Source organism: Asterias rubens, chromosome 20 (assembly GCF_902459465.1).
Source record: "Asterias rubens chromosome 20, eAstRub1.3, whole genome shotgun sequence".
In the NCBI taxonomy this organism is placed as follows: Eukaryota; Metazoa; Echinodermata; class Asteroidea; order Forcipulatida; family Asteriidae; genus Asterias; species Asterias rubens.
The window spans coordinates 8301916-8424910 of record NC_047081.1 but is presented as its reverse complement, the minus strand read 5'-3'; the positions used below and the strand labels follow the sequence as shown (position 1 = coordinate 8424910).

General features: G+C 39.4%; 6 protein-coding genes and 1 non-coding gene across 10 annotated transcripts; 3 read left to right on the top strand and 4 right to left on the bottom strand.

The window, feature by feature from the left end:
* Positions 1-15934: 15934 nt before the first annotated feature.
* On the top strand, positions 15935-25476 carry LOC117303924 (chymotrypsinogen A-like). The gene is made up of 5 exons (XM_033788385.1): positions 15935-16327; positions 17578-17665; positions 23373-23586; positions 24052-24320; positions 25029-25476. Exons 1-5 carry the CDS (start codon positions 16196-16198, stop codon positions 25382-25384), a joined length of 1059 nt encoding a protein of 352 aa, XP_033644276.1. The 5' UTR covers positions 15935-16195; the 3' UTR covers positions 25385-25476.
* A 5108-nt stretch (positions 25477-30584) lies between these two features.
* Positions 30585-37557, top strand: LOC117303619 (neurotrypsin-like). Its single transcript, XM_033787836.1, has 5 exons — positions 30585-30777; positions 31243-31375; positions 35457-35658; positions 36249-36535; positions 36950-37557. Exons 1-5 carry the CDS (start codon positions 30652-30654, stop codon positions 37315-37317), a joined length of 1116 nt encoding a protein of 371 aa, XP_033643727.1. The 5' UTR covers positions 30585-30651; the 3' UTR covers positions 37318-37557.
* Positions 37558-39740: 2183 nt separating this feature from the next.
* LOC117304032 (40S ribosomal protein S14a) lies at positions 39741-47075 on the bottom strand. The gene is made up of 5 exons (XM_033788509.1): positions 47017-47075; positions 45464-45614; positions 43686-43847; positions 43145-43221; positions 39741-39898 (listed from the first exon to the last, which is right to left on the bottom strand). Exons 2-5 carry the CDS (start codon positions 45610-45612, stop codon positions 39831-39833), a joined length of 456 nt encoding a protein of 151 aa, XP_033644400.1. The 5' UTR covers positions 45613-45614; positions 47017-47075; the 3' UTR covers positions 39741-39830.
* Positions 47076-47446: 371 nt separating this feature from the next.
* On the top strand, positions 47447-77806 carry LOC117303805 (zinc finger SWIM domain-containing protein 8-like). The gene is made up of 19 exons (XM_033788167.1): positions 47447-47544; positions 48227-48450; positions 61543-61687; positions 62360-62454; positions 63348-63628; positions 63917-64119; positions 64226-64427; positions 65488-66600; positions 67052-67192; positions 68296-68469; positions 68817-68991; positions 69643-69872; positions 70057-70666; positions 71399-71609; positions 71796-71897; positions 72472-72767; positions 73146-73357; positions 74558-75503; positions 76551-77806. Exons 2-19 carry the CDS (start codon positions 48261-48263, stop codon positions 76967-76969), a joined length of 5745 nt encoding a protein of 1914 aa, XP_033644058.1. The 5' UTR covers positions 47447-47544; positions 48227-48260; the 3' UTR covers positions 76970-77806.
* On the bottom strand, positions 50971-51043 carry Trnan-guu. The gene has a single exon. It is a non-coding gene; the product is annotated as a tRNA-Asn (tRNA).
* A 3937-nt stretch (positions 77807-81743) lies between the features above and the next one.
* Positions 81744-110623, bottom strand: LOC117303722. 4 transcript variants are annotated; one of them, XM_033788020.1, is made up of 28 exons: positions 110444-110623; positions 106541-106622; positions 105450-105611; positions 104203-104233; positions 103271-103405; positions 102634-102848; positions 101970-102065; positions 100051-100329; positions 98833-99111; positions 96886-97158; positions 95359-95604; positions 94403-94543; positions 93382-93555; positions 92682-92813; positions 92197-92283; positions 91739-91987; positions 91445-91499; positions 90792-90868; positions 90177-90431; positions 89160-89297; positions 88868-89039; positions 88194-88372; positions 86342-86455; positions 85513-85657; positions 84754-84950; positions 84068-84254; positions 83525-83793; positions 81744-82710 (listed from the first exon to the last, which is right to left on the bottom strand). In XM_033788020.1, the coding sequence occupies exons 1-28, from the start codon at positions 110495-110497 to the stop codon at positions 82394-82396; spliced, it is 4740 nt and encodes a 1579-aa protein (XP_033643911.1). In that variant the 5' UTR covers positions 110498-110623; the 3' UTR covers positions 81744-82393. The 4 variants fall into 4 exon arrangements, with proteins under 4 accessions (XP_033643911.1, XP_033643912.1, XP_033643913.1 ...); XM_033788021.1 differs by lacking the exon at positions 101970-102065; XM_033788022.1 differs by lacking the exons at positions 106541-106622; positions 110444-110623 and adding an exon at positions 106198-106298.
* A 3062-nt stretch (positions 110624-113685) lies between these two features.
* Positions 113686-119228, bottom strand: LOC117303903 (cytochrome c oxidase assembly protein COX18, mitochondrial-like). The gene is made up of 5 exons (XM_033788353.1): positions 119167-119228; positions 117264-118014; positions 116573-116723; positions 115731-115963; positions 113686-114117 (listed from the first exon to the last, which is right to left on the bottom strand). The coding sequence occupies exons 2-5, from the start codon at positions 117900-117902 to the stop codon at positions 113857-113859; spliced, it is 1284 nt and encodes a 427-aa protein (XP_033644244.1). The 5' UTR covers positions 117903-118014; positions 119167-119228; the 3' UTR covers positions 113686-113856.
* Positions 119229-122995: the final 3767 nt, after the last annotated feature.

The following is a 122995-nucleotide window of genomic DNA, read 5'->3' as shown; positions in this document are numbered from 1 at the left end:
TGCTTAAGTGGGTGGCTTTTTATCAATGAGCTACCTTGGGCTTATACAGAAGTCATTGAAACTGTGACATATAAATTGGGACGATGGGGATATGCACTTTTAAAAACTCATGGTCAAATGACTCTCTCTGCATGCTGATTATCAACGCCAATCACAAAACATCGTTTTGTCATATGCCTTGAGGTGGTTAGTATTTAGTATGAACAAAGATTAAGCCACTGTACTTATCGTAATTACCTTGTTTGGAACGACCGCACGCTGTGCCTGAGTAAGCTTCCAATATTTAAGTTGACATTCTGTAACCGTGAAATATTAAGGCCAAGTAAAAAAAATACCAGTTGATCGTCCGTGTTTTTTCCAAAAAGAGGAGGATGAGTGCCTCTTTTCTTCTTCTTTTCTTTCAAAGGTGGCCTCCACTAAATTTTAAATCAAACTGTAGTTACAAATTCTTAAAAGATTCACAAGTTTAATGAGAAATACAAAGAAAATTTGTCTATTGAAAACAAAAAAGTAAAATGAAAAAAGAAAAAGGAAGCGTCCTCAAAAAAGGATAAGGGAGGGGACGATAAACTGGCCTTCTTTTTATTTGGCCTAAATGGAAAGTTTGCGTTAATTCTTGCTGCAAAGTGAGGGTAAATGAAAGAGTCAAACAAAGTTGAGCTTTGCTCATTTGCGTGTGACGTGTCTCACCGTCATTATGAATTATTCATGAGTTGATGTTACTTCAAACTCACTCTTGACGACCTGTTTTCACTCCGATTTTGTTTTACGTTTATTGATTATTTGCCTAATTTAACGTTACCATGACGTATTAAGTGAAACAATTTAACAAAACCACTCATTTTTGTAAGTTGTAAATTTTGAAAAAATGTTTTATTTTCGGGAGAATATGTCACTTCTTAACTGTTTCTGTTTTACTGTGCGGGATGATGTAGTTTCATTTCCGGTGAATCGAAAAGAAAACGTTCACACAAAAATAAATCCATCACTTGATCATAATCGATTATTAAATGTTACTGTCGATATTGAAGTTTTTCTGTTTTGATTTTACCAAGGCATGCCGGTTGCAAACCCCGCCCCCCAAAAACCCACTGTTTACAAAAAGCCTGAGTGTCATAACAACTCAAACATGGAGCACAAACGACAGGAGTATACTTACAATATCTTTCATTACATTCCCTTCATTCTTTCCTCGAGTATTTTTTCCCCTAACCAAATAGAAATGCTGTTGCACTTTAAACACGACCATAGGCACGCGACGCAATCATCATAAAAAAAAAACTAAATTCCTCAGTGTCTGCAAACATTGAATAAGGTTCGTCAAAAGTTCACAACGTCAACAAACCCCCGACGAAAACAACAACAACTTCGAGAACTTGGGAACATTTATAGCAAATCCGCTTCGCAGACGCCGTGGCTCGTTCAGGAGACACTCTAGCTTAAAATCACAATGCAAAAGTGTTATTGCTTTTTAATACAAAACATCTTATATTTGTGAACGATTGTATTCGATGTTTTGCTTTTTGGTGATAGGTCAAAGGCCCAAGAGTAACTTTACATACAAACGGACCTTTACTGTTTCGCACGTGACACTTAATGGCCTTTTGGTGAAGAAAGGTTTAAAGTGGTATTCAAGATGAAAAAAAAAATGTTTATGGTGATATACAAAATATTGGCAGAGAGTGTGTTCCATTATTCGTTGCTTGGATTTATGACAGGACATTATTATGTCAATCATAATCAGTCAATATCAACTTCTACCAAGTGTCGTTAGCCAGACCCAAGTCATGGCAAAAATATCACAGAAGTATATTATATTCGATTTGTTAAAATCCACTAGTTTTAAAGTATAAAGAGTTTCTGAAAAAATAGAATTATGGTCTGACGTTTTGGCCCTAGCAGAGTCGTCCTCGAAGGCTAAAGAAAACAAAAACAAGTTTTGCAAAGTTATTGATTAGATCAAATTGTTTTTAATTGCCGATTTGAAAAATCAAAGTTTTCTTTTAAGAAACCACACATAATGATTAAAATCATTATGTGTGGGTTATTTAATTATTCATATATGACATGATTAGGACTATCTCCGGGGGGGGGGGGGGCTCAGTTTAGCAACTTTGCAAGTTACCTTCGGAAAGCTTCTCCGAAAAAAGATGGTTTAACCGTAAGTGTAAACCTTTAAGAAAAAGGTCAAGAAATCATTATCTCCAAGTCCTTCCTCTCGGCACCTTCTGGCGTCACTTTACACCAAACCTCATTGACTGCCATCATCAAAAGATTGTTTTACCTCTTGAGGCAATTTCTACCCACCGATTAAACCTTAATATAACCCCAATGCCTTTGTGATCGGAAGAGTGGATCAGAAAGGTATCAAATGGAATTATTGTGGCCGTACCAAAAGAACAATCCTTGAATTGCCTCATAACATTTGTGTCCGTCAGAGAAATTGATTATCAAACAATGAGGACACCTGTTGCAAACCAAATAGTGATTTTTTTTTCATCCACCTTTAAAAGCAGTGGACACTATTAGTTAATGCTCAAAAAAATTGTTGGCATAAAAAACTTACTTGGAAACAAGCAATTGAGAGCTGTTGATAGTATTAAGCATTGTGAGAGTAACTAAGTTTTTGAGAAAGAAGTAATTTCTCAGTAAAATATTTGAGTTGGTTTCGAGACCTCACGCATGCTTCGTGTGACAAGGGTGTTTTTTCTTCCATTACTATCTCGCAACTTTGACGACCAATTGATTTCAAATTTTCACAGGTTTGTTATTTTGTGCATACGTTGAGATACACCACATGAGAAGACTGGTCTTTTAAAATTACCAAAGGTGTCCAGGGGTGGATTTCACAAAGAGTTAAGACTAGTCTTATCTCGAGTTAGGACGAGTTACTCGTCCTAACTTAGGACTAGCCATACGTTTTTAAAATCTCCTAGGACTAGTCCTAAGTTCGGACTCAACTAGTCCTAACTCTTTGTGAAATCGACCCCGGGTCTTTAAACGAACTCGGAGCTAATCCCCAAGGCATTATGTGTTGGTCTTCCGAGAAAAGCCCACAGACTTAATAATGCGAAGGCGTATCTAAACTTGGCCAAGGAATTTAAAAAATCTAGAATGTTTGGCAATTCTGAATAATGGTGTAATCCAACAACAAACTTTGTTGGGGTCGTGGAGTTGTTCCCGATTGTATAAAAAGGTACCACCAAGACGGGTTTTAAAATCTCGCATCACAAACATTTACCCAACTCACTTCGCCATGTAGTGTCGATCTGAGGGCTGTCTGAATCAACAATAGTGCCCAGTTTGTGGGTTTTTTCCCCCAACCAGCCATTCATTCTGAGCATTGTATAATGATTGACAATGGTTCTATTTGCAGCTACCGTGGGAAACATACCGACAAGCTGGTCGGTTTACAAAACGCGCACAGTGTAGTTTTTGTTGTGCTTTTTTGGTTATCAATTATTATTATAAAAGCTGGTTTAATTACGGTCGGGGCAATCTAGGTGTAATCCGCCATTAGCGGAGTGTTATGATTGCTAAATCCTACCACGTTGTGCATTGTGGTGAACGGTAACAATAGAATGTAAACAATAGCATTGTTGGGCGATTTTGGAAGGATTTTATTTGACGCCCATTGTTTCGTGTATCTTGTCAAAGCACACAGCGAAAACCATTGTAGGGAGGTGATGCTAGACTTGTGAATAAGTCGTTTTAACTGTTTGTCGCGGTGAGGGCGTATCACTCGGTCACAACTATACTCTCGCGAGACCGATGATACTCTCGCGAGACCGATGCTCCGCGTGCGAGACTACTGATCTCGTACGGGTCCGGGGAGCGTTTTCTTTTCTTCTATAGTACCGAATTGCCATCCTAAAAACTGTTCCTGATTCTTTGTTCAATGATTCCTTTTTTGAATCGATTTAGAATGAAAACAAAATCCCCATTGAAAAGCACCGCAAGGGAGCCAGCAATCTCGCAATAAAAGCATAATCGCGTGAGAGGGAGAATGCACACTGAAAAACATTTAACGACTTGTCCACAAGCCTAATTGAGCATTCAGTTAGTGTGTCAATCAAACAACTTAACAATTATTTCTCAACTCAGCTGCCAAAGTATCACCACGTGACGGTGGCATAACAATAAAACATTGACACCAAGGCTTAAAATGGCAATATTTGTTTACAAGTTTACGTTTTTTTTTCATCACCGGTTCGCTGTCAATCATCAATCAAGCGAGTCTCTTTCTGGGGGTCCTGGGCAAACAAAACTACACAAATCTCTACATAATAGCGTGAGGAAACAATTTCCCTTTTGCGTCACACTGGTTGAATCTATTATCATTTTGGATTACAGGTGGTCTTTCGGTTCTTTGCAGTATTTTATAATAACAGAAACTTTGGGAAGCTAATCATCTTTACTCGCAGCTAAAAGCTGAATTATTACAGAGGACGCGGCTACAAGAAGCAGGCATGCAAGGGTGCCTTTTTGGCAGCCAGCCATGCCCATCAACCCATGACCACGGAGCACGGCCAGAGATCGAACGTGTTTGATTTTTCCCCCGAGGTATGAAAACCGGATTGTCTGGAAAACCCTTGTGGCACAGCCAGAGAATCAACGCACAACTCAACTCACATTGGCCCTGGCCGGGTATCGAACCAGGGTCACCTTGGTGAGAGGCGAGCGCTTTCTCACAAGCCAAACCATGTCCCTAATATCTTAAAACTACATATTGTAAACAGGTCAGGACATTACCTTTCTGGTGAAACATCAAGTACTTTGATATCACCAGTTGTAGAAAAAAAAGAAGCTTGCATGTGGGAAAAACGAACAAGCAAACAAATTAACAAACACTCTACCCTCGAAACATGTTTCAACATCAGGAAATTTCATTTTAAAAGGTGGTGCACGTATTTTATACATAACGCCGAAAATCCCGAACGGTAACGTCCACGCATACAGGAGCACTAATCAGTTAGCATACAGGAGCACTAATCAGTTATTAACTAACAGTTATTCTCAGGAATGTGAGAAGCGTTACTGCAGTGCTTCTCAGATTCAAATTTTTGGGTATTTTACCTAACCACATTACTTTAAAGTGGAATTTTTCTCAAAATGCTTTATGCAGGCTTATAAACCAAATGTTTTGATTGCCGTTAATGATAAGATGATTAACCAAACATATACAGACCCTTTAATGCACTGGCCGCTATTGGTAACACTCAAAATAATTGTTAGCGTAAAAAAACTTAACAAGCAATGGAGAGCTGTTGATAGTATAAAACATTGTGACAAACGGCTCCCTCTGAAGTAACGCAGTTTTGAGAAAGAAGTAAATTTAGTTTCTCACTAAAATATTCGAGGCCTCAGCTGGGGTCCCGAAATCAAAGCATCTGAAAGCGCACAACTTGTGCGACAAGGGTGTTTTTTCTTCTATTGTTCTCTCGCAACTTCGATGACCGATTGAGTTCAAATATTCACAGGTTTGTTACGTTATGTATGGTTGAGATACACCGAATGAGAAGACTGGTCTTTGACAAGTACAATTCCAGTGTCTTTAAAATTCAAGACGTGATGTACGTCGGGGAAAACATTAATACCAATACCCAGGTTATTAAAGAAGCTTGCATATGAAAACGAAAGACACGAAAAAGCAAACCAATAGACAAACACCCCATCGAATCAAAAGCGCATGCTGTCCAATACCTGAAAGTATATTGGATGTCCATTAACGGATGAAACTCACAAACCGTGCGTAATAGTGTAAAGAGGTATTATTTGCAGCGCGGTATATTTAGATGTGACCCAACAATGTTCCCTCTGTCGTTGTCGTTCTGCGTCATCAAAGATGACAATGGCAGAGTTTGTTTAAATGATGAGAACAAGAATAAAGAATCGACGTCTACTGTAGATGACGAAGATGAAAGGAATTGGGCGTGGGATGTCTTGAAAAAGAAAAGAAAGAAAGACCTGTTTTGAAAACAATAACACACATTTAGCGATAGGAATGAGGGGAAGAAAATCATTTAATCAAGATTTTTTGTGATGCCGTAACGGGGAAGTTTGTGAATGTGTTTTCGTTTGTGGTACCGGCTCAAAGCAGTTCAGGATTTGGCACCGAAACAATTTATGTAATCTTTTCTAAAGCATCTTTGTTTAAGTTTTCAATCCTTCGTCTTCTTCTTTTTCCGAGGATTATTGAGAAAAGTGTCATTGTAAGAGTTTTTGTACAAATAAAAATGATAAAAGTCTGCAGGGATAAAAGCTGATGATTTTTTGAAATGTTAAGGCAAAAAGAAATCAGAAGACGGGGGAGTTGATAAAACCCTTCTCACAATGTTTTATACCATCAACAGCTCTCCATTGCTCAATATTGCAAGATTAGCTTTTATGCTAACAATTATTTTTGAGTAATTACCAATGTAGTGACCGGTGCCTTTATATTTCCGATCATGACGGAGCAGAGAGAGCGGTCGTTGGCACACTGGTAGTACGAGGATGATAAAGCAAAACGAAAAACCCATTACCAGATATGGTGAGTCATTTAAATTATTTATTTTGGATGGTTCCCAATTCTGGCATTTTACGGTATATCTGGTGGCAGTTTTCAACCCAGGAAACATACCTAAACCTTGTTATGATTCAATTTATTGACATGCAAAAAGTTCGTCTGGTGATGTTCCATCGACATCGGACAATCCAAACCTAACGCGTCTCGGAGTCTGGTTTAGTAGACGTGTCTGTCAACCAATGGGAACTATTGGGTTTGGGCCGGGGCTGGTCAGCAAAAAATCACTTTCTATTCAGATTGGTAAGGTTAAAATATGTTTTGTATATTTAAAACATCTGTTGGTAGCTTTAAGAAAATTGTTCTCGTCCCCGACCCCCCCCCCCCCCCTCCGCCCTCCATTGTCGGTTTGACCTATGACCTAGTGCTTCTTGATACATTGTATTCTGTCGCGAACGTATAACAGCAATTTTTGCACAGTTGACCGTACAGTTTCATCCACGATTAGGCAGAAGGACTAACGTGAAGTTTAGGGATTGGATATTGTAAAAGCTTCCGGCAAGAGAAGCCCTCAAGTGTTCGAGGTTAATTACAAGAAGAGGTTGCCGTGGGCCCAATGTAGCTTTCTGCTTGTTAGCAGAAAATATTGCTTAAAGGGAAGGTACACGTTTGGTCACTTAAAAACCGCCTTAGTAACGAGAATGTTGATAGTATAAAGCATTGTGAGAAACGGCTCCCTCTGAAGTAGCATAGATTTTGAGTAAGAGGTAATTTCTCACTAAAAAAGACTCTAGCTAGAAGTCTTTTATTCCTATCTGAAAGCACACACATTCACCCAATAAAGGTGTTGTTTCTCTCATCATTTTCTCGCAACTTTTTAGCTCAAATGTTCACAGGCTTGTTACTTTATGCTTATGTTGGGATATACACCAAGTGAGAAGACTGGTCTTTGACAATAATTACTAAACGTGTACCTTCCCTTTAACAATTGTTTTGCTCAGCAGTATTGTATCCAGTCACAAATTGCGCACGAGAAAAGTATTTTCGATGTGTGTGTTTTATTCTGGTTAGCTCAGTTTTGTTGTGATTATAGCTTTAGCAACTCTATGAATTTGGGCACTGGCATGGTTTGGACACTAGGGAAGAGTCCCGATGGCCACATGGCCTTCTTTTTGGGTGTTGGGTTGGACATTATTATTATGTACAACAGGAAATTCTTGACAAGTCGTCTACTGGTATCGAGCATGATTTAAATCGCACTAAAAAAAGTCACAAAGTTGCCTTTTAAAGGCAGTGGACACTATGGTAATTACTCAAAATAATTATTAGCGTTAAACCTTTCTTGGTGACAAGTAATGGGGAGAGGTTGATGGTAAAAAACATTGTGAGAAATAGCTCCCTCTGAAGTGCCATAGTTTTCGAGAAAGAAGTAGTTTTCCATGAATTTGATTTCGAGACCTCAAGTTTAGAACTTGAGGTCTCGAAATCAACTATCTAAACGCATATCAACTTCGTGTGACAAGGGTATTTTTCTTTAATTATTATCTCGCAAATTCGATGACCGATTGAGCTCAAATTTTCACAGGTTTGTTATATTATGCATATGTTGAGATACACCAACTGTGAAGGCTAGTCTTTGACAATTACCAATAGTGTCCACTGCCTTTAACAATTTTGTGACCTTTTATAGTGCGATTTAAATCATGTCGATACACGTAGACGACAAGTTTAAAGACCTGCTTGAACGAAAATGTCAAGTCGTGAACTTTGCTGAATTCCATTTAAAATGTTTTCAATGGATAAGGAAATCGAGTCATATGATTATAAATAGATTTTGATTGTGTAAAAAAACAATCATTTTGAATACCCTTATCCAGTGCTTTTCTGAGAGATTTGCGAAAAGCCCCGTTACGTAATCACCCTTAAAACGTCATAGTTGGGAGCTCCAATTTGTAAAGCCTTTGTTGCAGCGTGGAGGTATAACAAAGCAAACTCCCACAAATGACGTCAGCGGCATTGTCCTTTGGCGCGCACTCTCAACGGCAGAAGTGTTTTTAGTTTTTCAAAACCTTTAGGTTGGGGCCTGATTTTTTAATCGCTAATTACGAAAAACTCAGAAGTGTAAACATATCAAAATTACATTAAAATGGTCAACAAGTGCATTATAAACAAGTCTAAATACCATTTCCGTTAAAAACCTTCCGCTCAGGTAGCTGTTTAAAAACTTCAAATGGGCAACAGAAATAGAGAGCATGTCGGATTTTAAAGGTAATGCATACTTTTGGTAATTGCCAAGGACAGTTCTCACCTGGTGTATCCCATGCATCAAATTACAACTCTGTGGAATTTGGGGCCCAATTGGTAATTGGAGTTGCAAGAAAATATTGAAACAAAAAAGCCCAGTATTGTTGCATAGAAACGTTTGCTATTTAGAGGCCTGCGAAATGCTTCGTGCCTATATTAAACCTTTAATATTCATGTTTTGGGCAAACAGTTCCAAGGAAGTCGTTTCCATGTGTTATAAAACAGCTCCTCGGGTGCTCTTTACCAAGTAGAGTACGCTCTGCCTGAGTGTAGATATAGCTAGGATCTTTTAGTTTTTGTTGTTGATTATTTTAAAAAAATAAACAAAAATTGTGATAGTATTAGTAAGACATCGAAAGGGAGACTCATTCCGTGGAAGAAAAATTTCTAAGAAACACGAACCGAAAACATTGTTCGTTTGAAATTATTTTATCTTGTGCGGGGGGGGGGGGTTAAAATGCATCTTTCTGTTCCAGGATTCCGTTTGACGTCACATCCGGGAACCATTTCCATGGTCACCAACAAATCTCAGACCATAGGCATCCGTAGAGTTGGATGAACCACAAACACGAGACAAAACAAACCAAAAGTTCCAAACCAAAACAGCAAGTGAGAAAAATGGACAATAATTTGTTGTTATGACAGAAAAATTTGACCAACCACGTCGGACTGACGTGACTAAAGGGATGTTGGTCTATTTGACACCGGAAAAGTTTTAAAACCAATTAGTTTCTGCAAGTTAAAAGGGAAATTAATAAATACCTCAGACAGTTTCGCTATTCCTATTGGTGGAGAGCGCGTCAAGTGGGGGTGTTTAAACCTTCGATAATGACCAGTGTTTATAACCGGTTGTGAGCGGGACAGTTGCTTCATTCCTATTGGTCGAGAGCAACGGCTGGAACAGTTGTGCCACATCACGCGATACGCGCGACGCGCACAGCAATCTCCTTATAAGAAGTTGTTTACCCGAGGGCATTATCATTTCATAGCTGGAGGGGTGTTATGTTGAAAGAAATCATTGAACAATTATAATTGTTGCATTTATTTTACTTTTTGACCAAAAAGTGTTGATGTTTTTTGACCGAAAAGGTATTTATGAATGGAAATCAAAGTGTGTTGAAACGATTTTCAACTAGTGGTTTAAACCCGCCGAGGCCTGGTTCTTTATAATTTACCTCGACTTCGTCTCGGTAAAATTATCAATAACTAGGCCTCGTTGGGTTTAAACCACTAGTTGAAAACCTCTTCATCACACATTGATTCCCTCATTGATACAACTTCCAAAAAGATTTTAGCCACTTGTCTGCAATGTTGCGTGTACACCATCTGTATAAACTGGGATGTTTAAATTGAAAACAATGGGTCATATAGCGCTACAGAACAAGGGCAACCAAACGTCATACAAAACTATGTTAAAAGCACTGGACACTGTTTGTAGTTGTCAAAGACCAGTCTTCTCACTTGGTGTTTCCCAACATATGCATAAAACAACAAACCTGTGAAGATTTGGACTCAATTGGTCATCAAAGTTGCAAGAGAATAATGAACAAGAAAAAACACAAAATGTGTGTGCTTTCATCTGCCCAATAAAAGGCTTCAGTTGAAGTCTTTTATTATTGGAGTGAGAAATTACCTCTTTCTCAAAAACTACGTTACTTCAGAAGGAACAGCTCTCCATTGCTCGTTACCGAATTAAGTTAAATGCTAACATAATTTTGATGAGATTATACCAATAGTGTCCAGTGCCTTTAAATGAACATAAGTTTCATGTTAACACCCTAAGGTGTACATTGTTATTCTCTCTTGATGTGACAACGCCCATTGTGTCACTTTTAACACCACAGTTTCTGCAGTAGCTATTTACTCATACACACCCCCAAAAAGAGCGAATATTTCGCAGAAATCGTCAAACTTCAAAGTATATATTTTTTTTGGCACAAATCTATCATTGTCCATGTATATGAAACTTGGAGTTAATTTTTTAGGTATGTGGTACGTACATCCGTGCAGAAAAGAGTGCCATCCTGTACCTGGGTTTGAAGGTAATTTTGATGGCATTTTGTGGTGGAGTTTCGCTACGGAATGCAAGTTTAAATCCCGAGGAATGGGGACGTAAAGCCTGTATTTTTTAATATTTTAAATGGGAAAACGCAACCTGCCCCAAATAATTGGGCGTGTCTCATCATACATTTTGGTCACGTCAGATAATAACAGTAACCCGGTGAGTTTTCGGTGAATTTCACCCCGCATTTATGGTCTAAAAATTCTCGTTATCTGACGTAAATATCACATGAAAACCATAAAACCAAAATAAATATCGAAATAAATAAATGACTTTGTCACTTTGGAACACCTGTGTGTTTATATCCAGGATTTGTACTGTATCGGAGCATGACAGATCATGAGCCTCCGTCTTGACCCACGACCTTTCACCTTTGACCTTCAATCATAATTGGAAACAACCAGCCACAATACGATACAATTTCGTAAATATTTTGTGGCTTTTCCTTGCACATATCTTTAGGTTATTGACCCTTCCATTAAAGTTGGTGGCAGTTTACCAGGGGGAGGACTGAGCGAAGACTGAATGTTTCTGACTTGAAATTGATTTTGTGAATAAAAACCTTTTTACAGCGAGCTGCGAGAACCCACTTATAGTGTGTTGACGCATTTATGTGTTGTGTCTGCAAATAGCATTATTATGTGAAGTTTGATGTAATGTCCTCAAATCAGTCTTAAAACTTATACGCACCCATGCGAGGTTGAAACAGCAGGGAAGCGGCTGGAGTGGAAGGGGTAGGGTGTGTTGGGTTGGGTTGGAGTGGGGTGTGGGGTACCCTAGTGTGATGGGGTGTGTTGGAGTTGGTTGGGGTTAGGGAGTCGTACCCCCCAATCTACCACTTCGTATGGGAACGTACTGACTTTCATTTCGTCAGGACGTCCAATTAGAGGTTCGGGAGAAGGGAGTTGAGGTTGGAACTTTTCAGAGAGCTGCTGACAGACCAATTACACATGACGTCACACTTTTACTAAGACAGCGCACTCACTGGGGGGGGGGGGGTCCCGAATCTACCACCCCGTTAAGATGTCTAATAAGAGGTTCGGGAGAAGGAAGTTGAGGTTGGAACTTTTCAGAGAGCTGCTGACAGACCAATTACCCATGACGTCACATTCTAACTAAAAGACAGCGCACTCACTGAGGGGAGGTGGGGGGGGGGGGATTGTCGAGTCCCGAATCTACCACCCCGTTAAGATGTTTAATTAAAGGTTCGGGAGAAGGAAGTTGAGGTTGGAACTTGGAACCTTTCAGCGAGCTGCCGAAAGACCCTTTACACATGACGTCACATTCTAACGAAGTCAGCGCACTCACTGAGGGGAGGTGGGGGAGGGGGGAGGGGGGAAGGGGGGGGGGGTGTTGTCAAGTCTCGAATCTACCACCCCGTTAGGATGTTAAATTAAAGGTTAGGGAGAAGGAAGTTGAGATTGGAACTTGGAACCTTTCAGCGCTCTGCCGAAAGACCCTTTACACTTGACGTCTCACTTAGACAGCGCCCTCAATGAGGGGTGAGTTGTATCCCCAATCTACCACTTTTTTTTTTTTTGGGGGGGGGGGGTCGATTACGGCATAAACAAAACTTTACCTAAACACAGTGATTAGAAAATGTCAGGATGTTTTGCTAATTGTTCCCTTTTACAAACCAAATCAACATTCGGCATCTACGTATTTTTTTTAAAATCACCTTTTTTTCTTTTTTTCTTCAATATTTTCGTCTTCTGTAAATACTTCTAGAGGCTTGAGCCTACTCTTAACTTAAAGCAGGGCAAATGTTCTTGCGCCACACTTGGGAGAAACGACGCATTGGCCAACCGACTTTCGCAATCCCTTGAAACGGGATTCTTTCTAGAATTTGTTCAACTTTGTTGCGAGAAATAACAGCCAATTAAGGGACTCTATACGTGACCTACATTTTACTTGGTTTTCCTGGCCAAGTGATCGACCTCACGAAAAATCGTTGGCCTACGTGTGAGAATGAACAATGAGCGGGAAGCTTTCCCTGGAAATTTGTTTTACAAAAGGTCCCATTTTTAAAACCTGATCACTATGCAATATTAGTTGGATCGTGGTTTTAGTCATTATTAAAGGAAGGTACGTTTGGTAATCACTCTTGAAGGCACTGGACATTGTCATTTATTTCCCAAAGGGAAAATAAATGTCAGCATAAAAACTTCGTAACTAGCAATGGAGAGTTGAACTTATAAAATATTGTGAGGAACGGCTCCCTCTGAAGTAACGTAGTTTTTTAGACAGAGGTAATTTCTCACCCAAATCTTAAAAGACTTCATGCCTAAAGCCTTTTATTAGGCATCTGAAAGCACAAACAAAAAATGTAATGGCATGTACATGAGCGTTCGGTTGTTTATTGCAATATTTTGAGAATAATTTCACTTCGAAGTAATGCAGTTATGGACAAATGTATAAGTTATTCCCCAACAATGTGAATCTGAGAGGCGATATAGTGACATGTTCTGTATGAGTTTGTCATTCCAATATTACGGATTATTCTTCCTGTTTGGACATAATCGCTCCGGATTTCCGGCGATATCTCAAAACAAAAGCAACCAATGAACATTTTCACAGGTTTGATTATTGTATAATGGGGTTTCAACAATTTAGCAGTTAGACATTTGTTCCAATATTTAAGCATCATTATATACAACAACAACAACAACTGAAACATCATTGTTACATTACTACCAATATGCAGGGAAAACTGATCCAATCAAAATGTAAAAACATTGGCCCATCCTGCCGGTACAAAAAAAAAAAAAAAAATGTATTGACTCATTTCACCTGACGTCATCATCAGAAAAATCTTGAACGCGCCATACTGGTGGGCAATTCCACTGTGCGTTTTCATATATAACTCTACGCTGTGCGATATGCAGTGAAAGTGCGCATTTTAGGCGACGCGGCGTTATAAAAATACACGTCAACCTAACTTGCCCACCAACATGGTGAGCGTGGCATTAGACGTACTTTCCCTTTACCATTTTATCGCAGAATGCAACTTCATGATGGGTAAAGTTTGTGAGTCAGATTGGAATGCTATATAGATCCTGGTCATCACGCCCTATCATCCTCCTAGACTAAGAAGCCATATTTGGTTCATAACAACACAACAGGAAGACAATAACAAATATTCAGGATAACAATGACGACGGCTGAAATATTAGGGAACAAACATAACCACAACAATCATTCGAAACTAAAACTGTCATAACACAAGAGGAGCCATGGGTGCGGAAGGGAGCCACGCCTCTCATCTAATTACCAACTATAAATTGCAGGAATATCTCAAAGGCAGGGTATACTTTGGGTAGTAGTCACAAAGACCAGCCGTCAATTTCACCAAACCCTTTTTAACTTAGGATTAATCTTAGGACTTAAGACAAGTCCCAGCCCTGCAATGTAGCATGCAAACCTTAAAGGAACATTACATAATTGTTTTTGATAACAAAAACAGTTGCTGGCAGTGTAAGCACTTAATGTAATCCACCATATACATGAACTGACAAACCTGTAGAAGTTTGAGATCGATCGGCCATCTGGGTCACTAGAAAATAGTGAAAAACCGATTACAAATTTTGCATTGCATCGATGCCAAAATAAAAATGAATAAAACGCTCACTGAGCGATAAACTCCAAACGCGAAGTTAGATTATTTATTTCTCATCAAATAATATGACATTTCAGACAGAAATATTTCCAGGGATGTTTTCACCTATCATCATCATTTGACCGTGTAATTTGTATGTAAATCTGTGATCTTCATTTTTGTTTCTTACCAATTCTGTAACGTCCCTTTAAGATTAATCCTAAGTTAGTACGAGTTACTCGCCCCAACTCGAGATAGGATTAATCCTAGCGTTTCGTGAAATCTGCTGTAGAACGCATAGAACCCATCATAAGTTATAGCACGAGTTACTCGTCCTAACTCGGGTTAAAGGATTAATCCTAGCGTTTCGTGAAATCGGCTTTAGTATCACCACTTAGTGTATCCCGACATTAGCGTAACAAACCTGTGCAAATTTAGGCACAATTGGTCATCGAAGTTGCAAGCAAATACTGAAAGGAAAAACCCTTCTTGCATTACAATATTGTGTGCTTTCCCAGATGCCCGGAGAAAAGCTTCTTGACGGAGCCTTTCTCAGATTCTAATTTTGGGGTGCCTCTTTCTCGAAAATTACTTTACTTTAAAAAACATGTTTATAACATGACATTTTGGAATACTACAACTAAATGCCCTATCTTTAACCAGTGGCTGAAACTATAGTCGAAACCACTGCCACAACCAAAGGAGAGGCAGAAGGTTTGCCCCTCCCTCAAACAAAGAACACAACTGATGCAGGAGCATCTTTAGTTTACTCGCTGAAACAAATTTTTCAACATTCGATCGCCGTCTCAGTTGTCAAAGGGCAGTTCCATGTTCTTGCAGCTTTTTAAATGTCTTACAAATAGTGCAAAACTAACTGACTCTTCTGACGTCTTGGTGTTCACTCTTAACATTGTGTGCATATAGCCACTGTATACTCAGTACTTTCCCGAAAGAAACAAAGAAACAAGCAGTGACTCTTCATTTCACTTTTAAAGAAATTAGGATTTGGCGGAAAGGATCCGAGGCAAGTGCCATCTTTTTGAGACTACACTCGTAAAAATGACGTCACATATTTCATATAAAATTACTACGTTCTTAAATCATCACTTAAGACCCCCCCCCCCCCTTCCTGATGGGCTAATATGATTTGAAACCTAAAAAGCAGGATTTCCTTCCCAGCTCATCCGGAACGAAATTCATCTTTCGTTTAGGAGTGGAACACCGCAGATGTCCCTTCCACCAATCCATGGGGTTTTCTTAAAAGGTAGTGTGCACCGGAAACAGCCGTAGGCTAATGTTTCAGATCATTAGAATCAGAACGTACACTTGAGTTCGCGATCTCACTTGACACCGAGTATTTGATGCGGGGTTCACTTACCTATGACCTATTTATAGCTAATGACATAATCATATATCGCTTGCACGGTCGCAATGACAAAGATGATCCACATTAATATCAAACGGACGATGTAATTGGCGCCAAAAACTGAAACCCGGAAAGCTGCAGTTTGCAATACTATAAATACAACCTGTGAAGCGGCAGGATGGGCCATTGAACCAGTTGAGATATAAGCGAGCACAGGTATAAAGTTCCAACTTTGGAGGAAGGAAAGGCAAATCTGCACAGCACGAACTTTCAGAGTCAACAACATACCGCACGGAAGCCATTGAGATTTGGTGCACGTAATATTAGTCAGAGTTTCTCAACTCTTAAGAGTGAAAAAAAAAAATGAACACCACAACAGCTTTTCATATAACATGCCTTCTGCTTGGGCTGTGCTGGGGCTTGGAAGGAAAAGCAATAGACGTAGTTCACATGGTGGAAGAGACTACGGACGAAACCACGTCAGTTTTAGACCAGGTAAGATTTCTTTTTGATTGTGTTTTTTTCTTCTTCCTATATAGCCAGTTTTGTGGACACATCCACCATATTGGACACCGGACACCTTTGGTAATTGTCAAAGACTAGTCTTCTCACTTAATGTATCTCAACATCCATAAAATAACAAACCTGTTAAAATGTGAACCCAATTGGTCGTCGAATTTCCGAGAGAATAATGGAAGAAAAAACACCCTTGTCGCACAAGTTGTGTGCTTTCAGATGCTTGAATTCGAGACCTCAGCTGAGGTATCGAAATCAATTCAAATATTTTAGTGGGAAATTACTTCTTTCTCAAAAAGTACGTTACTTCAGAGGGAGCCGTTTCTAACAATCTTTTATACTATCAATAGCTCTCCACTGACCGGTACCAAGTAAATTTGTATGCTAACAACTATTTTGAGCAACCAAACCAAGTGTCCAGTGCCTTTAAAAACAGAAGCCATTTTTATATATTCACAAATCTCTCGCTCTATGAGATCTAGAAACCGTATACAACATCATCAACGTCAGCTGGTGGATTCCACTCATATTAATTATGAGTTCATGATTTGTTTGTCTTTCTGCAAAACATTATTCTGGCTGACTACTCCAATTTCAGCTCGCATGAGCTGAAGGCTTGTATTGGGTCATAGCATAGAGCAAGGACCAGATGGTCGTAATTATTATAAAGACTATATCTACATCCAATACAACTCATCTTTCTCAACAAATAAATAAATAATTCCCGTAACAACTTGAAAATAATATAACACTAACTCCATCTAATGGTGCAAAAAAAAAATTAAACAAATTAGTTAAATGTTTGTTAATGAATTATGGTTTATAATGTGTACTGTTCTGTCAAATCAAGTGTGACTCGACTTACAAAGTAGTTAATGACCAGGGCCCACTTTCATAGAGCTGTTTAGCAGAAAATACTGCTTGACAAAACTTCTTTGCTAAGCAAACATTGAGTGGGGCACCAGTCACAACAATGTAAACTTAATGTAATGTTGGCTGGTAACCTATTGATGTTAAGCAATACTTGTCTGTGCTTAATAGCAAGTTTTGGTGCTTTATGCTTTATGGGGCCCTGGGGTTTTGACACACGCAGAGTCTTTGAAAGAGAGACTTTGCAAGGGTCGAAACGTCGGGTATTTGACTTGACCAAAGGTCGTTATTTTTTTATTCAGTATAAGTAGTTTTGCAACAAGTAATTTTATTTTCTCTTTATTATTGTTTTATGCCAGGATGAAGTTATTAACCAACCGAGTGCTTTGAATCAAGATGCTGAAATCGACAATATAGTGACGCTTATAGCTGAATTAAAACAACCAAGTAAGTACTCACCGAAAGCCTGCCCCAAATCTCCTGAAGGCCAAGCTAGACTTGACCTGTTTTAATCCCGACAGATTAAATAATACAATGCGATCTTGAAGACAGGGTGTACTTTTTGGTATGAAGCCTTTCTCAGGCATCTGAAACCACAATATTTCATGCAACAAACTGTTTGTTTGTTTGTTTGTTTGTTTGTTTGCTTTCAATGCATTCTTGCAACTTCGATGACCAATTGGGCCCTATTACTATTGTTCGCAGGCCTGTTATTTATGCATACGTTGCAATAACCAAGTGAGGATACTGGAGTCCTAACTTAGGACTAGCCTTAGGTTTTCAATCTCTCCTATAGGACTAATCCTAAATAAGAAGTAGTCATTTACTCTTTGTAACTAGCAAACAGAAGTATGTAATGCCCTGACATTTCGACACTTAGCCTCGTTTTGTAAGGCCGTTAATTATGTGTTGCAATTATTCCAAGGGAAGGTCCTTTTTGATATGAGGCATGCAGTTAGCTAATTCTATTTTCAATTTTTTTTTGTAATTAGTTTGACCTAATTAAGTGCTACTACCAACTTGTATTATTATTCTAACGTAACCTTCTCTTCCCTCATCACGACATTGAGCTTGCTCTCACTCTCTGACCCACATTGAATGTCAGATATAGATCAATAAATTAAAAGATTAACAAAAATTACAACTTGTAATAATGTCTAAAGAGTACAAATGGAGAGCATGTATCAACCTATTTTTCTAAGGTTATAAATTGCAGAATGGAAATTTGAATTGTTTTTTTTTCCACCCAAGACAACTGTGAATAATTCTTTTGTCATAAGTCATTGGCAATTTATAAAAGTGTCACATACAGGCCTATAAAGTTTGAGTAATATGCCTGTAATTTTTTTCACAGATTTCGGGAAAGTACTGATTATACAGGGCTTGCACAAATCGGTTTAAGGGTAAAAACTAAATAATATTTTTTATTTATTTTTAATCCTTTGGTGGTAATTTTGATTCAAAGTATTAACTAACAACACTGTGGTGTCAATTTTAACACCCCAGTTTTTGCAGTGTGTGGTGCTGAATGAATGTATATAATTACGAGCCATGTGGGTTTGGAACGCGTTTATATTATTGGCGACCAAATATTAAGGGAATTAAATTACCTGTCGGCAACTTCAAACACAAACTGGGCAGTGAGTGAGTTACCGGGCAACGGGGTAGTGGAGCGTGTACGGACTGGTACCTCAATGGGGGTAGTCCGGCGACCTTCACGGGGGGATTCCGCGACGACCAACGCAATCATCGCACGGAATTTTACGAGCTGTGTGCCAATTGCGAAATTCCACTTCGCACTTCGGAAAGGGATAATTTAATTGCACTTTTGGAACAAATTGGCCCAGGTGAGAAAAAGAGGAGTAGTAACGGGAATGTTAATGACAGGTGTGGATTGTAAAAACTTCTTAAGAGTTAGAAAAAATATCCGGTTTACGCGTTAGTCATAACAATAATGAAACATCAGTAACTTTTCAAAGAAATTGTTAGTGGTCTGTGTGATGTTAAAGGCAGTGGACACTATTGGTAATAAGTCACAATAATTGTTTGTTAGCTTAAAACCTTACTTGGTAACGAGTAATGGGGAGCTGTTGATAGTATAAAATGATGTGAGAATTGGTTCCCTCTGAAATGATGTAGTTTTCGAGAAGGAAGTAATTTTCCACGAATTTGATTTCGAGACCTCAGATTTAGAATTTGAGGTCACGAAATCAAGCATCTGAAAGCACACAACTTCGTGTGACAAGGGTGTTTTTCCTTTCATTATTATCTCGCAACGTCGACGACCAATTGAGCTCAAATTTTCACAGGTTTTTTATTTGATGCATATGTTGATATACACCAAGTGAGGAGACTGGTCTTTGACAATTACCAATAGTGTCCACTGTCTTTAAGACCCTAGCAGAGTCTTTCTCCAGTAACTTTTTATATGAGTAACTTTGTGCATAAGGAACACTGTGTTACCAACCACGCATAGTGACTGTGTTTAACCAGAAAGTTATTTCGTCATTTCTACGAAATGATAAGAACGTATAACAAAACATTCCAAACAGGAATTCAAAATAATTAGGTTTGTATATAATTTGTAAAGAAACAAATTGTCACTAAAACATTGGGAGGTTCTAACTATGACCCTGTGTACGTCAGAAGGTCAAGGTTAGGATCTATTCAAAAGAATGAAGAAAATAATACCGGTCGCTTTTCATTTACACGAGTCTCTACACAAAGACAATGGTGTGTGAATTTCCGTGTCACCGTGTGAGAGCGCTGCCCGAGGCGGGGCAGACGGGGTGAAGAGTCGGGTAGATGTCATGGTCGGTGAAGGCCCCAAACATTTCAATGAAAATCACACGTAACAAGTTCAGGGGGTGTCGTCTTACAAGGAACAAGGACCCTGCACTTGAAGGAGTCTTACAAGAAATGGTGAAGAAAACACGGATCTTAGTTGGGGGTTCCTTGTTCCCTCGAAATTACTATGACCAGAGTAATTGAAACCATGTTCGTATGCAGGTTTAAGGGAAGGTTCGGTTATCACTCTTCAAATTAATAGCAATAAAAAATTACTCGGTTACTTGAATTCGAGACCTCAGCTGAGGTCTCGAATTCAACTCAAATATTTTAGTGAGAAATTACTTCCTTCTCAAAAACCACGTTACTTCAGAGGGAATCGTTTATTACAGTGTTGTATATAGCTACTATCAACAGCTCCCCATTACTTGTTACCAAGTATTTTTTTTATGCTAACAGTTACTTTGAGCAATACCAATAGTGTCCATGGTACCTATAAGCAAATCTGGTAACATGTGACCTTCGAGAATGGTTTGTAAACAATTGACTGAAACTAAATCGTTTTCAATTGAGAAGGATCGTTGGGAATAAACCCACAATTTCATGAATCTAAAAATATCTTGTCCTCTCATCGCTGCATCAAGAAAGAAAAATGCTACACCTACATCAATGATAACATTACAAAAGATGATTGGAATGGAAACTAGTTATTTAAACAACAATGTTAGGGAAATGGGTGGGATGGGGGATTGTCAACCAAGAAAATCAAAATGCGTGGAATGTTAAGAAAATTTCCCAAAGCTGTTTATAAGTCGTGGGAACGAAGTTTATGACATGACGAAATGTAATTATTTTAAGATGGTTTGTTCGTAAAGGAAATCACTTCCCCCTTCTGATAAGTGACTGTTTTGTTTTCTTTCGATTTTGATCAACTTTTGTCAGTGGAACTCAATTCTCATTTTGGAGTGTTGCAATAAGTCAATTGCAAAAAAAAAAAAAACTACAGGCCAAAGTTCATTAGGCCTTTTGCGTTGTGTATTGTGCAACTGGTTATTTTGTACAACAATTAAAATAGTATTTCCTCTTTTTGTATCGTACACAGCCTTTTGTCACTCGCGTTTCCTTAACTCGCCACGAGGAAATAAAAGTGCCAGGAACTTTGTCGAATCAACAATGACATCCTTTTAAGGGTTTACACAAACAAGCACCGTAAACTTATCAACTCCGAATCGTTTTGCAATTGCAACACTAACAATTAAAAGGTATACTTTGGTCTATAAATGTTTGCTGTTGATCAAATTATACGATTGAGTAAGCTTTAGTGCATGGTGACATTGAGCAGCGCAATGATAAGTCTTTTCAACTTGAAATAATGTGTACAGTTCGTCGATCAAATCCAAATAAATTCCACCATCCATATGCACCGGTATATATCGACCAGTAACCAATGTCCGCAGTAGGCAAGAGTACTTCGATGGCCATTGAGCCCAGCATTTGTTATTTACACATATCGGGATGCACCGAGTGAGACAGGGGTGGATTTCACAAAGAGTATTACTATAAGACTAGTCTTATCTCGAGTTTAGGACGAGTTACTCGGGATGCACCAAGTGAGACAGGGGTGGCTTTCACAAAGAGTATTACTCTAAGACTAGTCTTATCTCGAGTTTAGGGCGAGTTACTCTGGATGCACCGAGTGAGACAGGGTGGCTTTCACAAAGAGTATAAGAGTATAAGACTAGTCTTATCTCGAGTTACTCTCCAAATGCAAAAGAGTGAAATAATCACTCTTTGAAGAGCCATATGAGGGACAACTCTTTTTCGAGTGGTCTTCCGCTCTTTTAGATTGAAGTTTGCATCTTTTTAAGTGATTTTTCACTCAGTGTCCTGTAGTGAAACTCCTCTAAAAGAGTGAAATAACCACCACTCTTTTTAAAGAACCATATGAGGGACAACTCGAAATGTAAAGAGTGGTGTTTTACACTCTTTTACATTATTTTAGAGAGCAGGACGATTTACTCGTCCTAAGTTGGTATATCTCCTAAGTTAGGACTAGGCCTAGTCCTAAGTTAGGACTAAGCCTAGTCTTAAGTTCTTTATGAAATCGACACGTGGTCTTTGACAACAAAAGTATATACTCTGCCTACCCAAGTTCTCAAGTCAGTGGGGCGCGGTATAAACACCTCGCTTGACGCGTTCACAGAGGGACTGAATCGCTCTTTTATAAATTAATCATAAAATTCATTTATTCAACCACAGTAATTGCACTATTTCGAAATCACATTTGAATAGAACCGACTAAACAAAGAGAATGTTATCATTAAATTGTAAATCTACCGCATGATTTACCTTCCCAAGGAATCATACATCCGCAATCAGACCGCAGAACTAAAACCAAACATGGTGGTTTATAGGAAGGTCACGAGAACTCGAGTCTGATTCGCTTTTTATCTTCATTAGCGGAGAGGAAATGTTACTTGGGACTACCATCCGTTATGCAAACGGTACTGATATAACGCATTATTGCATAATATATTAAGCCACTTTTCACACGTGAAAAATTTAGCAAGGGTCCCTTGCTAAATTGTAGCATGGTTGTAACATTTTACAAAATGTACCTCGTGGGAAAGGTCAACAAATTGCTGTCCTGTTATAGCAAAATTTTGGACAAGTACACAGGAACACAAACCAAATCTGCCATTTTGACAACGTATAGATCAAAATGGAACGTCCATAAAACATAAAAATGTATAATTGTTGGTTATTGAAGGTGGGGGAACATCAACAGGAAGCAACCGTCGCTCGGCCCCAGCGGCCAGTCTATCCAGGACCGCTGGGATGGGCTAATCGCTTGCACAGATTCTTGTTCAGGAAGTACGTCATGTATGCAGTGCATAGACATATGGTGCAGTGTGAGTGTGATGCATGATGGGACTGCGCATTAAACCAATGACAGTGCATGATACGTTTGCCCATCCCAGCGCCTTTGGTTAAAGCAAGGCGCTGGGGACGAGCGAAGAAGCAACCAACAATTGTGTGTTCTCATCTCAAAGTTGAGGGCGTGGTTTCAAACACAAGAGAGACATCATGACATCATAGACCTCTTCGCAAAATTTAATACCCATTACGCAAACGCTAACTGTTGACTGAGGTGCATGCTGGTCTAGCTGGAGATCAAACTTTTTGATCACAAGCTAGACCAGCATGCACCTCATTCGACGCATACCGAGTATTTGCACTAAGGTCTTTTCGACAAATTCTATTACAGACGACAAGGGCACTAAGTTTTTAACAAAACAAACCGACAAAATAATGATTATTGTGTATAATAATAAAATAATATTTGAATTGCTTTCTCTTCTTGCAGGCGCGTTAACAACATGCGGCGTGAAACCCAACTACCTGTCGGCAGCCACCCAGGCTAAGAAGAATTTTGTCCGAGTAGTTGGTGGAACGGAGGCCTCGGGAAGGTGGCCGTGGCAAGTCGCTCTAGTGAGCAAGACGACCAAGGAGCCGTTCTGTGGAGGAACACTGATAGGAAGAGAACATGTGGTATCGGCTGCTCATTGCTTCGACGAAAGGTGAGAGAAGATGACTTTATAGATTTTCTCTTTTGTTCTTTTTTTGCTCTTTGCTCTCAAGTGCATCGTCCTGATAGTTCAAAACACTCTACAGTGAATCAGTCTTTTTATAAAGCTTATTTCTTCACACCCTTTGGTATTGGTGTTATACTCAAAAATAATTGTTAGCATAAAAACTTACTTGGTAATAACGAGCAATGGAGAGCTGTTGAAACAGCTCCCTCTAAAGTAGCGTAGTTTTTGAGAAAGAGGTATAACCACTCAGACAAGACAAATAAAGGCCTTTTGTTATGCATCTACAAGCACACAAAGTTGTGCAACAATGGTGTTCTTTCTTTCATTATTTTCTTGCAAATTCGAAAAAAATGGTTAAAACATCTCATCCCTTCCTATAGCTGCCCAAACTAAAGGCATTTTCTATGACTTCACTTTCTTTAAAATTGTATAATCCATTTTGATTCCCAGAGACCAAAACGACGTAGAGTTTGTCCTCGGGGAGCACGATCGATCATCGGTAGACGGTTACGAGCAACGGTTCCCAATCGACTGCGTTCACGTCCATCGTCGCTACGTCAAGGGCGTCCCCTACGTCAACGACATCGCCGTCATTAAACTCAAGACGTCACCGGGTCACGACGTCGTCATCAATGACTACGTCTTGCCGGCTTGCATGCCGGAGAAGAACGAGTTCAAAGCGGGGGATGAGTGTTATGTCACAGGATGGGGATATACAAGTTAGTAAACAATTTTTTTGTATCCCATTGCCCAATTTGTCTTGATGAAATTCCATGATAGGGTTTCTGATATTTATGGGTTTCTGTGTCAACTTGAGAATAGTGCGTAAACAAGAAGACCTTGCATGGTGAAAGCGTATTAGGGTCGTCGTATATACACACTATAGCTTTTGATGGGCGGGGATATACAAGTAAAGTATAACAAACTTACTTATTTAACCACATTATCCCATAAACATTTGTCTTGATGAAAATCCATAGGCTTTCTGATAGGGTTTCAGTCAACTTGAGAAAAGTCGGTAAACAAAAAGACCTTGCACAGTGAAGGTGTATAATAGGGTCGTCATAACACGTGTAGCTTTTTCTTAGGGGTGTGGGGATAATATACAAGGAAGTAAAACAAAACTGAAGTAATGTTATCCCATTATCTCACACAATTTTCCTTGATAAAAACCCATGTTTAAAATAAACGGGGTTTATGTTTGACTTCAGTCAACTTAAGAACATTCGGTATAATCAAGAATACCTTGCATAGTTGATTAGCGTTAGCGTATACAGTATGTAATAGAGTCGTCATTTTCACGTGTATATCCTCACATCATCTCCATCATTCCAACACCAAGGTCCAAGATCAAACCAAGACATCATCTTTCTTCATTGCCTCATCCAAGACAATCCTCTTATCCTCTTATCCTCTTTCATCACCAGATTTCTTTGACCTCCTCGCTCGCAAGAGACCACAGAAACTCAACGAGGCCATGGTCCCCCTCCTGAGCAACAACGAATGCCAGCAAGCCTACGGCAGTTACATCTCAAAGAAGATGGTCTGTGCGGGGTACCTGGAAGGGGAACAGCGAGCAGACACATGTAAAGGAGACAGCGGTGGGCCATTGATTTGCAAGAGGGATGGAAAGTGGAAGCTTTTTGGGGTGACATCGTGGGGGGACAACACTTTCTGCAACCCGTCCCCAACTGACTCAGTCCCCGGTGTTTACACAAGAGTGGATAGGTACCGAAGCTGGATACAGAGTAGAATTGAAAGGACTAAATGCTCATCACCCTAGAGTTTTGAGAATTTTCAGGAATATTTATCATTAAAGGCACTGGACATATTGGTAATTGTCAGATACCAGTTTTCTCACTTGGTGTCTCTCCCAACTAGCATAAAAGAAAACATGTGAAAATTTGGAGTGAATTGGTCATCGAAGGTGCAAGAGAAAAATGAAAGAAAAAATACCCTTCTTGCACGAATTTGTGTGCTTTCAGATGCCAATAAAAGGCTGCAGGCCTGAAGTATTTTAATATTTGAGTAGGAAGTAAAAAAAAAAAAAAACTACGTTACTTCAGAGGGAGCTGTTTCTCACAATGTGTTATCAACAGCTATACATTGCTCATTATACCAAGAACGTTTTTATGCTAACAATTATTTTGAGTAATTACCAATAGTGTCCAGTGCCTCAAACAGCCTTCTACTGAAATATATTTCCATTTTACAGAAGTGTCTTCATATTGAATTTAGAAGTTACTTTTGCACACAACATTCAGAGTGGTTTAACTTATTTTGTAGATATTTATTTAACTTATTAAACAATGGTATGAATTATTTATTTAATTATTTAAGAGATAAATATTGGCTGAACTTAGTATTTATTGAAGTGGAGTATTACGTTTTCACTCATGGGGTTGTTTATAGTATAATTATTATAAACATTAATTTATTTATTTGAAATGTGCAATGTCGTGTGACATATTATTTATATTATTGTATTCATCGTCATCTGATAAACAACTAGTTTAGAACGGAAACGAGCCGAAGCGGTAAAGGTTCTGTTTTCATGGCTGACTTTCAAATTAATTTTCAAAATATATTTTCGAAAACACAGAAGAATGCCAAGGGAGAATCTTTGAATTCCTAAGAATGGAAGAGCATTGTTTTTGAAACCAACTATCTAGCATGTGCAGAGACGAAGACTTATATCTATTTTCACTTGGTGAGGAGTTAACAATAACAACTGGGGTTTATATATAGAGTGTCTGATGACCTTTCCAAAAGATTCGAAACGCAGTGAGCAAAACAATAACAAAACAATCAATTTATGATCGGGTTGGCGTCTAAGAAGAATCTTTCATTGCCTTCCACCTCAGGGACCCCGGTTCGAATCAAGCCAGGGCACTACGTGGATTAGGTTTTCACTCCCTACCTGAATGCGTGCTTCTCTTGGAATAGATCTCTTTAGGGTTTTCCATGCCCAAAACTGAAACTACTGTATCTTCTCATATTGGGTTCTTTGCTAGTAAAGCGACTAAGTTTCCTTTTCTTGGCCCAATTTTATAGAGCTGCTTAAGCCAAAGATATTGTTTAACTGCTTAGCAGAACTTAAGCAGGATACCTGTCACATGGTGAGATTGCAGCTTTGCTGGTAACTTTAGTCTGGTAAACATGAGTTTGTAGTGTGCTTAGCAGTTTTTTTTAAACTGACCCCTTGTCGTTTGGGTTGGCCGAGGTCGAGAACACATCATCAATGTCAAAATGGAAACCTGTTTACTCAAATTTGAACATGTTGATAATAAAGTACTTTTTATTTTGATAATAAAGTACTTTTTATTTATTTTAACACATTGTGATAGAGGGGTGCTGTATATATAACTATTTATTAGAAGATTCATTTTATTGTTCGATGAAGTTGAATAAATTATTGAGAAATGCTGAAAAAATGTTTACCACACACTGTTACTTTAATTGATATAAACAACCATCACTCACGCTAACACGGTTCGTCATTTTGATTGTTGGGATTTGTATTGCTTACTTTATGTGACCTGGGGCTTAAAGACACTGGACACTATTGGTAAATGTCAAAGACCAGTCTTCTCACTTGGTGTATCTCAACATACAAATTTGAGCTCAATCGGTTGTCGAAGTTGCGAGATAATAATGAAAGAAAAAACACCCTTTTCGCACGAAGTTGTGTGCTTTCAGATGCTTGATTTCGAGACCTCATATTTCTAAATCTGAGGTCTCGTAATCAAATTCGTGGAAAATTACTTCTTTCTCGAAAACTACGTTACTTCAGAGGGAGCCGTTTCTCACAATGTTTTATACTATCAACAGCTTCCCATTACTCGTCACCAAGGAAGGTTTTATGTTCATAATTATTTGGAGTAATTACCAATAGTGTCCATTCACTGCCTCTCAGCTCCAAAACCTCAGCTCCGGTTCTTTGCTCCGGGTTCCGTTTGCATGATGGAAACACCTTATACCAGGCATGTGGGTAAACTATCCATACAAAAAAAGAGGAAAAGAGAAAACCGGGCAAGAAAAAAAGAGGAACAGATAATATTCCTATACTTTTGTACACAGAAAGAAAAGAAAAACAAAGAGCAAAATCAAAACCCCAAAAGAGGAATGCAGCTTACAAGAGGAAACCTCACATGCCTGGTATACACGGATCCGGAATCCGGAACCAGAGCTTAATCCGAGAATTGGGAGAAAGGCCCTAGATGGAAGAACCGGTAGCTGTTCTATATTCCGACAACCCTATGTTCCGACAAACCTATGTTCCGAAATAAAACCCTGATGATTTAGGTATGGGATTAGGAAAATACAATATAGGAGTGTCGGAGCATAGGGGTGTCGAAACATCGGCTGAAAGAACCGGTGTTTGCTCTATGTTCTGACAGCCCGATGTTCCGACAACCCTATGTTCCGAGAAAAAAAAACCATGATGATTTACACGCTAGGGATGGGGTGAGAAAAAACCCTATAACTGTAAAAAAAATCTGTTAAGAGTTCTAACACATAATGTTGTACCCACTTTTGAAACCTTGTTAAATGCTAAATTAATGTAATACAGTAGCTAAAACAGAGGGACTTCTTCTGTAATCCAGAGGGACTTCTCCAGACTGGGCACTGGGTGGAGACGTAGCACTGGGTGGTCTGTGGAGGAGGCAGAAGTGGCAGCTCAAGATCGGTCTATTGGGAAGCTTATAATCGGTCAGGCAGCTGGTGCAGAAATGCATGATCTAGATGTGTAAACCGGAAGAACCATTCCATCCTTGTAGGGTTTAAAGCCATTGGGCACTTTCGGTAAACAGTATTGTCCAAGGCCTAAACTTCGTGTATCACAACTTTTGTATAAAATAACAAACCTGTGAAAATTTATGCTAAATTGGTCATCGAAGTCGGGAGAAAATAACGGGAAAACCCACCCTTGTTTCCGTACGTTTCGCCGTGTCATGACATGTGTTTTTAATCCGTAATTCTCGATATCGAGAATTGATATTGTTTTAATGTTTTCTCAAAAAGTAAAGCATTTCATGGAATAATGTTTCAAGAGAAGTCTTTCACCATTACCTTCTGTAAACCCTGTAAGTTATTTGTAAATCTGTGAACTTAAAAAATAAATAAAAATCTGTTCCGAAAGTGTTCAATGGCTTTAAAAGAAGTTACCACCACCTTTGACCGACTAAATTAATGAACATGCTACAGGGCACTGGCGAGCAATGTGAGGAGACTTACACGCAAACAGTTCAAGGCGATCACCAATTAAAGGCACCGGACACTATTGGTAATTAGTCAAAAATAATTGTTAGCATAAAAACTTACTTGGCAACGAGCAATGGAGAACGATTGTCACATAGGACGGACGCCCAAAATACGTGTACACTCGACGACATGCCATTTTTCGGCACTTAGCATTTCAAACTTTGTGGCTCTATTTATGTTTGGTTTTTGGTATTAACACCATGGGTTTATCTACTTGCCAGGTATATTATGTTCTTTGGAGAACTTGTCTTGCTTTATAATCTACTAGAAATTCGGAATCCGTGAGGATTCTCAGTTCTGAAAAGAACTGTCCTGCTTTTAAACTACTACCTGGGCGGAAGGTGGACAACCGGCCGGGAATACTATATAGATAAGCTTATTATATAGTGGATCGTTATTAACTTCACTACCGCGGGGAGAGCTGTTATGGTCTCAACGTTTCGACAAGCTTGCTCTAGTCACGGTCAGGAGACTCATTGTGGCTCTAATTAAATGTACATCATAATTTCAAGCAAACTGAATAGATTAAAAACATATTTAGATATCAAGTCACAACAAAGTGTTTGTTTATTTGAAACGGAGAAGGTGGGTGGTGGTGGTTGTGGGGGGGGGGGGGGGGGGGGGGGGGGATTCGCTGCCAAACACCTGACCGGAGTGTCAACCGGGTGGGTCTTACCGTCCCGTCGTGACGGTGAAAACTTGTTGAGAGGCCGGTACCTTGGACTGGTCACGGACTCTCCATGGAAACACAAACAGCTTGACTTCATCTTCCATAAAAAGTTGCTTATCTGATACAATTTGCCTAAGTTGGTTTGACAGTTGCACTCATTAGAAAATAAGCACGCGTCAGTGTGAACTTTATAATTATATTACAATATTATATTATATTTTATAATTATATAGCAATGAAGCAATAATTTACATGAGAGTATTAATGCATCCTTGTTAGCAGGCAAAACAAAATTGCTTAGCATGTTTGGAGGGGGTGCCAGCGGTTCGTACGAGATATACATACAGGAGTTGGAAACCAGCTTCTGACACCGGTGCTTAGCCCCGTTCATAGCTCACTCGCAGACGGATTTACGCACATTATAAATACATTCAGCCCTGAGGGTTGCAACTACTGCGTAAACTAATCACACAACAGTTTATACATTGGTTTTTCCGTACATCACTTCTCTTTTCAAATATAAACATTTTGTGGTTGATATCACACAAAGCTACCTAGGGGCAAAAGGGCAAATCCTCGATCCCCTCCGATTTATAGAGCTTTAAGACGACCGGCTTCGCGGGTATATGGACACACATCACCGGAACTGAGTGATACACAGCCCGGCTTCAACGGAACAAAAGCAGCCGGAAATAACCCCACATAATACACCTCGGTGAAGTGACTCGAATAATGGCGAATTGTCTGCAACAATAATTGTGTTTGTCCTGAGCAAACCGTAGATGAAATAATCCGCACAATTTGAAACGGGTTTTGATAATGGCGCGCATTCATAAACCGTCTGCATGCGCGACTTGATATGACATCATGATGCATACTGGTGTGGAACTAACTATACAGATAGATTGAGGCTGGAGAGTCATTAACATACATTCAATGACGTTTCATTCAATCAAGGACAAACCCTTTTAATAAAGACGCAGCCAACCGTAAACAGAACAACACTTTGTCTCGCGGCTCTATAAAAAGGACAAACTTCTTCTGTTGGTGTTTAGTCAGAGTTGAAACACTGGGATATAATTATTTATTTTTAATTTTTAAACGAGAGGCCGAAAATGCTGGGGAAACGCCGCGGGTTGTATATGCTGTTCTTGTGGTGCCTCGTGGCTGGAGTTTGCTTGCCTCAATCCTCAACAAATGCTGCATCAACTAAACGTAGGAAAACCAACCGTAAAAGAAAGGTAAGTCTAGTTTTTTTTTAACACGTTTATTTTGCTCTTCCTCGCTCAATGGGGACATTTCTAAGGGGCGTTTTCATCCTATGTATATATAATGTTTAAACTTGTTCATACTTTTTGTATAGCAAATATTTGTACAAAGAGTACACATAATCGACACAAAGGAACATTGGCGCTGATGTTTGATTTTCATAATCAGATGTCGGTCACCCCACTTAAAAACATATTAGAGATTAGTCAACTTTAGACTCTAGAACGTTGGTGTCCGCTTCAAGAGAAGAGAACAAGGTGAATTCGACTACCAACTACAGATGAAGATAAAATGTGGTTCAAGCAACACAAAATACAGCCGGTGAAAACCACCAATAGTTCACGACAAAAGCAGGGGAACGAACTTTCTCACTAGACACCAAAAACGTAAACTTGGCTTTGAGACCTCTTATAGTAGTACATTTGTTTCTGTTTTAGACGAGACCATCCTCCCGTTTCGAAGACATAATTCCTTCAGTAGCGCCCTCGGAGCAAGAAAGGCAACTTCTGCCTCCTCAAGATGCTTACGAAGATATGGTGGATCGTCCTTACCCAAAGCGGTTACCAGTCGGTAAGGCCGTGCACCAACTAGCATCATTAAATAATAATAAAACAAACCCGCATTTTTTTCCATAAATAAAATATTTGCATGGATATACTTTTGGTATTTGTCCAAGACCAGTATTTTCGATTGGTCTATCCCAACGTAACAACAAACATGTGAAAATGTTGGCTCAATTAGTCACCCAAGTTTCAAGAAAATAATGAAAGGAAACAAAACCGTTGTTGCATAGAAATTATGTGCTTTCAGATGCCTTTTACAAATGCTTCATTCCTGAAGCCTTTCTCAGATTGGGGTGAAACAAAAACCTCTTTTTCTAAAACTAAATTACTGTCCTCAAGCTCCTAGTATGTTTTATTTCTATCAATAGTCTCCAGTTTAATAAGTAAGAAAAACCTGTTGCCTAAGAAAACGCTTCATTCCTGAAGCCTTTCTCAGATTCAAATGTTGGGTGTACAAATTACCTCTTTCTATAATCCTACATTACTTCAAAGAGGGTTGTTGCTAACGATGTTTTATACTACCAATAGCCTCCAGTTTAACAAGAAGGAAAAACCTGTTGCATAAAATTCTGTGCTTTCAGATGCCTTAGAAACGCTTCCTTCCTGAAAAACTTTCTCATATTCAAATTTTGGGTGAACAAATTACCTCTTTCTCTAAAACAACATTACTTCAAAGAGGGTCAGTTCTAACAATGTTTTATAATATCTAACAGCTCTCCATTGCTCTTTACCATGCTCAATAACGTAGAAAATAGTTACCAAAAGGACATCCTGCCTTTAACGATTTAGCAAACAGTTTGCCAAAACTCTGAAGAACTGTTGGGGTTGGGTATCATTAAACGATAATAACAACAACAACAGCCACAACTCAGTTGTATAGTATTTTTACAAATGAAACTATTCATTTGACTAATATTGATGTTCATTACTTATGACCGAATGATTATTCTTTTATCACATACTTTTCAGTATTTATTTTGGCTTTCGGAACCGACCTTTCAGTATTTAATGGCAAATTATACCTTTGGCTTTTGGAACCGTTCGATTTGGTTAATCCTATTCAAATATATACAAAAAACGTACATGTGAAAATGTTATTTCAAAACTGTAGTCGCGTTTTTTTTTGTAGATACCTCCGAAAATCCGGAGCGAGTGTTAGGAATAGTGTTAGTAATAGGGAATACACAATCTGATAAGCGTTACCGCAGTAACGCTTATCAGATTGCAATTTCGGAGGCATAAAAACTGATTTTTTACATAACCACATTTTTGAAGTGAAATGTTTCTCGAAAAATGATTTCGTCGAAAGCTGCTGTTGTAGGCTTCTATAACCAACAGTTTTTTTTTTTTTTTTTTTTTTTCATTAGTTTTAAAGACACTGGACACTATTGGTAATTGTCAAAGACCAGTCTTCTCACTTGGTGTATCTCAACGTGCATAAAATAACAAACCTGTGGACATTTTAGCTCAATTGGTGGTCGAAGTTGCGAGATACTAATGAAAGAAAAAACACCCTTCTCACACGAAGTTGTGTGCTTTCAGATGCTTGATTTCGAGACCTAAAAATCTAATGCTGAGGTCTCTTGAGTAATTACCAATAATGTCCACTGCCTTTAATCGTGAACTGATAACCAAACGTAGACATTCCCTTCAACACAGGCTAATTTGAACCAAATAGTCTGCCCCCTTCCTATGTATATATTGAGGAATCCGCATCCCCTCTATCAAACACAAGGCACGTGGCAAAAACATGGCGGAAACATTACTGCAGGCCAAGCCATACAGCTCCCCGCCATTGAGTTCCATAAAAGAACGAAATTTCGAAGCCGGGCATTGTATGTCTACTTCTTTACATCAAGAAAAAAAAAGCAATATCTATTTCGTGAAGTTTGTTTGCATTTTACTCGGGGCAGAAAATGGGTCACGAAAAATCATCAGCCAGCTCACACGCTTCGTAGAAACTGCCGAGCCGTCTCATACACGAGGACAATGACTGCGATAATAACTGAAATTATGCGGGAAATTTTTGGACATAAATCATTTGTGAATCTCGAGAGCAAACACAACCGCATAATAATGCCGAAACCCACACAGAGTATGATTGTGTGGGTACGGACTTCGTTTCATGAATTCATAAAAGAAGCAGTTAAACTTGACCTGGTTTTTCCTTTTGAGAAGATTCAGATTATGAATTTCATCAGAAACGAGCAGCTGCAGTAAAAATGAACAATATTGGTTATTTTCTTTTTAATAAACAGGAGATACTTGTCGGGAAATTATTACGGCATACACTTTCAACCTTTGAATATGCTCTCTCTTTGAACCAAGATAGTACACATTTTAAATTATTTTCATTGATTATTTTTTCTTGTCCAGTTCTCGAATATCTTTGGACTCAGTAGTTGTTCATATTTTTTGTTTTATTCTCCTTTGTTTCACAAATTATTCTCCATATTGACATGGAGATAAATATTGATTCAATTAACAAATTAAATGGTATACGCGAGAGCTGAAAAAGGGTTACGACAATTTTACGATTTCGATTACAGGGTGCCAGACTAACCCTTCCTATTGGGTTGTGCTTCATTTGGATAAAAAAATGGCGTCCAATAACCACGTGACCAAATAAAACCCCTCCCCCCATGTCGCAACTCGCTCAATATATAGCTGTTCTGTTACTCCTTTTTTCGAAATTTGTCATTATATGACATAAAAATTGTTTCGAAAAAGGAGTACAGCGCCCCACACCTGGGTGTCTACTCAAAGTCAAGGTATAGCAGTGATGATGTAAATAGTAGAACTATAGTGCGTTAATGCCCATGAATGAATACAAGGTACAGCAGTTTACGAACTGCGGCTGCCCATCTCTCCAAACTGGAACATATAAACTGACTTAATTACGATGTGAAACCTTCACCTGTAGAGTCTTGCTTGATATTGCTGACCTCCAAACGTGAAATGGTTTACGTTCCTAAATCTAACCATTCCACTTGTCACTTTTATGGTTGCCAGAAAAAAATGTCAATATTTAGACTACGAAGTGACCCTTTATACGTAATGTGCCCCCCCCCCAAAAAAAAAAAGAAAGAAGAAAATCCCATCCAAAACATGAATTTGGTTTACTGATATGATAAGTCTAAAATAACACAACAATAAGAGCTTTAACTCTAAAAGTTATTTCTTCTAACTATAATTGAAACCTCCTCCAAAAATCTTATTATGAAAATATTCTTTTAACCTTCGATTAGTCTCAAAGTTGTACGAGATTTTCCACGCTAGATTTGTCACGAATCTAACACCGAGTTGACAAGGACAATGGACTACGTACCTTACCGTGTCCTGAGCAGTTTCCACCCGTCCCCTTGGGTATGGATTGACCCTCCAGAGGGGTCATATATTGGGCTTATATTGCCCCCCTCGGACAAAAAAACGCGGAGACGATGACAGTTCCAATTAATTATTTGTAGCCACTACATGACAGGTGGGTGGGAAAAGGGATTTACAATAACTTGGAGGTTGTAAAAATTGCCCGCTTGAGAATTCCTGGAAACTTAAAAAATGACTATTTCCGACGCCATAGTTTACTAAAAACACCTAGAGCTAAAGCTTGGAAAATTAGGGGGAAAGGTTTCATTAAGGAAAAACACAATTTGTTGAGAGAGGGGGCCTCGGTTCGTGACCACATGAAATTACTACTGCACACGAGTTATTTTTGGTTTACTTTAAAAACAATAATTACTTTTTCAGTTCGTGACCACATGAAATTAGTACTACTACACACATCTTATTTTTTATTTACTTAAAGAAGAAAAAAAATCAGTTCGCGACCACACGAAAATTTGACTCCCATAAATGGCCGACTGTGTTAGTCGACGGGGTAAAAGGAAAACCGTGCAATTTCGAGGCATGTTTGTGTGGATCATTGTATTCTACTTTTACAGCATATTTCTACCCATATGCATTTATAACAAACGCTTCTCAAAGACCAACTCGACCGATCCAAGGTAACGTGTTCCTTTAATGGCCTGACGCTTCGACACTAATAGCTAATTTTAATTATCAAATTTTGTGTGTGTTTGAATCACCAGCTGGACTGACAAAGTGCGGACGTCGACCAACGAATCCCTACCGTCGGTTTCGACGAGTGGTCGGCGGGCTGAGTGCCGGGACACGCTGGCCGTGGCAAGCTCAGATCATTCGAGTGAACGCTCTGAAAGCAGAGACGCATCACTGCGGAGGCACGCTTATTGATAACATGCATGTACTGACGGCAGCACACTGCTTTGATGGGTAGGTGTGGCTACAAATAGGGGCGTGTCTTACGAGGCTAGGGGAGGGGGGGGACACCTGGCGGTACCACCACCCCACCCCCAAAACGTACATACTTTAACACACTTTTCTCCAAGGGGGGGGGGAACTACCTGGGTGTATTTGCTGTAAATTTGCTATTTCCTTTCACTTGATTATTCTCCTGTGTATTTTTCATATTTTGCATGCGTTTCTTTGCATTTTGGAGATGTTCTTTGCAATACGATCCTTTGAAAAATAACTTTGCAATATGGCCCTTTGAAAAACAACATTTGTTTAAGAGCTACCTTGTATATATAAACAAATTAAAGTTAATACATGGATAAACATGTCGGTCATACAAGGGCATGTAAACATTGAAAGCCATAGGGCCTAAAACGCATGAACTACCGGGAGGTAGGTGGGGGACTGGATGGAAAGGGGTGGGGCTTCATGGATAAAAGGGGGTATTAAACCCACCTCACTCCATCGGGAGAGTGGGATAACTTAGCAAAAAGTTATAAACTACACGTATTTTCATCAGGAGTATGTTATCTCAACTGTGTTTGTTTACTTTTTTTCGTCAAAACCAGGTACCATAAAGACGACTTCACCATTCGTCTAGGTCAACATGATCGCTCCACGGCCGAGGCCCCAGAGCAAGACTTCGCCATTGGTTGTCTGGACATCCACCCTCATTATCGCCCTCTACAAGCAGGGAATGGCTACGCAAACGACATCGCGCTCATTACACTCCGAGGGAAGGTGAAAGGTCACAAGGGGGCGCTGTTCAACGATCACGTGTTACCGGCTTGCCTGCCAGAACCCGACGAGTTCAAGATTGGATCCAATTGCTGGGTGACTGGCTGGGGTTATTCAAGTACGTACTCTACTTCAACTTTACAGTGCACTATTAACATGCGTGTGTCATGGCCTAGCGCTTAAAGGGACAACCTGCTTCGAATCGGGCGAGTTGGTCTATGAAAAGTGTTTGAACTGCATGACAAGCTTTGTACAAGTACACCGTTATTTCAGTTTGCGATAAAATCAATTTTCAAAGAAAACAAAGGAAATCAACAGACAGCTCAAAAGTTGTAAAAGCTACAGACAACATGTAACATTAACGTGTTACATTGTAACATATAAGGTTTTACATTTTATGTGTTACATGTAATACTTGTAACAAGTAATACATGTACATTAGTAACATAGCACACTCCAATCATCTCTTCACCAAGTGCATGAAAATGTACTTCGAGACGATAACAAATCTCTTTTTCTTTCTTGTTTACAGATTTCAGCGACCTTGTCCACAGCTCCTTCCCGATCATCTTAAACGAAGCCGCGGTTCCCCTCCAGCCCCAGAAGATCTGTCGCAATCTTTACGGCCAACAGATCTCCAGTAAGACTCTCTGCGCCGGGCAGTTTGGGACTCGAACCCGGGCCGACACCTGTAAAGGGGACAGCGGGGGCCCGTTGGTATGCGAACGATACGGTGTGTGGAAAGTCTGGGGCATCACCTCCTGGGGTATGGACGCTTTGTGTAACGAGAGTCCGCTAGCTGGAGCGATCCCGGGAGTTTATACCAAGGTGGATAAATTCTTGAACTGGATCGAGAGAAGGAAAGAGAGGCGGAGACGGAAGCCGGTCTGCATCAACTAAAGATTATTTACTGATTAAATAGCAGTGAGGGCAGTTGGGGGGGGGGGGGGGGGGGTAATTAATCAAGCAATGTACAGCACCTTCATTCTGGTTGCCTATTCCGAGGCACCTAGCAAACCGAGAGACAAAAGAGTTTACAGAATTTCATGTGGTGATGAAAAGTGCAATTGACTTAAAGGCAGTGGACACCATTGGTAATGAGTCAAAATAATTATTTTACAGCATAAAACCTTACTTGGTAACCAGTAATGGGGAGAGGTTCATAGTATACAACATTGTGAGAAACGGCTCCCTGAAATAACGAGAAAGAAGTAATTTAGAATTTGAGGTCTTGAAATCAAGCATCTGAAAACACAAAACTCCGAGTGACAAGGGTGTTTTTCTTTCTTTATAATCTCGCAACTTCGACAACCGATCGAGCTCAAATTTTCACAGGTTGGTTATTTTATGCCTGTGTTGAGATACACTAACTGTGAAGAACAGTCTTTGACAATTAACAATTGTGTCCAGTGTCTTTAATGTAAGCAGATTCAAGGAGTTGATGCTTTTGGCTTTTGAAATTCTGTAAGGAGTCAAGTGTACACACTTGATAGGGAGATAAATCCAAGCGAAAAATTCAACGAAGCCTCTAAACCTCAACCTTTGTCCACTGTTAACTTCCAAAACTTATTTTGCTTGTAAAATTAAATCACCACCTTAGAAAAACTGAAATGGACTCCCAATTCAAGTAAGGTTTACCAATGTAAATAAAATCACAAGGTTGTGAAATAAACAATAATCATTCCTTATGGGGCTGCAAGTGTAAGGATGCTTAAAACTTTAAAGTAAGGCCATACTCGAATTTGCAGCTACAGAGCTCAGGGCCCAGTTTCATAGAGCTGCTTAAGCAACAAATTTTGCTTACGCAAAAAATTCATTGCTTAGTAAAATCAGATTACCGGCCAAGACTCCACTCAATTTTTATGCTAAGTAAACAACAGCTAAGTACTAGTCATAAGCAATGTACATGTATATGGCATGAAATTTGGCCAGTAACATGTGTAAAATAAGCGAGCTATTTTCGTGCTTAAGCAAATTTTTTGCTTAAGCAGCTCTATGAAATTGGCCCCTGGCTATAAAACTGGGCATTGAAGTACATGTATAGGAAGTCCTTAGCAACAGTCCTAGCCGTTGCCACAAATACGGCTACGGCTTTGCTTTGAGGCTGCCTGAAATAGCCTGAAGTCATTATGACTTTTTGTGGAATATATAAGTAGCATTTCTAATAGAAATTGTAAATACAACGTACCGTCACATTTTTTATTTCATTTTGTAAGACTTATTTATTCAAAGGCCTACCTCACTCGTACTAGTCATTATGTATTTTTATGAACGGCAGGCTAATTAATGGTATGGAGATTGTTTTCAAGTGCTGCATCGGAGGATAAGCAATTCTGTCAAGTAGTTTCTGAAATTTAACCGACCGATACATTCAAAAACTTATTTAAATTATTGATTTGTACATGAAATGCTAGCAATGGAATAATTTTGTTTTTCTCGTTTGTATTTGATTTATGATTGATGTCGAAAACCGATTTCCGCTTGTTATCCAAATTTAGCTGCAATTTCATTTACCTTTCGAACACAATTTGTTGAGTAAAATAAAAGTATTTATTGAATATATATAGATGTGCTTTATCATGTTTTTTTTTTTTTTAAGTTTTACTAATTACTTTTGGAACATGATAGAGTGAAGAGACAGGCTTCAAAATCGAATCATGGCGCCCATAGCAGTTGCCGTGGTGCCCTGTGCTTTTGCTGTGGTGCCCTCTGCAAAGTTCCAAATCAAATTAACTTTTTCCTCATGAAAGTGCCCCATAACAGAAGGGAGGCCACAGAGGAAAAGTGATGTGCCCCTTAATCAAGAGCGGAGCTCAAGGCAGATGATGACATATTTCCATCACAAAACACAACAAATTTTAGAAAAATCTCTCGATTGACACATATTTTTTTACTTTATTCCACTGAACTCATTTGAACGCTGATCGGTCGTTAGCGACCAGTTCGATTCCTTTTCCAGTCAAATAGCTATAAATTGAAAAATAACGATTGCTTAGCCAGAGTTTTCAGAACGGGAAAAAGGACTCTTGAGGGCGCTTTTGTGAACTGTTTTTTAAGTTTAGAATTTAAGTGCCCATAATATAAATTTATCACTAAAATAAATGGTGCACAAAGGGGTTTAAACAAATTAACAATTTTACCCCCCCCCTCCCCCACTTAATTTGTTCTTATAATACCACCTGATTGTGACATCAGTCTCCTTATCAATCAAGAACGTCCTTCCAAGAAATCTTTGAATAATATTTTTGTGAAATAACTTGCCGGCAAGGGTGACCAAATTGTAAGCAATGGACTTTGGAAATAAAACAACGCAAACGTTTGTATACTGTCCTCTGTATGGTTTATTGACCAAGCTTACAGAACATAACACTTGCTTTGTACAGTACTTTTGCTGCCACTGACAACAGCGCCCTCTACAGACGGCGACCTCTGCGACCTCCCTTTCTCCGTGTGCTGTCAGACGGAATTGGTGTCACATCCTCTGTGGTAAAAGAAAAAACATAATTCAAAGAATAAGAAGACGTCTAAAACTGTACCACAAATTACAAAGTGCAACTTTTAAAATTTCCTTTATTAGAGATCACCATACATCACAAAGCCAGAAGACCACTTTATGATAACAGCAACACATAAAGGCAGTGGACACTATTGGTAACTACCCAAAATAATTATTAGCATAAAACATTACTTGGTAACAAGTAACGGGGAGAGGTTGACAGTATAAAACATTGTGAGAAACAGCTCCCTCTGAAGTGACGTAGTTTTCGAGAAAGAAGTAATTTACCACAAATTTGATTTTGAGTCCTCAGATTTACAATTGGAGGTCTCGAAATCAAGCATCTGAAAGCACACAACTTCATGTCACAATGGTGTTTTTTCTTTAATGGTTGTCTCGCAACTCCGACGACCAATCGATCCCAAATTTTCACAGGTTTTGTTATTCTATGCAATATACGTTGAGATACACAAAGTGAGAAGACTGGTCTTTGACAATTGACCCAAATCAACTGCAACCTGGGGCACGTTGCCACCTACTACTTGGGCGAAACAGGGTTATCCCCTTCACAGTCTGTAAGGATGTAGGCATGGGTATCATCCTCTAGGAGCCTGGCTGGTTCAGCAGAATGCAATACCTTCCCAACTTTTTATGAAGTAACTATAGTTAAGTGCCTTGCATTTGCTTTGCGGTAAAACTATGTTATTTTGAGAATTCTTCTTGCTCAATATTCTGCTGCCGCAGAGAAGACATTTAAAAAAAAATCTGGAGACTTTTCAGTTCCGAAAAGACAGTACAGTCTTCGTTTCAATTAGCTTGCTCTAGTCATCGTCATGAGACTGAAGAGGGTGAGAGTTTATAGGATTGGAGGCATTGCATGTTGAGGTATCAAATATATTTGGTTTGCAGTAACACCATGCAGGCCTGATACTTCACGGCGGCAACGGAGGCGATTGCCTCCGTTGCCCCTTGTCATTGCCTTGGTGCCCTTGAAATGCTCCAGTAGAAATTTACAATTTCCTCATAGGGTGCTCTTTGCCAAAGAGACAATGCCTTGGTTCCCTTGCCCTTTCAAAAACGAAGCATACAGCCCTGACCATGTGTGTATCTACTTGCCAGGTAGAGTTTGTTCTTTAGAGAACTGTCTTTTTTTATATTCTACTACCGCGGAGTAGATTTATCAGAGGTGAGAGTGAGAGTGAAAGTTATTGCCATATTTATAGGGGAACAGAAGTTTTAGGGTAGAGTCAGTCAACACTCGTGCTGGGCGAATAGTGAAATTTTGTTATTCGGATACCGCTGGCCAACTATCTGAAATTAACCGGATATTTGAATAGTTTTTTTGCCGCTAGAGGGCGCTAATAAAAAAAAAAAATTAGTTATAGACAGATATTAGTTATAGACAGTGTCACTCGGTTCATTCATAAAAATGACCGGATCTAATTTAAAGATGGCGATTTGCTTTTTCTTTTGATCGTGATTGACTCTACGTGAAGGAAAACTTTTGTAATCTTTGAACAAAATACGTCGGAAATGTCATTGTTTTAACTCTTCACGGAGGTGAGCATAGTTGAATACTTAATTAATGCTGTTTTATGCTGTCTTAATAGAAGTTTCATAAGGATTCAGACAAAACCTTCATATCAGTTGTCGCCCGACGTCCGCGGATATTCGGATATTAAAGAATATCCGGTTACTTGGTTGTAACTACAGAACTATCCGGTTTATAAATAGGTATTCGCGCCCTATGCGGATATCCGGTTAAGAAAAAAAAAGGCATTCGCGGTTACGGATAGGAAAACCTATTCGCCTAGTCAACACCCTGATTGGTTCTCCTGAAAGGAGACCTGTGGTTGGTGGGCTTAGGGCTATTGTGTGGTCTACCCACTGTGTGTGAGTGTCCTGTGTAGTGGGGCGTGTCAGTTACAAAGTTACACTGACAAGAGTGCAGGGCCAATGTCATGGCTCTGCTTACCACCGAGTTCCGCGCTGACGATCACCATACACTGCTTACCTACAAGCCGCAAATTTCTGCGCTAGCTGTGTAAGCGCAGAATGCCGTGGAGTACGCTAACCCGTGAAAACACGCTGTGCGTAAGCACAGAATTCCCTGCTTCCGTAAGTGCCGATTCTAGGCAGAGCCATAAAATTGGGCCGTGGTTGTCACTTGGTTCAAAAAAGTTTTTCCTATTTACAGGTGGGCCTCTATGAGGGAAGAGTTCAGTAGGATTTGAAACTTTGCATGGTGGGAAATAAGATATAGAAGAGTTTGCGGTAACACCATGTAATAACTATCTCTAAATGAGTTGGGGTGGTTCTGAAAAGAACCGTTGGTTAAGGAAGAGTTCAGTTTCTATTGGAACAATTCAAGGGGCACCAAGGCATAACCAGGGGCAAATGTCTCTGCTGCTTCTTAATCAGGCCTGAACAGTGTTGATGAATAAACATTTTTGATCCAGTTCTACTAGAGCTGCCAACAGTTTCATCTTGCAATTAGGGAGATTGTGTACAATGATTAGGGAACCCGAGGTCCAACTTGAGACAGCTCGACTGTTGACAAAAGACTGTTGACGAAATTTGACCGTCTCCCAGTGTTCCCCCTTAAAGGAACACGTTGCCTTGTCGGACGAGATGGTCTATACAAATGTGCCTCGAAATTGCACGGTTTTCCATTTACTTTGCGAACAAACATGGTCGGCCATTTATGGGAGTCCAAAATTTGACTCCCATAAATGGCTGCCGTGTTAGTCGACGAAGTAAAAGGAAAACAGTGCAATTTCGAGGCATGTTTGTGTGGATCATTGTATTCTACTTTTACAACATCAGTCTACCCATATGCATTTTATAACAAATGGTCACAAACGCCTTTTAAAGACCAAATCGACCGATCCAAGGCTTCCGTATGCGACGACTTTTTGCTTACGGTAAGCAGAGGCATAAAATTGGGACACAGGCCCATAAGCACAAAAATTTGCTTAGCATGAACGTTCTTCCTTTATAAAAACAGAACTACCAACCAAATTTCCACATGGTTTTCAGGATAAGCAAACAACAGCTGAATACCACTAACAAGCAATATGCAACAAATGGAAATTTGGTGTGTAATCCTGTTATTATCCGTGAAGAAATTTCATGCTAAGCAAATTGGGCTCAGATGACAAAGATTGTCAATCTGGAGGCAAGTCAACCTTCAAGAAGGGGGAAGATTCTTAAAAGTAAGAAATAACTCACCGATGCGGCCAATCTTCATGCCAGAGCGAGCCAGAGCCCTGAGTGCTGACTGGGCTCCTGGTCCTGGTGTCTTGGTCCTGAAGGAAGAGAATAAGACGTTACATCATTAATTATATCAAGCAATAGCCAATAGCCTTGCTCAAGGCAGTCGAATTATTCACTCTGAAAAAAAAAAACCGAATCGACCCAAAAAAGTATCGGAAATCAGACTCAAGTAAGAAGAATACCATGCCTAATAATGACAAATTATGGGAGTACACCAAGCAAGCGTTTTGAAGTATCTCTGCTGGTTGCACTGTACAGTGCCCTCTACTGCTCAACAGTGACCATTAGGCCTGATACTTCACGGAGGCAACAAATTCAATTGCCTCATGGCCCCCTGGTCGTTGCCTCGGTGCCCTTGAAACCCTCCAGTAGAAATGGTAAATTTTGCCATCGGGTGCCTTTTCCCAAGGAGAAAATGCCTTGGACCCTTGCCCTTTCAAAAAACGAGGCATACAGGCCTGGACAGGTGGGCCTGGACCATCTACCAACTACTCACTTGTTTCCACCTGTTGCCCTCAGTTTGATGTGCAGAGCAGTGATGCCCAGCTCCTTGCAGCGAGCTGCGACGTCCTGGGCAGCCAACATGGCGGCGTACGGAGAAGCCTCGTCACGATCGGCCTTGACCTTCATTCCACCGGTCACACGAGAGATGGTTTCCCTGTAGGGGTCAATCAAAGTCAAAATTAAAATCTAATAAAAAAAATACTTATATCATATATAGGCCTACCCTATGATTTAAGGGGGCCGTGTCGTCATGATCAAGGGCTCAATTTCATGGAGCTGCTTAGCAGAGAATATTGCTTAAAAATGTTATAAGCAGGATACACTAGTCACAATTTTTGTTGTGACCTGGTGTTGAGAAAGACTCTGATAGGGTCGAAACGTCACACCACTTATTATTTAGGCGCACAAGAATTCATGTTTCCATGTAGACTGTACTGCCACGGGCCTATTTTGATCATGATGACAGTGTACATACAAAAGGCAAGATTCTTGGCCCTTGAATAAAAAAATAGAAACATCATCTAGTTTAAGGGCTGACCTACTAGTACATAGGCCTATAGTATTGGTTTTTATAAATTGTCTATGTTAGGCCTGTCTAATATAAATGTGACTAATTTTTTTCTGAGAGCCCCAGAATGGGAAATCAGAGGTAAGTTAGAGAAATTTCATGCTCACACTTAGGCCTCATACTCAAAAAGTGTCCTTAAAATATCACAACATTGTTAAAAGACAACACCAAAGTATGAAAGAAGATCCTTGTAATAACAGTTTATGAATAAGAAGAAAGTACACAAATTCATAGCAGGGTTCCAGTAAACTTGTCTAATGTGTTCAAGGGTGGTCAATTAGAGCAAGTAGAAAAATGTGTAACATGATATACAAAGCAAAGCACATCATGAAACAAGATAAAAGAACAATTGAAAAATCCATACACAACACACATCAGGTTATTTTGTCTCAAATCATCAAAAAGCAATGAAGATAAAAACATGTAGTATTAAACATTTGATATGCATGCAACTTTGCATTGTATGTAAAACCAGTTCATACAATCAAGTATCACAACACATACAACAAGAAATGCAATCATTGAATAACATTTCAATTGTAAAATGCAAACACATAATAGTCGAAAGGAATATCACACAATATGGCAGATTATTATGTTGTCTCAAATAAAGACATGGAAATTAAAATTGAGTTAGACATTTGAACTACATCCAATTCATACAAGAAAGTGTCAGGATAAATATCACAAGAAATGCAGTCATTGAACAAGATTTCAATTGTAAAATGCACACACACAATAATCAGATGGAATATCACACAATATATCAGATAATTATTTTGTCTCAAATGAAGACATCAAAGTTAAAATTGGTTCAGACATTAGAACTATGTAAAACAAATTCATACAAGAAAGTGTCACTCTAAACATAACAAGAAATACAATCATTGAACAAGGTTTCAATTGTAAAATGCAATTCATCACCAGAAGAAAACAAAAATTTCATGAGAAGATTCCTTTGAAAAAAAAGTTAAAAGCAATTCACAACAAGTATAGAAATGCACTCAATCAACAAGATTTCAACCTTACAAAAGCACTCACATCATTAACTGGAAATGTATAAAAATTACATGAATCGAAATTACAGGGAATTGTAAAAAGTTATATAGGCCCCTTGCATTTCAAGGGCACCAAGGCAATGACCAGGTAATGGAGTCAATTGCCTTCATGAAGCATCATGCCTGTCCTTAAAAAATACTGACCTTCCAGAGAGATCTGTCACATGCACGAAGGTGTCGTTGAAAGAGGCGAAGATGTGTGCCACGCCGAACACGTTCTCTCCTTCGGGAACCTGAGGTCCAAGCTGAACTTGGACCTCTTCCTTTTGTACCTTGCCTTTACGAGGAGCCATGTCTAAAAGATTAAAAAGGATCAATATTAAACATTTGCCGACAACCCATAAAAATAAAACACAGGATGTGAGAGAATGGGAAAGTCGGGACGGTTGATAAAAGATTGTCCAATACCCATGGTACCCTTGCCAAAGATACAGTCATGCTTTTTTTGACATCCAACATTTCACTTATTGATTAATGTTTATGACAGATAATGGTTTTTAAACTGGGTTAAGAAGATACCACTTTTTATTTTAGCCAAATAAGTGAAAAAATGGTGGTCGCATTTCCACCATGTTTTACCCATTTTTTAGATGATGGACATGCAAGTTTTCAAATGCTATGCATTATTTTGTAATAAACATAAAAACACCTTCTTTGAAAAAGTTGACTACACCTATACACATATAACATTACAATTAACTATACAACCATAAAAAATGGAAAATTTTCTGTATCAGGCTACTCGTTTTTCATTCGAAATGAAATAATTAAGTATCTAATTTACCTCAATGAGATATTCCTTTTTGTAAAAATGAGTGAAAAGTGGTGGCAAGATACGGAAAGTTATCCCCACCACTTTTTTATTCGTCAAGAAATAAATTGATCAGTATCTAATTAGTCAACAAATGAGATATTATATTAATTTTATTGTTGACATGGAATCGGATGGACCGAGATATTGTATTTTGCTTGGCATGTTTGGTCCATAACATAAGTGGAAAAATGGTGGCAGGATACAGTCTAGGACTCTGGAATCTTTCCAATTACTTTTATCCACTGACTGTCATGTCATCACACAATGCAGTGATATTGCTTCATTTTTTTTAAGCTACACAATATATACAACTAACGATTATTTCAATTTTATTTTCATTCTGAACGATGGATGATGAATTAAAAATAAAATTGTTTTCACAAACAAGTGGCCGGCAGAAATTGTCATTGACATTTATTTATTTACAAATTTTAATAAATTGGCAATATTGATTGTTATTTATTTCCGGTCAATTTCATTGACACATCTCTTCAATTTACCGCCACTGTGATGGACTTGGTAGCACAATTCTCTAAGAGATGAAAGCGTACAATTGAATACCTACAACTTGGTTAAAATAATTATGTTGTAAACACAACATACACACAATTTTCGTGGCAGATATTTTACGGCAAGACAAGAAAGGTACCTAGACGTCAGTAACACAAATGTAGTATACGTTAACGATTCCCCACTTCCACCCTCAGAAAAAAAACGAATCGGCTTTTTCAAATGAAAATTTTACACATTAAAATTGTAAAAACCAAGTCAAATCTACGTGAACGAACACTTCATAATTCATATTACTTTCGAACAGAAAAATATATCTAATAAACTGTCGAAAAAAGACGGATGGGAGTGGATTTCTTTCACAATATTATACCTTCGTCAACAGAAGCACCTTTTAGTATTAAAGAGGTCAAATAAGGTCATCCATTTAGGCTCGTCCAAAATGTTAGTTTCGTAACAGTTTAAACTGACGTTTAATTCATTCAAAAACTGAAAGAACACACTCGAAAGAATTTCCAACTTACTGGTTAATTCCTTCTCCTGAAAGGTTTCTGATTTCTGACCAAGTTTATTACAGTTTTTTAAACATTGTTTCGGGTCGGGGGGGGGGGTGGTAACACTGGTTTCTGAAAATTGCACGTTGAAACGTTCCTACACACAAGAGTACCAGCTCAACCTAAAAAAATAAGGTCAAATTAAGTTCAATGACCTTGATTCGCCGGAAACAGTCGAGGTCTTCCGACCGCTCCCGAATGCGCAGAGCCATGTTGTTATTGTTTAGGATAGCCTGTGTACTGTGGCCGTCGACAGCTGGATCATTCATTCACGTTGCAGAACGAACAAAAAGACTCTCACAAATCGTGGCTGAAATGGACAGATGAAGACAGTTTCATGTTCAGTCGTGAGTATATCATGTTTACAGTAGTATCCGTATTGTTAACGAGTTATCAGAACTACAAATGTGTGAGAATGAAGGAGGTTTCTGAATATTGTAATTTCTGTGGTCTGTTCGGCAAAACTGTACTATATTATTAACGAATCGCTATTAACTACCTACTACCAGTGTAGCGTTCATGTGTTTATACATTTATAAAATAATTATTGTAGTACTCTAGTATAAGTAGTGAATAAAAAACTAAAAAGTGTTGGTCTGATCATGGCTGATACACACAAACAAATTTTGTTGTTGCTAGGAACTCCACCACATTGAAGGCTTTTAAATAATGTATTTCCTTGTAATGATTAAATGGTTTGTTTTTACCCATCAAATGATCAATGTTTTCCTAGATATTATATTTTGTATTTCCCTACCACATGTTCTGGATTTCGTTTAGGCTTGGTTTCAATTTTGGTAATAATATAATTGTACACGTTATTGTTTTATTTTTCTGGAATTTGTTGTATTTGTATGTTGTTTGTTGCTAATGGAATAATACAACAATAAGCAAAAAACATATATTGTACACGCTATTGTTTGTATTTTATTTAGTACCATTTGAGCGCTTTGATAGTTTTGTGTACTTTATAAATGTTACTTTTTATTTTTTGATCATTATTATCATCATTATTCCACTGTCTTGTAGATTTTACGATATTACTCACTCAGAATACTGAGATATGGAGTACATTTATGACTGGGAGGAACAAGATCGATTCTCGTTTGAAGACAGTGATCGTTTCGAAGAAGACTCACTTTGCTCGTGGGTGAGTGAAGCGGAGAGCGTTAGTAACAACAACTGGCGAGGATGGAGAAAAGGTGGCACGACGGGAGGCGGAGGGTCTACCCAATCCAGCCATTCTAATGAAGGTTAGTTTTATAAAAGTTTTCTTTCATCCTAAACTGTACTTAAAGATGCTATGTCAGATTTTTGGCCGATTCGACCCAAAAATTCTGTTTTAAAATTCAATAGATATTTTGATGGGGGTCGAGAAAGTTACAAGCTTTCATTTGAGCCATTGCACAAAAAAGTCCACCAATTATTAGCAGCAGTGAACTAAAGTACTCAAAATTAGTTTTTGTCGGGATCCCGACAATATATCACGTGACCAATTCTTATGTGTTTTATAAGAAACGTTTTAAATTTTTGTCATGGTTCCTGACCATTAAAAGTAAAAGTTAAACTTGTTTTCGTTAGAGCGGGTGATACTCTTTGAAATACCATTCACTCAAATCTATTTTTTAATGTTTGGGGCAAAAGGTCTGACATAGCATCTTTAAAGGATTTGGGTACTTTTTGTTAACACAAAACACAATGTCCACAGATTTACAAAACTTACACAGTTTTAAGATAGTGATAGAAAAAAGCTTACCTTCAAATATTATTTGCTGAGGTCCACTGTAGTTTTTTTGAGAAATGAGGAAAACAATGTCACGAAAAAAAAACGCTTTAAATGGTAAAATAATTTAAATGAAAATTATTTTTGTGACCTGTTTTACTCATTTCTTAAAAAGCTTTGTACCATCATTATCTTTAAACTGTGTGAGTTTTTTTATAAATCTGTGGGCATTTTGTATCCAGAGTATCATCTCAATTATTATCGTATTTGATCTTGAAATTGGGTGTTACAAATCATCTACCATCAAAAATGGGTTCGTATATTTATTTATTTTATGCACAATTAAGTCCTGAAACTTGTTAAAAATGTAACAAGTAATTCATAAAATCAACAATTTGAAGAAGAAAAATAAGCGACAACTTTTAGCAAAATGAGGCCTGAATAGGAAGAAGCCAGCCGAACCACTTGAAGAGAATCATGACTGACTGTCCGATGTTATAGCAATTGGCCAGCGGACCATGTTAATGCCCCTTCACCCTTTCTGAATTCCGACACCCCCCCCCCCCCTTCCAATGGAATCAACCTTGACCTTCAGGAGGGATCAGTTTCAAGGAAAAAGCATTTGACTTAGAGGGTTGACTATTGGTTTGGTTGCCATTGTTCATCATGAGTCCATGTGTCCCCAAATGTAGATTAAGCTCATTATGTATGCTTAGCTTGCAAGGGACTGGTTTTAATTTGATAAGTGGTCATCAACTGAAGGACTTCATGTTGGTCACTCTTGTAGGTCATTCAACTGATAGAGCGAACATCTACATGTAACATCCATCTATGTTCGTTCGTTCGTTCGTTCGTTCGTTCGTTCGTTCGTTCGTTCGTTCGTTTGTTTGTTTGTTTGTTTGTTTGTTGGGGTGTTTGATTGGTTGTTTGTTTGTTTGTTTGTTTGTTTGTTGGGATGTTTGTTGTGGTGTCTGTTGGCGGGGGGGGGGGGGTATGTTTGTCGGGCTGCTGTTGGGTTTGTTAGTTAAGTGTGCTTGTTAAATATTTATTGTTTTTGTTTTATCTAATTTTAGTTCTCATGACGGCTCTTTTGACTTTGCTCTTAATTTTTCAATTTTTCTTGTGTATAAATTTTCTCTCTGCTTTTTAAAATGTTTAAATATTCATGTAATAATGTAAATCTGTATTTTAATTCAGTCTCTGGACTGCGACAAGCAGATGTTTTTACAATAAACCAGTAATAATAATAATAATATTCAGGCCTGATACATCATGAAGGCACCGAAGGCGATTGCCTTCATGCCCCCTGGTTGTTGCCTTGGTGCCCGTGAAATGCTCTGCAGTAGAAATTTACAATTTACTCAGAGGGGTGCCCTTTACAAAGGAGAAAATGCTTTGGTGCCCTTGCCCTTTCAAAAAACGAAGCATCCACCACCGAGGATATGTTGACAATCCTGACATAACCTTTTGCCGGGTTGTTGTTGTTGATTGGGAGGGCTGTTTGGAAATGTTGTTTTGACTGTGCCCTAAAGCATGAAGTAGTACTAGTAGGCCTACCAGGGACTACAAGAAATTGTTTGATTTGACAGCAAAATTAGGAGGCTGTTGAATGTTTTTGTTTTAATTTACAGGGAACAAGAGTTTTTTTGTTTCATGAAGTTGTGGAGTCCATTGTCCAGTACTGATAATTGTTGGCAGTTGTAACGGGAGATAGTTGAAGATAAGGCATTTTAATGTCACTCTGGAACAAAGGAACGTGTTGCCACACAGTCCTGCCATTAAAAGAAAGGACAGTGCACACATATTCGACGCGCCAAATGTAAATTTGTAACCAATTTAGGCAACACTTTTTGGCACAAATTTTATGAAACTGAAGGAACTTTTTAATCATTTAGGCCTATTGCTTTCCCTAAAGACAGTTTATACCCATGGCTGATCAAGTGACTTCATTATAATTGATAACATTGTACAGGTTGCTATCTGTACACGTATACACTGTAAACAAAAAATGAAGAATTTTTATTTTTATTTTGGGGGTTGAACAAAGAACTGACTAGAGTGGGATTCGAACCAACGACCTCCGGATTAACATGCCGACGCTCTACCAACTGAGCTATCTAGCCCTGCATTGGCGTTCTCCCTATTTTGTCACTTTCTTTGTTCGGGGGTGCCAGTCAGAAGCCATAAAACTTCCATGTAGCCAGGGATCACACCCAAATTAGGATACAACCTGGGAAGCGGCAGCCAGGGGATCATCTTAAGGGGATGCGACTTTTTGTTTCAGATATCAATATAAACCACAAGGGAAACTGACCGGGTAAGATTTTAAATGATTTTTGGGGTTGAACAAAGAATTGACTAGAGTGGGTTTCGAACCAACGACCTTCGGATTAACGTGCCAGCGCTCAACCAACTGAGCTATCTTCATTGTAGCCCAATATTGGCGGTCTCCATTATTGGTTTAAATATTGAATTTTTTCTTTGTAAAATTTTGGTACTTTAGTCGAGCATTATAAATGTGAGTTAACGTACAATGTCCATTGTTATGTAACCATAGTAACATTTAAACCCATTCAATGACAGCTCAATGTTTAAGTTACAAGTTTACACACGTGTGAGGTTTTTTTCAATTGTGCACATGTGTTCCGTTGAAAACGATGGTCATTTTCCACACGTTGCTCTTTTCCTTTGTCCGCTTTCATAATTTTTTTGGGGGGGATTGTAAATTAATTTCGTAGTCAAGGTACATATTGGAACAATGGAGGGGTGAACACAAAGCCTGTTCCAGATCTAGAGTCCTTTGTTCCCCACACCTGTCCATGTGTGGGTGGGAAACCCATGGACAGCTTGATTGGTTCATAGACTTGTCTAGTCTGCTGACTGCTTTTGCTATTGTCTTTTTTTCCTGAAACAAACTCTTTGAAGTTTTTATGATTTTTATTTAAAAAGCAAATAAATGAAACTCTATTTGATAGGGGTGCACTGACCCTGTATTATAGAGTAACTTTGAATTGGATCTGGGGCCAGTTCAAAGAACGAACAGAGGACTTTGCTAGTCTATATGACTCACTCAATATGAAGAAAAACCACACTGACTAGTGATCCACACACACACACAAAAAGAGAAGAGAAATGCATGTGGCTTTGGTATTGAAGACATTGCATGGGGCATTAATTGTATTAAAACAGATGAGTCAGGGAAAATGTCTTTGTTTGGAATTCAAGATTGTAAGACCACACTGGAGGTCACCACCCCAACTGTTGTAATCTTCTGTGGGCAGAAGTCGTCTGCCACCAGTCCAATTGTACCTGGCGCTAGTTGTTGGTTACCAGGCAAAACCACAGGTTACTTGAAATGTTACTACATCCTGTAGGCCTGCTGATATTGTGTAATGTTGTATGGCTTCATGTTGAACAATGCTCTGTACTTAACATAATGTTCTCCAGTTTTAAACAAGAATGAGTGGCGTTGTTGCTTCATGATGTACAATGTACAAAATGAATGTGCTTGTATCCCACTAGTCTTCGTTATTTGGGTATGTACATAATATGTACATGGTGTACTGTATCAGTACAAAGCAGATGCATGATCCTATATGATTAGTGAAAGAGGTAGGCTGGATTTGGGAGGGTGGGAGGGGGTCTGTTTTTACACACTATAATGATCTGACCACTGTCCTTACTCTATGATCTGACCATGGAGGAAGGTCTCCATGATTTGACCATCAGGATCAGTACGGATGTCTTGGTTGTAAACATTATCATGAAGAATTTGTAATTTTATCCATTGTGTATTTTCAGTGTTGGTCACGTAACCGTGTGTTGTCTTTGAAATTATAATGACAACTTGGCCGCCCCATTTTTAACACCCTCCCCTTGGTTTTGAAACACTGCCCCCCCCCTCCTCCCTATGGGTTCATGAATATTTACTGGTTCCCTGTGATTCAAGGACATGCAAGTATTAAGCAAGGGTTAGGCCATTCTACCTCCATGGTTAGGCCTACCTGTTAACATGTCATAAGCACATCCAATGTCCTTGGGATTATGTGTGAATGGTAATCTGAAGTTACCAAGAAAAGAGAGGGGGGGCGGGGGTGGGGGGGTAGTGTGATTCTAATCCAAGTTGTTTACTCACTGACAGCATTATGATCTGTATGCAACTGAATTAAGACATTCTGAGATGTGGTCAGGTTTCTTGGAAAATGGCTTATTCAGGAAGAGAGTCTTTCATGACTAATAAAAGACATTTCTCCTGGTGAGAAGATGAGGAATCATTAAATGTAATCTCAAGACCATGAGTAAGTGGTAGGTAGTGGTGTTAGTCAGGTAAATGCAGAAAGGAAAGTAAATTGAATCACTAAATTTAATGACTAAACTGTAGTTAGAACTTAGAAGTATCTGAATGAGATATTTATTGAGTTTATTCATTATTTATGATTTTTTTTTGATCCATCAAATATGCAGTGCAGCTTCACTGGGTCGACTCAAAGTTTCTCCTGAAACTGAAGAGGAAGAATGTTTATAATAGGGTGTCGTGGCCGAGCGGATAAGAGCACTGAACTCCAAGCAGTGTGGGTTCGAATCCCGGTCTTGACACTTTTTTTATGTCCTGCTTCTCTCCACCTAGGGATAAAATAGGTACATGTGAGGGCAGAGTAGGTTGTTTTGATTGATTGAGCCGAGTAGCGCATTATTTGGTGAACTGAGATGGTTTAAGGAATGATTTAAGGCCCAGCAACCAGGGGTAATAATTTGAAGTGCGTTTGGACGCCCTTCGGGTGTGAAAAAGCGCTATATAAAAACTGAATATTACTGTTATTATTAGTAGAACCATGAAACAAGCAAGAAAGTGGTATACAAATTGGGGGGGGGGGGTGGGAAAGGGACTGGACATTTTCAGAGCTCCACTTTTGATAGACATGTCGCTGGTCATGGTGTGGTTCTGTCTGCAATGGGGGTGGAGTAAAGTGATGGCTTGAAACGCAACTCCAGAGAAAAGATTAAACAAAACATTCTTGAGAGTGAATGTACAGTGTGTATTGATCATAGTGTAACCTATGTTGAATGGTCTAACTAGTCTCAAACAAAGATTTTTTTTTTTTTTTTTTTTTTTCATTTTAAAGGCAGTGGACACTATTGGTAATTACTCAAAATAATTATTAGCATAAAACATTACTTAATGGCGAGTAACGGGGAGAGGTTGGTACATGTAGGATTAAAAATTGTGAGAAACGGCTCCCTCTGAAGTCACATAGTTTTAGAGAAGGAAGTAACTTTCCACAAATTTGATTTCGAAGACCTCAGTTTTAGAATTTGACGTCTTGAAATCAACCATCTAAAAGCACACCACTTCGTGTGACAAGGGTGTTTTTTTCTTTCACTATTATGTCGCAACTTCGATGACCAAATTTTCACAGGTTTGTTATTTTATGCATATGTTGAGATACACTAAGTGAGAATACTGGTCTTTGACAATGATTACCAATAGTGTTGATAACATGTTTTGGTTTAATATGGACCCACTGTACCCCCAGAGTGTTTGTGGTTTAACCTCTGGCCCAGGGTAGTAGTTCAGACTCTGATCCTGAGCTACCCTACATCGTGCAAAGTGCACAACAATTTATATTCAACAAGTCGCTCCTAAGAGTTTTACAGATAAATATATCTTTATCGTGTACATTGTTGTGTTGAAAGTAGAATAGATTTTTTCAGATTTCAACACTTGTGCCTTTATCACCTATGTGTACAATGTACACATGTAGTAGATAGAGTTGTGGACAAGTCTAGTTATAGAAAGAGGGTATTGTTTTGCAAGTGCACATTGAAATATGTGTGGTCCCCCCCCCCCACATGATAATGCTATTTCAGTAAACACCCTTTATGACCTAATGTAAAGATGATCCAATTTTGATGATTTGACTTTTAAAAATGCCATAAACAATAGCCCAAATTCATACATGTAGAGCAGAAAATACTGCTAGGACATGTCTACTGTATCTTCACTATGCAAAATTTGAGTTGGGCACCAGTTGCAGCAATGTAAACCTTGTGGAATTCTGGCTGGGTACCAGTTTTCTGTGTTTTTAGAAGGGTTTTATGCAATACGTGATATAGAAATTGGGCCGAGTTTTAACGTTATAAAAATGCTAACTGGGGTAAGGGCCTCCCTCGTCTTTGGGTTTATAAGACCTGATGTGCACACACAATGGACGCGTGGTGCTATTTAAGGAAGAGGGTCTATCGTGTAGGCCATAATGGCGTTACTTTATCTCTCAGATTCCTCGTTGGTGTATATCACCAGAATATCTAGCAGGGAACCAGTAACTGACAGTATCATTTTAGTAAGAATGTAGCTGGTAACCATAGTTTCTGCGGTTATGAGATACTCTTTGTTAATGGTTAATTTGTGTCCATGGTCATCTAATTGGGTGATTGACACTGCTCAGAATCGACTCTGTCAAGTCATAAGAATAATAGTGATCTATTTTTCATCCATTTTTTTCATAATTTTTTTTAAATACCATTACTGGCGGCCTAACAGTTTCAGGTTTGTGTAAGGAACACTTCCAAGATTTGATTTTGTGGACAGTGTGCTAGAGATCTCAGGCCTGTATGCTTCTTTTTTAAAAGGTTAAGGGCACCAAGGCATTTTTTCCTTGGTAAAGGGCACCCTAGATGAGGAAACTGTAAATTTCTACTGTCAGAGCATTTCAAGGGCATCAAGACAATGACTAGAGGGCATGGAAGCTATCGCCTTCGTTGCCCCCAATCGCCTTCGTGAAGTATCAGGCCTGCATGTGCTCTTTAATTGTTCATGCAGATTGATTTCGGCCGAATTATTGCTGAAAATAAGTTGATCCACTGATGAGTCGATACAAACAGCTGGCAAATAACTCCACCCTTAAAAAGTACGATGCTTAGATGTCAATTTGATTAACGGCACTGGACACTATTGATAATTATTCAAAATAACTATTAGCCTAAAAACCTTAATTGGAAACGAGCAATGTGGAGCTGTTGATAGTATAAAACATTGTGAGAAAAAGCTCCCTCTAAAGTAAAGTAGTTTTTGAAAAAAAGGTATATTCTCATCACTTACAAAAATAAAAGACTTCAGCAGACCTATAGCCTTTTTTAGGCATCTGAAAGTACACAAACCTTAGCAACAAGGGTATTTTTTCTTTCATTATTTTCTTGAAACTTCGATGACCCAATTGAGTAAAAAATTTCTTGTTTGGATACACCAAGTGAGAATACTCGTCTTTGACATAATTACGAAAGGTGTCCAGGGGTGGATTTCACAAAGAGTTAAAACTAGTTAGTCTTGTCTCGACTTTGGACGAGTTACTTGTCCTTTACTTAGGACTAGCCATACGTTTTTGAATATCTCCTAAGACTAGTGAGTCCTAAGTTAGGACTCTTTGTGAAGTCGACCCCAGTGCCTTTAAATTAAAGTTATGACCGTGACATGTTTCTTTTCCTTTCCAACTAACTTTGGATCTTTGCTTTGGTGTGATGCACCAAGCAGTCGCTCCTAAAAAAAGTTGTGAGCTAGCGAGAGGAAGGAAGTGATGTATCGGTTGACCAAGATACAGACAGAATCCCCCGCAAGTTGAGTCCGATTTTACTTCTTCAATATTTATGAGACATCATGTGTCTAGCCGAGAGATTAATGCCAAGACAACATACTCTCCCTCTTAAAGACACTGGACCCTATTGGTAATTGTCAAAGACCAGTCTTCTCACAAGGTGTATCTCAACATATGCACAAAATAACAAACCTGTGAAAATTTTAACTCTATTGGTCGTCGAAGTTGCGAGATAATAATGGAAGAAAAAACACCCTTGTAGTGCGAGGTTGTGTGCTTTCAGATGCTTGATTTCGGGACCTCAAAATCTAATTCCAAAGTCTCAAACACAAATTCTAATATTTTAAAAGAAAATTACTTCTTTCTCGAAAACTACGTTACATGTACTTCAGAGGGAGCCGTTTATCACAATGTTTTATACTATCAACAGCTCTCCATTGCTTGTTACCAAGTAAGTTTTTATGCTAACAATTATTTTGAGTTATTACCAATAGTGTCCAGTGCCTTTACTGCCAAGACAACGTACTCTCCCTCTTAGACTCTACCTCTAGTCTTAGTCTTATTTCAAGAATAAGTGATTCTCGAGTGACTGCCTTTGTTCTGGAGCTGAATGCTGCATGTCGGAGGGTGTATTTGTAGTCTTGTTTCAAGACGTTAGAAATAGTTTTTTACTAAAACATCAAAAGAGAGGCTTCAAGCTGTGTAACATAACAAGGGTGTTTTTTCTTTCATTATTTTCTTGCCGAAATGTTCACAGGTTTGTTACTTAATGCTTACGTTGGGATACACCAAGTGAGAATACTGGTCTTTGACAATTACCAAAAAGATCCCCCCCCCCCCAAGTAAATAGAGAAATAAAAAATGAAATAGAATAAATAAACTTCACTTTACAAATAAAAGAATACAAATGTTATAATGGTTAGGGTCAATATTGATTGTACAAACACAGCTGGCAACATAATAATTGTACAATCCCTGACAACTTGTTAAAATGGAGACACACTTCTTGATCTGCCCTTTGCACTTGGACAAAGAAATACAAAAAACAAACAAAACAATCATTTTATTTTCAGAAGGGTTCTTTATCGTCTTTTTAACAGCCTTTTTGTTTTGGTTCAAGGGGGTGATCAGTGTTGTTCTTTTGTCAGCTGTTTGTTCCATTGTCAGTCATTTAGCTTTCTGGGTCAGCTCACAGCTTGGTCCAACCTTTACCTGCAATATGCCCCTGAAATCTGTTGTGATGGCATCAACAAAGGGATTGACTGCCCCCCCCCCATGATCTCAACAATCCATATAATGTGACAGTTTAATCTGGGAGAGAGCTCCCAGCAATGTTTTGAAATGTCCGAGGTCACGCTGACACGCTCTGAACTTATGGACTCTTTAATCTCTAGTAGCAACCTTGTAAAATTTGTTCTTGGGGCAGGGGTGGGGGTCATTCAAACTGCTTACTTGGCTTCTTGGGTGCAGAAGAACAAATATCCTTGGAATTAGTCTTCAGAAAGTGTATTACCCTCACAGCACTGGCCTTCAAATGTCTGGATGCATGTATTTCTTGCTGACCTTTACAATCTTTCCTTCTTTTGTATCAGTTGCATTTCACAGGCTTGTAGCTGGTCTGTGATCAGCTTTCTTTTCTTTTCCACAATTGCGTCATTTTAAAAACAACCCTGAAAAGCATTCTTTGAAAGTTTGTGTTCTAAGCGGTTCCTAAATGCACCCCTCATGGCCAAAGTGGTGTTCTTTAAAATTAAACAAGTCATTCGCACGGATTGATAGGTCTGTTAATTTTGCATCGGGGTTGAAGGATAGGCCCCCTATCATAATGCTTTCTAACCCTTACACCGATTAGTAAGCACTGTTATACTTACTTTCCTGAGTTCTGTGAAGACGAAAGGTTCCACAGGCAAAGAGGTCTAGTGGTAAGACATTTTGCTCTGGCAAATGCAAAGGTTGTGGGTTCCAATCCCACCCGAGTGATTTTTACAAATCTCAGGATATTACGGAGTATACAGTGCTTAAAGATTATGGACACTTTCGGTGAACAGTATTGTCCAAGGGCCACACTTTGTGTACCGCAACTTCTATATCAAATAACAAACCTGTGAAAATTTAGGCTCAATCGGTCATCGGAGTCGGGAGAAAATAACGGGAAAACCCACCCTTGTTTCCCCACGTTTCGCCGTGTCATGACATGTGTTTAAAATAAATCCGTAATTCTCGATATCGAGAATTGATAATTGTTTTAATGTTTTCTCAAAAAGTATAGCATTTCATGGAATAACATTTTAAGAGATTTCACCATTACCTTCTGTAAACCCTGTAAGTTAATTTGTAAATCTGTGAACTTTTATTTTTTGTTCTGTTCCGAAAGTGTCCAATGGCTTTATAAGCACTGTTAATACTGGGTACTTTCCAGAGTTCTGTAAAGAAAAAAAATAAACAACCAAAAAGGTAAAGTGGTAAGGCGTCTGCTCTGGCAATGCAAAGGTTGTGGGTTCAAATCCCACCCGAGTGATTTGCCTGTGGATTTGTTTTCACTGATCTCGTGAAAGTACTGAGTAGGGATACAGTGTTTAGTGTTTAGTGTTTAGTGTTCAGTGTTTAGTGTTTAGCATTGGTGTAAGTAAGGGTTAACATTGGTGTAAGTTGTAGTTATCCTATTGTGTTTTGATGAATCATGGTCCCTTAATCCGTGTTTGATTGAGATAAGAATCTGTTTGCAAATTATCATGCCAAGGAGGAATTGGCGGAGCACCAGTCACAACAATGTGTTTAGAATCTGCTAAGCACGATTTGTTAACTGTGCTATTAAGCATGTGGCTTTGCAAGCTTGTTTGTACAATTGGAGAATTGGGAACTTCAGACAGACAATTGCCACGTCAATTTCGATTGTTTGAGCATGCCCACATTTTTTCGAAAACAATGGTTTTACCTCATAAGTCACCTACTGGTGACCCCAAAAGTCTCCCATTGGAAGCAGAATAACTATAAAATATCAAACCCTCAATAGTTGGGGCGTTTTCAAAAACGTCAAAATGAAGAATCACAAACGTGTACAGTGTTGAACCATCGTATCCTGTTTTATGGTGGTTTAAGAAGACTTTACTGTGAGTGCTGGATCTGGAAATGTGATATCAGCCCAGTTTCCTGATCTGTGGCGACACATTTTTATCCCAGGGAGGTGGCAAGAAAAGACAACATGAATAAGTAATGATTGTTAAAGGGAAGATAAACGCTCGGTAAACCTTTGGTTTTTGAAACTTCTGATTGAAATCCTGTGTAATTACAATCAAACTAACTTTGGAAAACTTCATTAAAACAAATGGTCGCGTTTTATAGCTGAAAATCCGGAGGGCTTTATTTCCACGCAGGAAGAATAATTCCAAATAGGAAAACACCAAATTATTTGATATAAAGTAATCCTTAAAGTGAACGTAAAGTGTTGTTTGTCAATTTTCAATTAGAAGCAAAGAAAATGTCATCAAAGTCACTGGTCATGCTTCGGTAAAAAGACAACAAAGATTAATGTTGGCAATTTTTTTTTTCCAGAGATTCTTACATGGCGTAAGGGGGGGGGGGGGGGGCGGGGGCAATCAACATGTATTGTCACACATCAATGGCTTTAAGAGGCAATGTTTAAACTGAATCAACTGGAAGTAATGTTCCGTCTTAGGGAAAAGCCTTTTCTCGGCTGAACATTTTCTGTTTTGTGGTTTTCAGTGGTGGAAATGGGAGAGATTGGGGTGGGGAATTTATTGCAGGAACGACCTTGTCGACGATGAGTTCAAGGCTAGAGTTTTAGTTGTTCCCATGCAGGCAGCCAGCCATGTCTGGGAGCCCAAGGCTGGTGGCACTGGGTCAATAACAAGCTAACTTGCTGTCTACTTTTGGGTTTTTTTGTCGCCCTTTGATTCTTTTGATTAGGGGGCAAGTGAGACCGCAATATGATTGATTTGTTTACTATTTTTCGATGGATTAAACTATTATTTTTTTTAAATAGTTTCATTTTAAATACATCCGCATGTTACCTACTACATGTATAAAAAAACATCCGACCTGTATATCTTTGGAAAGTTGATGCTTTGATAACAAAATTGCTACAAAACCTATAATTTTCAAAATTTCTTTATTTAAATCTTATGTGTTCATTTTGGGCTAAAGAAAATTATTTGGTTTTACCCATGCACTGATGGTGTTTTGTATACATACACTCAGTATTTTTCTGTGTCATGTGAAAAAATCAAGAGGCATGTTACTCGGGTAGCATTCAAACCACAGACCTTTGCCTCTCTATATGTAGAGCAGATGTCTTACGGAGACCACCGAGATTGCTTGGTAGCTAGAGGAAGAACATGTATACCTTGGGTAATAGATGTTAAAATGTGCATCAGTTTTACCAATGCACACCAATGTGTGTAAAGCACTGTTTTAAATTCAGAACATTCCCAGATGAGATTTGTGGGTTCGAATCCCACCTGGGTGGATTTTTCACTTGAGTCGTCATAGGACTGAGTAGGCCCTATACAGTGCTAACACACACACACCATTATACCAAAGAATAATCTACGTTAAAGGCAGTGGACACTATTGGTAATTGTCAAAGACTAGCCTTCACAGTTGGTGGATCTCAACATATGCATAAAATAACCCACCTGTGAAAATTTGCGCTCAATCGGTCATCGAACTTGCGAGATAGTACCGAAAGAAAAAACACCCATGTCACACGAAGTTGTGTGCGTTTAGATGGTTGATTTCGAGACCTCAAGTTCTAAATCTGAGGTCTCAAAATCAAATTCGTGGAAAATTACTTCTTTCTCGAAAACTATGGCACTTCAGAGGGAGCCGTTTCTCACAATGTTTTATACCATCAACCTCTCCCCATTACTCGTCACCAAGAAGGGTTTTATGCAAACAAATATTTTGAGTAATTACCAATAGTGTCCACTGCCTTTAAAAAGAAGAATCAGTAACAAATCTAAAGTTATTTAAACAAATGAGTGACTTAGTTTTATTTTTGTTTTCCAATGCAGTTATTCAATTGGTAGAGTTAGCTGCTAAGACCGTAGCCCTCCATTTTCCATTTGAGGTTGTGGAGCGAATGTACCCTCCTGTACCGGAGAATCTTCAGCTGAGAATCGCTTTCTGGAGTTTCCCTGAGAACGAAGAAGACGTCAGGTAAGTTTCAACTTCGTTCATATAGTCTGTGAACATGTTTGTGAAAATTATATAGTTGGTTTGTCTGTATCACCATGTGTGTATCTACTTGCCAGGTAGAGTTTGTTCTTTAGAGAACTGTCTTGCTATATTTTCTACTACCACAGAGAGAGACTTCTCAGTTCTCAAAAGAACTCTCCTGCCTATCTACCTGGGCGGAAGGTATAGAAAATCAGATGGGACTACTACTTCAGCTTATACATAGGATCGTTATCAACTGCACTACCGCGGACTGAGTTCTTTACAAAATTGTTCTCCTTTATGAAAATTGTTTTGTTTTTACGGTCATTAATTTGATGTGTAATTTCTAAAGGTGCAACCCTCCCTATAAAGTTGAGTTGTCAATTTGGCCATTGTGGTTTTGTAATGTGAGGCCAACTTGGCGGAGAGTAATTAAGATTGATGGATGCATCCTTGATCGGTCACAGCTCGTTCGGAAATTGAGCCCTAGTCAAGGCTTTGTTGGCAGCAGTAATAATAATGACAATATTTATGCTGATTACTTGAAAGTATCTTATATGTTAATTTATGCAGACTTGTGTTTGCTGGGTAATAAACTTAGTTTTGCACCATTGTATAATCTATCAGCCATTCAGTGATTATAATACAGCTCATGAATATTCCTTTATGCAGATTGTATTCGTGTCTGGCCAATGGCAGCCCCGATGAATACCAGAAGGGGGAGCACATGGTCAAGAGTAAAGCCGTCAAGGATGCTCTTCAAATAGGTAGGAAGAATTAGAGTGGTGTTTCATGAGGAATTATCTATTCAACAGGTTTGTTTTCTGGCCTGGGGCTGATTTCACAAAGCAATAAAATTCATCGCAAGACAAATTTTCAGTATCACCATAGTGATTTGTATTGTGACTTCATGTTTTACTTAGCCACTACGATTGATTTGAAGTAGCGATCAATCTTAGATCATTGTGAAATCGGCCCATTGTGTCCCATTTGCGGTCTACTGCCGGTATTCCTGGCAATGGGTAAAACTGGCCATATATAGCAAGGTTCCTTGCTCTCAAGGTTCCTTGCTCTATGAACTGACTGAGTAGTCACAGGGCTCCGAACTTTTTCGGACCAGAAATATTTTTCACAAGACCTCAAATGGCAGGTTATGGTCTGCCATGGTTGTCTTGGTGTGTCGTGGTAAATAAAAGCTTCGGGAAAAATCTAGCCTGCAGGACCTTTTATGGTTTGGTCCTCTTGCCACGTAATAAAACTAGAGAACTCTGGAGTAGTCCATTGGGGTGCACAGGGGTTTCCCTTAACTTTTTTTGTCACTCGCCCGCCAGACGAGTCAACAACAATTTTGGGTCGCCCACAAGTTTTTTAACTAGCCCACAATTCCCAAAGAAAGTGACCAATGTTATCTCTTGTCTGTCGTTGTCTGTCATTGACAGGATTCCATCTGAGCGGGACAGTCCTCTTGCCACGTAATAAAACTTGAGAACTCTGGAGTAGTCCATTGGGGTGCACAGGGGTTTCCCTTAACTTTTTTATGTCACTCGCCCGCCAGACGAGTCAACAATTTTGGGTCGCCCGCAAGTTTTTTAACTAGCCCTCAATTCCCAAAGAAAGTGACCAATATTATCTCTTGTCTGTCGTTGTCTGTCATTGACAGGATTCCATCTGAGCGGGACAGTCGTGCCCTCCCAGGGAATGACACAGCAGGGTACCTTCAACGTCGCAATCACCTTTGATCGTCGCCGTATCTCCTCTTGCTCTTGTACGTGCTCCTCGGCGAGTAAGTGGTGCAGTCATGTCGTTGCGCTGTGTCTGTATCGCATCATCCATTCCACCCAGGTCTGCTTGAGGGCGCCGGTCTCCGAGTCGCTGTCGCGTCTCCATCGAGATCAATTGCAGAAGTTCTCGCAGTATTTGATCAGTGAATTGCCTCGTCAGGTAAAAATTTATTTGAAAACAACTTGAATTTGTTCTAAAGTGTGTTTCATCTCCAGGAGTTATGCCCAGTAACAAGGTTTTTCAATTAAATTACTTACTGTTTATTTTTCATGGCTTAAAAACTTTGTTGTTGTAAATTATTTTTGTTGGATATTTGGTTTGAACATTAAAGACACTGGACACCGTAGTAAGTTTTTATGCTAACAATTATTTTGAGTAATTACCAATAGTGTCCAGTGCCTTTAAACATGAAGACAATGAGAATCTTGACCTTGTTTGACCTCCTAGATCCTACCGACAGCCCAACGCCTCTTGGATGAGTTGCTCTCCTCTCAAGCCAACACCATCAACATGGTATGTGGAGCCCCCGACCCTACAGCCGGACCCTCGGCCTCTGAGCAGACGAGATGGTTTCTGGATGATGCCGTCATGCATGAGAACATTAAGAAGACTCTGATACGCTTCACAGGACCAACCCCCATCGTTTTTAGGTATGATCAAATAATTGGAATTATGCAAAATTTAACCAAATTGTAGCGACATTAAGAAGAACCAAAGAGGAGTCTATTATTACTATTAATTTCCCCCTGATTGTAGTGACGTGACATCGTTGTACCTTTCGTCGAGTGCACCTCAGGCAGCAGCGGAGTGGACCAATCTTCTGAGGCCGCTGAGGGGGAGAGAACCCGAGGGCATCTGGAACCTTCTGTCCATCGTCCGAGAGATGTGCCGCAGGAGGGACAGTAACGCTGTCAATCTGCTCAAAATCATGACGGAGGAGTGTATCTTGTGCGACCAGGTACTGTGATGGAGTTTATTTGCAGTTCTTAAATAATAATAATAACCGTATTTATAACGCGCCTTTTGCCAAAGGATACAAAGCGCCACTGTAGTTTATTTGCAGTTCTTTAGCCACTGTAGAATGACAACTTGTTTCACTGCTTGTTTGTAGGCACTGTAGTGATTACTTGTTTCGTTGCTTGAAGTTCTGTAGGCACTGTAGAATGACAATTTATTTAAAGTTCTGTAGCCACTGTCAAATGACAAGTCGTTTCATGCTTGGAGTTTTGTAGACACTGCAGAATGACAATTTGTTTCATTGCTCAGAGTTCTGTAGACACTGCAGAATGACAATTTGTTTCATTGCTCAGAGTTCTGTAGACACTGCAGAATGACAATTTGTTTCATTGCTCAGAGTTCTGTAGGCACTGTAGAATGACAAGTCGTTTCACTGCTTTTAATGTGAACTGTAGGTGCTGTAGAATGAACAATTTTGTTTGTAGTTCTGTAGACACTCTAGAATGACAATTCGTTTCACTGCTTGTAGTTCTTTAGGTACTTTAGGAATACAATTTGTTTGTAGTTCTGTAGGCACTGTAGAGTAACAACTTATTTCATTGCATGTAGTTCTGTAGAATGACAACTTGTCTGGCTGTTTGTAGTTCTATTGATACTGTAGATTGATAGTTCTGCAGACGCTATAGAATGATAACTTGTTTCACAGCTTGGAGACTATTATAGAATGACAACTTGTTTCAATGCTTGTAGTAATTCTGCAGATACTGTAGAATGACAATTTATCTCAATATTTGTAGTTCTGTAGGTTCTGTAGAGCGACAACTTGTCTGACTGTTTTTAGTTCTATTGATGTTGTAGATTGTGAGCTTGTCTGATATATTGTAGTTCTCTTCTTGACAGATTTCTTTTGCTAACCCATGAATTTTGAGGATTTCTTTTCCTCCGAAAGAATTGCTTGTATTTTTAATCATTTAATTTCTTGGAAAAAGTGCTACAGCCCTCTCTATACAGGAATATTTACTGACCTTTTGAATCTTTTGATTTGTCCAATTGTCTTCCAGATCGTCATTTGGTGGTTCAGCACTGGAACGTCCGCCCTTCATTCTCACCACGGTAACCACGGTCACCGTGCCAACAGTAACAGCACCACTGCAGTTGCGCAGCACGCCTGTGCTAGCATGTGTGATGAGATTGTGTTTCTATGGCGTCTCGTAGCCCTCAATCCGGCGATCACCCCGCCCGAAAGAGGAGAACTTCAGGACGAGCTTCGCAAATGGCATCTTCAGGTCATCGACAAAGTGCGGAAGGGCAGAGGACCAAATTTCGCCAACACCGTCGGCAATGTGACAAATGTTCGTCGTGTCGACATTGAGGTTTTCACCGGTTTCAAACCAGCGATTGGAGCTTGCCTCATGGACTGGAAAGATTACCAAATCGAAGGGGTCACTTACACTGACCCAAAGGCCAACCGGGACGAGGCCATGAAATACAGAGCCAGTAAAAGGACTCCCCCGCACACCCAACAGAATAAGCCCTCCCAATCGGGTCCACCAATCACGACGGAGGAAGCGGCCTGTCCCACTGTGGCAGAGGTAGATTCCAAATCATCCAGGGAGCCGCAGAAGGGTTCCAGCAATGAACTACACAGGTTAAGTTCCTCTGAATCCATCGTCAGTAGCAGTAGTTCGGGAGTAGACGACCAACGTGTGCTGAGCTCCAGCCGATCAGAAGATACAGACTCTGATTTCCAGGCTATCGACTGCACCTGTCCTAAGGAGATCGGTGCTGAAGGAGGGGCAACAAGGACTAGCAAACTTTGTGCCGTGCACCACCCCAGTGCGCACCTAGAAACCCAAAGTAGAGACGCCAAACCAGGCGGGAAACGCAAAGTCAAAGTAAAACACTTACAGCACAATGAGTCTGTTGACTCGGCAGAGGTTAGTCTGGAGACCCCACCGAAGGGTCAGCTGCCAGACTCGGACTCCTCGCTCGAAGCTGGTTCCCATGGCAACCAGCAGGTTAAGGGTGACGTTGACGAGGCTCGGCATTCCGGGGATGAGTACCAGGTGTATTTCTACGACACCAAGGCGAAACTGTCAGAACAGACGCCCAAAAAGAAGAGTGATGCTCCCAACCCGTTTTCTAGGATTAAACGGATGGAAGACAAGATTGAGGTAAAGCTAAAACTATATTGACGTTTCATATGTTATTGTTCATTGTCTACAAGTTTTTACTTTTTTGTCCTTGAACTCCTACAAAATGTTGATATTTAAAGTTCAGGCTGCTACTGTTCATATTCTAAAATTGTGAACACATTTTCCCGGGGCTTTCCGCAAAATGTTCATCTTTGAGGTTTCATGCTGTTGATGATCGTAATCTAAATGTTTTTACTCATTTGCCCGGGCTTCCACAAAATTAAATCTTTTAGACATTTCACGCTATTATTTTTCATAATCTAAATGATTTTAGTCACTAGTAGAGTAGTAAATTTCACCCGTCGCCCAGGCTTGGTAAACATTTTGAGCTACAAGCTGTGTGGTCTTGTGTTTTTTTTTCTACCAAAAGGGGAGCTCTACCTCCTTAGAAGTGCTTCTTAATTCTAACTCAATGTCTTTTGCCGAACAGATCATGTTTTCCCGAGCGGAAGCTCTACATGCCCACGGTTACACGAGGAATGCTTGTAAGCTGGCAATAGAGCTCGCTGAAGAGATGCTGGACAACCCTCCTGAGCTGAATAACCCTCCTCCCAGTAACCTCTCCAACAGGGTAAGTCAAACCTCTCCTTCAACCCCGGGGCCCAATTTCATAGAGCTGCTTAAAGACACTGGACACTATTGGTAATTGTCAAAGACCAGTCTTCTCACTTGGTGTATCTCAACGTCTGCATAAAATAATAAACCTGTTTAAATTTGAGCTCAATCGGTTGTCGAAGTTCCGAGGTAATAATGAAAGAAAAAACACCCTTGTCGCACGAGCTGTGTGCTTTCAGATGCTTGAATGCGAGACCTCAGCTGAGGTCTCAAATTCAATTCAAATATTTTAGTGAGAAATTACATCTTTCTCAAAAATTATGTTAACTTCAGAGGGTGCCGTTTCTCACAATGTTTGGTATTATCAACAGCTCTCCATTAGTGTCCAGTGCCTTTAAAGGCAGTGGACACTATTGGTAATTACTCAAAATAATTATTAGCATAAAACATTACTTGGTAGCCAGTAATAGGGAAAGGTTGGTAGTATAAAACATTGTGAGAAACGGCTCCCTCTGAAGTGACGTAGTTTTCGAGACAGAAGTAATTTTCCACGAATTTGATTTCGAGACCTCAAGTTTAGAATTTGAGGTATCGAAATCAAGCATATTAAAGAACACAACTTCGTGTGACAAGGGTGTTTTCTATTTCATTCATATCTCGCAACTTCGATGATCAAATTTTCACAGGTTTGTTATTTTATGCATATGTTGAGATACACCAAGTGAGAAGACTGATCTTCTACCAATAGTGTCCATTGTCTTTAAACCCTGGGGCCCAATTTCCTAAAGCTACATCTGCATCTGTTTAGTACTGTACAAACGCCTGGTGTGGCTATTCCGTACAGAGAATATTGCTTAAAAATATTCTGCTAAGCAGAAATGAGCAGGATACCAGTCACAAATTGTACTTGTGACATGGTGGCTTGGCTGCAGGTAACCTTATTCTTGTAAGCGTACTTATGTTATGCCTAGCTACTTGCTTTTAGTGCGCAAGCGCCAAAAGAAGTAAAAATACATATACACGCACATTTTCCCTGTTGTCCAGCTACACACACGGGTAAAGTTGTGCAAATTATTTTGTTGATATTCTTTTTCTTTTTTTTGTGATGATGTTACACAGGCGCGTAAGAAGCATGTACATCTACAGAGCACGTTAGCTACGATGACGCTAGCGAAAGCTTCATTCCTCTGCAGCGTCCTATCGGAGCAGCCTGACTGTCACCATCTAGCATTCAAAATAGGAATGTTCGGACTGGAGTTGCCTAGGCAACCAGCATCAACAAAGGCTCTGGAGGTATGAGGAATCGTTAATATTTAAATTTCCAGTGAAATATAATTTAACTGCCAAAATACTTTTTTTATATATATTGATTACTTCCTGCCTGACATCAAGCGGGGGTTAAAACTAGCATTCAAAGAAAATGTGCTGAATATGTTCGGTAAACAGCTCAATTTATAAACCACTTTATCTCAGTTTTATTCTCTCACATCTCTGTTGGTGTTTCTACTTTTGAACCAAAAGTGGTATAAACATGGGTTTTTGCAGGATTAAAACAACGATTATGCTCCTTTTAAATGTATAAACAAACAAAATGAAAAATTACCCGAGTCGTCATTTTGCATGTTTTTTTGTACCTTCAGGTGAAACTAGCCAATCAGGAGTCTGAATTAGTGGGTCAATTGAAACGTCTGCCGTTGACGTTAACAGAGTTAACGACGATACGACAGTTAGCGCAACATTTGCACGAGGGCACACTTGTGCTGAGGAGCGCAGCATTATTGGCTAGCTTCATCTTTGACGCACTGTCATTGCCAGGTATGTGTGGGTCAGAAATAACAGTTGTTATACCCCCATCCACACATAGACGCCGCTTCGATAGAAAAAGTGGCCGAGAGCTTGACCAATCCGGGGGCAATCATGGGCCAGCTGGGGAGGATCTCCATGGGTGTGGTTTGGTCGAGGTGGGATCTCCCAAGTTGGGAAGCTGTCTTTACTCCGGGACGCTTATTTTGAACAGCAGTAATGTCGTGATGTAGTCTTTAATTTGCCAAATTGCTGGATTTGCTTGACGCCGATAGTGCCTATACTTGATAACCTTTTTTAATCGGGGTGATTGGCATGGTTTTCGTAAGGTCACAGGTCTCTTGTTCAAGATGAGCAGCTTTTCTCCTCGAAGGCAAAAGGTTGAAATCCATGATACTGAGGCTAGTCAAAACTGTGAGTCCAGGGGTGGATTTCACAAAGAGTTAGGACTAGTCTTATCTCGAACTAGGACCAGTTACTCATCCTAACTTAGGACTATCCATGCAATTTGTATATCTCCTAGGACTAGTCCTAAGCTAGGACTGGTCCTAACTCTTTGTGAAATCGACCACTGGGCCCAATGTCATAGAGCTGCTTAACGGTAAAGCCGTTCACCGAATATACAATAAAAATCTCTTTGAAAATCATATTTTGATACTCCAGGTCAGACCTCCTCCCTTAGTCGTTCCCACAATCGTTGTGTCTCGTCACGAGACCGTCTCCCTACCGATGAGACGTGCGGATTTGACGCAGCCGTGGCAGCCCTGGCGGTTAAGATCAACGTCTCTGAGTCGGAGCATCCTCTGCTGTGTGAAGGGATTCGGAGACAGAAAGGGGAGCTGAGCACGACGCTACTGGTGCATTATAAAGACGATCAGAGCAAACTCAGGAAGGTTGGTCTCAGTAGTAGTACTTGTCTCATCAATGCGTTAATACAAATCAAATAGTTAAATGTTTTGGGTACTTTTTGTACGACACAAAACATGCACTGATTTATATTTAACTGACCAATTGAAAGATAATGGAAGTAGAAAGCTTCCCTCAGTACGATTTAATGTGTCATCTCGTTTGATTTAGATTCTAGATGCGCTTCTTGACAAGCAAGGTCCTCGGACACAGCGATCCTCCCAGCCCGTCCCTACACCTTCCCCACGCCCCTCTCAACACGATGGTAGTCATAGGAACGCATCATCATCAATGGTCGAGGAAGACAACTCCAATCGGAGATCTCATCAGAGTAGAAGCCCTCAAGATGAAGGGTCGGGGGAAAGAGCACCTGAAGTGTCTCATCACGGTCCTGAAGCAGCAACTTGTAATGTCAACCCCGACCCGAACGCCCCTCCGCCTCCTCGTAACTCCGCCCCTTCCCAAGACACCCCAAGTATAGCGAGCTGTATTCAACACTTGAACTCTCGTAAGTCGCTCTCACCGGACCGATCGAACGCTCCGGCGGCGGCGTCGTCGCGTGTGATGTCCTCCCCGTCTCAACCCCCGAGGCCGCCCTCTGATGTCGTCGCTACTGGCTGGAACGAAGACCCGGCAGCATGCTCTGGAATGATCTCAGTGGGGCCGGATATCGACCAGTGGAGGCAGGCTCAGACCAGGGCCAGTGGGAGTGGTAGTGGGCGGAGTAGTAGCTATATGTACTGGGGGAGGATATTCGGCAAGAATCAGAAACGAAGCAAAGGTAAGAAACTGGCACAGCCAAAATAGTTAATAGGAGGTAGTGAGAGTGATCCAAAAGGGCGTCCACCGTCCCGTGGTGGTCCGTGAAACAAACTCCCTCCAAGCCGGTTGTCATTAGCTCATGTATAAATGCTATTTCTTTTAAGTGCACGAATGTTGTCAGTCCACCTAGCTTTCGGCCTTCCTCTTCCAGCACGACCAGCAACACGTCCTTCCATGCACTGCTTCTCATGATATCTTTATGATGCTAGTAATAATAGTGGCTTCTAATATTGCGCTAATATCCGTCACTCAGTGATGCTCAAGGCGCTTCAACATTCAGTACTTTCCTGCAACGTATTGTGGAGCCACATTTTGAAGTACATGTATGAGATCTATTCCATTACATGGCACCATGTCATGGTTTAAAAAGGTGCTGTGGCGCAGTACATGCAGTCAATCAAACCAGCAACACCAAGCGAAGACCTTCTCATTACGATAAGTGCACCTGGTTCTTTTGCGCACAAACACATTTAATTTGTATACACTATATGGTAGTTCAGAGTTAGGACAAGAGTATTTCTTTTGTAAAACTGAACAGGCACTAAGTTTATGAACAAAGATTTTTTGTTCTAGCCTTTAAGAAAGATTCTGCTAGGGTCGAAATGTCAGACCATTAATTATTTTTTGCAAAAAAAACCATTATCTACACAATTTTTTCTTGACTGAAAATCAAACCTTTGCTCCACTCCAGGTATGGCAGCGATTGATAGTAGCGCACCAGAGACCACATCTAGTGATAACTCCCCCACTATGGGGCGCCGTGTGCCCCTAGGGGGGTGGGGGAGATACCATGGTCCCGGTAGCGACAGTGGGAGTAGCGGTAACTCTAGTGATTCTATCAGCTCTAGTAGTTCAGCAGAGAGGGGGTCTGGGGCCAGACCAAAGATCAGAGATGCTGAAGGGTGAGTCAAGTTCAGTGATTTGTAATTTTAAGATATCGCCGAAACTTTCAATTGTTCAACTGAATTTAATTACTTTGTTGGGCGTACGTTTGTGGATAGTGGAAACCCTACAAATTGTCCAAAGGAAATTAATTATTTTTCGACAAATTGAGAACATTTGTGACTGACATCTGTTTTCCTATTTAGTCCGGTGCCAGCATCGCCTTGGTTACCCCCGGGTCCTTCTTCAACTTCTGATACTCAAGGAGCTGATTCCAGAAGTTCAACACCTAACTCTAAAGGAGTCAGGTAAGAACAGACCATTGCCCCCTCCCCCCTTCTCCTGTCCAATCTCCTACCCCCTTCTCAAGCCCACCATTCCCTTCCAAGAACACAGACTGTAGGAATTAAGTTGGGGGCTTCAAATTAACTTGCAGCACCCACAGCAATTGCCGTGGTCAAGAGAACGATTATAGTTAAGTGTCTTGCTCAATGGCACAGGTACTTCTTGACCGGGATTTGAACCCACACCCTGAAGACTTGAGGCCTGGTCACACAGGCCCCGATAACGAGAACGAGAGCGATAAAAATGCATGCCCTCGATTGGTTGAATTGCTCAACCCAGAATACGCCCACACTTATTCACCCAATCGAGGGCGTGCATTTTTATCGTTGTCGTTTTCGTTCTCGTTTTTGGGGTCCTGTTTGACTGTGCCTTTAGGAGATTGCCTGGAACTGGCTGCCTGTAAATTGCCTCGCGTGACATGGCCCTAAGTATCCAGAAGTTGAGTCTGATACACGATATGCATCGATACATTTACGCTTCTGAAGCTTATTTTGTGAGCCGTCTTCAAAACTCTTTTTTTTTTTTTTTTTATTACAGGAAGGGAGGTAAGAAAGGCGGTCGGAGCGACATCTCGCCCTCTATTCCCAACCAGCCCAGCGAGGCTTCGGCACATTTCTTCTTCGAGCTCGCACGCACCGTCCTCACCAAAGCCGGCGGATCTAGCAGCACGTCGTTATTTACCCAACCCGCCGCCAATACCAACCATACCGGTCCCCACCGTGGACTGCATCTATGCGCATTTGAGATCGGATTGTATGCGTTGTGGTTGCATAACGCTGTGACGCCCAACTGGCTATCGAGGACCTATTCATCGCATGTCTCGTGGATCACAGGTAAAAAAAAATTAATTTAAGTCTTAAAATATACCCATACATTTTTAATGGCCTGACGTACATGGCCTGTCGTTTCGACCTTAGCAGAGTCTTTCTCAAAGGCTAAATGACAACACAACAAACATGAACTAATAATTGTAACATAAGCAGTGAAGTGGAGATACTTTAATGGACAGAAAGAGTCAGGAAGCACACACAAAAAAAGCAAGGGGTGAATTGGGAGACGGGGATCCTTTAATCATTCCTTAAACTATCTCAGCTCCCTGGGGAGTATACAGAAATGCTTTTAGAACCTTGAAAGAAAAATGGTTTTGAATCAAATGTAATTTTTGTCATGGTGTATCTTGAAGTTGTTGAGTTTCTGATCATTTGTTTCAGGTCAAGCGATGGAGATCGGCAGTGCAGCCATCGGCATGTTGGTAGACACTTGGGAGGGGCACCTGACCCCCACCGAGGCCGCCTCATTGGCTGATAAAGCATCCCGGGGGTTAGATCCTAACATGGTTGGAGCGGCTGCCGAGTTAGCTCTGTCCTGTTTGAGACACGCTCATGCATTGAACCCCACGGAGGTCAACAGGGCACTGACTCAGGTAAAGTTGACTGTGTTCTTGTATTAATTAATTCGCCCAAAACTTTGCCGATTCTCATATATTGTTACCTCGATTAGAACTTCCCTTTTGCCTTTTTCCTATATTGACCCCTTTGTTTGTTACTTATATTGACCCTTTTGCCTACCATATTGACCCTTTTGCCTTTTACTTATGTTGACCCTTTTGCCTTTTACTTATATTGACCCTTTTGCCTTTTACTTATATTGACCTTTTTGCCTTTTACTTATATTGACCCTTTTGCCTTTTACTTATATTGACCCTTTTGCCTTTTACTTATTTTGACCCTTTTGCCTTTTACTTATATTGACCCTTTGCCTAATTATATTGACCCTTTGCATTTGACTTATATTGACCCCTTTGCATTTTACTTCTATTGACCCTTTTGCCTTTTACTTATATTGACCCTTTGCCTACTTTTATATTGACCCTTTGTCTAATTATATTGAACCTTTGCATTTTTCTTATATTGACCATTTTGCCTTTTACTTATATTGATCATTTGCATTTGCCTATTACTTATATTGACCCGTTTGCCTCCCCTGTGCATTTTACTTATATTGACCCCTTTGCATTTTACTTATTAGTTACCCTTTTGCCTTTTACTATTGTTGACCCCTTTGCATTTTACTTATATTGACCATTTGCATTTTACTTAATTATTTACCCCTTTGCTTATAACTTATATTGACCACTTTGCCTTTATATTTATCCCTTTGACATTACTAATATTGACCCTTTTGCTGTTTGTTTTTGTCCCTCTTCTCTTTTACTTATATAATGACCTGTTTGCCTTTTACTAAATATTGCCCCTTGTGTTTGTATATTTCTTGTAACCTGTTGTTGTTGTACTTCTTCTGTTTATTGCATTGACACCTGTTTTGTGTTTTAATGTTGTTCTGAAGTATTTATATTCATACTAAATTTCATTCTGAAAAGTGGATGACTATTTTGCTTCTTAGTCTTACTTTATTTTGTAATGTTTTACTCTGTCACATTTATAAAAAAAAATATTTTGTTAGCACTAGGATTGGTATTTATCGTAGAATTAGTTAAGTAGATATGATTCTTTGATTGATTCTTACAGGGAATTTCATAATTTTACTATAGGATTGTTTCGTGGTTATATTGACTGTGAAAGGGAATTGGTGATAATTGATTGTTTTTTAAAATTTCTTGCAGTGTAAGGAGCAAGACTACCACATGTTAGCCAACGCTTGTCTAGCCGTTGAAAGTGCGGCCAAAGGCGGTGATGTCTACCCAGATGTCCTTTTCAATGTTGCCCGGCAGTGGGAGTGGCTTCACGACAACATGTGGGGGGCAGCGAATAACACTCGTAGGACTCGGCCAAGCGAGGGCGCCGACGCGCATCCGCCAGCAGGACGGAATGGCTCGCCAACCACCGAGAGCAGTCAGATCGTTCCGTACTCCGTCGCCGTAACGGTCGCTCCAAACGCGGCGATGGTGAGCCCTATGTTGTTACCGTACGGAGTGGCAAGAGTTCCGCAGGCCGTGCCGTTAGTGTACCACCCCGGCTGTCCGGAATATGTTCAAGTCGATCCGTCGTATCTCCCTAGAGGTGTTCAAGCCTCATTCCCAGTATACCCTGCTCCCCCTCGTGGAAACAATGGACTCCAGGGCCGGCATCCCCAAGCAGGCCATCGGCAGTTACCGCCGAACTCCCATAACATCCATTGGAATGCTGTCCATCAGTGTCCCCCCTATTACTCAACATGTCCCTACTCGTCAGCGAATCCCCCACCCCAAGGGGTCCCCCTTCCTATCCCGAATCAATTCCCACCCCAGGCACCCCCGGGTGGTCAGCCAGGTGTACCCATCCGTGGACCCCACGGAGTATACCCACTCCCATCCATGCATCCCAGACAACCACCGTCATCTCAACCAAGCCCTCCGCAACAGAACCCCCCTCTACAGCAAGTGGTTGGCCCCATGGGCCCACATCCACACACAGGACTGTTCTACTTAGATGCAGCGTACAGGGTAGGAATGCTTGCTATTGATACATTAGCGAGGAGGGTGCACGATGAGAGGACGCAGTCTAGATTCTCACCGAATCCGCCGTATGGGGAAGACATCAAATGGTTGTTGGAGATTTCCAAAAGGCTCGGTAAGTCAACCAAAAATATTGATTTGTGTTTTACCCTTACACCAATGTGGGTATACTCAGTACTTTCCCGAGCTCTGTGAAAACAATCACAGAGGTGGGATTCGAACCCATGACTTTTGCCAATCTAGCGCATAAAATTATGTCCACTGACTAGACCACCAAGATTGTCAGGGGTGCGTTCCACTCGCGCAAACGTTGCCAACAGTTGCGCACGTTCGCCAACATTTCAAGTGGAACGAGTTGTTCGCCGCCACCATTGGTGAACATTGGCAACTTTAGGCGAACATACTTCGGAGGTGTTGGCGAGTGATTTTTAAAATGGCGGACAAGCATACGGTATTAGTTCTTTGTCACAAACATAATTACATTGTATTTTCGGTGGATGATAATGCAGATTTGGAATAACAAAGTTAATTAGTTGATGTAATGATGTCAAAAAGAGGACTATTGCAGCAAAAACGAAGTTTAAAAAAAACCTACGTATGGTGCGCGCCATCTTCATTTCAGGGCGCCGCCATATTGACATCGCGTATACGCACCAATCGTTTAAACAATAAAAAAACGTTTGCACGAACAGTTGCGAGTCGTTTGCGCGAGTGGAACGTACCCCAGGTAAATGTAGCTAGAGGCAATAGGAATCCTATTTTTTATTGGTGGGTACCCCAACGATTTAATAGTTGTTAAATTTTGGTTTTAAATCATTTCTAAATCTGAATATTCATTTCGGCCTTTACAACAATCATCTGCTAGTATCGTAACAAATTATTTTGATACTTAAAAGACAAGTTTTGTTTTTTTGTAGATGTGTTTTTTTACCTCATTTTGCTTTTTATGAAATGATTGACAAATAAATTGAACTAATTGATCTGGTTTTTTTTACCCATAGGTGTGTTTGTTTACCTCTCGTTGTTTTTTTTTATGAATTGATTGACAAATGAATTGCATAACTTGAACTTGTTTTTCATAGATTTGTTTGTTTACCTCTCGTTGCTTTTAATGAATTGATTTTAATGATTGGAATGATTGTTGACTTTGTGCGTGATTCAGGTTCAAGCTATCTGCAGCAGTTCTGCGCTTGCGTCCTCAACGTGGTGGTCAGTCCGTTCGTCCTTCACACCATAGCCTGGGAGTCAGCCCATTACCTAGCCTCCAACAATCACACCCCGATCCAGGCTAACCTACGCTCGTTAGTACTCAGTCCCATAGTGCAGAAATGCGTTCAGATGTACATCCAGTGCATCCATCAGCGGATGTACCACGTGACCCAGCCAGAGTATGACGATTTCATCAACGTCGTCCAGAGCGCGCAGAAGGCGTTTGTGATGGCTCCCGGCGGCATGGCGCAGTTCAACGACTTCTTGCAGTCGTTGCGGCGGCTTAGCCCCTTAAAGCGGGAACTATGGACGCGACTCGCTAGTACTCTGTCACCGGGAAATGTATTTGAGCACTCGTCTAGTAGCCACTGATAACCAAGGTAACGCTTTTTGCGAAAATTATAAAGTAGTTATAATGAAAACAAAACGACAGTCGGAAATAAAATGAAGGATATTTTAGGAAAAAAGAAACAAAGAGATGATTTTCTTGACAAATGTTGACTTTTTTAAAACGATAAAATTTAATTGTAAAAAAAAGGACCTTGTTTCAGTCATTCCAGTGATATTTGAATTGTCCGAGAGAAATCGTGCAAGCTTTTATCTTTCTGTTAAAACAGGTTTCCCTCTTCAACTTTTGTCATGCCATAGCTCGAAGAAGTGAAGTTGCGATTATCGTTTCCGTAAGCTCACTCTTCGCTGTCATTTTATGGAGACTGTATAATGATGTACTTACCATAAATCATGTACAATACCAGTGTGTGCAGAACATAAATTGTATTTGTGTAATGTAGAGTTATTATAAAATATAGTTTTTTGTTTGTTTTAAGTTTCAGTCATAATTACCGAATTTTTGTTTTGACATAGATCTGGATGAGTTAGCTTCAGTGTGTGATGTTCTTTAGTGGGTTTTACAGTCAAGCAGTTCAAAGTCTTAGATTTGGTCAGTTCGAATCCCAAGTCGTAAACCTTTCACACTTTCACAAAATCCATAAATTGCTTATCGAAATCAGGGAAACGTTGACGTTAATGTTTAAACAAAAAACACAAAATTATAAAAGTTAAAAAAAAAAAAAAAAAAGTTTTCAAGTGCAACGTGTGTGAGTAGACTTAATATAGGCAAACTTATTAGATTTGTAGATGACTGGGGCCAATTTCATAGAGCTGCTTAAGCAAAAAATTTGCTTAAGCACGAAAATTGCTCGCTTATTTTTCACACGTTACTGGCAAAAATTTCATGCCATATACATTGCTTGTGACTGGTATTTAGCTGGAGTCTTGGCCGGTAATCTGATTATACTAAGCAAGGATTTTTTTGCTTAAGCAAAATTTTGTGCTTAAGCAGCTCTATGAAATTGGGCCCTGGTTGTCATCTGTGTATAATATAAATATCTGATGTGTGTGCCCTATCATATTTTATACTTGATTCCTTTTCATTAAAGGCACTGTACACGTCCGGTAATTGTCAAAGACCAGTCTTCTTACTTGGTGTATCCCATCATAAGCATAAAATAACAACCTGTGAAAATTTTGGCTCAATCGGTCATCAAAGTTGCAAGAAAATGATGAAAGAAAAAACACCCTTGTTGGGTGAATTTGTGTGCTTTCAGATAGGAATAGAAGACTTCTGGCTAGAAGTCTTTTATTATTTTAGTGAGAAAATAACCTCATTCTCAAAATCTATACTACTTCAGAGAGAGTCGTTTCCCACAATGTTTTATGTTATCAACAGCTCTCCGTTGCTTGTTATCAAGTAAAGTTTTTAAGTTAATATTAGTTTTGAGTAATTACCAAACGTGTACCTTCCCTTTAAACTGGAAAAACAAGACATCTTTGTAGGATTTGAAATTTACATGATGAAAGTATAACTAAGAGAGGTTTGCAGGAACTTCAGGTGAAATCCATTTTGAGTAGTGTTGGTTGGTTGTGAAAAGAACTGGTGGTTGACGACTCTATACTGCAGGTTCGTTTCAGTTTTTTTCAGTCACCATCAATACTTAAAGACACTGGACACTAATGGTATTTGTCAAAGACTAGTCTTCTCACTTGGTGTATCTCAATATGTGAACAAAATAACAAACCTGTGAAAATTAGAGCTCAAACGGTTGTCGAAGTTGCGAGATAATGAAATGAAAAGTACCCTTGTCACGCGAAGTTGTGTGCTTTCAGATGCTTGATTTCGAGACCTCAAATTCTAAATCTGATGTCTCGAAATCACATTCGTGGAAATTTACTTCTTTCTCCAGAACTACGTTACTTCAGAGGGAGCCGTTTCTCACAATGTTTTATACTACCAACAGCTCCCCATTACTCGTTACCAAGTAAGGTTTTATGATAATAAATATTTTGAGTAATTACCAATAGTGTCCACTGCCTTTAAAAGAGATTTTCACATTGTGTATACCGCAATCCTTGCTTAGTAAGATTTCTTTGATTTTTTTTTTTTTTCAACATGAAACTTCAAAAATTTAAACTTCCCCACTTTCCCATCAAGAGCGAAATTCAAGGCCTGGTAGATTTTCTTATGAAAATGGGATTTAAAACAAAACAAGTCTTTAAAGGAACACGTTGCCTTGGTCGGTCGAGATGGTCTTTGTAAAAAATAAAGCGTTTGTAACCGTTTGTTATAAAACGCTTATGGGTAGAAAGATGTAAAAGTAGAATACAATGATCCACACAAACATGCCTCGAAATTGCATGGTTTTCCTTTTACTTCATCGACTAACACAGTCGGCCATTTATGGGAGTCAAATTTGTTATGTTAAAAATGGAGAAAAATAAGATTTTTAATCAAAGTGGTGTATCTGTTATGTTGTTGCCATGGCAATGCAGACTTTGATGTCATATTGGTTGGTTAGAATTTCATACAATTACAACCAATTATCACAAGCTTTCACATAACCCTAACCCATCAACGCTCCCCCCTCCTAAAAAAAAAATAACAATACAAATAAAAAATAAAATAAAAAACAAAAAATATTAAGAAAAAAAATGAGAAATTATATATATATATCAAATGTGATTTACGTTTTGTATTTCCCACAAAAATTATTTAAAACGTTCATAAAGAACGGCAACAGCAAGAAAAAAAAAAGAGACATTAAAAAAATTAAAACTAAATAAAAAAATAAATAAAAAAAAGACAGATATGAAAAAGAAAAAAAAAATTACCATTAAATGTTACCTTTTCTTCTGCAGTGTCGTAAAGTGTGTTAAAGACAAAACCTTTTTTATTCTTGTTAATGTTGAGAACTGTATTCACTGTGCAATGATCTTGGAGTATTTGTCATAAATGGAGATGTTCGTCTTAACAAATGGTTAATTTCATCAAACTACTAAGCGTGGAAATACCAGCATCGCAGAAATGGCTTACCAGTCACAATGATTATGTAACACATAACATTTGTGACTGGTTTTCTTAAATTTTGTGCGAAGGAACAAACTTTGTTAGAGGCACTGCCGTCGATTTCACAAAACTCTTCATAACTTAAGACTAATCTTAGGACTTAGGACGAGTCCCAACCCTGCACTGTAGCAAGCAGACCTTAAGATTAATCCTAAGTTAAGACGAGTTACTCGTCCCAACTCGAGACAAGACGAGTCCTAACTCTTTGTGAAATCGTCGGCTGGACACTATTGGTAATTGCCAAAGACCAGTAATTTCTCTGATGTATCGCAACGTATGCATAAAATAACAAACCTGTGAAAATTTGGGCTCATTTGGTCAGTCATCGAAGTCGCAAGAAAATAATGAAAGAAATAAAAAACACCCTAATTGCACAAATTTTTTGCTTGCAGAAGAAAAGCTTCAGGCCTTTTCAGATTCAAATATTTTAACGAGAAATTACTTTTCTTAAACACTGCTTTACTTCAGAGGGAGTCATCTCTCACAATTTGTTATACCACCAACAGCTCTCTGTTGCTTATTACCAAGTAATTTTTTATGCTAACATATATTTTGAGCAATTACCAAAGGTGTCCATTGTCTTTGGGTCTGGGTACTTTTTGTAGGACAAAAAACACAATGTCCAAAGATTTACATTAAACTCACACGGTTTGAAGATAATTATGTTAGAAAGCTTTCCTTAAAATATTGCTTGCTGAGGTGCTGTAGTTTTTGAGAAATTAGTAAAACAAGTCTTAAAATAATTTCCGTCGCAGTGAGACAATTGTTTTACTCATTTCTCAAAAACTACAGCACCTCAGCAAGCAATATTTTAAGGAAAGCTTTCTAACATCATTATCTTCAAACCGTGTGAGTTTAATGTAAATCTGTGGCCTTTGTCCCACAAAAAGTACCCAAATCCTTTAAGCAGGTATTTTTGCAGCTTTGGCACTGTTTGACTGAAGGCCTGGTTCAACCAGCTTCTCTTGTTTAGTAAAAATTGTATTGTATTTTTTAGAATATTCTTCCTTCGATTCCATTGGCTGTAGCTATGTTGTGGGTGGAGCTTCCATTTGTCAATCGTATCTCATGAATAAACATTTTTTAAGATGAGTCAATGTACTAGTAAAATAAATGCAAATTACATGTATGCAAATTTGTGTAATGATGGCAAATCTAGCAAATCAAAACTCTGCAACATGAATATGCATAAGTGGGAGTTTCTTCCTTGACTAGCAGTAGATCACATAGTGATGGAGTAATTTAGATATACAGAATAGTATATGGACCATGAAAAATCTTTTAAGTATAAATTCAGGTATTTATGTTAATTTCAGTGAATATGCAGTAGATGTAAATTTTAAGATTTCTAAACGGAGTAACATGCAAGTCCCATGTATTTTTTAAATTCACGTTTTATTTTCAATGGAAATTTTATTGTTATGAAAACCAATTTTTAAAATACAGCTCGTCTAGATTGAGGCCAAAGGTCAGAATTTGATCCACAGAGCAAAACTCAACTATGTATAACAAACAAAAACAGGGTAACCTTAGTGATTGACAAAATCCAACCCTTCAGAAAGTTATTTTCGTTTATGATGTTTATTTTGTATGCTGATCACTCAGGTTTATTTTCACCAATTTAATGTAAATATTTTTTTTTTTGAAAACATAAAAATAATAAAACCAATGTTTTTTTGTTCATTTTAAATTAAACTATCCCCTATTTTATAACAAAATTCTCACTCAAACAAAGACGGCGAATTGCAATTCTTATTATTTTATTCAATTTAAAATCTCTGTAGATTTCTCAACCAGACTTTCTGAACTCTGACCTGTGCACTTTGACCTATCAACTTTGAACCCAGAATCTGGGATTTTGTTTCTATTGTTTGTTTGTTTCTTTCTTTTACATATGTAGCTAATTTTCTAAGTGTTGTTATTTATATATAGGTAAATGAGTCATGTGGTGTTAGAAAACAAAACAAATGCACTCCATTAATTATGATAAAAAAAAACAATAAAAGATACAAAGACCTGAAGAAAAATGGTTTGAGTTGTAGTTCATGATTTACTAACAAAGCTGGCATTCTTGACATCAAGTTAAACAGACTTATGTTCAACTGCACAGATATTGCATAGATACAGTACATACACTTGAAAGTAAAAAAAAAACTTTCGTACAAAAGTCATAAAATTTGCTGAAAAGGCTTGATACTAAATACAATCGTGTACAAGTTTGTATAAAATGTGTAAAATATATAAAAAAGCCAGATACGTATTAAAAGTTAACCATCCCATCACCCAGCGATGGATTTTATACTGCAACCACAAAGTCATGTTGCGGTTTAAAAATCGGTTTTTAAAAGCTAACCGATTTTATTTGCCCTTTGGCAAAATCCGGAAGATATTGTTCATGGACATTGGTTGGTCTGTCGCTTGTCGTTGATCCAGTCTAGGAATTGATTGACCCTCGAGTACACCCCAGGGGCGTTCGGCTGGGCACACCCTGACCCCCACGACGTGACCCCAACAAGCTGCCACACCCCGTTGTACTCGCATACCAATGGTCCGCCGCTGTCACCGTCGCAAGAGTCGATACCCCCGTTGAGGTAGCCGGCACACATCATCTGATTGGTCAGTTTGTACCCGTAAACTCGACGGCTTGTGCAGGTTGAACGAGAGAGTAGAGGAACGCGTGCTTCTTGTAGAAGCTTCGGATAGTCATCACCTGACGAGAGAAAAAAAACATTTGTTAAAGGAATATTTTTTAAATTTTTTTTATGAAGTTCGCCCAAAACAAGGCTAAAAGCCACTCTAGAATAAAGGGCCGCAAGGAAGAAAACATAGAAATGAAGTAACCTGGTGAAGCTGAAGGTAGGAGTTGATATTCCTCTTAAAAGATGACAGATCATAGGATGAAGGGAAACATGCACCAGGCAAGGAGTTCCAAAGAGATGCAGTACGGGGGGAAAAGCTATTGGAGTAGCTCTTTGTTCTACATCTCGGCACAGCAACAGTATAAGGATGAGAACGAGCAGAAAGCCTGGTCTCACGCTCAAACACCCTGACAGGAGGAACAAGGTTGGATAGACTGGTGGAACATTTACCATGGAAATATCTGTAAAACAGACAGAGGCTGGCTGAACCTCATTCATGCTGGTCCACTAACAATCTGCCTCTTAATTTCCGTAAAATATCATCCACTTTTTCACTGCCGCTTTTCTCTAGATTCACGTGTTTTCGAATCCCCTCATGGTGAAGCAATATGATTAGTTTACTTGCTGAAGGACACAAGTGTCAAGACCAACACTATGCTAATCAGAAACGCCAGAGCTTGAGTGCAGTGTGTTAAAGGTATATTATGCATCTTCATGAGGATTTGTTTTTGATTTTGGGGGTTGAACAAAGAATTGACTAGAGTGGGATTCGAACCATCGACCTCCGGATTAACGTGCCGGCGCTCATCCAACTGAGCTATCTAGCCCTATATTGGCGGTGTCCCTATTTTGTCAATATCTTTGTTCAGGATTTGTTTTTGTTACCTGTATTTCCCCATCCAGATATCCAACAATTATGGTTATCAGGTAGATCTTCCCGTTCCGTTAAACAAGCCGGCGAGACGTAATTATTCATCTGGACTCCGCGGCCGTTCTTCGCCTTCAGCTTAAGCACCGCTATGTCGTTATTGGTGGAGGTGGAATCGTAGCGTTGATGTATGTGCAGACACTCTATGTCGAAATCTTGCTCAGAGCCCTCGGAGCGATATTGATCGTGTTCTCCGAGACGGACTGTGAAGCGTTCCTTCCCGTACCTGCAAAAAAAAAAAATTCAAAAATGCATGAATAACTATAGCAAAAAAGTTCAACAGAATGAATTGAAATGAAGAGTTTTCCTGCAGCATGTTTTTAATTGTTACTCTGCTTGGCTCGAGAATATTTTTGTTCACTCAACACAATTCGTCTCCTGACGATGACTAGAGCAAGCTAGACGAAACGTTGAGATCAATTTAAGAACTGACTCCGCGGTAGTGCAGTTAATGCGATTTATATAGATTAATGTATTACATAAGAATTTTTTTCTTGTACCTTTGGAAGCAATGTGCAGCGGAGATGACCGTGTGCTCATCAATAAGAGTAGCTCCGCAGTAGTGACCACTTCTCTTGAGAATGAGTTGAGCCTGCCATGGCCAGCTCCCTCGCTTGGCTGCCGAGCCTCCGATGATGCGAGTGTTGATGCCGTTGACAACATTCTTTATACCACAGCTTCCTGGGGCTGTTGAGATAGGAGGGGAAATCAGAATTCAGTTAATAGGAATAATAATAACAAGTTCTTATATTCGGAACCACACTCTGCTGATCAGAAACAACAGTGCTCGAGTCTTTTGAGCTTTTTATCATGCCGAATGGGCACGGCTACGTGGACCAGAGTGGCTAGAGTGAGAGAGACGAGTTTTATGGAGAGAGCTTTGTCCAACAGCTGGACACGCCTTAGTGCTGAAGCTAATGACACAGGTCTTATTGATGTATTTCAATGAAATCAAATCAATTCTGTATCTGTCGATTACTGCAACAAACTCCTCAACGGATATATAAGTTGCAGATGTTTTTTGGCAAGAAGACAACATTTAGTGGTGAGCTCCCCGTATGAAATGGGTCATTTGGATAGTATATATCCTAAGTCTTGAATGAGTCTATCGATGGTGCTTCTATTATACATACTTATATTTGGATTCCATTCAACGAGGGTTCTTGGAACAAAGGAAAACACTTACCGACTGTGACTTCTGGCATGGGCATATAACCACATTCAACACCAACGTCTTCGTTGTGAGTACAGTCGTGAGCGCCGTATCTCGGGTGAGGGCATTCCCCCAGATGGGCTTCTTCTCCTGTACACTCCAAGTCATCCAACCAAATCTCCCCCTCCCCTGCTCCGTAGAAAGCCTCCGTAAAGACGCGGACTCCACCACTGCGAGAAAAAAAATATATACCACAGTTGTTAGAAAAATAGTTCAGGATGCTAAAGAGACAAGGAGTTGCTCGAGAGATAGTAGTATGGCGATTGTTTGCCTCAAAACTAGCCTAGCTACCTACCATGGGCAGCGCGCTGTATCGATGCCTCTCATACTAAACCCTTGGAGAAAAAAATAATAAAACTAACGGGCCGAAAGGGGTCCAGGAAGACTTCCTCCAAGCAACCTCAGGACCTCTAAAAAAAGTGCAATGGAAACAGCTCCACGCTGTGAATTGAACGCGACAAAAAGCTATGCAAATTTCGCAGAATATAAGTCCAGGTGGGAACGCACGGGTAGAAATTACACAAAGCCAGTCACGGTAACTTTTAGCGTGGCAGTGGAAAAAAAAGACTAATGGGAACACAGCTTTTGAAAGTTCACAACAGACCCTGATGTTGATATGTCACAGATACAAAGCATCAGAGAGTATTCTATGTCTGAGATTCAACCTCATTTGAATAGAGGTTTTCTCTGTTGGGGGGGCTCATCTAAGGAATTATCCTAGTCTAGATTTACCTAATTCCAAGCTGTTTGCAGACGACACGTGCGGCATTCTCATCAAACCTGTCGTCACAAACTGTTCCCCACTGGTTACCATACATGACCTCGATGCGACCTGAGTTGGCATCTGGGCCACCAACGAGACGTACCGGCAGATCATCTATAAAAAATCACAACGAAAAGTGTTAAAACTACAACGGGAAACATTTTCAGACATCTTTTGTTTCATAAATCTTAAACAGCTACTTGAGCGAATCTTCTAAACAGGAATCCTATTGAAACGTGTTTTGTTTATCATTTATAAAAAAAAATTCATAATTGACGATTACAACATTAGGTTCCAACTTCAAGGTTATGAAGTGGTTAGACTGCAGGACTTGCAATCACAAGGTTGTGGGTTTGAATCCCTCAGCTAACCACGGATTTCACAGTGATTCTCGTCGAGTTAATGAATCTCAATTTCTTGATTTGTTGTGCGACTCATAATCATACACGTTAAACCAATGTTAATATGAGAGAGATTTGCTGTTGCCAGCTTGGTGTTTATATCCCCTTGCGGGAGTTTGCCGAGTTCCCTTTGCAGGAAGATCATTCCACACTAGCTTCACTTCTGCCACTGAGGGCGGGCATCAAATTGACAAGATACTTTGATGTCAAATGGGGGGAGGTTGCTTTGTTATATGTTTACTCTCATGTGATCTCCATTGCCTTATTGAATGAACAAATTTTAGATGAATTTCAGCATTTTTCCCTAGTTGGTATGAGTATACACCATCATTTGAACAATTTACACGAAGTTGTTGACGAGTGATGGAAAGTTAGGGAGAAGTTTTTGAAGTCTTACTGGCTTGACACTGTTGCTCATCGGTGTCATCTCCACAATCATCGGCTCCGTCACATTTCCATTCGAGTGGGATACAGTTTCCATTCCCGCATTCAAATTGAGTGTCAATACAACCTGCAGTAGTCAACAAAATCAACATAATATATTCATATATTCAATTATTTAAATCTCATGGAACTGGGGGCTGGCCTCTCAAGAGTCTGTAATAATAATATTCATAATAGTGGCTTCTTATACAGCGTTCATATCCGTCACTCAGTGAAGCTCAAGGCGCTTTGTAAACATTCAGTACTTTCCTGGAAGGTATGTGGGACTACGTTTGAAGTATGAGACCTGGGGTGGATTTCACAAAGAGTTAGGACAAGTCTTATCTCGAGTTAGGACCAGTTACTCGTCCTAACTTAGGACTATCCATGCAATTTGTATATCTCCTAGGACTAGTCCTAAGTTAGGACTAGTCCTAACTTAGGACTATCCATGCAATTTGTATATCTCCTAGGACTAGTCCTAAGTTAGGACTAGTCCTAACTTAGGACTATCCATGCAATTTGTATATCTCCTAGGACTAGTCCTAAGTTAGGACTAGTCCTAACTTAGGACTATCCATGCAATTTGTATATCTCCTAGGACTAGTCCTAACTTAGGACTATCCATGCAATTTGTATATCTCCTAGGACTAGTCCTAAGTTAGGACTAGTCCTAACTTAGGACTATCCATGCAATTTGTATATCTCCTAGGACTAGTCCTAAGTTAGGACTAGGCCTAACTTAGGACTATCCGTGCAATTTGTATATCTCCTAGGACTAGTCCTAAGTTAGGACTAGTCCTAAGTTAGGACTATCCATGCAATTTGTATATCTCCTAGGACTAGTCCTAAGTTAGGACTGGTCCTAACTCTTTTGAAATTGACCCCTGCTCCTTTTACATAGCATCATGTAATGGTTTTCAAGGTGCTGCCATTGCGCATTATATGCAGCCAATCAAACTAGGAACACCGGCGCGACCCCCTTCTCTTTTCGATAAGTGCACTAGGTTCTTATGTGCGTTACACAAAACATGGGACCAATGGCTTTACATCCCATCCGAAGGACAAAGCATCATGTTAAGTGTCTTGCTTAAGGACTCAAGTGTCACGACTGGGACGACTCGAACCCACTGATTAGAAACACCAGAGCTCGGGTCCGGTGCTCTGAACCGCTAGGCCACGACACAATTAAGTCTAACAATTAAGAAGTCTATGCATAAACTGAGAACATTTTATTATTTTTGTATTATTGATGTACTCTAAGAACAGAGACCAACACTGAGATGCAGTCTCTTATATGAATAATTATTCTCCTGCATATTCAGTACTTCTCATGAATGTTAATTATTTGTGACTTCTAAACCAATCATAACCTTGTTTGGCCTTTTGATGGTCAGACGGCAAAATCATTGATGCATTGTCTTTTCTAATGCACACTCCAAAGGAGGGGGCTACAACTATGTGTTGTTAATGGACCCTTCCCATGAAATATGCTAATTACATTCACGCATGCGTACAGACCCTGTTGGTTGGCAAACACCATAGAGTTGTGCACTAAGCAGACGGGCAATCGTGTCTGCGTCACGCACCCATTAGCCGTGTACAAAACAGCGCGATGTTCCCTCATTTTGCCAACCAAAACGTAAGTGCGCAAGCGCTATGTGCAATTTACATATTTCATGGGAAGGGTCTATTGTCATAAACTCTAATGAATATTCATTGACCATGATGAATATTCATGTTTGGAGCCACGTACCTGTTTATTGTCATAAACTCTAATGAATATTCATTGACCATGATGAATATTCATGTTTGGAGCCACGTACCTGTATTTGGTATACAGACGACGCCAGCAGACTCCTTAGGGACGCAGTTGTGCATTCCAAATCCACCGAATGGACAGTCCTCCAAGGAGGTTTCCGTCCCTTCACATTCAACGTCATCCATGATGATGTTTCCTTCACCGACGCCAAACTCACCGACGACCGTCGCTGTAACTGCACCGCTACGTACCACAAAAACAAAACAAAAACGCAATTTAGATTTGGTTTCAGCTTCATTAAAGCCATTGGACACTTTCGGTATACAGTATTGTCCAAGGCAAACACTTTGTGTGTCACAACTTATAAACAAAATAACAAACCTGTGAAAATATAGGCTCAATCGGTCATCGGAGTCGGGAGAAAATAACGGGAAAACCCACCCTTGTATCCGCACGTTTCGCCCTTGTCATGACATGTGTTTAAAATAAAACCTTAATTTTTGATATCGAGAATTGATATTGTTTTACTGTTTTCTCAAAAAGTAAAGCATATCATGGAATAATATTTCAAGAGAAGTCTTTCACAATTACCTTCTGTAAACCCTGTAAGTTATTTTTAAATCTATGAACTGGTAATTATACTCAAAAGGAAGGAGGAACAAATGTATTTTGTACCGTTTTGATCTCTATCGAGGAATTTACTTCTTGCTTTTTGTAAACCGAGATTTATAAACTTACCGAGTAAAACCAATCTGTTTGCAAACAACGTTTGCGTCTTGTATGTCCCACATATCATCACAGACGGTTCCCCATATCCCCATGTATTGGACTTCCACTCGTCCCTGGTACACTTCACCGGTCCCCTGAGCGTCTTCGTTCACGATGCGGATGTCAAATGTCCCTTCTGTTTCTGTTAAATGAAAAACGTTGAAAAAAAATCAAAATTTTAGTGACGTCTCGTTTTTGCTGATTTGTGAAGACTTCAAAAGGAAAAAAGCTTGTTCAGAAAAACAAAAAAAATCCTATTTACCTTGTCCAGTTGGGGTGCATTCTTGTTCGTCGGTAAAATCACCACAATCGTTATCACCATCGCACAGCCAATGAACTGGGATACAGCGCCCACTAGGGCATGGGTGGTACAGCTGCCCTTCTACATCAGTGCAATCAGCTGTCAATTAAAAATAAATAAATTAGTATCCCCATCGCACAGCCAAAACAGGCATACAACCCACAATGTCGACATTACAGAAGTCATTGTCAATTAAATATCGATAAATAAGTCATCCCCCATCACACAGCCAAGCAGACAAGCATACAGCCCACAATGGGGCAAACAACTGTCCAGCAATACTGAAGTCATTGTCAATTAAACATCGATACATAAGCAGTCCCCATCACACAGCCAAGCAGACAGGCATACAGCCCACAATGGGGCAAACAACTGTCCAGCAATACTGAAGTCCGTGTCAATTAAATATCAACATAGGTGTAAGTGCTAACACAGTTACATGAATCAACATCTCTGCATATCCAAATTACACACTCAACAAACTCTGCAATGGATTGTTTCTACACATAATACAGAGCTGCCGACTCTCCTTGATTCGGCAGAAAGTTCCCTGAAAATAAACCAATCTTTCCAAATTTGAAAATCTCTCTGAAATGGAAAATTTTCCCCCATTATGTTGAATGTAGTTCTTATTAACATATTCCCGATAGATTTACAAAATCTCCTTAATTGCAAGATGCAAATGTTGGCAGCTCTGACGACACAAGTACACAGGAACTGAAAACTTCACTTCAAAGGTTCCCTTGTCACTTCTAATGTGAAAGTTCTACAAACTTTTGAACATTTCAAAGATTCTGTTTATAAACTGTTCTCTTGCAAGTCACCATGTAAAACATTCTACATACTGTTGAACACTTCAAAAGTTCTCGTTTATAACTGTTCTAATGTAACTCCCCATGTGAAAAGCACGTTTTTAAATTTTGAAGGTTCTCTTATAAACTGTTCTCTTGTCACTCCCTTTGTGAAAGTTTTACTTACTTGTCTGTGAGATTCTCTCGTAGTGAACGGTTCCTACCAGGACCTCCAGTCCACCAGTCTCTGCTCGGTTCTCATCAAACAGGGAGCAGTTTCTCCCCTCTGCGGAATAGTCGTACGAGCGACAGACAAAGTCCATTTGGGTGGCGCAAAACTGGGCACACTCCTCAAGTGTCTTTTCCATGTAAGTTGCATCCGGCGTGATTCGACTCGGGATGGAGAAGTCTTCAATTGCGTTGAAGTCGTTAAGTGGATTGTCTGTCAATAATTCAATTGCAGAAAAAACTCAATCAGAACCACAGTTGACTTTAGAGGTTCATTGATTTTAACTTCGAGCACAAAGCGTGAAAGCTTGCGAGCTTGCTTGCGAGCTTGCTTGCAAGTGCGAAGCCTGCTTCCTTTTATCTTTGGTTTTTAAAGTCTAGGGTGCTCTTTATATGGTACATGTATTATGAACTTGATCTTTATAATACAAAATTTTAATATAATATTTAAAACAAAATTTTTTTTTTTGGGGGGGGTAAAAAAGAACCTGGCTTTCCAGTTAAAATAACGAAGAAATCACATCCGTGGTTATTGTACACTAAAGTGTCAAACTAAGAGTGGAATAAGACTTACTGCATCCTTGTTCATCACTACTGTCTTCACAGTCGTTATCACGATCACAAACCCACGATGATGGGATACAGTTTACTCTAAAAATGAGAAGAAGACGAGGTTTATAATCCTCCACATTAGAAATAGACGAAGAGAAAGTTTTGAGCTGGTGTCAGGTGAAAGAAAATTTATTTTCTTATGAATGAGGTGGATGGTCCCAAAATGTTTGGGATGTTTATGGCTCTTTAACATCAGTCTTTATTTGTTTGTATTATTAGATGATCTTCCCACTAAACTCAGCAAAGTCCCACTCGTGTGCCATGGCCGAGGGATCAAGAGCACCGGATTCAAGCTCTGGTGTTTGATCAGCAGAGTGTGGGTTCGAATCCCGGTTGCTACGAAAATGAGAGAGGTAGTGCTTTCTGCTCTACCGGCCAGGCCTCGGATTGATGATACCCAAGCCTACATCCGTATGGACTGTAAAAGGGGTAACCCTGTTTCAGCCCTAGGAGTAGGTTGCAACGGACTCTGGAAAAAAAAAATCATTGTAGCCCACACCTTGAAGTGGCCTTCTGGCATTGTGTGTCTGGCGACTTGCATAAAATAAAATAAAATAAACAAAAAGGGGGATACAGACACAAAGCTGGACATTTTGAAAATAAATGCTGACTTACTCCCCACTCAGGCAGGTGAACTTGTTACTTGGACAGGTTGCTGGAGGAGGTGGCTCTGAAGGGGAAGACAAAACACAAAAATATTCAAGTTTTAATGACTTCATGGTGTATTATGGTACAGTAAAAGGGTGTCATGGCTGTGCGGATAAGAGTGTGGGCTCGAATCCCGGTCGTGACACTTGTGTCCCTGAGCCAAGATACTTAACTAAAAACTGGTTTTTATTATAATTATTATTAATATTGAAAGGGGGACAGGGAAGAGGTGTGGGCTAAACATTTTGTTTTTGTCCTCACCAGTCGCTTTAACATCCCAGCCGTAAACTTGAACTTCACATAACGTCAACGCCAACGCAGCGTTGCGAGACTGCTCAATGTAGACGTATTGGCCGGTGATTTCGGCCGGGCACTGGATGTTGATTGTCCTCTCAGGGGTCAGTGCGGCGTCTTTGATCATGCTTCCGCTGATTTCACCACACTGCCGGAAAGTGTTGGGGTTGTAAATTGCATTGCCGACGGAGACGATTGCTCGCTTTAGACGATTCCCTTAAAATTTAACGAATGAGAGAGAGAGTTTAGGTATGAATTGAGAAAACAAGAAAATAGGTTTTTTTAAGTTGGTAACAATAAAAACCCTTGAGGAAGACTCTGCTAATAACCAAACAAAATGCCACTAACTATAACTCTTTTGGCTTTTAAATCATGCTATATGCCCTTCTAGTTTTTCTTTGTTTAAACCTCAATTATGAACCTACCGTAGTCAAAACGGTTGACAATGCTGATGTGATCTATTTCGTATTCTTTTCCAAGATCAACGTACCACCAAGGGTGTTTCTCATCATCTGTAAACAAAACAACAACAACAACAACAACAACAACAACATTAGAAAGATCGACAACATTACAAAATGATCAAAGTTATTACGTTTCTATTTCAACCCTTTGTTCTGGAAATAAACTGATCTGGGATTCTCCTCATGCACAAGCTACCATAACGGGGCCGATACACGCATACATTTTAGCCGATATGCAAACAACAAAAATCATCAAGATGAAACCATTTATAATGCTCCCGGAGTCCAGAATGCATAAGGGCATTCAATCAAAACCACGATTAACACGAAGTAGAAACTTTAAAACCTTGTTTCAATTCAGCATCCTTTGGCCAAACTTCTAGGAAATTTTGGGTTCAGAATATGCCCTACAGTTTTGAAAAATCCTGGTAAGCTTGGTCTTGTACCTGTAAGTGTGCAGCTGTTCTCATTAAACATTGGGGAGAGGTTACCGTCTACTGCAAGGCCAGACTCTCTAGCCACACCAGCAGATATTAGAACGGAACTCTGCGACGTTGGTTTGCCCTGAGACAGAAGCTCTGAAAAGATAGAAAGCAAGAAAATAAGGAGATAAAGTTTAGGGCGGAAAATGAAAATACACTTATTATACTTCACTGATTTCAATGGAGTGTATGAAACATCTTTCTTCACCTGGAAAAAGTTTGGTAAGAAATCTTAGTTCATTATTTATGAAAGATTGACTACAGCAGTGGTGAGATTTGCCAAATTAGAAAATTCCTGAAAACGGCTCGCAGACCTGATGGATTTCCCCTTATTCTACTAGACCCGAAACCTCTCAAATGTTATAATTCAGGAGGTTTACATAGTTTGTGCGTCGCCAGAAATACAAAACTACAGGTCTGGACACAATATGGACCGTTTATATCTCCCTTTTGGTGACTGAAATATATTTTTGAGAAAATATTAAGTATCAAGAATATTTTGAGAAAATCCTGAAATAAGGAAAAATCATGACAAATGACACAACTGTAACGAAAATAGCTTTTAAGTGCACAGTAAAAGATTAAAAGATTGCTCAGTAAAACATTAAAAGATTAGTTTGTCTTTGGAGAAAAAAAAAAGTCTTTTTGAAAATTTGTCACTTACGTAAACCTCCTGGTGCTACCGTGGATGGAACTTCAGTAGTTGTGGTAGGTGGAGGTTGGCAGGCTTCAACGCCGCAATAAGTCCATCCTTCTAAGTTACCGTCAACGTCGGCATAGTAACACCATGGCTTCTGATCGTTGTCAGGGTTACGACATTGGTTGTGATTCCCAAGCCCTGACAAGAAAAAATACAAAATACATAAAGTAAATTGCTTATGGGGTGTCGTAACCAAGCGAATAAGAGTTCTTGTTAAAGCCATTGGACCCTTTCGGTTCAGAAAAAAAAAATAAAAGTTCACAGATTTACAAATAACTTACAGGGTTTACAGAAGGCAATGGTGAAAGACTTCTCTTGAAATATTATTCCATGAAATGCTTTACTTTTTGAGAAAACAGCAAAACAATATCAATTCTCGTTAGCGAGAATTACGGATTTATTTTAAACACATGTCATGACAAGGCGAAACGCGCAGAAACAAGGGTGGGTTTTTCCGTTGTTTTCTCCCGGCTCCGATGACTGATTGAGCCTAAATTTTCACAGGTTTGTTATTTGATATAGAAGTTGTGGTACACAAAGTGTGGGCCTTGGACAACACTGTTTACCGAAAGGATCCAATGGCTTTAAGCATGTGAAGTTTTGAGAAAACAGTGTTAAATGTTATCGATAGTAACTTTGAACCATTAAAAATCTACCAAATATAATTTGAGAAATCAAATAAGAAACTGCAGAACTTAAATTAACGAGAAATAATTCAAGACGTTTTGCATTCCATTAAAAACAAATAAACAAAACAATATTCTCACTTGGTGTATCTTTAACTCATGCATAAAATAACAAACTTGTGAAAATTGCAAATGGTCGACGAAGTTGCGAGAGAATAATGGAAGAAAAAACACACCCTTGTTGCACAACAGCTCTCTATCGCTCGTTACCAAGTAATTGTTTATGCTAACAACTATTATTTTGTTTCATTACCAATAGTGTCCGGTGCCTTTAAGGAATGTCATGAAGTTTCTCTTACCGGTGTTTGGGTACATATCAGCGTTCACCCCAGCACCCCTACCAGCCGCAAAGGTCCAAGTGACGCAGCGTTTATCATCATGGGTTGTACTGTGGCTGCCACGGTAACTATGGCCGTTACCATGGTAACAGTCTGTCAAAGCTGCAGAAGAAAAAAAAGGAAAAAAACAGTTTGTGATAAAGTTGATTTTCAATCATTTTGAAGTTTATCAACTTATAAATAGATGTTGCAATTGTAGAAATACTTTTTGGTTTTACCCTCACACCGATTAAGATTTTATGTAAAGCACTGAAACTCAGTACTTTGCCCGAGTCCTGTGAAAAATCCAAAGGCTTATAACACAAGTGTGTTTCGAACCCATGACCTTTGCCATTGTAGAGCAGTTGTCATACCACTAGACCACCGAGATTGACCAATAGCTAGAGACAGTTTGAATCCTTTTAGGATGCAACTTTAACAGAAATCAGAGGTTCCATTACAAACTCTCAAATTATTCCAAAACGTAACCCCAAACTTCCCCTAAATTCATTGAAATTTGTTTGGCTTGGAGGTCCTTTTTTGCATCTCGAACTTGAAACTTTTCCTCTTCCTTCTCCCTAACTCCATGCTTCTCCAAACTCCTTTTAAGTCCCAAATCTCATTACTGCTTTCGTTTCTTTCGTTTTGCTGTCCTCTTATAGCAACGTTTTAAGTTTCACTGTGTCAAGGAATCTTTGATCCAGTTCCATGCTTCTTCTCATTGAACCCAAGTCTCGACACTCTTGGGGTGACAGGTAATTTTCCTCAGCAGCGCCACCCATCTGAAACTCTCTCCCACTGAATTTTAGATCTTGTCTTTGTACCACAAAATTCAAATCTCTTCTTAAAACTTAACTTATAGAAATACTTATTTGTGTCTGTTTTTATGGTGCAAATGTGTTATATCTTGTTATAACGAGATTGGACTGTACTCCTACCTTCCCCTTTTCTCTGATAATAGTCGTACGGGTTTCCCTCAAAGTTGCTCCTGAGGGGCGCTGTTGAAATGGTGGCCTTGCTCAGCCAGCACTGAGATGTACGTCTTGAGAAGTCAAAAGAAGCGCATCCAAAAGTCGCCGTCAGGCAAAGCTCGGCGCATTTCTCCAAGGAAGTCTGCTGGTACTCTACTTCGTTGTAGCCGGGGAGGGCTGCATTGGGGGTGATCTGGAACTGGGCAACTGAACCTGTGGAAATGTTATTTCAGAGATTCGATGAAAAGAAAAATATTTCCTAGCTTTGTAGTCAATTAGAAATGCACATACTCATCAGAACAAGGCATTGTCTTGGCTGTATCCCTTTCCAGGAAATTAAGCACACAGAATCTTATATTAACTTCAGGTTGAACAACAAGAAATTTACTAGAGCTGGACTTGATCCGGGGAACCTCAGATTAAAGTGCAGACACTCTACACACTTCGTTCTCAACAAGCAGATCCCATCTTACAAGAACTCCACTGGCTCCCGATCAATTTGTATCGAATATAAGTTGAGTCACCTCACTTTCAAAAGTCTTCATGAACTATCTCCATCAGACTATAAATCTTAAATTCTACGTACATAAATTCATACTCATCTTGTTCATTCTACTAGCCAATCTTTAGTGATGCAAACTACTTTTCCACAAAATTCTACGGTCAAAAATCCTTCTACTTCATTGCACCATCGTTATGAAACAACTTGCCTCTTCATATTTGCCAAGCTGACTCTGTTCCGATGTTCAAGGGACTTTTAAAGACTCATTTTGTTTGATTCTATACTTTTGTAACAAATTACTTTATATATATCATTTGTTTGTACTGTGTTGCCCATGAAGGCTCCTGCATGATTATGTGCTATATAAATGTCTCGTATTATCATTAAAGTCACCTGGAAATACAGCTTTTGTCACTAATATATGTGTTTTGATGAGTGGAATGTGAATAAACAGTTAACTAAGGTTTTAAAAAATCAGTTCTTATGTTATTTACAAATTTAAGAGTAGACCCCGACCCGAGAGGGCGCTGTTCGTGACGTCAATCGAGGCAGACTTTGCCTGTAATGCGTAGAGAAAACACAATTGCAAGTACATGTCAGACCAAGTCGTTTGTTTTTTACGTTTAAAAAAAAAAAAAAATGTTTTTTTCCGGCAATGCCGACCAGGTGTGTATTGCTGATGAATGCAGAAAAACACTTTTTGAAATGTACCAACTCACGACATGGCCGTACATGTACTTTTCACGTGTGTTTACTATACGCATTGCAGGCAAAGTCTGCCTCGATTGACGTCACAAAAGGGGTAGGCGGAGTCAGCCCCCAAAACAACTTTATATATTTTTTAAACATATAAATCGTGACAAACAATTACTAAAAAAATTGTTTTATTGTTTGTAAGCATATACTGTTATGTTTGAAAGAAAAAAAAAATTGTATTGCCAGGTGACTTTAATCCATGTTTATGTCTTAAGACTTGACAAGACTGCACCTACCGATATCAATCCTCTCGTAGAAGTCAAAGGGGTTATTATTGAAGTCAAACTTGGGGGCAGCAGTGTGAGAGTTCTCGTTGGAGAGCCAGCATCGGTTGTCCGCTCTGTAATAATCAAAAGACCGACACTCGAAGGTGTCTTCGAGGAGACAGAGGCGAGCGCATTCCTCGACTGAGATGCCCTCCAAGTCCTTGAGGTTGGCTCCGGGGATGGCTGCATTCTCAAACATGGCAAAGCGTTCCAATGGCGTGTCCGCTTGCTGGGAGCTAGGGGCTAAAATTAAGAAAAATCATAATTCGGTGGGTATATTCTCTCTCTTCACTCGGGAAAGATAATTGGTGGTAATAGCAAAATATGGTTTTTGGAACTGGTCGATTGTTTGAATCCTTTTCAAATTATAGATGTCATGTGACTCGTGACTCTCGGTTTCGGATTAGTGTCGCTAGTGTAGCATCCATTTACACCTCTATTGTATGTCTTAAAAGCCACAAATAACGACTTGACGGGCTGCACGGGTATTTCCTTTGTTGGTTTTTTGAATTGTTCTCGTTATAAAAGGGTTTTTAACAATGTTTTGCTCGTAATGGGTCGCCCAAAGTACCTCGTTATAACCGTGTTCTCGCTACTACCGTGCTCGTATAGTCAATATTTTAATGCATCGAAACACGCGTGGGGCAGTTCGGGACCGGCAAAAAACCTCGTAGTAACCGGAACCTCGTAATATGCGAGCTCGTTATAATGGGAGTCGGCTGTATACGAAATAAACAAACCTGTTGAATTTCGTGGTCCAATTTTTGAGTATTCTTTTGCCAACTGATCCTAAAACACCTCTTGGCCAAAGAGAGGCACAGTCACTTTGAACTAGCAAGCGTCAAAATTATAAAAAATGTAAGTAATTTTTCGGGTTAATGTCGGGTCTTGACAACACTGCTCCACACATTTCACTTTTAGTTTCTTTGCGCATTAGTGCGCAACCTCAATAGCAATTATCAGATGTTCATTGTAATTAAAAGGTAAATTTTTCTCAAAGAAACCCGATTAGAATGTTTGACAAAGGACTATTGTTTTCTTACCTGAACGCTTGCTTATTTAAAGGCAGTGGACACTATTGGTAATTACTCAAAATAATTATTAGCATAAAACCTTTCTTGGTGACGAGTAATGGGGAGAGGTTGACAGTATAAAACATTGTGAGAAACGGCTCCCTCTGAAGTTCCATAGTTTTCGAGAAAGAAGTAATTTTCCACGAATTTGATTTCGAGACCTCAGATTTAGAACTTGAAGTCTCGAAATCAACCATCTAAACGCACACAACTTTGTGTGACAAGGGTGTTTTTGTCTTTCATTATTATCTCGCAAGTTCGATGACCAGTTGAGCTCAAATTTTCACAGGTTTGTTATTTTATGCATATGCTGAGATACACCAACTGTGAAGGCTAGTCTTTGGCAATTACCAATAGTGTCCACTGCCTTTAAGCCTTGATTACCAAATGACTGTCTCAAATAATGCAACATGCAATACAATTGTCCCCTCAATAATCCATTGCAGTCAAGTGGGATTCGAACCTCAAATCAATAATAGATTCTCACTCATCACACCTGCGTTTCTCGTACAGCTAGTTTGGTTTTGGGAGAACTGTAAGCTTGTTCCTTTATAACATTTGATTACCAAAAGAAACTCTGTCTCAAGTATTACAATATTCTATACAAAATATCACCTTATAATCGATTCTGGTCCAGTGGGATTCGAACCTCAAACCAAATAGATTTCCAGTCATCATACCTGCAATTCTTGTGAAGCTAGTTTGCTTTTTGGAGAACTGAAAGCTTGTTCCTATATAACATTGATTACCAAAGTAAACTCTGTCTCAAGTATTACAATGCTATACAAAGTGTCAAATAATCTGTTCTGGCCAAGAGGGATTTGAACCCTCTTTCCACTCATACCTGCATTTCTTGTACAGCTAGTTTGTGGAAGTCCCACGTCGCAGTACTCTCTTCTCGTCGTTGACTCGGTGTAACACCACGGCCTCTCAGCGTTGACCTCCGACACAGTTCGGCAGTAGTTGTGATCACCGAGTCCGTCGTTTGGAAACCGTTCAGGGGTGTGGCGGTGGGCGTGGGGCTCCTGTTTCTCCCAATTCTGGCAGATTTTACCAGAGATTGTAGTCGAGACAAAGCCTCTGTAATCGTTTCCTTGGGGTTGAGTGAAACATTCCGGCGAATCTGGAAACCACAAGTAAATAAATCAACAAAGTGAGAATCAAACGAAAGAGAAATGCCTTTAAGAATTATTCAATTAAAGAAATCAGATTTCCTAGACCATGACTAGCGTCAGTACCTATTAATGAAAATAAGAAGTGAGAAGTTTTCCGAGTTACGAAAAAATCTCCTTTTGCGACAGTAGAATATAAAGCAAAAGAACATAATCTACCCAGCAAGTATGTGTTCTCGCAAAGATTAGATTTAAACATTTTTTGGGGTGAAATGTCTTGGTATAAAACAATCTTGCATGAAAGACATCTCTCTTATTTCTTTTTTGTATCTAATAATTTGATCAAAGTAATAATTGGATAATTGTAACAGATGTTAACAAGATCATTAAATCAATAACAGAAGTAATGAAATAATAAAACCAAAGAAAGGAAAGCAAACCACACTGTGAAAAACAATTCTAAACTTTATTATCCACATCCATTGGACATAATAAGAAATAATACACTTTGAAATAAATAAAACATATTATAACTTAAGGAACAAATTGAAATGATTGAAATGATTTCAACAAAATGCATTATCATAAATAAATGAATTTTTAGAAATGATTAATCAAATAAAACTCATTGAACATATCATAAATGAATGAACTCTATGAAATGAATGGAATAAAACGAATTGAACATAATCATGAATAAATGATTAATTTGAAAATGAACCAAATAAAACTCATTAAAGTATCAGAAAAATAAGTTAAGAGTGAAAGAGTATTAAAAAGATTATAAAAATTAGACATTTATTAGTAACAACTTTTTATCAATTAAGATAATGAGTAAACATTAGTATGTTATTCAGAAATTAAACTTGTTGAATTTAAGATACGTTTAATCATGCGGATATATATTAGTCAGTATTAGACTTTTTTGGGTTCTTCGAGTTTTTATCCACCTTGGTTTCGACACTTGCGTTCTGAAGGTTCCCCGACGGAACAATACGCCCACCGCGTGTCGGGATCAGTCGTGAAACACCAGGGCTGATTATCATCATCCGGGTTACGGCAATAGGTATGCTGACCAATACCCCGATGGGCGTAGTCATCGGGCGACACGGTGTGGGCGTGGGGTTCTAGGGATCCCCAATTTTGGCACGGTGTACCCGCCGCAGTTTGAGAAACTGTGCCGCGATAATCCTGTCCTTTAGGTAGATGGTAGCACTCCAGTGAATGCGCTTTTGTAAAGCGGAAAGATAAAAACACAATACTTTTATCATTTTTACCACCATTCATAGTCTGGTTCCCCTTTGCTTCTTCATTCATATACTAATTCTTAACCAACAAAATAGGTGCCAGATTGTCTTGACCCTGCAGACTTGTTCTGACGACGTTTATATATGAATGGCCACAACAATTGCTACTGTTAGCTCTTGAGAAATGATCTTAAGACCTTAATGAACACTTACGATCTTAAGATCTTAATACACTTTAAAGTAAATAGGCCTAAAACACATATAAATGATCTTAAGACAAAACTTGTTCACTGCAGTTTACTCACACTTTCATTTATGTAGCCTTCTCATAGATTTAAACTCACCTTCTAAACGTTTTCCTTGTTTAATGCTTACAATACCCTGCATCAATTAATTTACATGAAGGTACATTACAAAAAGATCATTATCTAAGTAAACAAATTTGAAGAGCAGGAATTTGAAGAAATTGAGATTTTACATAAACACATAAATTATTTGCTGGTTAATTAATCAAGCAAATTAAAGTGTTTTTGATCTAAGTTTATATGACAAAATCAACAAAACAAACTGCTGGCTAAATGTATGTTTAGCCGCCCTAAAACCGAAAATCAAAAAGTTGTTAATAATTATGACAGGGGTGGATCCAGCCTAAAAAAAGTAGAGACATTTGCAAGAAGAGAAGGGTTACAAAAATACAATGTGCCATTTCGTTTTATCATGTGGGATCCGCCACTAAACATTGCATCAAAGAGAAAAACAGACATGACAAGAATGAAAAGGTCTTTAAACAGTTTTAACAACACAAAATGAATTTTAATTTGTTACAAGGATGATTTCTTGAAAAATGGTCAAGAAGAAGAGCATTGTGCTGTTGGATGAGCACATTTCTTACTTCAATGTTTCGCCAGCGGAAGATTTTTGATTAGGACAGAAGGCCTAACTGGAAGGTTTTGTTTCAAGAACGAAAAATGATGTATTTGGAAGATATTTAACCAGGAATTGACAATTTCGGCACTTGTGCAATTGGATTGATTATTAAAGGCAGTGGACACTATTGGTTATTACTCAAATTAGCATAAAACCTTACTTGGTGACGAGTAATAGAGAGAGGTTGTAGTATAACACATTGTGAAAAAGGTCTCCCTCTGAAGTGGCATAGTTTTCAAAATTTAGAATTTGAGGTCTCGAAATCAGGCATCTGATGAAAACACACTACTTCGTGTGACAAGGTTTTTTTTTTCTTTCACTATTATTTCGCAACTTCGACGACCAATTGAGCTCAAGTTTTCACAGGTTTGTTATTGTTGTTGAGATACATCAAGTGAGAAGACTGGTCTTTGACAATCACCAATAGTGTCCAGCTGTCGATTTCACAAAGAGTTAGGACTCGTCTTATCTCGAGTTAGGACGAGTAACTCGTCCTAACTTAGGATTAATCTTAAGGTCTGCATGCTACAGTGCAGGGTTGGGACTCGTCCTAAGATTAGTCTTAAGTTAGGAAGAGTTTTGTGAAATCAACGGCTGTGTCTTTAAGAGAACGGCATGAAGATGTGTTGCAGCGATGAAACAAATTGCATCAGCCAACTGAGATGTTGCGTTTGGACTTTTTTTTTACTTTTTACCTGGTTGCCCAGACGATCGGCTGAGATACTCTAACAATCGGGACAGGACAGTGGCATCCATCTGTACTTCAAGCCGAGTCAGGGCAGCTTGGCCAACTACAACATGGAGGTAATCTTGTTGATTTGGAATGGCGTCGACAAGAATGGGGGGAAAGGGTTGTGACAGGGCATGCACCCCCGGTCAGGGTACTTCAAGTTTTCAGCCACCACCTAGATTTCAGCTTGGCCAACTACAACATGGAGGCAATCTCGTTGATTTGGAATGGAGTTGACAAGAATGGGGGGAAGGGGTCGACAGGGGATGCACCAATGGTAACGAACCCACACTGCTACTAAGTGCATTTAAATAGACTATGTTTGCTCCACCTTGTGCATTCTGTAATGTAGTGTCTACCTCACTCAAACATTACCTGTAGAGCGAATTACTTCATTTGCGTATTTCATGGCCATACTGTAACGCTATTATTTTTACTTGGACTCAACTTACTACTAAATGAGGTTTGTGCATTCAGTAATAACTTTAATAAGTTTCTTTACTAGGACACAACTACCAAAGGAGTTTTTTGCAAACCCTATTAAAAAGTACAGAATTGTTATCGTTATCGAGCAGCCTCTCAGCTAATACATTTCTATGACAATGGATTCTGAAGGATTCTCGACTCACCTGGGTTGACACGTTGGTCTATAGTTGGTCGTGTACAGACCACGCCAGCGGCCTCCATCTCAGCGTGACAGTTATTGACTCCCCAACCATCAAACTGACACATCTGGAGTGCATCTTCGGTCCCCCGGCACTCGACGTTGTCCATGACGATCGTTTTCTTCCAGACGCTGCCGCCGAAATATTCCAGAGCGTTGGGTATCGCACTTAAAGCATCACTGTCATTTCATAAAATAAAAAAAATAAAAAATGCAATTTAGGGAAAAAAAATTGAAAAAAATATTCATCTTCATCAGCATTAAGAACAAGAGGGAACAATTGCTTTGAGCTGATCGTCTTAAAACTTCTAGAACTTTTTTGTTCCTCTACCCTTCTCCAAATTTGTCCAGCCATCGATTTCACAAAACTCTTCTTAACTTGAGACTAATCTTAGGACTTAAATCGAGTCCCAACCCTGCACTGTAGCATGCAGACCTTAAGATTAATCCCAAGTTAGGACGAGTTACTCGTCCTAACTCAAGATAAGACGAGTCCTAACTCTTTAAGAAATCGATGGCAGGGCTCATATTTTACACTGGACCTGACTATATGATTCAGACTCGAAATTTAGATCCCCCCGTAATAATGAATCGTGTCTTACTTGAATCCAAGTTGTCTGCACACCACTCTAGCGTCGTCAATGTCCCAGAAATCATCACAAACCAAGCCCCATTCGTCACTGGCATCTCTCTTGACCTCCACTCGACCTTCGTTTTCACTCCGTCCTGCAACGAGCCTGTACATGTGACAAGATGAATAATGAATGGATGGCTAACTCATAATTTTGTCATTGCGTTGTTGGCTTTCAAAATAGGGCTTTGTAAAATCTCCCTGTCACATTGATCCAGTCAGTTATCACATTATAATTATCGATAATGTTTTTAAAATAATTATGAGAGGCCCAGTCGACCACTCCAAGGTGAGGGCTACTCTTAACTGATTTGGGCTATCAACCGAAATCAACTGCCACCAGGGGCACGTTGCCACCTACTCATGGGGCTGAAACAGGGCAACCGCGTACAGGCATGGGTATCATCCACTAGGAGACTGGCTGGTTGAGCACCCAGGTCGAAATTCCAGTTGAACCTAGTTAAACTGGAACTAGTTGAAACCAGTTGATAAACTAGTTAAACACAGTTAAAACCAGTTGGTTTGATATGGAAAATGGACAGAAACCAACTGGTTTATAGTTTCAACCTAGTTGAACACAGTTAAACCTAGTCCAAACCAGTTGGTTAATATGGAAAATGGACGAGTTTGGTCACTTTCCAGTTGAACCAGTTGACCCCAGATAACTAGGTTCAACTGGAATTTTGACCTGGGCAGAATGCTCTTACTTTTTCCTAAGAAATTGTGGTTAAGTGCCTTGCTCAATAAAAAAAAGTGTCATGACCGCGAATCGAGCCCACACTCTGTTGCTGACAACACACCAGAGCTTGGGTTCGGTAACTTGAACGTTCGGCCATGACACGCCAAAGTTGGAACTGCTCCTAAAAAAATGGTTGTTATTAGTTTTCTTCAGATAATAATTACCTTATCCAGTATTCTGTGTTTTGAGGTTCATCTGTAGAGAAAATAATTAAAGTAAATTGAATTTAAGTATTTTATTAAAAAAAATAAAAAATATGATTCAAAACACAATCATTGAAAGTTTCTGACACCCTTTTAGCAAGTCAAAGTTGTTGACTTTCCTGAGGAACCTTGAGTTTTCCTGCATTTGTGTAAATCAAAAGAATTATCACTGCAATTTAAAACAAACTATCCAGCAATCACAAAGTAGGGATCAGGTTAGCTCAGTGGTTTCTTTCACCCAGCCATGACACCCTATTAAAGGGAAGGTACGTGTTTGGTAATTATCAAAACAAATATTAACTTATAAACTGACTTGGTAACTAGCATTGGAGAGCTGTTGATAGTATAAAACATTGTGAGAAACGGCTCCCTCTGAAGTAGCATAGATTTTGAAATAGAGGTAACTTCTCACTAAAATAATAAAAGTCTTCTAGCTAGAAGTCTTTTATTCCTATATGGAGCACACAAATTCGTCCAAGAAGGGCGTTTTTACTTTCATCATTGTCTCGCAACTCTGACAACCAATCAAACTCAAATTGTCACAGGCTTGTTATTTTATGCATATGTTGAGATACACCAAGTGAGAACACCCTGGTCCTTGACAATTACCAATCTTTTAAGCCCCTGCCAAGCTCGCAGAATTTTAATGTTATAAACATGTCCCAGGCCTGATACTTCACGGAGGCAACGGAGGCGATTGCCTCCATGCCCCTTGCCATTGCCTTGGTGCCCTTGAAATGCTCCGGTAGAAATTTACAATTTCCTCATAGGGTGCCCTTTGCCAAAGAGAAAATGCCTTGGTGCCCTTGCCTTTTCAAAACTGAAGCATACAGGCCTGATGTCCATAATGTTTTTTTTATAGGCATCAGGAGATTAAAACTTCATAGTAACTTAGTTTATGAAATTGTTTGGATCCATCAGGGTTGCTATTTTTGTTGTTTTTTCGTCTATATAATTGTGTATGTATACAGAAATAAGTAAAGACCGAATAAAAGTGTTCTCATCATTAGACGAGTAACTTGAACTCCGAGTGTACGTTCTTGCTGAGTATATTACTTGAACAGGCGGTTTCCCGCCCATAACAGTATGATTTCTTTGTCATTCTTATTTGTTTGTGCTTTGCATTTTAACCTGTGGTGTTAATCAATTAAATTAATTTGAAAATTAAATTAGTGAAATTATGAAGATTAATTCTTAAGAAGTCTCACCATGATTCTTCTGATTACTTGGCACTCTTGGTTTCCCGCTATTCCTGTTTCTTTGGTAACCATCCTCGCTGTCCTCATCATCAAAATCTTCTTCATCACTGACATCTCTCACCGATCTCAACTTTATAAGTTTTATATGTCCGTTTCTCGGGTCTTTTCTAACTGTAATGAGTGTCAATGAGAATTTTGCAAACTAACACGTTTAGTTCAAGTCAAAAGTAGCAAAAATAAAAATAAAATTGAAGAAGTTATGAAATGTCCTGAAAAGATATTGTCGAGGCAGAAGTATAGGACTGAGAAAGAATGCAATTTTTAAAGGGTCTGGGTACTTTTTGTATGACACACAAAACAAAATCCACAGATTCACATTAAACTCACACAGCTCTGCTAACAAAGACCCTTATTAATAATATCGAAGTCTTATATAGCGCACGTATCTACTAAACAAGGTACTCAAGGCGCTGAGTATATACAAACTTTCAGAAAGATAGGTAATTGCAGTAATAGGTAATTGGGTTCTTTTACATGCGTTACTTATTTTACCATGCTTTTTTAATGCACTTTTTCTGCAGTGCTTCCTCCATGGTAAACTTAAGGTACTAACTGTAATGACATTTCCTTCAACAAACGGTCCTCATCATCAGACCACTGGCACTACCTCCATAGTCCATGATCAGACATGATAAACCATGGATGATGGATGGAGGACTTCACGAAAGGTGAATACAGTCTTGTTGTATCTTCTTACTTGGCTTTGAAGAGGCCTGGTCCTGCATCTACATTTGGTAACCATTCGAAACATCACTCATCATGTGAGATAGTAACAAAATACCTGTCACTCGCCGTCCATCAAATAAACAACCCAACCAACTACTTCATACAAATGACAATCACACCGCCAGCTGTTTATTAATGAGATGCAGTGACCTCACACGTGTCACGTGAGGGGGGGCTTTGTTGAAAGTTTCATAGCCTCTGTTCAAGGCTGAAGGCGCCCCTGGACGGTCTGGTATTACTCCCTATTGCATAATGGGGGTGCAAGCGTAAAAAATGTCTGATTTATAATATCCGACAATGGAGATCAAAATTACCTTTTTTAGGAGGGTTAAGTTTCTTTCCTTTGTTCTTTCGCTGTGGTTTGAGACCAAGTCCTTTACCTCTGACATCTACTACCTGTAAAAGTAATAAAAGGATGAACAAGAAGTCAATTTAAAGGCAGTGGACACTATTGGTAACTACTCAAAATAATTATTAGCATAAAACCTTTTTTGGTGACCAGTAATGGGGAGAGGTTGATGGTATAAAACATTGTGAGAAATGGCTCCCTCTGAAGTGACGTAGTTTTCGAGACAGAAGTAAGGCCGTGTCCGAAACGACGACTTCGGCTACAGCTACGTCTAGATCAGCGCGTCTACCAGTGTTAAAGAATAGGCAGACGCGCGCGATCTAGCCGTAGCTGTAGCCAAAGTCGCCGTTTCGGACACGGCCTAATTTTCAACGAATTTGATTTCGAGAACTCAGATTTAGAACTTGAGGTCTCCAAATCAACCATCTAAACGCACACACCTTCGTGTGACAAGGTTTTTTTTTCTTTCATTCATATCTCGCAAGTTCGATGACCGATTGAGCTCAAATTTTCACAGGTTCATTATTTTATGCATATGTTGAGATACACCAACTACTGTGGAGGCTAGTCTTTGACAATTACCAATAGTGTCCACGGCCTTTAAGTAATTTGAATACGCACAGTAATTGGCTCCCGACGACAACCTCGCGCGCGCCCATGTTCCCACCACCACCTCGCCAAACCCCAAACCATCCTATTATACAACATGGGCTTCAGCGAGCCCAATACATCAATTAATTACTTTTGTCCATGTATTCCAAGTTTTGAACGTGATTGAGTAGCACCAGGCCTACAATTTCATCTTTGAGAGGGCAGGGCTGTTTTCAGTGTTGCAAAGGGCACTTCCGTTGCAAAACTTGTAAGAAGGGCATGCCCTCACTTCACATCCCTGAAGCGGAAACGTCAGTTACTTCTACGATATCCTTTCCTACGTTATCAATGGTTAGGTTATGATTATACAGCTGTTATTCGGCCCTGAGAACATGTTACAAACTGTTTATAATCCTTGAGCCGTTTGTTTATTTGCAAAGTGGCAACCAGTAAAGAGCTATAGCTTGTTCACATGGTGGTTCATTTACTGACTTTCGACCCCAAGCTGAATTTTCCAGGGGAAATTTCCAGGGAAACCCAAAAAACACCTTCTTGAATTACCTTCTCTATATATATAAACACCATAGCTCCATGCTGATTAATACCAGTCTTATTAATACCCAAGCCGTGTACAGGTGATACATTTGAGCACGATTTGAGTTGGAATGTGGAACATTCTCAAATAATTGATTGAAAATGAAATAATTATGGTGCTGCCCAAACCATCCATTGACACGCTAACACTGTTGACTTGAGACGTGGCGGTATTTCCTTCATGGGATAAAGTGTTCTTAACGGGTTTTATGGGTTGGGTCATCCATTTGGTTGAAATGTGTGTATATATAATAGTTGACCTGGGTTGGTTGACGAACACCACAACGAAGCTAAGACCAGAAGTACCCGTGTTTCAGGATAATGATTATTTTTTGGCGGGGCCGGTGTGGCGGTTTCAACTTTCCGCTGTGTTCAGTTTTCCGAGTGACCAAATACGGTAGCATTACGTCATGCGATGCCTGCGCACAGCAAGCGAAAGTAGTCCATTTTTAGTGCCGTATTGAGTTATCCATTACCCTCCGGTAGCTGTCATGGCGGCGTCCACGAGTCGAGTGTACAACTAGCGGCAAACGCGTGGATCGTATGAGTTTTTTTTTTTATGCAAGCAGAGTGTGACCTGCCTAAAGTTGTACCCATGAACACATGTAAAGATGGGGCAAGAGATTATGTGACTACACAGAAAAAAATCGTAATATAAACAATTTGGGGGTCACTGCTGAGAGACAGGTCACCCGGAAAACTGAACACGCCTTAAAGCTAAAACCGTTCGAACAGCGTTTTGATATGTCCGACTACGTCACCCGGAAAACTGAACACGGCGGAAGATTGAAACCGCCAAACCGGGACCAAGAGGATATTTTTTTTCACATCCCCTTTGTTATAATAATATAGTAAATAATACTATAGCAATAACGTGTTTTCATGCTTATATCTCATCAGTTGTGTGTGTGTGATTCTAGAATCTGTTTCCTTGTAACAACTTTTCAGTGCTGTTGTTATACCACTGCCAGACGAAACAACTTCTGCCCAATATGTTTTACTCGACAATCGACATGGGTTATGAAGCTCACTGTGTTTGTTTCCATAGTCACCGTTTATACCATGGTTGTTCCTTCCTTTTGAATGCAATATCGGAAACGACCAGAATACAGTAGGAAACAAGGATTGTGTCACTTATAGTGCATTAGGGCGTCATACAACGCCAAGAAAGAATAACAGTTTAACCCATGTGTCGATTCCGGCTAGCCAGGTCATGGACACCAATTAGAAACTGATATTTCCCACTAAAAGGTCGCAGTTGCAATGGCATGGTTTGGTTGACTGTTCATAAATCACAGACAGAATATAATGTGAAAACTATACTTTCGTTTTAAAGGCAGTGGACACAATTGGTAATTACTCAAAATAATTATTGGCATAAAACCTTACTTTGTAATGAGTAATGGGGAGAGGTTGGTGGTATAAAACATTGTGAGAAACAGCTCCCTCTGAAGTTACCTAGTTTTGGAGAAAGGAGTAATTTTCCACGAATTTGATTTCGAGACCTCAAGTTTAGAACTTGAGGTCTCGAAATCAACCATCTAAACGCACACAACTTCGTGTGACAAGGGTGTTTTTTCTTTCATAGTTATCTCGCAACTCCGACGACCGATCGAGCTCAAATTTGCACAGGTTTGTTATTTTATGCATAATGTTGAGATACACCAAGTGAGAAGACTGATCTTTGACAATTACCAATAGTGTATACACTGTCTTTAATAGAGAATTAGATTAATAGATTTGGTTCATTGCTACAATTTTACCACATAAAAATTGCCTTAGTTCTCGACTTCCACATCAGGATTTCGATTTCCACTACAAGAAAAAAAAACAGTTTTTGTCAGCCAATAATTATAATTACTTTCAGCTGAACAATGCATGAGATCGTGGAGGTAGAAATAGATGAGACGATGAAGGCACAGCTGTCAGACAATGGAACATAATTATTTCATGACAGCATCCTGATTTTTATCTGTTCTTGATTCTTGTGAGTGGGAAAGATGTCTCAATTGTTGCACATTTTTTTGTTAAAAAATGCGGGACGTGTTTCAATTCCTTCCTATGTGATTGTAGTAATGTCAAAAAGGCACATGAACATAATAAACACAGAGAGAGGGCAACCAACAAGATGCATCCCCTACACTACACCTAGCTTTTACCTTCCTTTTTTTTGTTTTTTCTTTACACAATGTATCTCTTCCATTGTCATACTGTTGTTTAGTTCATTCAATTTCGTAACAGAAAGAAACAGGATCCTCCATGGTTCCTCCATCCAAAGGGGCGCATAGAGCATGGACAACAATTGTTAATCAATCAGCGCCTTGAAAAGATAAGACGCAGTCTAGTAGTAGCTGGCGCGACGCGACCGACCGAAGAATTTTTAAAAACAAGTTAAACAACACGAGGTAGACAGCTTTCCGGAATCCTACAAGAATCTACCCGGCAAATACTCCTACTAGAACTATGAAAGTGGTTACGGTTCCGCTATCGTCTCAGAGGGTTCTTCCTGCGAGACGATAGCGGAACGACGAACCTCATGGTTCTAAGGGGTGGCACTATTAGTATTATACCAGGATTACGTGATAGGCACACACGTTGTCGCAATCCAAAATGGTGCACAACCAGCAAACAAACCGATACCCAAATAATCTGAGATACCATTACGTCAAAACTGAAAACTTACCTCAAGTAAAAGACACAGGGTTAAGATAAGTCCAAGTAGTTGTAGGACACGCATGCTGCTGCTGGCAGGTAGCTAGATGTACTGCAAGTTTTAGGCGGGGGAAGATTCCGTGAAGAGTCCAATAAGGTTCACGCTGGCGTCTGCGATTATAGTTACAGCTATGGACGAACCGGACGAACACAGCTCTCTTTATGCCCAGATGACTAAAATATTTGCTGGAAAGAGTCGTTTATATCCGCTGGGATTGTCTCATAACAAAAAGCAGACGACCTACAGAAGACACGGCCCCATATAAGGAGTGTGGGCGGTAACAATTACCAGATTGACCAATTGGCGACTGTGGTGACAAAACGTCACTTTGGCTTGAGCATACCATCTGTAGCGTGTGACGTTTTGAAAGCTCGTGGGTGTCGCGTGCGTTTGAATCCTGGTTGGGGGGGGGGGGGTAATTAACACCATGCTGGAAGTGGATTGGGGACGTTTTGGGAACCTTTACATTTCTCCGGAAGAACATAATACATCCACTCCACAGTCTTTTGTGATTGTGGTTTACCACCATTAGCAATTGTCATTTTGATAGTCTTCCTTGCTCTATGGTTCAAGCGTGCATGCATGGCATGAACCAAGTATTCCTTCGGTATGGTGTCAAACTTCAGTTGCTGTTCAAAAACACGTGTTTTGAATCTTGCACATGGCTCATAAGATTATCTTAAACATGGAGTAATTTTGTAAGAAGTAATGAAGCTTTGCCTCCTGATGTTCATGAACCATTCACTGTCCTTTGGGAGCATTAATTTACTCTGATCCTCCATGATCTTATTGAAGTTTCACCATTGCTTAATACTAACTTGCTTGGATCAGAGCTACCTCCATGCTTGGATCATGGAGGAAAAATTATAAAAACAAATCACAATGCTTGGATTATTCATTGGCTATAAACTCCATGGATTATTATTACCACGAAGTGTGAGTCGATGTGGGAAGTATTTTGGATCGTTCGTCGCATGGCAACCGATTCGAATGCTTACAACGCAAACCCAATACTTGGAAATAAACAGTGGACATGCAGAAACGCCCACATGTACGTAATTCAACACGGGCAGTACCTCGCGGGTTAACGAGGATCAAGGGGCCAGGGTTAGATCGTATGAATCATGGTATGGAGTCCGGGGCAATAAGGAGTCCATACACAGATTACAGTGTTCATGTCTGGATCTCTGGATCTGGATTGAAACAGCAATCAATCTCCCAATGTAGGGATGTATGTTGCAGGTGTTTGGTGCTGGGGACTCTAATTATTATAATGCCCTCTACTTTTGATATTTAACAGGTTTAAATTGTGATTAACCATAATAACAAACCTGTAATCATTTAGATAAAAAACAAACGAAACAGCCCTACGTTGATGTAACAAGTAGGCCTAATAACCAACCCGTTCAATTCCGTACACATTTTGCTCTTCCGGCACCCCTTATATTAGTTAATTTCTTGTAAATCCTAAACAGTGTGCACCCTTGGTAATGTGTACCCTATGGATAAAGCACTCCGCATGTGTTCTCCCATCGCAAGCTTGAGTTTTGCTTCATGTTCGAAGTTTTTGTTGTCTGTTTTGAGTCCATGTTCACATATTTGTTATTCTATGCATATATTTAGAGGATGGGTGAGGATCGACTGGGCCCAATTTCATAGAGCTGCTTAAATACAAAATTTTGCTTAAGCAAAACAATCCTTGCTTAGTAACATCAGATTACCGGCCAAGACTCCACTCAATTGTTATGCTAAGTAAACAACAGCTAAGTACCAGTCACAAGCAATGTATATGGCATGACATTTTGGCCAGTATAACATGTGTAAAACAAACGAGCTATTTTCGTGCTTAAGCAAGTTTTTTGCTTAAGCAGCTCTACGAAATTGGACCCAGGTCTTTGACAATTCCCAAAAGTAAACACTGCCTTTAACACGGAGCGATATCGAACTACTGGTGTACTTTTTTTATCTGCCAAACGAAACTGAACTCAACCGTTTCCGACAGTCTCTTTGGCATACGTTTTCCCGGCTACTTTTTTCGCAATATAAATAGCATCCTATTTCACTTCATAAGTTCATGCATTCGTTTTAAAGTTTTGTTTGCGCAATTTCAAATGATACTTGTGTGGATCTTGCATTTCATAACAAACGGTTTCAAACACTTTTCAAAGACCAACTCGACCGATCCAAGGCACCGTGTTCCTCCAAAGGTCAATAACCATAAAAACTGACTTTGTAATAAGCACTTGTTGATAATGTATATATTATATAATATTATTGAGAAACTATTTCCTTCAAAAGAATTCAAAAACATTTCTATCATTTTTTTGTAACATAAAACAAACAAGTTTTCAAGCCACTGACTACAAGGTCAACTTCAGTTTTAATAACAGTTATAAGAAACATTTTAATAAGTTTTCTTTGAGTATTTATTTTATTTATAATTAATCAGTTTCTGTCGATTCTCATTATTCTTTATACGTAGGCTTTTGTGTGATCTCGAACCCTGCTGCATCTCAAATGGATATATTTTTAAAGGCAGTGGACACTATTGGTAATTACTCAAAATAATTATTGGCATAAAACCTTTCTCGGTGACGATTAATGGGGAGAGGTTGATGGTATAAAACATGGTGAGAAACGGCTCCCTCTGAAGTGCCATAGTTTGGGAGAAAGAAGTAATTTTCCACGAATTTGATTTCGAGACCTCAAGTTTAGAACTTGAGGTCTCGAAATCAACCATCTAAACGCACACAACTTCGTGTGACAAGGGTGTTTTTTTCTTTCATTATTATCTCGCAAATTCGATGACCGATTGAGCTCAAATTTTCACAGGTTTCACATTTTATATATATGTTGAGATACACCAACTGTGAAGGGTAGTCTTTGACAATTACCAATAGTGTCCACTGCCTTTAAAAAGATGTTTCAAAAGAAGTTTCAATGATCCACATAAATATGCCCCAAAATTGCATGGTTTTTCTTTTACGTCGCAAACTAACACAGTCAGCAATTTTATGATGTCAAAAAAACTTGACTCCGTGTTAAATGTGATGCCGTGGTAGTTGACGACTTACAAGGAAAACCATGCAATTTCGAGGCATATTTGTGTGGATCATTATATTCTACTTTTTAGTCTTTCTAACCATATGCATTTTATAACAATCGATTTCAACACTTTTCTTGGACCAACTCGCCCGACCCAAGCAACGTTTCCCTTTAAAAATTTAAATAAATATGTAGCCTTTTATGTAAGCTATATAGTGGTGTTTAATAATAACCAGTTTATGAGAAGTAAACCATTCGTTTCAATCAATAACCTGAGCTCGTGATGCAGTACTCTCAAACAAGGGTTGAGAGAAAATGAAATGAGATTCCCTTCTAATCTATTTGCCTTTCCTCGGAGACCTTTTTATTTCATCTTTGCCCATCTCCTCTTCCTCTCCATCATCCTCCACTCCTGCAACCTCCTCCTCCATCCTCCCAAGATACCTTCTCCTAATCTCATCCTTCATATCTCTAAACGGCGTCTCGCTGTCCGACGGCGCCGAGGGAATACGAAGGGCAGAGCGGACGGTCGGGAACTTCAGAAGCAGATTTTGACCGAGGCCGTAGAACGCTGACGTAGCCCAGTATAGCGTCATCGCCTAAAAAGCATCACAATAACAACATTCAATCCCAAAGTCAGAGATCTTTTAAGGAAAATTAATAACCGTTCTCAGATGGAGAAATAATATACATGTACGATTCCGTCCTTCACTATATTTGTTCGGTCTGGAACCCTATCCAAGAGAGCTCACAACAAGTGATTTCTAGAAAATAGTCAGTCCCCCAACAATCCAAGGTTAAACCCAACTAGATACAACCGATATGACTCAACAACCTCAACCTACACTTTTTTTACTAATAAGTTTACATAACCCCCAACAAGTTTATCAAAACTTTCCTTTGTCGCTAGAAAACAAAATAATAAGCTTCCGTGAGTCCCAGACCGGAGAAGGTTTAAAGGCAGTGGACACTAACGGTAATTACTCAAAATAATTATTAGCATAAAACCTTAAATGGTAACAAGTAATGTGGAGAGGTTGATGGTATAAAACATTGTGAGAAACGGCTCCCTTTGAAGTGACGTAGTTTTCGAGAAAGAAGTAATTTTCTGCGAATTTGATTTCGAGATCTCAGATTTAGACTTTTGAGGTCTCGAAATCAAGCATCTGAAAGCATACAACTTCGTATGACAAGGTTTTTTTTTTTCTGTCATTATTATCTAGCAACTTCGACGACCAATTGAGCTCCAATTTTCACAGGTTTGTTATTTTATGTATATGATGAGATACACCAAGTGAGAAGACTGGTCTTTGACAATAACCAATAGTGTCCAGTGTCTTTAACTTGGCAAAGATTTTATCAGATTTTATCTGGTCCTGTTTTGCGGTAACATAATATTCATTCAGAGGAAATTGCGGTTGTTCTGAAAAGAATAGGAATTGAACTACTTGAGGTTCGGATCAGTTTGCTTGTGCCTAGGCCCACAACCAGGATGTAAATTAATATTATTATTACTATGATTTTTTGTTTATTTATTTATTACTTTTTGCAGTGGCGCAGGAGTGAGTTTTAAATTATTTGAAATGAAGGCATAATTAAAACCATTTGGTCCATTTCTGCATTTTGTTTTTTTTATGCGCAACAATTTCTTAAAGGAACATTACAGAACTGGTAAGAAAAAAACTTGTCCAAATCTATAAATTTACATAAAACTTACACCAATGATGATAATTAGTAGAAAACATCCCTTGAAATATTGCTGTCTGAAATGTCATATTAATATTTTGATGAGAAATAAGTAAAACTAGTTTCACGTTTTTGGAGTTTATCACTCAGTGAGCGTTTTATTCACTTTTTTTTTTAAATCGTTGTCATGCAAAATGTGTAATCGGTTTTTCAACATTTTCGCGTGACCCAGATGGCCGTTCAATCTCAACTTTGTCAATTAATGTATAAGGTGGATTACATAAAGTGCTGACACTTCCATCAACACTTTTGTTTAGCAAAAACCAATTCTGTAATGTTCCTTTAAGTTTTGGGTGGACTTTTTCGTATTTTTTTCCCCGATTTTTGAGGACATTTTGTTTAATACTTGTTTTTGGGGAGCCATAAGAGTTTATAATTGTTCAGTTAAAGGTTTGCTTTTATCGTGACCACACAGCTCCTTTAAGTTCACCTCTACATTAAAGGGTCAAAGGTCGTTTACTCTTACCGTTGGAACATAAGCTGATATTGGTATCATACACACTGAGACTCCCCTCAGGAAGTTGGTGAAGTAACGTTGCGTCCTGGAGGCTTGATTCGACTGTAAGGCCATCAGTTCGATATTACAGAGGTTCAGGAGTCCAACTAGGACAGGAAGGATGTAGTAGGGGTCAGTCAGGGTCAAGTCTGTCAGCCAAAGAGCGCCCTCTGTTGACAGGCCTGGGACAACACTAGCTGGATCTGCAAGCAAACAACAGTAACGTACTAAGAATTAACAAAATGGTATCTGTGGCTCTTTAACCACACCCATTACAATACTTGTGAGAATGCATAAGGCCGAGTAAAAAAACCCACATGTTTCACGTCCGGGTTTTTCAAAAAAAGGAGGAAGAGGGGCTTTTTATTTTTTATTTTTTATTTCAAGATGGCCGCCATTCTTTGTTAAAATGTCAAATATCCATTGTTTTTTCTACTGCTGAAATACACAAAACATAAATGAAACAATTTAGTCGAAGCATTCAGACAAGACATTCAGATTGGTTTTTGCTGAGATCATTTAAAATAACCATATTTAAAAAATAAAAAAAAATAAAAATAAAATGTGCATACAAAAATAAAATAAAAAATAAAATAAAAAAGGAGGCGGCCTGTAAAAAGGAAGTAGGTGGGGACGCGAAACATGTTTTTTTTTTTACTTGGCCTAAAAAAGAAAATCAAATAAGCTGTTTACCAACACAATGACCTCTTTTTGCCAAAAAAAAGTTAATGACCTGATGTTTCAACCCAAGCAGAGTCTTCCTCAAAGGCTAAAAAAATATTTGTTTTTTTAATATACAGGCGGCAACTCACCGAGGTAGACCGCTCCACCAAAAGTCCCGGTCATATTCCTCAGTGATAACGACAGACACACCCATAATGGCAGCTGAACTAGAAGTAAGATTGATCCTTTAGCTGGGTGGCAATTATCTCGAACAAATAGTTCCTTGGAGCAATGCTTAGACTGTGAATTACAAAGAGAACATAGGAACATCTTAAGACTGTGATGATAACATCAAAACATCGAAAGACTGTGAACTACAAAGAGAACATGGGGAAATCTTAAGACTGTTATTTATGAAGATGACATCGACATGTCATGGCCTTGCGGTCTAGTTCTTTGGACCCAAGCTCCGATGCTGTCAGTCAGCAGTGTGTGGGTTCGAATCCCGGTCAGGACACTTGTTTCCCCATCAGCAAGGCACTTAACCACAAATTGCTTTGAGCCAAGCTCCTAGTAGATGATACGTATGCCTACATTCTTACAAACTGTGAAGGGGTAACCCTGTTTCAGCCCATTGAGTAGGTGGCATTGGGCCCCAGGTGATGACAGTTGATCTGGTTTCATAGCCCGAATCAGTGAAGTGTAGCCCTCCCCTTTTGTTGTTGAATCTTACGCCTGATAAAATCTTTGCGTCTTTAGAGTGTGAACAACAAAACTAACATCTTAGACTTATAGGAATATCTTTAGACACAGTCCTTATGAGGAGAAAGTGATACTTACCAATCTTACAAGTGTCATCTCTACTTTCTTCTCGTTCCAACCTTCTGCTTTTGCTCTCGCACCAAAGCGTCGGACAAACACTCCCTTGGTCATTAAGACAATCTCAGGTTGAAGTCTTTCCACTTTTGCTTTGATGTACTGGGTATAGACGCCAAGGGGTAACGTTAGAACCCCGCGGAACAAGAAGGTTGATAGGATGATGCTTGCCCACCACGGCAGACCCGTCACATCATGGAACGTCTTGAGGAGACTCTGGGCTACTTGTACTGGTTTAGAAGCTAAGACAATCTCATAAGCTGTAGTAGGTTGGGTGGATACACTACGTCTTGGATGAAAGCTGTGTAGTAATCGGGGTTTTGTGGCTGCAACTGGCATTGACGTCCAAGGCGAATTCAAAAGTTTCTTCTGTACTGGTTGGCTCGACCCACTGTGGTGTCGTTGATGCCTTGTGCTGTCTGCTGTATGTAGGGTACATTGCTTATGATGGTTCGGTTTCAGCGAAACAGTAGTCACTGTTAGACCATCGGTCATGTTTGTCCGTAGTCCAGGTCTAATGAAGGACTTTCTCAATGATCCATGTAAACAGCACCATACCCTTTGTGTGTTCAGGTGCACAGGTTGTAAACACAGTACGCCCATAGTTCATTTAGTTTTCTATTTTACTTGATATAAATTTATAATTGAAGCAGTTGTGTAGTGATATCTGGTCTTTTTACATCATCGTTGTTACCTCCACATCAGTGACAGCATTCTTATGAAAAATTTTAAAGAAAAATATTAAAGAAATGTTACAGAATTGGTAAGAAACAAAAATCGTGAACATCACAGATCTACATAAAACTTACACGGTCTAATGGTGATGATAGTTGAAATATTTCTGTCTGAAATGTCATATTTGATAAGAAATAAATAATCTAACCTCGCGTTTGGAGTATATCGCTCATTGAGCGTTTGATTCATTTTTATTTTGGCATTGATGCAATGCAAAACTTGTAATCGGTTTTTCACTATTGTCTCGTGACCCAGATGGCCGATCGATATCAAACTTCTACATAAAGTGCTTACACTGCCAGCAACTGTTTTGTTAGCAAAAACTAATTCTGTAATTTAATGTTCCTTTAACTGAGATAAGGAATTGATGCAGTTGGACCTCCACCTTTCTCTCACTGTGAGAGTGACCAAAAACAGCATTTGGAAAATCCAGCCCCCACTTTTAAGGGATCCGTTTGATGTTTTTATTTTATTTTTTATATTCCTCTTGATGAGGAATTGGTTGGTAATAATTTTGTTTGTTTGTTTGTTTGTTTGAATGATCTGCCCATCAAGGGAACTCGGCAAACTCCCACACAAGGGATATAAACGCCAAGCTGGCAACAGCCAATCTCTCTCTCATACAAACATTGGTTTTACGTCTATGATTATGAATTACACAAATCAAGAAATTGGGATTCATTACCCAGACGACAATATTTATTCTAGTCATTGTGAAATCAGCGGTTAGCTGGTAGATGAAACGCTCAAGTTTTAAATAAAAGGGAAAATTAAATCAAGCCCACACTCCACACAGTACGTCGTGCAGGTCGGAAATTTTGAGCCCTTCATTCACCTTTGATGACCGACAGTGACACGATAGAATTAGTTGCGTTTTTTTCTCTGTCCTTACTCTATGCGATAACGTGCCCCTCCTGTGCGGCAGGAGTGTGTTCGTTAACGCAACTAACTACGATTGAGTATGCAACCGGTTCTGGAACTTCCAGAAAATATATCCTTCCAGTGGAAGGATATATTTTTACCTAAATTGGGGAAGCTTAAGTGGTGGCCGAGTTGATAGATATAGCCCAGGTTTCATTAATTAATTTACACAAATAAAATATGACTCAATACTTCCAATAGCTGAACAAACCTTCTCACAAAAACACAACCAAACCTCTCTGATTCGTTTCCTATGGGGGCTGCCATCTTGATTTTAAAATTGACTGCATAAGTTATATAGCGCCCTCTTTTGGTGAACAAAACAAATCTGCCGAATTTTGTTTTGAGAGCGCCCTCACGCGATCAAAGATACGGCGGATTGGCAATGTTTGATTGTATAATATTTAAATTATACTCGTCATAGCAAGCCTCCTCTATTAGTAATACAAATTTAAAAAATGTTTAAAAAGGAGTAGGCCTACTTGAGCTTTGAACTTTTTCTTAAAGGCAGTGGACACTATTGGTAATTACTCAAAATAATTATTAGCAGAAAAACCTTTCTTGGTGACGAGTAATGGGGAGAGGTTGATGGAATAAAACATTGTGAGAAACGGCTCCCTCTGAAGTGCCATAGTTTTCGAGAAAGAAGTAATTTTCCACGTCATTGATTTCGAGACCTCATCAGAAGTAGATTTTGAGGTCTGGAAACCAAGCATCTGAAAGCACACAACTTCCTGTGACAAGGGTGTTTTTTCATTATTATCTCGCAACTTCGACGACCATCTGAGCTCAAAATCACAGGTTTGTTAGTTTATGCATATTGAAATACACCCAAGTGAGCAGGCTGGTCTTTGACATTATTACCAATAGTGTCCAGCAGTGTCTTTAAGTGTACACTGTGTTCCAATCTGGCTTTTTTTCTTCTTCTTGGGCGGGGGGGGGGGGGGGGGGGGTTCTTGCTTAAAGTTCAAATTTCCTATACCTTTAACAATATGAGCTGATGTAATAAAAGAAATAATTAGTTGCTATCTGTCATTTATTTTTTGCTGATTGGTGGGCTACTGATGAAAGGTTTGTAGCTGCACCATGTCTAAATCTCGAACAACAACAGTACAGGAACATTGGTTACAAGTAAAGAAATAAAGTTATAAAAAGTACAAAATGGGGGTTGGGGTTGGCAACCAGTGGAGGTAACCCTCCTGTATTGGAGCACCCAAACTGATGTAGAATGCCGCATTGGGTTCAACAAAATGACAAAGTAAGTTAAAGTAACCCCTAAATAGCACATTTTTTTGGAGAAAGAGAGACAAAAAACATGTTAAATAATAATTCAAATACGAACTTAAAAAATTGAAGTTGTGAGCCATCGGTTCGTTTTGGAACCGCCACTTCTCAAAAGAGATTTTACACATGTTGCTAGCGCAACCTTCACCCAATTAAACTTCCGCTATGCAAAGTTTCAAATCCTACCTGATTGGTATTATTGATAATTGTCTTGAAAAGAGGGGAACTTTGGCGAAGAGGCTTAACTATTGACATGTAACTCCTTTATCGACTTGCAGTTATTTACATCATCAGTTATTTACACCCGTGGAATGTGTCATCATAAAATATTTAAGGAGATGCAAATAATGACAACTAAATAACAGGTGCTTGCTGCTTAAAGGGGCAGTTGAGTTTAAGGGAAAACGATGGCTAGATTCTGTCGTCGCTGCGCACAAGGATGAAACTTACACTCGCAGGAAAATAGGCTCAGAAATTAAGGTGGGGCACAACATTGGTTGACGTCGAGTGCTGATCAAACATGAACACAGAAACCGTTTACAAACAACCCAAGAGAAAAGACCACACTCTTTATGAAACAACACCGCACTTTAAGCACGTTGCTATACCTTGTGTATGTTTGGCAAGTAGTGTGGCGTGGAGAGCCTCGCTTTCAGCACGGATGAAGGAGTGACCGGTATCCAAAAATGCGGCCACGGCTACGACAGTTGTTATGGGTGCTTGTTTGTTTGTTTGTTTAGTTTGTTTGTGTGTCTGTTTGTTTATTTGTTTGTTTGTTTGTTTGTTTGTTTGTTTGTTTGTTTGTACGTTTGTTTGTTTGTTGTTTGTTTGTTTGTATGTTTGTTTAGTTTGTTTGTGTGTTTGTTAGTTTGTTTGTTTGTTTGTACGTTTGTTTGTTTGTTGTTTGTTTGTTTGTTTGTTTGTTTAGTTTGTTTGTGTGTTTGTTAGTTTGTGTGTCTGTTTGTTTGTTTGTTTGTTTGTTTGTTTGTTTGTTTGTTTGTTTGTTTGTTTGTTTGTTTGTTTGTTTGTTTGTTTGTACGTTTGTTTGTTTGTTTGGTTTGTTTGTATCTTTCTTTCTTGATGATTATCCCGTCAACGGAACATCGGGGAAAAAAAAAAATATCGCATTTTCCCTCCATGGTTTGATAAAGTAGTCCCTAAAAGAGAAGAATGGTACCTCGGTTATAAACTGGTGGGTGCCGTTTGCATACACGACTTGGTGCAGACCAGGCCTGAAGGCCCAAAAACTTGCTAAGCACAGAATAGTACTGCTCAGCAGAAACAGGTTACCAGACCAATCTACATTAAGTTTGCATTGTTGGCTGGTGCCCGAATCAGCTCTTGCCTACGAACTTTTATCAAGCGGTGTTCTGCTTGCAGGGTTATGACATTGGGCCCGTATCTTTATAGCCAATGTGATAGAGCCCACCCAGATAACAAAAGACATACCAGACATATCATGACTAGGATGTGTCATCATCAACTGCAAAAGCGAAACTGAAAATTTGTAATCGAACCGGTACGTCTGCCCCTTTAAGGACGCCCCTTACACGAACACCAGTAAATCAGACCCACAGAGAGTTAATGCTTCTATTCATGGGGACCCATGTAGAGCTCTTTCGGCTCAAGTTGATCTTAAAGCCGCGGCTGCTAATCCCCAAAATCGATCCACTCTTGCTCATGAGACGTCGCCTAGCGCGTGCGTAACATGAAACGAATGTGGATCAATAATCCCTTTAAGGTAACCGGCCACGTGGGTATGAACCCGAAGGCAACGAGGACGCGTGGGTGAGATGTTGCCAAAGTGCCCCGGGGGGAAGAGCACCACCAGGTGGGGTGAGCTCCTAAGCTCTCAGAAGAAGCCAATAAGTTAACATACAGATCAATATTATTCTCTAAAGATATTTTTTTCATGACAGGGTTAAATTCCAATGCATCATAAAAATGTAAAACTTACCAGGCCCAGACATCATTTATTGGAGTTGCCCAGAGGGACAAAGAAGGGGTGGGGTGGAAGTTGATGGAAAATATGCGAGTATTTTTCGATTTAGATATGCCCAAGGGAACTCTTGTCAAAAAGTCTACTTGGTTGCATAAAATATTCCAACTTGAATTCTTAGCGGATCTACAATAAGAAAGAGTGCCCCCCTACATCAGTCTATAACCATGGTCAAACTTGAGTAAACGCACCATGCATCAGTATAAGCACCGCTTTTGAGATGTTAGTTTTGCATCGGGGATAAAGAATATAATTTTATTATATTTATCCAAACACCGATGTGTAATAAATAAGCACTGTGTACTCAGTACTTTCCCGAGTTCTGTGAAAAAAATCACCACTGAATTTCGATTCAAAATGTTGTATTCTTTCTGTTCCAAAAAAAAAAGTTCTCATACATCTTAAAGGCACTGGACACCTTTGGTAAATTGTCAAAGACCAGTGTTCTCACTTGGTGTATCTCAACATTATGCATAAAATAACAAGCCTGTGAACATTTGGGCTCAATTGGTCATCGAAGTTGCGAGAAAATGATGAAAGAAAAAACACCCTTGTTGACGAATTTGTGTGCTTTCAGATAGGAATAAAAGACTTCTACCTAGAAGTCTTTTATTTAAGTGAGAAGTACCTCTTTCGCAAAAACTACGTTACTTCAGAGGGAGTCGTTTCCCACAATGTTTTTTTAGTATAGACAGCTCTCCAATGATCGTAACCAAGTCAGTTTTTAAGTTAATATTTGTTTTGAGTAATTACCAAA

Coding starts and splice junctions, on each gene's coding strand:
- LOC117303924 (XM_033788385.1), top strand. CDS start 16,196: ATGAACACCACAACAGCTTTTCATATAACATGCCTTCTGCTTGGGCTG. Junction 16,328..17,577: donor CCACGTCAGTTTTAGACCAG/GTAAGATTTCTT, acceptor GTTTTATGCCAG/GATGAAGTTATTAACCAACC. Junction 17,666..23,372: donor AGCTGAATTAAAACAACCAA/GTAAGTACTCAC, acceptor CTCTTCTTGCAG/GCGCGTTAACAACATGCGGC.
- LOC117303619 (XM_033787836.1), top strand. CDS start 30,652: ATGCTGGGGAAACGCCGCGGGTTGTATATGCTGTTCTTGTGGTGCCTC. Junction 30,778..31,242: donor AAACCAACCGTAAAAGAAAG/GTAAGTCTAGTT, acceptor TTTCTGTTTTAG/ACGAGACCATCCTCCCGTTT. Junction 31,376..35,456: donor CCCAAAGCGGTTACCAGTCG/GTAAGGCCGTGC, acceptor TTGAATCACCAG/CTGGACTGACAAAGTGCGGA.
- LOC117304032 (XM_033788509.1), bottom strand. CDS start 45,612: ATGGCTCCTCGTAAAGGCAAGGTACAAAAGGAAGAGGTCCAAGTTCAG. Junction 43,848..45,463: donor GTGACAGATCTCTCTGGAAG/GTCAGTATTTTT, acceptor TGACCCCTACAG/GGAAACCATCTCTCGTGTGA. Junction 39,899..43,144: donor CATGAAGATTGGCCGCATCG/GTGAGTTATTTC, acceptor CTTTTACCACAG/AGGATGTGACACCAATTCCG.
- LOC117303805 (XM_033788167.1), top strand. CDS start 48,261: ATGGAGTACATTTATGACTGGGAGGAACAAGATCGATTCTCGTTTGAA. Junction 48,451..61,542: donor ATCCAGCCATTCTAATGAAG/GTTAGTTTTATA, acceptor TTTCCAATGCAG/TTATTCAATTGGTAGAGTTA. Junction 61,688..62,359: donor GAGAACGAAGAAGACGTCAG/GTAAGTTTCAAC, acceptor TCCTTTATGCAG/ATTGTATTCGTGTCTGGCCA.
- LOC117303722 (XM_033788020.1), bottom strand. CDS start 110,497: ATGCGTGTCCTACAACTACTTGGACTTATCTTAACCCTGTGTCTTTTA. Junction 106,623..110,443: donor CCCTGTGTCTTTTACTTGAG/GTAAGTTTTCAG, acceptor TTACTTTTACAG/GTAGTAGATGTCAGAGGTAA. Junction 90,869..91,444: donor TTCACCTGCCTGAGTGGGGA/GTAAGTCAGCAT, acceptor TCTCATTTTTAG/AGTAAACTGTATCCCATCAT.
- LOC117303903 (XM_033788353.1), bottom strand. CDS start 117,902: ATGGGCGTACTGTGTTTACAACCTGTGCACCTGAACACACAAAGGGTA. Junction 116,724..117,263: donor AGATGACACTTGTAAGATTG/GTAAGTATCACT, acceptor TGTAATTCACAG/TCTAAGCATTGCTCCAAGGA. Junction 114,118..115,730: donor TATCAGCTTATGTTCCAACG/GTAAGAGTAAAC, acceptor GATGCTTTTTAG/GCGATGACGCTATACTGGGC.